This window comes from Salvelinus namaycush, chromosome 7 (genome assembly GCF_016432855.1).
Source record: "Salvelinus namaycush isolate Seneca chromosome 7, SaNama_1.0, whole genome shotgun sequence".
Classification (NCBI taxonomy): domain Eukaryota; kingdom Metazoa; phylum Chordata; class Actinopteri; order Salmoniformes; family Salmonidae; genus Salvelinus; species Salvelinus namaycush.
Genome location: NC_052313.1, coordinates 39,184,349 through 39,321,682, shown reverse-complemented (window position 1 = coordinate 39,321,682; position 137,334 = coordinate 39,184,349). Strand labels below are relative to the sequence as shown.

At 43.3% G+C, this 137,334-nt stretch overlaps 5 protein-coding genes across 7 annotated transcripts; all 5 read right to left on the bottom strand.

The window, feature by feature from the left end:
• Nucleotides 1-2,930: 2,930 nt before the first annotated feature.
• Nucleotides 2,931-8,396, bottom strand: LOC120051217 (ATP synthase-coupling factor 6, mitochondrial-like). Of its 2 annotated transcripts, none has more exons than XM_038997954.1 (4): nucleotides 8,286-8,396; nucleotides 7,682-7,852; nucleotides 3,710-3,837; nucleotides 2,931-3,039 (listed from the first exon to the last, which is right to left on the bottom strand). In XM_038997954.1, exons 2-4 carry the CDS (start codon nucleotides 7,849-7,851, stop codon nucleotides 3,011-3,013), a joined length of 327 nt encoding a protein of 108 aa, XP_038853882.1. In that variant the 5' UTR covers nucleotide 7,852; nucleotides 8,286-8,396; the 3' UTR covers nucleotides 2,931-3,010. The 2 variants fall into 2 exon arrangements, with proteins under 2 accessions (XP_038853882.1, XP_038853881.1); XM_038997953.1 differs by lacking the exon at nucleotides 8,286-8,396 and adding an exon at nucleotides 8,196-8,220.
• Nucleotides 8,397-17,536: 9,140 nt separating this feature from the next.
• Nucleotides 17,537-55,053, bottom strand: LOC120051216 (amyloid-beta A4 protein-like). Of its 2 annotated transcripts, XM_038997951.1 has the most exons (16): nucleotides 54,856-55,052; nucleotides 35,567-35,734; nucleotides 33,008-33,137; nucleotides 32,644-32,756; nucleotides 30,792-30,976; nucleotides 29,892-30,178; nucleotides 29,346-29,513; nucleotides 26,473-26,606; nucleotides 26,155-26,229; nucleotides 25,742-25,900; nucleotides 25,361-25,489; nucleotides 24,841-24,940; nucleotides 21,513-21,737; nucleotides 21,096-21,241; nucleotides 20,280-20,426; nucleotides 17,537-19,586 (listed from the first exon to the last, which is right to left on the bottom strand). In XM_038997951.1, the coding sequence occupies exons 1-16, from the start codon at nucleotides 54,913-54,915 to the stop codon at nucleotides 19,485-19,487; spliced, it is 2,328 nt and encodes a 775-aa protein (XP_038853879.1). In that variant the 5' UTR covers nucleotides 54,916-55,052; the 3' UTR covers nucleotides 17,537-19,484. The 2 variants fall into 2 exon arrangements, with proteins under 2 accessions (XP_038853879.1, XP_038853880.1); XM_038997952.1 differs by lacking the exon at nucleotides 29,346-29,513 and having other exon boundaries at nucleotides 54,856-55,053.
• A 10,925-nt stretch (nucleotides 55,054-65,978) lies between these two features.
• LOC120050443 (cysteine and tyrosine-rich protein 1-like) lies at nucleotides 65,979-87,345 on the bottom strand. Its single transcript, XM_038997030.1, has 4 exons — nucleotides 86,950-87,345; nucleotides 83,521-83,620; nucleotides 81,835-81,995; nucleotides 65,979-66,308 (listed from the first exon to the last, which is right to left on the bottom strand). The coding sequence occupies exons 1-4, from the start codon at nucleotides 87,029-87,031 to the stop codon at nucleotides 66,181-66,183; spliced, it is 471 nt and encodes a 156-aa protein (XP_038852958.1). The 5' UTR covers nucleotides 87,032-87,345; the 3' UTR covers nucleotides 65,979-66,180.
• Nucleotides 87,346-89,637: 2,292 nt separating this feature from the next.
• LOC120051215 (A disintegrin and metalloproteinase with thrombospondin motifs 1-like) lies at nucleotides 89,638-97,126 on the bottom strand. The gene is made up of 8 exons (XM_038997950.1): nucleotides 96,097-97,126; nucleotides 94,627-94,970; nucleotides 94,243-94,375; nucleotides 93,636-94,093; nucleotides 92,954-93,140; nucleotides 92,474-92,652; nucleotides 92,073-92,248; nucleotides 89,638-91,818 (listed from the first exon to the last, which is right to left on the bottom strand). The coding sequence occupies exons 1-8, from the start codon at nucleotides 96,719-96,721 to the stop codon at nucleotides 91,080-91,082; spliced, it is 2,841 nt and encodes a 946-aa protein (XP_038853878.1). The 5' UTR covers nucleotides 96,722-97,126; the 3' UTR covers nucleotides 89,638-91,079.
• Nucleotides 97,127-103,788: 6,662 nt separating this feature from the next.
• LOC120050713 (A disintegrin and metalloproteinase with thrombospondin motifs 5-like) lies at nucleotides 103,789-136,611 on the bottom strand. The gene is made up of 10 exons (XM_038997279.1): nucleotides 136,371-136,611; nucleotides 136,011-136,334; nucleotides 135,550-135,944; nucleotides 118,212-118,344; nucleotides 117,382-117,549; nucleotides 116,709-116,992; nucleotides 109,560-109,743; nucleotides 109,167-109,342; nucleotides 107,186-107,361; nucleotides 103,789-104,452 (listed from the first exon to the last, which is right to left on the bottom strand). The coding sequence occupies exons 1-10, from the start codon at nucleotides 136,609-136,611 to the stop codon at nucleotides 103,789-103,791; spliced, it is 2,745 nt and encodes a 914-aa protein (XP_038853207.1).
• Nucleotides 136,612-137,334: the final 723 nt, after the last annotated feature.

The following is a 137,334-nucleotide window of genomic DNA, read 5'->3' as shown; positions in this document are numbered from 1 at the left end:
GACCCCTGCTCACCTGAATATGCCCAGTGCATTTCAAATGTAGTTGTCATATTCTATCTAGATGCTCTTTTGTAAGTGTTTGTTTTGTTTAAGCTAAAGTATTATTGTGCTACTGCATTTTTTCCTAAAAGAGAGTATGTTTCTTAGGCTATGGATGAATGGGTTGCTGTAAGTGTATTCTTTGTAAGATGTTTACTCTGTATTAAAGATTTATCAATAATTTCTCACCATGTGGTCTTTTCCTACAGCCGCTGGAACAGGGTGGAGCACCATGAGTCTAGTGTAACGTCATATGTTATCATACGTTATCAGACCCCATCATAGCACTGAGACTGCACTTGTGAAGGTGGTAAATGACCTTTTAATGGCGTCAGACCGAGGCTCTGCATCTGTCCTCGTGCTACTAGACCTTAGTGCTGCCTTTGACACCATCGATCACCACATTCTTTTGGAGAGACTGGAAACCCAAATTGGTCTACACGGACCAGTTCTGGCCTGGTTTAGATCTTACCTGTCGGAAAGATATCAGTTTGTCTCTGTGAATGGTTTGTCCTCTGACAAATCAACTGTGCATTTCGGTGTTCCTCAAGGTTCCGTTTTAGGACCACTATTGTTTTCACTATATATTTTACCTCTTGGGGATGTTATTCGAAAACATAATGTTAACTTTCACTGCTATGCGGATGACACACAGCTGTACATTTCAATGAAACATGGTGAAGCCCCAAAATTGCCCTCGCTAGAAGCCTGTGTTTCAGACATAAGGAAGTGGATGGCTGAAAACTTTCTACTTTTAAACTCGGACAAAACAGAGATGCTTGTTCTAGGTCCCAAGAAACAAAGAGATCTTCTGTTAAATCTGACAATTCATCTTGATGGTTGTAAAGTCGTCTCAAATAAAACTGTGAAGGACCTCGGCGTTACTCTTGACCCTGATCTCTCTTTTGACGAACATATCAAGACTGTTTCAAGGACAGCTTTTTTCCATCTACGTAACATTGCAAAAATCAGAAATTTTCTGTCCAAAAATGATGCAGAAAAATTAATCCATGCATTTGTTACTTCTAGGTTAGACTACTGCAATGCTCTACTTTCCGGCTACCCGGATAAAGCACTAAATAAACTTCAGTTAGTGCTAAATACGGCTGCTAGAATCCTGACTAGAACCAAGAAATTTGATCATATTACTCCAGTGCTAGCTTCCCTACACTGGCTTCCTGTTACGGAAAGGGCTGATTTCAAGGTTTTACTGTTAACCTATAAAGCGTTACATGGGCTTGCTCCTACCTATCTTTCCGAGTTGGTCCTGCCGTATATACCAATACGTACGCTACGGTCACAAGACGCAGGCCTCCTAATTGTCCCTAGAATTTCTAAGCAAACAGCGGGAGGCAGGGCTTTCTCCTATAGATCTCCATTTTTATGGAACAGTCTGCCTACCCATGTGAGAGACGCAGACTCGGTCTCAACCTTTAAGTCTTTACTGAAGACTTATCTCTTCAGTAGGTCATATGATTGAGTGTAGTCTGGCCCAGGAGTGTGAAGGTGAACGGAAAGGCTCTGGAGCAACGAACCGCCCTTGCTGTCTCTGCCTGGCCGGTTCCCCTCTCTCCACTGGGATTCTCTGCCTCTAACCCTATTACAGGGGCTGAGTCACTGGCTTACTGGTGCTCTTTCATGCCGTCCCTAGGAGGGGTGCGTCACTTGAGTGGGTTGAGTTACTGACGTGATCTTCCTGTCTGGGTTGGCGCCCCCCCTTGGTTTGTGCTGTGGTGGAGATCTTTGTTGGCTATACTCGGCCTTGTCTCAGGATTGTAAGTTGGTGGTTGAAGATGTCCCTCTAGTGGTGCGGGGGCTGTGCTTTGGCAAAGTGGGTGGGGTTATATCCTTCCTGTTTGGCCCTGTCCGTGGGTATCATCGGATGGGGCCACAGTGTCTCCTGACCGCTCCTGTCTCAGCCTCCAGTATTTATGCTGCAGTAGTTTATGTGTCGGGGGGCTAGGGTCAGTTGGTTATACCTGGAGTACTTCTCCTGTCTTATCCAGTGTCCTGTGTGAATTTAAGTATGCTCTCTCTAATTCTCTCGTTCTCTCTTTCTTTCTCTCTCTCTGAGAACCTGAGCCCTAGGACCATACGTCAGGACTACCGGGCATGATGACTCCTTGCTGTCCCCAGTCCACCTGGCCTTGCTGCTATTCCAGTTTCAACTGTTCTCCCTGCGTTTACGGAACCCCTACCTGTCCCAGACCTGCTGTTTTCAACTCTTAATGATCGGCTATGAAAAGCCAACAGATTTATTCCTGATTATTATTTGACCATGCTTGTCATTTATGAACATTTTGAAAATCTTGGCTCTCTCTAATTTTCTCCTTCTCTCTTTCTTTCTCTCGGAGGACCTGAGCCCTAGGACCATACGTCGGGACTACCGGGCGTGGTGACTCCTTGCTGTCCCCAGTCCGCCTGGCCTTGCTGCTATTCCAGTTTCAACTGTTCTGCCTGCGGTTATGGAACCGCCACCTGTCCCAGACCTGTTGTTTTTCAACTCTTAATGATCGGCTATGAAAAGCCAACTGAAAATTATTCATGATTATTATTTGACCATGCTTGTCATTTTTGAACATCTTGGCATAGTTCTGTTATAATCTCCACCCAGCACAGCCAGAAGAGGACTGGCCACCCCTCATAGCCTGGTTCCTCTCTAGGTTTCTTCCTAGGTTTTGGCCTTTCTAGGGAGTTTTTCCTAGCCACCGTGCTTCTACACCTGCATTACTAGCTGTTTGGGGTTTTAGGCTGGGTTTCTGTACAGCACTTCGAGATATTAGCTGATGTACGAAGGGCTATATAAAATAAACTTGATTTAAAATCAGTAAATGATAAATGCAAGCAAGGTTGAACATGATTTGCAAAATCACTCACTTTAACCCTTTGACTGATTTAGCATAAGAAAACAATGTTCTCACATTTATTAAATAGTACATTATAGTGGTGACATGTAGGACAGAGACAGTGTTCACTTGGCCACTTCCTGCAGCTGGGGCTCTGGAGAAGAGAAAAGGGAGATTGTGAATAATGCTGGGTCGTATTCATTAGTGCATATCGTAGTAACACACTTTGCTAAATGAAAAAAAGCATTTATTTTTCGTTTGGTGCCTAATGAATACAACCATGGTTGATGGTCAATGAGTCATTTAAACCACCTGTGTCAAACTCATTCCATGGAGGGACGACTGGCTGGGTTTTCGCTCCTCCCTTGTACTTGATGAATTAAGGATACTAAATAGCAAAGAACTCCCCTTACTGGTTGTCTAGGTCTTAACACTAGGCCCACCATGGAATGACTGACACCCCTGCTTTAAGCATAGAATGAGTAAGCTATGTAGGGTGAGATGGTGGTATTACAATTTAGTCTGACTGAGCTACCAATAAATGCTACTACTGCAGTAGAGCTGGGCGACATGGACATAATCCATACCACAATAACGAGAAATCAAACAATACGTTAAAATGAATTTACACCCGTTACTTTTTATAGTACCCTTTAAACTACATTACATGTCGTAGCTATCTATTGTCCCCTTAGCAATTGCCCATATTTCAAAAATCACATCTACTGTAGGCAACTTATCATTATTAATGATATCAGTAAAATGGCTGATCATTTTCAGTTTATCGTCCAAGCTCTATACTGCAGTGCATGGCTTTGACGAACCTGTAAATTTGAAGTCAGGGAATTTGGTGAGGTCACCGGTCCCGTATAACCTCTGCAGTTTGGTGATCTCCTCTGAGACACCCTTTTCGTAAGAGGGGCCTGCATCAACAATCCCACCTGCTACAGCCCTGGAGGAAAGAGAAAGATGAGGAATTAACCTTAAACACTGTAGCATAGAATACACTACTCTGTTGAGGGCTGACCCTATTTAGTCGAGCAACATTTTTTTAAAGAATTACACACACACAGTTGAAGTCGGAAGTTTACAAAAACTGAGTTTAAATTATTTTGCTAAGGTGTTTCACAACCCCTGACATTTAATCATAGTAAAAATGCTCTGTCTTAGGTCAGTTAGGATCACCACTTCATTTTAAGAATGTGAAATGTCAGAATAGAGAATGATTCATTTCAGCTTTTATTTCTTTCATCACATTCCCAGTGAGTCTGAAGTTTACATACACTCAATTAGTATTTGGTAGCATTGCCTTTAAATTGTTTAACTTGGGTCAAACGTTTTGGGTAGCCTTCCACAAGCTCCCCACAATAAGTTGGGTGAATTTTTGCCCATTCCTCCTGACAGAGCTTGTGTAACTGAATCAGGTTTGTAGGCCTCCTTGCTTGCAGACGCCTTTTCAGTTCTGCCCACAACTTTTCTATGGGTTTGAGGTCAGGGCTTTGTGATGGCCACTCCAATACCTTGACTTTGTTGTCCTTAAGCCATTTTGTCACAACTTTGAAAGTATGCTTGGGGTCATTGTCTATTTGGAAGACCCATTTGCGACCAAGCTTAAATTTCCTGACTAATGTCGCTTCAATATAGCCACAAATTTCCATCCTCATGATGCCATCTATTTTGTGAAGTGCACCAGTCCCTCCTGCAGCAAAGCACTCCCACAACATGATGCTGCCACCCCCGTGCTTCACGGTTGGGATGGTGTTCTTCGGCTTGCAAGCCTCCCCCTTTTTCCTCCAAACATAACAATGGTCATTATGGCCAAACAGTTCTATTTTTGTAAAAGGTACAATCTTTGTCCCCATGTGCAGTTGCAAACCATAGTCTGGCTTTTTTTTTTTTTTTTTTTAGGTTTTGGAGCAGTGGCTTCTTCCTTGCTGAGCGGCCTTTCAGGTAACGTAGATATAGGACTTGTTTTACTGTGGATATAGATACTTTTGTACCGGTTTCCTCCAGCATCTTCACAAGGTCATTTACTGGGATTGATTTGCACTTTTTGCATCAAAGCACACTCATCTCTAGGAGACAGAACGCATCTCCTTCCTGAGCGGTATGACGGCTGCGTGGTCCCATGGTGTTCATACTTGCGTACTATTGTCAGTACAGATGAACGTGGTACCTTCAGGCGTTTGGAAATTGCTCCCAAGGATGCACCAGACTTGTGGAGGTCTACAATTTTTTTTCCTGAGGTCTTGGCTGATTTCTTTTGATTTTCCCATGATGTCAAGCAAAGAGGCACTGAGTTTGAAGGTAGGCCTTGAAATACATCCACAGGTACACCTCCAATTAACTCATTATGTCAATTAGCCTATCAGAAGCTTCTAAAGCCATGACATAATTTTCTGGAATTTTCCAAGCTGTTTAAAGGCACAGTCAACTTAGTGTATGTAAACTTCTGACCCACTGGAATTGTGATACAGTGTATTGTAAGTGAAATAATCTGTCTGTAAACAATTGTTGGGAAAATTACTTTTGTCATGCACAAAGTAGATGTCCTAAACGACTTGCCAAAACTATAGTTTGTTAACAAGAAATTTGTGGAGTGGTTGAAAAACAAGTTAATGACTCCAACTGTATATATTATTGTGTACAAAACACCTGTCTGATTTGCCCCTGTGAGTGGACTAATCCATCGTGGAGGCCTTGGGGATGGCACAGTCCATCACTCTAATACATGTGCTACTGAAAATGTATATGGTTATATTATAAGAACAATGGTGCAACAATAATATTTTAGAACATTCGCTTTCTCCCACATTGGCTAGTGGTTGCTGTCCGCGGTTCTGAAACACATCAGTGCGCTGTTGAATTGGCACCTTTTCCTAGACCATGTTGCTATATGCATTGTTGGATTCTAAACTTTGAAATTGAGATATTAAAGACATGATAGATCAGTCGCATAGTATATAAAGGAGTGAGATCTGTAGAAAGACGCTGTGGAATGTGCTGGGTGGACGGGAGGAGATCCCAGGATTGCTATACGGGAAACAGATGGACATCTGTGGCTTAGGAGGGGTTGAGGTGAGGAGGTCAGATCCCCGAAGGGAGTAATAAGGGTTTATTATCCTGTTACATCTTATGGTTCCACAGGAAGAGGGTAAGGATTGGAGAGAAGGAGGAGTGTCTAAAGGGGAGTATACCTGTGATGGTGAGAAATTGTTTTTTGTCTGAATACAGCTGTGTCGACCCTTTGGGAATAATTAAACTTGGTTAAGCTTCTCTAGTGTCCGTGAGTTATTTACTCTGAAAAATAAGAACCTAACAGCATAATAGCAAAGTTAACCAGCATATTGAAGTTGAACGATGCAGTGGCGGCAGCAGCAGAATGAGACGAAAAAACAGCCCTTGCCTTATTTACATTTACATTACATTTAAGTCCTTTAGCAGACGCTCTTATCCAGAGCGACTTACAAATTGGTGCATTCACCTTATGATATCCAGTGGAACAACCACTTTACAATAGTGCATCTAAATCTTTTAAGGGGGGGGGGGGTTAGAAGGATTACTTTATCCTATCCTAGGTATTCCTTAAAGAGGTGGGGTTTCAGGTGTCTCCTCTTATTGTCTAAGAGAAGTGAGGAAACAAACTTAATTAGGTCTAGAAATCAGTAGCCTAACTATTAAATGTGCCTGGCTTTATAAATCATGCACATAGTTGCATTTGGAAAGTATTCAGACCCCTTCACTTTGGAGCTGGTTTTCATCAAGGATCTCTGTACTTTGCCCCGTTCATCTTTCCCTCGATCCTAACTAGTCTCCCAGTCCCTGCCGCTGAAAATCATCCCAGCAGCATGATGCTGCCACCACCATGCTTCACCGTAGGGATGGTGCCAGGTTTCCTCCAGATGTGACACTTGCCATTCAGGCCCAGAGTTCAATCTTGGTTTCATCAGACCAGAGAATCTTGTTTCTCATAGAATACAGTTCTTTAGTGCCTTTTGGAAAACTCCAAGCGGGCTGTCAATTGCCTTTTACTGAAGAGTGGCTTCCGGAGAGACGGAGAGCACGATAAACACTGATGTTCTGTGGTGGTCATTGCAGCAGGGAGGAGAGACAACAGGTGATTGTCAAAGTCACTTACTGTCTTTTTTTTTTTGTAACACAGCCCGGCCTAATCAAACAGTGTGATTAAAGCGTCAGACAAGCTCAATGAATACAGTTGATTTGACTAAAACACAGAACAGACAAATCTTGGTCGACCAAGATTTTTTTTGGGGGGGGACAGCCCTACTGTTGTTGCAATGGGTGAGCTCAAGAAACCACATAACTAGTCAGCCCTATAATTATAATACCCTATAATGAGTCAGACATGTATACCCTATAAACACACCTTCAGCATCCTATGCGTTTCATGAATCTTGCCATCTTGACATATAGGGCCGGGTTCAGAAGGGGCACAACATTGAGGAACGTTCAGATAGAAATATATTATGTAAAATAAACCCTACTCTGACATGTACTGTATAATCAAGAATCAAGTCTGCCAGCTCTGTTCCTGACATTTCTATTTGCAACGTCCCAGAACGTTCACCTACTGAACATATGGCCCAGCCTTCTACAAATAGCTCTGCAGTGCTAAAAGGACGTGCAGACTCCCTGCCACCATCTCTGTCATGACATCACGGGTCATTCCACTTAAGCCTAGCTAACTTTTAGCCTACCAACATGAAGAAACATGTCAATTAGAGTAGGCCAGCAGTGACAGTAGGACAAATAGTGCGGTTATTTATTGCACTCACTTGCTCTTGGTGCTGTAGTCGCGGATCTTATCTAGGAATAGTTTCTGGATAGGGTCCAAGTCCTTGGCCCGGTTGAAGAGAACAGCAGACAGGCCGATATTCCTGCGCAGTGTCAATGACACCGCGGAGCGGAACAGCGAGGACAGACGGAATAGTTTATGAAGCGCCATACTGTCAAACAGAGAGAGGGACAAATTACAACAGTTAACTTTGACAGTAACGCTACCAAACTAGTTAAACTGAACATGGAACGTTATATTACCAGCGGAAACTAAACGGTGTATGTACAGTAGTTAGCTGAAGTTAACGGTTCCTCGCTAACTTAGCTACTGTAGATAACGTTAGCTGACGGTGGTAACGTGGCTGTGGAAACCCAACCCTGTGCATATCTTCCATACATGCATCTGAAGCAACAACAACAAAAAATACATGACACTAGCTAACTTACAGTATTAGTCGATCCTTGATAACGTTCCCTAGCTAGCTAGCACTCGCGTTATCATGTGTCTCTTACCAGCTAGCTATGACTTGTATTAGCATGAACATGTAAGATTTGTCGTTAATACAATGAAAAGTTTAACTCTGCTGGAAAAACACCACTCACCTTGAATTTGACACTCGTTCACAGAGTGATTACCCCAATGTGATAAGCAGCTTTGCATTGTGGGTATTTTTTCAATCGGTCGTGTTCGCGAACATCAACGCGCGTCCTGGCTGCGCATGTCTACAGCGATGTTCTTTTCAGCAGTACACATTTTTTATCATGGCAATGTGCACAGCTTTCATATCACTGACATAATAATTGTGCTTTATTTGCTACCTTATTTGGTATTTTATTTCTGAAATGAAAATCAAACTAGTCTATGCCTTGAAGGTGCATGTCTTTGCCACTGTGGCAAAGCACCAACTGTCACACAAAAAAACATACTTGCTGGATTTACACAACTGATTTCGTCATTCCCTCAACTTTTTTGTACAGTCCTCTAAATGTGTTTGTTTTTCTTTAGGCTATTGACATTTGGATGTGTAGTAATCTACTGATTGTATTAATCTCATTAATCTGATTTTAGTTGTCTATGATCTCCTGAAATAAAATACATAATTGTAATACTATAATTCATATAATTAATACTATAATACTATAAATACTATATATTTTTTTTTTCTTCACCTTTATTTAACCAGGTAGGCCAGTTGAGAACAAGTTCTCATTTACAACTGTGACCTGGCCAAGATAAAGCAAAGCAGTGCGACAAAAACAACAACACAGAGTTACACATAAACAAACGTACAGTCAATAACACAATAGAAAAATCTATGTACAGTGTGTGCAAATGTTGTAAGATTAGGGAGGTAATGCAATAAATAGGCCATAGAGGCAAAATAATTACAATTTAGCATTAACACTGGAGTGATAGATGTGCAGATGATGATGTGCAAGTAGAGACACAGGTGTAAAAGAGCAAAAATATATATATAATAATATGGGGATGAGGTAGTTGGGTGTGCTATTTACAGATGGGCTGTGTACAGGTACAGTGATCGGTAAGCTGCTCTGACAGCTGATGCTTAAAGTTAGAGAGGGAGATAAGTCTCCAGCTTCTGTGATTTTCAGTCATTGGCAACAGAGAACTGGAAGGAAAGGCAGCCAAAGTAGGTGTTGGCTTTGGGGATGACCAGTGAAATATACCTGCTGGAGCGTGTGCTATGGGTGGGTGTTGCTATGGTGACCAGTGAGCTGAGATAAGGCCTAGCAAAGACTTATAGATGACCTGGAGCCAGTGGGTTTGGCAACGAATATGTAGCGAGGGCCCGCCAACGAGAGCATACAGGTCGCAGTGGTGGGTAGTATATGGGGCTTTGGTGACAAAACAGATGGCACTGTGATAGACTACATCCAGTTTGCTGAGTAGAGTGTTGGAGGCTATTTTGTAAATGACATCGCCGAAGTCAAGGATCAGTAGGATAGTCAATTTTACGAGGGTATGTTTGGCAGCATGAGTGAAGGAGGCTTTGTTGCAAAATAAGAAGCCAATTCTAGATTTAATTTTGGATCGGAGATGCTTAATGTGAGACTGGAAGGAGAGTTTACAGTCTAACCAGACACCTAGGTATTTGTAGTTGTTCACATATTCTAAGTCAGAACCTGGCGTTGAAGCTCGTTTGGAGGTTTGTTAACACAGTGTCCAAAGAAGGGCCAGATGTATACAGAATGGTGTCGTCTGCGTAGAGGTGGATCAGAGAATCCCCAGCAGCAAGAGCAACATCATTGATATATACAGAGAAAAGAGTATATACAGAGAAAAAAATTTACTCTCTGTACTTTACTCTGTTCATCATTCCCTCATTCCTGACTAGTCTACCAATCCCTGCCGTTGAAAAACATCCCCACAGCATGATGCTGCCACCACCATGAGATGGTGCCAGGTTTCCTCCAGAAGTGACGCTTGGCATTCAGGCCCAGAGTTCAATCTTGGTTTCAGCAGACTAGAGAATCGTGTTTCTCATGGTCTGAGAGTCTTTCGGTGCCTTTTTGCAAACTCTAAGTGGTCTGTCAGGTTCCTTTTACTGAGGATTGTTTTCTGTCTGGCCACTCTACCATAAAGTCCTGATTGGTGGAGTGCTGCAGAGATGGTTGTCCTTCTGGAAGATTCTCCAAGCTTCATAGAGGGACTCTGAAGCTCCTTCAGAGTGACCATTGAGTTCTTGGTCACCTCCCTGACCAAGGTTCTTCTTTCCCGATTGCACAGTTTGGCCAGGCGGCCAGCTCTAGGAAGAGTCTTGGTGGTTCCAAACTTCTTCCATTTAAGAATGATGGAGGCCATTGTGTTCTTGGGGACCTTCAATGCTAGAGATATTTTTTGGTACCCTTCCCCAGATCTGTGCCTCAACATAATCCTGTCTTGGATCTCTACTGACAATTCCTTCGACCTCATGGCTTAGTTTTTGCTCTGACATGCACTGTCAACTGTGGGACCTTATATAGACAGGTGTGTGCGTTTCCAAATCATGTCCAATCAATTGAATTTACCACAGGTGGACTCTAATCCAGTTGTAGAAACATCTCAGGGATGATCAATGAAAACAGGATGCACCTGAGCTCAATTTCAAGTCTCATAACTACAGAGGTTCTGGATGGCCTGGAGCTCGGCCCCAGTGATGTACTGGGCTGTCCGCAACACCCTCTCTAGCGCTTTGCGATCAAGGGTGGTGTAATTGCCATACCAAGTGGTGATGAAACCAGTCACGATGCTCTTGATTGTGCAGCTGTATAATTTTTTGAGGATCTGAGGGCCCATGCCAAATCTCTTCAGCCTTCTGAGGTGAAAGAGGCGCTGCCTGTGCCCTGTTCATGACTGTGCGTGTGTGTGTGTGGACCATGTTAAGTCCTTAGTGATGTGTACGTGTGAGTTATGTGTTTATATAGGACCTCCTGCACCCACCTACCGTCAACCTATAATGTAAATGCAGAGCTATACAGAGCCCTCTGCATTGTTAATACATTTGGGATGCGCACAGCGATGCGGTAAGGAGCGAGAAGTCAGAGCATTCATACTTCTGGCGCTTCGGGGAGCTATCATAGGCATCCCCACCACTTGTAGTGATTCAGGGCTAATCTCTATAGCCATCCAGGTAATTACAAGCAATTGGCTAAACAAAAAGACAATGCTTTGCACACTCTTGGCATTCTCTCAACCTGCTTCACCTGGAATGCTTTTCCAGCTGTCTTGAAGGAATTCCCACATATTCTGAGCACTTGTTGGCTGCTTTTTCTATTTGCTATATATTCGTCAACTGTACTCTGATGTTTCACAAAAGTTTAGAACATTTTTATTCTCATAGATTGTACATATTGTAAATTAAAGATAAAATGTTTTGCTAAGAGTATTATTATATTATTAATCGATTGACTATGACTTTTTAAATTACCCAGCAGTGCTATTTGCAGAGTAAGCGCCAGATAAATGTTGCAATTCTTCAGCCATTCCTGAAACTACATAAGGACAGTACCAAAACAAATTATCTAATGATTCTGTCTCGTTGCAGCAAGATCTGCAGAGCTGGGATGGTTGTATCACCCATCTATATAACATTCTACTGGTTGCAATAATTTTGTATAATAATTTAAATTGAAAAGCTCTGTTTTGAATCCGGCTTCGTTTTGTGTATCAGTTCCATGTGTCATGGAATAGGTAACATCAAAAATCTCTTCCCAACTATTTTGCAATCTATGTGGCACAGCTGTCAATTTTTTGGTTCCTTAAATGAAACTGGTATACTTTTTATTTATCACAATTTTCTTTGACCAATTTTGGTCTTTAATGCAGGTCCCGACAGACAAGTTCCTTACTTTCTCCCCCTTCTACTTGCCTCTTCCATTTTTGCCGTAATGCTGCAATTAGTTGGTTGTAATTTTGAGTAGAGCAGACATTTCCATATATTTCCCCGATCTCTAGCCAGGAGTTCAAACTCATTTTCGTGTCTTTGAAATCCCGACAAGGTTTCATAAAGATGTTTTTTATTTGTGAACTTGTTCTGAAAGCCTTTCATCAAAGTACTCCATGTTTGTTGTCGAGGAAGTGAGTTTGTGAATATGAACAGAATATACCACCCCCACCTACCGTCAACCAATCATGTCAATGTTGAGCTATACGCAGCTATGCGGAGTCCTCCTCATTGTTACAAAATTTGGGTGGCGCACGCCGATGCGGTACAAAGCTTGATTTGGTGTTGCGTCACACACTCCGTACGGAGCCTCTGGGTTGCATTGCCAGAGCAAGCATAAATTGGCTTTACCTCCTCTCCTAGTTGGCTTTACCTCAGTCCTCTACTGTTTTTAATGTACATCTGTGATATTTATTACCCCCACCCAAGAGCGGGACAAGTGGCCCAGTTCGCAGCAGATCTCTGTTATTGGGCCTTTGCCCATGATGGAAAAAAGCTACAGAGGAGCATAACAGAGATCGAGAACTAGGCCAATTTGTGGTGGCTCAAGTTCAACCCCTTGAAGACCCAATGCTTACTCTTCTCCAGAAACCCCAAAAGAACTAAGCAAGTGCGCCGTAAACTGTATATACAGGCACTCCAGACGACCCCAATAGTTAAGTTCCTTGGGGTCACATTTCAAGAAAACATGTCCGGGAGTGCCCACATAGAATGCCTTGAGAAGGAGTGAAGGAAGCGAATGAACCACCTGAGGGTACTATGCAGAAAAAAAGGAGGAGCAACGCCCGGAACAGTCATCAGAGAGTACCAGAGATTAGAGGTCGACCTATTAATTGGCATGGCCGATTAATTAAGGCAAATTTCAAGTTTTCATAACAATCAGTAATCGGCATTTTTGGACGCCGATTATGGCCGATTACATTGCAATCCACGAAGAGACTGCGTAGCAGGCTGACCACCTGTTAGGCGAGTGCAGCAAGGAGCCAAGGCAAGGTGCTAGCTAGCATTAAACTTAGCTTATCTTTTTTTTATCTTAACATTATCACTAGTTAACTACACATGGTTGATGATATTACTAGTTTAACTAGCTTGTCCTGCGTTGCATATAATCAATGCAGTGCCTGTTAATTTATCATCGAATCACAGCCTACTTCGCCAAACGGGTGATGATTTAACAAAAGCGCATTCGCGTCAGGGTATATACAGCAGTTCGGGCCGCCTGGCTCGTTGCAAACTGTGAAGACCATTTCTTCCTAACAAAGACCGTAATTAGTTTGCCAGAATTTTACATAATTATGACATAACATTGAAGGTTGCGCAATGTAACAGCAATATTTAGACTTAGGGTTGCCACCCGTTCGATAAAATACTTAACGGTTCCGTATTTCACTGAAAGAATAAACGTTTTGTTTTCGAAATGATAGTTTCCGGATTTTACCATATTAATGACCTAAGGCTCATATTTCTGTGTGTTTATTATATTATAATTAAGTCTATGATTTGATATCTGATAGAGCAGTCTGACTGAGCGGTGGTAGGCAGCAGCAGGCTCGTATGCATTCATTCAAACAGCACTTTCCTGTGTTTGCCAGCAGCTCTTCGCAATGCTTGAACAGCACAGCGCTGTTTATGACTTCAAGCCTATCAACTCCCGAGATTAGGCTGGCAATACTATAGTGCCTATAAGAACATAAGTCAAAGGTATATGAAATACAAATAGTATAGAGAGAAATAGTCCTATAATTCCTATAATAACTACAACCTAAAATGTCTTAACTGGGAATATTGAAGACTCATGTTAAAAGGAAGCACCAGCTTTTTAGCATATTGCACTTTTCCTTTTTCCTCCAACACTGTGTTTTTGCATTATTTAAACCAAATTGAACATCTTTCATTATTTATTTGATACATTTATTTGATTTATGTATTATATAAAGTTAAAATAAAAGTGTTCATTCAGTATTGTTGTAATTGTCATTATTACAAATATATATATAAAAATCTTCCGATTTTGTCAGAAAACTTCAGACCATTCAAAACCTTAACATCAAGATTGCAGACAGACTCGCCACGTACACAAACACACACTAAATACATGAACTTTCAGGATTGAGAACAGTAGAGGAGAGGAAGGCTGTTCTGGGGTGCAGGTTTACCCTCAGGTCGGTGGACATTCCATCTCTGAAACCCATGATTCGGTGGAACAAGCTGTCCCGCCCAGATTTGTATCCAGCATTGAGCATATCACCTTTAAACCTCTTTAAAACATTTTTTAGAGTGGATATCTGATGGATTTTATACACTCTTATTCCCACTGATACAGTTGAAGTCAGAAGTTTACATACACCTTAGCCAAATACATTTAAACTCAGTTTTCACAATTCCTGACATTTAATCATAGTAAAAATTCCCTGTCTTAGGTCAGTCAGCATCACCACTTTATTTTAAGAAAGTGAAATTTTATTATTTATTTCAGCTTTTATTTCTTTCATCACATTCCCAGTGGGTCAGAAGTTTACATACACTCAATTAGTATTTGGTAGCATTGCCTTTAAATTGTTTATCTTGGGTCAAACGTTTCGGGTAGCCTTCCACAAGCTTTCCACAATAAATTGGGTGAATTTTTGCCCATTCCTCCTGACAGAGCTGGTGTAACTGAGTTGGGTTTTTAGGCCTCCTTGCTCGCACACACATTTTCTATAGGATTGAGGTCAGGGCTTTGTGATGGCCACTCTAATACCTTGACTTTGTTGTCCGTAAGCCATTTTGCCACAACTTTGGAAGTATGCTTGGGGTCATTGTCCATTTGGAAGACACATTTGCGACCAAGCTTTAACTTCCTGACTAATGCCTTGAGATGTTGCTTCAATATATATAGGTCTTGGCTGATTTCTTTTGATTTTAACATGATGTCAAGCAAAGAGGCACTGAGTTTGAAGGTAGGAAATACATCCACAGGTACACCTCCAATTGACTCAGGCTAATTGACATCACATATCAGAAGCTTCTAAAGCCATGACATAATTTTCTGGAATTTTCCAAGCTGTTTAAAGGCACAGTCAATTTAGTGTATGTAAACTTCTGACCCACTGGAATTGTGATACAGTGAATTATAAGTGAAATAATCTGTCTGTAAACAATTGTTGGAAAAATTACTTGTGTTATGCACAAAGTAGATGTCCTAACTGACTTGCCCAAACTATAGTTTCTTAACAAGAAATTTGTGGAGTGGTTGAAAAACGAGTTTTAATGACTCCAACAAAATGTATGTAAACTTTCGACTTCAACTGTAACTATTTGTTCAGCACTTTTGAAATGTACAGTGACAGAATTGAGAACATGGGCCGTTCTTACATTATTCTCCCTGTACATCAAGTCAGAACCGTAAGATAAATAAAGGGGGCATAGAAGCAGACAATGAAAGCTCTTACAATATTCAATGATTACATTTCTCTAGAACATGCTCTAGGCTACATGTGCAGAACAGTAGGCTAAGTTATGAGGGGGAAAGGGACCAAATTATTAGGGTGAGACACAAGGGCTACTAACAGCTTACTACACAACATACACTTAGTATTACTTTCTTAGCTACAGTATACATATCTCCCTGGCATATTACATTATTTATGCAGCAGCATACAATACATTTTTGGACTCAACTTGTTGTGCTGTGCTCACTTAAGGAAGGTGGCAAACTTTGTCATCAATGTCTGGCATTCTCTGGATTTATGGTGCTTTCAAGACAACAAGGTCGAATCATGACATCAGTGATCTTCAGGTCGGAGCTCTAGAAAGAGGCACGAGTTCACCACTTGGAATTCCGAGTTGTATGACCGAGTTGGAGCTAGTTTTTTTCGGAGTTCCCAGTTGTCTTGAACTGACTGAAGTCTGAGATCACCCAGTTCCGACGTTTCCAGTTGTTTGAACATGGCAGAAGTCGTGCTGGATTGACAGCAATGCCATTGGAACAATCTTTTCTGTAGCCAATGATCTTGACATGATTTTCGAGCTCTCTCTGTAGATTTTGCTGTGACGTACTGTAGAGTCCCCATGAGTGACAGAACACTGAGCCAATCACAGCACAACTAGAGAACATAACTAACTCCTATGCTCCGTATTTTCCACTGGCTGCCCCACCACCACAGACAGCACTGAGCTAGGCTGAAACACCTGCATTTTGGAGCTGCCTTACTCAAGAAAGCAAAAAACTGAACTATTAACTTTTTTACTTTTTTTTGCAAACTGATATGTGACACATTATTTTGGCGTTAATACATGCAAAACAGGCAACAAAAAAAGTTTATTTTAGCTAAACAGTTGGTGCTCTTCCCCACCTGCCCTGAATGATGGGTCACCACTGGGTATAATATTTGTTTATCTGTAACTTTCTCACTCATCATTATTCACGATTCATTCAGGACTGTCGTAATTATGGTATTTTGCAGTACAGAGGGTGCTTATATACCTTAAAAGGAGCCAATAGTGTACCACATAGTCCACAGGTATAAAATTGTACGTTTAGAAAATGTACACTTTTGCCTTTTTAGGGTACCACCAGTGATAAAGCCAGTTGTTCCTTTTAAGTGGCAAAAATGTACCTCTTCTCTATATCAAGTCCCTCACGTGTACACGCCTCTTTGCTATACCAATTTTGACACCAACGGAGCAAATTCAGGGAGAAGCCCAGTCCAGGACTCAAACCTGGGCGCTGCAATTGTCAAGCTAACACCCTAACCATTACAACCAAGAGGTCTGTACCTCTTGACAAGGTCGCTCAGTGTTGCGTTATGGTCGCTACAATATTAAATTAGTTAGTTATTGTCACATGCTCTTATGTAAGCCTTTATAAAAACTTCAGAACTGGCACCAGACATGCTCAAACGTTAATATAACAATACACCACTTAAAAACTGGTACAACACATCCATTCAAGGTTGGTGAAAAACAACTGACTGAAAGCTACACCCCCACTAATCCACACGTCCACCCTGGGAAGCAGAAATGTACCTTCACATGTGTACCTCTGAAGGTACATTGCGTATATTGCTCTTTTGTACCCCAGGGAACAATACTGTACCCTAACCGTGTGTGTAAACAGTGCCTGCCGACATTTGGACTGCAGTGACCAGAATGAATTGAATGTTAAGTGTGTGTGAATGTGAATCCACACACATGGGGAATTAAGGTGTGGTCTTTGTGGATCCACTAGGGGACAACACTTGTTTTTTCTCCTTTGGTACCTTATGCATCAGTAGAAAACAAAATCTAGATCAGGGAATCATTTGGTCCTGTGCTTAAAAGGAGGTAGTGCATAATTCATAAGAACACACACTACAATTCTAAATGGGCTTTGACGGCAGTGAAAATATCCCCAACCCCCAAGACTTAGGAGCCATGACTCAGTGAGAGCTGTATGTAGATTCAAAACTTTATTTATGGAATACAGTGTAGAAAGCGTTTTTCCAGTCAAAGCAAATGGCTTGCACAATTACACACAGTGGAAATAAAGCCACAGAGAAATAAAAAGGAAGAAACCCTGCTCTCTCTCATTCCATACTGCCTTATTCTGGCTATAGTGAGGTAATGCATCCTCTGAAAACCCAAGCAAAGGACTGACCCACCTGCAGCTGTGTGTGATGCACACAGCTCTACACACCACCACAACACTGCCTACCTCTAGTACTGTGTCGCAAAATGGCACCCTATCCCCGGCCGATATTTTGCACTACTCCTCACTGAAACTGTAGTCCATCCAATTATTGATGGCCCTGCTACCCCCTAAAAGTTGCCTTATAGGCCATGGTAGAGGTCGTCGTATGGCTGGCTCTAGACAAGTGCTTGAGAGAGGTGAGTAGCATGCCTGAAGTATGGGAAAGACGGGAGGAGGGTGGTTGGAAATTCATTTTACAGACTGCCTGTCTGACTATCCATCTGGAACAGCTAGTATAATTCCCTCTACCTCTTCCTCAATCCTTCCTTCCTTCTCTCAATCTTTCACATGCACACCCCCCAGGCACTGATCCTGCTCTGTTTATAGTCTCAGCAGAGAGAGAAAGATGAGCCGAAGGAAGAAAGGAACAGATTGGGAAGAGTAAGTAAGCCCAAAATGGTATTGGGTTGTTCTTGTATATCACAAACAATGTACAGAGAAGAGTGTTGTTCATTTCTGCGGAAACATAGAACCGGAACAAGAACACTAACTAGACTGGAGAACACACACAGAATCATCCACCCCCCTCCCTCTTCTCCCCTTCCCCCGGCTGGAACCGGCCTTCCCGCCACATCTTAAAAAATACGACAACATGGAATCAAAAAAAGAAATACATAATTAAATAGGGCTGCAAAACGCAATAGGATGCCAACGCAATAAACTAAAGATAATAATCATAAATCGAATAATAATATACAAATACGGATCTAGCCAACCCCCCGCAGTTTTAGGAACATAGCATGGTTGAAATAAAAAAGGAAGAAACTTTCAAATCCAAAAATCACAGAACTCTCTTACAGTGTATTTAACATGATATCCAAGCAGAGAGCCCATTCACCGAGATTCATATATTTTTTTTTATCCAACGTCATTTAAGTCACGTGATCACGAGAAAGATAGTAAATGTACAATCCTGCTAGAATGATAATCTCTATGTGAGAATCTCTGGAGACGCAGAAAGATCTTTTTTATTTACCAATAATAACCCCGTCGTAATTTTTGTCATCATGCACTAAATAGGAACAGCTACTTTGTTACATTACACACAATTTAAAAAAAGACGTTTTTTTCTCTTTACATATGATTTTTCTTCTTCTAATTTTCCTTTCTTTTTTGAAAAACAAAACCGGAAACGATAGAATAACTAAAATAAAGAGCTCATTCAGAGTACATCATCATCATTATTATCATTTTAGCCTTGTGTGACCTAACACAGCACAGCTGTCGTATGAACGCACAGAGAAGGAAAGCGGGAGGGAGGAAGGATAGGAGGCGGCTTCATTGACCCATAGACCTCACCTATTCCCCAGTGTATAGAGAGAATGCAGTAGTGTAGGGTTGGGGACAGTGTGGCTGGCACTACAGCCAGAGAATGCCCCCTTAAATAACTGGTCTGGAGTCAGATCTCCCTACCCAAGTCCATTCCTCAACTCATTTCAAGTCAAACTAAAAACTGACTCTGGACCAGTGTTGAAGGGGACAGTCTCCATCTACACCAGGAGTGATAGTGGTGCCTGGTTCCAACCTGCACTGCTTGAGGGTAGGATAGGGTTGGTTTGGAGTGGGGATAGAGTTAAGGGCGTAGGGGTGTGGAGGGTTAGAGGGGTTGGGTAGCCGTCAAAGGGGTGAGAGGGGGTTTGTCATTCCTTAGTTCTGCATCTGCTCAAAAAACTTGTAGGTGGGGTTCTCATAGCCATTCTGCTGCATCTTGGACAAGTGGCGCTCCTCAGGGGTGACTGCTGCATCCACCTGCAGAACAGAGAGAGATGTGTTACACACAAAATATGGTATGTCCTCGTACACCAGGGGTGTCAAAGTCATTCCACGGAGGGCAAAGTGTCTGCGGGTTTTTGTTTTTTCAGTTCAATTAAGACTTAGACAACCAGGTGAGGGGAGTTCCTTACTGATTAGTGACCGTAATTCATCAATCATGTACAAGGGTGGAGCGAAATCCCGCAGACAGTCGTCCATCCGTGGAATGTGTTTGACACGTGTCATACACTATTGCCGTTTTTTTGTTGTTGTTGTTGTTAAACGAGTGGGGGCGGTTCCCACTCCTTACATGTTTACTGATGCAGTAGGATGGATTCGTACCCATGCAGACACGGTACATGTGCACTGTTTACCTTCTACACAGACTTTAGATTCAAGTCTCAAACAAACTCATAAACAACAGAAATAGAGACAGGAAACACTGAGCCAAAGTCAAAAACAGTACACGCATGCATAGCATATATTTTTACTACCCTTGTGGAGACCTAAAATTGATTTCCATTCAAAATCCTTTTGTCCTAATCACAAACCTAACCCTACCTCCTAACCCTAGCCTTTGTTCTCGTGGGAGAATTTCCCTTGTTTTACTATCCTTGTGGGGACGTTTAGGGGATTTCCGGTACCCACTAGGATAATAATACAAGTCCACACATCTCCTCTACCCCTCACCTCGACGACTCCGTGGTGGATGGACGTGTACTGCTTCTTCCTCAGCATCACCAGGGTGATGACGATGACGGTCGCTATGACGATGCCTCCCACCATCAGCCCGATGATGGCGCCCTTGTTAGAGCCGACATCCTCGGCGAAGAACACCTAGAGAGAGGAGAGAAAGAGGGAGAGTGAGAAAAAGAGAGGGACTGTAAATCACACTGCACAACCAATCACAAATACTGACTGGATTTATGGACAGATCTGGGGTCAGGAGTTCAAGGCATTAAGGTGAAATTAAGTTGGAGAGAGTATGAATAATTTGGGGTTTGGACAGAATACAAAAGACATGATTAAGGTTCAGAGTTGGGATTAAGGTTCAGAGTTACATTATCGAGGGATTTTAGAGGTAAGCTTAAAGTTGTGTTACATAATTTTTTTCCTTATTTAATGAGGAAAATTGTAAATGTATAAGAGATTTAATTGGGCACAAAACTCATTTTTGGAAGTGTGAATGTGTGTGTGTCGCGTTTTCAATTTCTGACAGCGTTCATCTGAGGACAATTATAAATTAGCGCTGGTGTGAAACTAACATCCTGGCATCGTAGACGCCAGTTACCAACCCTGGTCGCCTTGGTTACCATGCCAATGGTCAGCCAATACATATGAATAGACATATGGATATACCCATATGGGCATGGATACAGTCATGGATATGTCTGGGATAACTCCATGATGCTTGTATCTGCGGCCATTTATGAAAAGAGTGCAAATATACAAAATGGAGTAGTGTGTATGTGTACCAGCTTTGGTGGTATGTGTGTGTATAGATACCAGTTTCTGGTGGTGCACTTCGAATCCGGTGCTGTGCCTCTCCTCTGCCTCCATCCTGAGCTCAGGGATCTCCTCTGGCTTCAGACCAGACACTGGTCGTGTTGGAAAGCCTCTATCAGGAAAAGGGCGGGCATCCACAGGTTCAACTAGGGAGAGAGCGAAAGTGAAAAGGGAGGATGAGTATTTTCTTAATATAGTTTCACTTTGATCTCATCCCTGTCAAGACCCTGACAGCTGTCTACAATCAGTTCTGGATCCGGTACATTTATATATATATTTATAACATGGTTCTATGTATAGTACACCTACCCTGGTTCTGTCTGTTCCCACCCTGATTATGGGTGTATACCCTGGTAGTCTGTACTATACCTACACCCTGATTCTGGGTGTATTGATCATAGCTTAAGGCACACCTACCCTGGTTATCTGTGTTGACCTGGTTGAAGCTCTCGGGGTGGATGAAGCCCAGTCCGTCCAGGCCCATGTCCAGGTCTTCTTCCTGGGGCAGCAGGTCCAGGGAAGCCCTGGTGCTGTCTGGAAGACTGTCGGGCATCAGGGCGTCATTTCCGTAGCTCACCCGCACGTCACTCTGCAGGTTGGACAGCTGCTGGGCCATATCTGCCTGCTCCTTCTGCAACAACTCTGGAGAGGGAAGGAGAGAGGGAGGGGAAGAGGAGATGGAGGAAAAGGAAGAGAATAAGGTGGGAGAAAGAAGAAAATAGAAAAAGGGGAAGAAGGTGAAAGACAGCAGCAGAGGGAGGATGAAGAGAGTGAGCGAGATAAGAATAGAAAGAGGAGGATGGAAGGTGTAAGAAACAAGGAAAACCAGGGTAGAGAGAGAAAAGGAGAGAAAACAACACTGTTGCAGTAGAATGGTAAATGACTAACTGAACAATTATGATTATTTATTAGTACATACAAAGACAACAATAAAATAGGATCAATAGAATAAGTCCCAAATGGCCACCATTTCCTATATACAGTGCATACGGAAAGTATTCAGACCCCTTGACAATTTTCCATGTTTTGTTACGTTATAGCCTCAGGGACTATGGTGGTCTGCTTGAAACATGTAGGTATTACAGACTCAGTCAGGGAGAGGTTGAAAATGTCAGTGAAGACACTTGCCAGTTGGTCCGCGCATGCTTTGAGTACACGTCCTGGTAATCCATCTTTGTGAATGTTGACCTGTTTAAAGGTTTTATTCACATCGGCTACCGAGAGCGTTATCACACAGTCATCCAGAACAGCTGGTGCGCTCAAATGCTTCAGTGTTGCTTGCCTCGAAGTGAGCATAAAAAGGCATTTAGCTCGTCTGGTATGCTTGTGTCACTGGGCAGCTCGCGTCTGAGTTTCCCTTTGTAGTCCGTAATAGTTTAAGCCCTGCCACATCCGATGAGCGTCAGAGCTGGTGTAGTAGGATTCAATCTTAATCCTGTATTGACGCTTTGCTTGTTTGATAGTTCGTCTGAGGGCATAGCGTTATTTCTTATAGGTGTCCAGATTAGTGTCCCACTCCTTGAAAGCGGCAGCTCTAGCCTTTAGCTCGATCCGGATGTTGCCTGTAATCCATGTCTTCTGGTTGGATATGTACATCTGGTCACTATGGGGACGACGTCGTCGATGCACTTATTGATGAAGCCGATGACTGAGGTGGTATACTCCTCAATGCCATTGGATGAATCCCGGGAACATATTCTAGTCTGTGCTAGCAAAACAGTCCGCTCCATCTGACCACTTCTGTATTGAGCAAGTCACTGGTACTTCCTGCTTTAGTTTTTGCTTGTAAGCAGGAATCAGGAGGATAGAATTATGGTCAGTTTTGCCAAATGGAGGGCAGGGAAGAGATTTGTATGCATCTGTGTGTGTGGAGTAAAGGTGGTCCAGAGTTTTTTTCCCCTCTGGTTGTGACATGCTGGTAAAAATGTGGTAAAACTGATTTAAGTTTGCCTGCATTAAAGTCCCTGGCCACTAGGAGCGACGCTTCTGGGTGAGCATCTTCTTGTTTGCTTATGGCCTTATAGAGTTCATTGAGTGCGCGCTTAGTGCCAGCATAGGTCTTTGGTGGTAAATAGATGGCTACGAATATTACAGATGATAACTCTTGGTAGATAGTGTGGTCTACAGCTTATCATAAGGTACTCTACCTCAGGCAAGCAATACCTCTAGACTTCTTTAATATTGGACATCGTGCACCAGCTGTTATTGACAAAAGGACACCCCCCCCTCACCCCTTGTCTTACCAGACGTAGCTTCTCTGTTATAGACTGTTCTCTCTGCTACCGCACGGAAAACGGTACCGGAGCGCCAAGTCCAGCTCTAAAAGGCTTCTTAACAGCTACTACCCCCAAGCCATAAGACTCCTGAACAGCTAATCAAATGGCTACTCGGACTATTTGCATTATCCCCCCATCCCCATTTTTACGCTGCTGGTAATCTCTGTTTACTATCCATGCATTGTCACTTTACCTCTACCTACATGTACATATTACCGTAATTACATCGACTAACCGGTGCCCCACACATTGACTCTGTACCGGTACCCCCTGTATATAGCATCTCGCTATTTTATTGTTGCTCCTTAATTATTAGTTATTTTTCTTATTACTATTTTTTACTTCAGTTTATTTGTTTTAATTGCATTGTTGGTTAAGGGCTTGTAAGTAAACATTTCACTGTAAGGTCTACACCTGTTGTATTCAGTGCATGTGACAAATAACATTTGATTTGAAGACAATGCAGCAGTGGCTTTGAGACAAGTCTCTGAATGTCCTTGAGTGGCCCAGCCAGAGCCCGGACTTGAACCCGATCGAACATCTCTGGAGAGACCTGAAAGATAGCTGTGCAGTGACGCTCCCCATCCAACCTGACAGAGCTTGAGAGGATCTGCAGAGAAGATTGGAAGAAACTCCCCAAATCCAGGTGTGCAAAGCTTGTAGCGTCATACCCAGGAAGACTCAAGGCTGTAATCGCTGCCAAAGGTGCTTCAACAAAGCACTGAGTAAAGGGTCTGATTACTTATGAAATTGTGATATATATATATTTTTTTATACATTTGTACAAATTTATAAAAACCTGTTTTTGCTTTGTCATTACGGGTTATTGTGTGTAGATTGATGAGGGGGGAAAACGATTTAATCCATTTTAGAATAAGGCTGTAACCTAACAGAATGTGGAAAAAGTCAAGGGCTCTGAATACTTTCAGAATGCTCTGTAGGTACCTTATGGGCCCTGGTCAAAAGCAGTGCACTATATAGGGACTTCCTCAGGCACTTCACTTGAAACACAATGTCACGCTCTGTTCTCATTTGTTTTAATGAAAGGAGAAAAGCAAACCAATGTCTGTGTTGCTGGGAGGCGGTGTGTGTGTGCGAGCAGAGGGCAGGGGAGCAGCCTGAGAGGAGGGGAAACTAGACAGAGTCCGAGACTGACTCAGACACAGATGGTTCGGTGACGCACACAACTCAAGACCCAGACAAACACAGAGAGGGAGGGAGTGGGAAGGAGACGTTATAGTTATTGATTTGACGGAGGTGGAGGCGAGAATTGAGAGATGTCATGATGTTATATGATTATCTGTATCACGAATGACAGTGAAAGTGGATGAGGGTTTTGTGGATATAAACTATGGATAGTGGTTGGTGACAGTGTGGTTACTGGTTCATATGAGTTAATGCTTGCACACAGACCCGGTCAACCTTTACCTGGTTAATGAAGGAGAGAAGAGACTGAAAATAACACTCACCAACTTGGTCCTGGATATCGTCGGCCACTCCGGGCACCTTGTAGAGCAGACCCAGGGACTGGTTCATCCTCTCCTCAATCACACGCAGGTGGGTCAGTACCTACAAGTACATTTGAATGCTATTTAATAAAAAGCTATCTTCTGTGAGCCGTACATGTCAGGAGTTTACCAAAATACCCTTCAGCGGTGTATAGGTGTTTATGCGTGTGAGCACATTTTTGCATTGGGAGTGGATGAGAACTGTTGTTTCAAGGTTTATTCTTTTATTTGGTACAAATGGCAAATATTTTGTTTTTTCTGCACTGGAGAGGAGTAGAAGGCGCTCAACCAACGTGAGACGAGGTGCGTGCAAAAAGTAATAAGGACATCAATAAAAATCTTTATTCATCTAATTCGAGTTCAAATCAAATTGTTGTTTCGGCCTTCACTGGCCTTCATGAGAATGACAACAAAATGACTGTCACCATGTAAAACACATTAAAATGTGTTTTTTTTAAAAGGGCCTTAGTGGGCTTATTACCTGGGGTCGGATCTGTGCGGCCTTCTTGGGGTCGACCATGCGGACGTGCTCAAAGTGTTTAAGGGTGTGCTGTCTGTCCTTCTGCTCTGCACGGACATACTTCTTCAATAGGCTGAACACATGACGAGGCTAGAGAGAAAGGGGGGGGTAGAGGGAGAGAAAGGAGGAGAAAAGGAAAAAAGGGGTCGTCGGTCTGTGTGTGGGGGGGGAGTAAGACAATGGTAGGAGGATCCATATCTACTGTATGTGTATGTGTCCCTACCCTGGGTGGCTGGGACTGCAGGGTGGTTCGGTGGCTCTACAGGGCCAGGCAACAATGTGTGTGTGTCTGTACTCTCTACCTGTGTGTTTATACTCTGTTACTATGTACTCTCTACCTACCCTGGGTGGTTCGGCCTGCAGGGAGGTCAGGTAGCTCTCCAGGGCCAGGCGGCGATGGTCATTGAGCAGGGCCTCAACCCGGGCCATGTGAGTCTCAACCAGCTGCTGCCGCTCACTGGCTGCCTCCTGCTCCAGGGCCTCCACCTTCTCCTGGAAACGCTGTGTGATAGACACACACACACACACACACAAATTATTATACATGATACAAACATATTTAACATAGATGATAGGTTCATGATAAGACACACATAGTATATGATACACACACACACAAATAAAAATGATAGACAGTAAGAATCCCGAACACCACCACGCTATTATCAAATATTCAGACACACAACACCTATGGACATTGACAGTCACTGATTTAGCATTTATTAATATGTTTGAGTATCCTCTGTGTGTCTGACCTGGATGACAGCCTTCTTATCAGCACGAGGTAGACTCTTGGCCTCCCGCTCTGCCTCCTCCCACTCCCTCATCACCTACACACATGCAAGAAGAAAGGCAGGTTACTGCTGTATCTAACCCCTTCCTCTCCCTACCCTTCTCTTTCTTTCCTTCCTTTCCATGTATTTTCACCTCGACAGTGTCTTCGCTTCCACCCTTCCCTCACTCTCGACCCTCCCCAACCTCACCCCTTCTCCATCCTCCCTCCACATCTCCTCCCCTCCACCCCACCCTCCACCTTTGCCCCCCCCCTACCCTTCTCGCTCCCTCTATCTTACCTGGGACATCCTCTCGCGGTGTTTGGCCTCCAGGCTCTCCTTGGCCTTGGCAAAGTGGGCGTGTTCGTTGTCATCCCCAGGTGTCTCCAGATAACGGTCCACAGCGTTGGGAGAGCTGGGGGCGGCGGTGGGCACTGGGTGGTGGGGGGAGCAGGGTAGATGGACATGGAGGAGAGGGGTAAGGGTGTAATTGAGGAGAGAAATTTAGAAAATGACTCCTGTAATATGGTCTTCAGATATCCCCATCATTCCTTCACCTCCCCCCCATTCCTTTTTCTATGTTTCTTCTTTCATTGCTTTCTTCTTCAAAATCCAGACCTTTTCCAGAGTGACTTACAATAAGTGCCTTCAGATTATTTGATTTGACTTGATTGCAATAAGGAACCGGAGGCAGTAATATAATAGCAATAAACAAAGTAAAAACACAGACGTTCCAAGCTACCAACACTATGTAGCAGCTCCATAACAGCAGACACTAAAGCTAGATAACTAAAATAATACTAGTGTTAGCAACAACAGGTTGGTTAGTGATTCATCGAGCGAGTGAACGAGAGTAAACAATACAGAGTTAAAAAGCAGAGGTGTGCGTTTGGGTGTCTGTGTCCGGGTTGGAGGACTCCAGATTTCATGCTTATTCCCTTCTGATTCCGGGAGTCTTCCAACCGCGATTTCTGCAAAACCTTTTGGGGTAGTTACCAGGATTTTTTTTAAACCTAGTCTCTTCCATTAAATGTGACTGCCATAGACATTCCAAGTCATTTGGATGTTTGATTAAAATCTTCTCTAGAATATAGTTACTTTAGCAATTCCCCCATTTATTCTACTACAGAAGAACCTACTAAAAAGCTGTTATGCCTTAAGGCTGGGATACCTTGCATGACCTGTATCTATCTGTTTGACATTAAAAAGTAAATCGCTTTCATTTATGTAATATCATTCTGAGTGTAACGATGTTGTGAAATACCCTCAGGTTAAAGTATGAGTATGTATGTATGTATGTGTCACATTACGTGACATACCTATCATCATCATCATCAGTCCTTGATTAAACTGCATAAATGTATTATTTCTTACATTATTACATAAATGAATAAGGAAGTGTTGATTTGATACATCGGAACCTGTGTGTGTGTGTGTGTGTGTGTGTGTGTGTGTGTGTGTGTGTGTGTGTGAGATAAGGTTGTTTTTTGGTTTTAGTTTGTCTCCCAGAGATTAGCACATGACTTCATTTCACAGACACTCAATAGTCCCAAAACAACCAAGAGCAGTTTGCGATCCGAACAAAGCAGAACAATTAATACAATTCTAACTTGGAAGTCTAAATTGGACTCTGCCCTGTGTTCGCTCTATGTGGCCATGATGTAATTCATGGATAAAGTCATACAAGCCAAGCCTAAACAAGGGAGTCCCGTCTTTAGTTCTGAACGCAGTGTGATCCCTTGGCTTTGACCCCGCTGTGAACGCTTGTTGATCATGCAGTGACCGCTCGACGACCATGTGAAAGGTGAGGTTGCGAGGCGCAGAGGGAGTGTGTGAGCGTAGAGGGTTGCTAGTTGGTGGAAACACAAGCTGTAGTCTCGTTCCCATACTATAGAACTGTCTTTCACACCTCCGATATGTTCAACCAAGTGGACATCTCACACGCGCGCTCACACACACAGAATTTCAGAGGCTGCTACAGAGAAGGTGAGATGGAGTGAAAAACAGGATTAGTGAGAGATAAGAGACTGTATAGATAGAAAGTAGGGGGAGGCGAGAGTGAACCATCGCTGGTTGGATCATATGTTCTCGTTCACACACACACACACTTGACTGTCATGTGACTGCCTCCCACAACACTCAAATCAGCGTGAGAGAGAAACCCCCACACATTGTTCGCTCATACGGAATCAGTGGAAAAACAGGTGAAATCACTTGTTTTCATGTCTTCTAAAACCCACAAACAGGTTAAAAGATAAGTGTGTGAATGTATTCGTCCATGTGTACAGTAAACTAGGGTTGGGCGGTATCTAGATCTTCAGTCATACCGTTTCTGTACCATACCGGGGTATACAGTATTACTGAATGTACACACAAAACAATTTAGGTAACAAGCTTCATCTTTACATCTAGCCCCTTAGCTAGCAGTTAGCAAACCGGATAACATTTATTTGACACATCTTAGATTTGTTATATACTTAACTTATGGTTATAAGCCGTGGCGTAGCACGCAACCCCGCGAGGCAGGGGTATAGTATAAACACATGTATTATTTTTAACGGTATTGAAAATCATACCGTCTGTATTTCAAAATACCCCGGTATATCGCCTAAGCCGACAGTAAACACACAATGCTTGGCGGTTAGTGAGACCAGAGTGGTTAGCGGCTAGCAGACATGGTTATTGTAGTTAGCACCAAAGTAGCCAGACGGCTAGGGCCAGATGCTAGCTAGATGGCTAACCAGAAACTAGCTAGCAGATGTGGACACTAACAGTGCTACACAGACAGACAATTAGGCAAGAAGCTCTGCTGTCCATGTGACAGACTTACTGATGATGCTGCAGACAGACAGGCAGTACAACAAGATGTAGTTAAGTGAGACCACAGGTTAGCGAGAACTAGCGAGGTTAACAGCTAGCTAGTCAGAGGTAACTAGCCGCCATGGACACTACACGCAGACAGAGAAGTAGTCTGTGTGACTGACTTACTAACAGTGCAGCCGCAGACAGGCAGTACAAGTGGTGGTTAGTGAGACCAGAGGTTAGCATGTAACGTGAAGTATTATTAGCGTGGTTAGCAGCTAGCTAGCCAGAGGGCTAACGGAAGAGGCAAGCTTTCAGACGTGGACACGCAGACAGACAGGTAGATAGGATGCTGTCTGTGACTGACTTACTGACGTTGCTGCATACAGACAGGCAGTACTCCTCCGACTCAAAGTTATTGCGGTTGCCACCGCAGCCGCCATAGATGAACTGGGCACAGCGGCCCTCCTCGTGGTCAAAGTACCAGCGTGCAAGCATGGCACGGCATGGGCCCGTCTCCGCATTCGACCAACACACCTCTGGTGGGGGGACGAGGAGCCGTCAGCACACACACACAGAGCGAGTCCCAAATGGCACTCGGCCTATTCCCTACATAGGCCTCTGGTCAAAAGTAGTGCACTATGAGCCTTGGTCAAAAAGTAGGTGGACTATATAGGGAATAAGGTGCTGTTTGGAAAGTATACTTATAATCGTACAGGCATGAGCATACCAATGGTGTGTGAACTTATGGGGGGGGTGGGGATTTAGCTGAATTCCTACTGATTTACAGTGGTAAGTTTCTAGATTTGCCCCCCCCTCCCAATTCCACCCCTGCATACACTCACTCAACCTTTAAATAGAGAAGCAGAGTAAATGATGTACACACACACACACATGGCCCTCCCAGTTCCTCTCACCTCTGACCACTTCCTCCACAGACTCAGTGGTAGTAGTTGTCGTGGTAGTCATGGCAATGTTGGTGGTGGGCTCGCTATCGTCGCGCTCGTCAATGACGTCATCATCATCATCCTCCTCGTCCTCATCCCCGTCTCCATCCTGGTCGTTGTCCAGCACCTCCTGCCCCTCCTCCTCATCATCATCTTCCTCTACCATGGCTGGGGCCGTCTCCTCCGTCTCCTCCTCCTCTTCCTCCTGTTGCTGCTGGGGCGTGGATTCAGCTGGCTCTGCTGCCCCCCTTGCCATACTGAGAGAGGGATGGAGGGAGGAAGAGGGATGGAGGGAGGAAGAGAGGGATGGAGGAAGAGAGGGATGGAGGAAGAGAGGGATGGAGGGAGGTGGAGAGAGGGAGAAAAATAGGAGGGGTGAGGATGTGTGTGAGTAATGTTGTTATGAGTGAGTGTACTGTATGTGTGTGAGTGCTAGTATAAATAGAATCTCGTTCCCAGACACTTCCGCCCAGACTTTTTGTCTGGTGGACCAGCGTGTCAAACTTGGCCGCTGTTGGCCAATACAGAAAGACCGGTAGAAACTCCTGGCGCATAGGCATTGGCTTAATGTACCAACCAATCATATTCCACAGCACCTTCCCCCTAGCCCTCCCCTGTATGTGTCTTGCGCACTTCAGTTTACGTTGCCCTTATGTTGCGCCTCGCAGTCGTGTGATTAGCTAAAATTAAATAAAATACTTTACTCAGTAGGTCACTCCCATAGCATTCTATGGTCCCTCTCACTAAGGCCAACTTTGAATCGTTGATATGGCTGATATGCACTGTGCGCAATAGCCTGGGGACGAGGACAGTATAAGTATGAATTTAAGTGAGTACTGTATGAGCTCCTGTGTGTGTGTGTGTGTGTACCTGTTGTCAGTGTAGTCAGTCTCGGCTCCTCCCCACCACACATCCGAGTCATCCTCGTCCTGCTCAGTGCTGTCGGTCTCCCTGTCTGACGGACAGCACACAAACTCCACCCCCCGGAAACGGTCGATGCCGCACGGCAACAGCATCCCGTAGTCGTGGAGATTTAAAGTGCGGTCTCCACAGGACTGGGTGAGAGAGGGATGGGGAAGTTAAATCAAGGGCAGCGTGTATCAAGAGTAGGAGGGCTGATCTAGGATCAGTTACCCCTGTCCATGCCATTCTATTCATGGTTATGTAAAAGGCAAAACTGATCCTAAATCGGCACTGAGATAATTGATCCATATGGCTCCAGGTTTTGTTAATTATACACTACATGAACAAATGTATCTGGACACCTGCTTGACAAACATCTCATTCCAAAATCATGGGCATCAATATGGAGTTGGTCCCCCCTTTGCTGCTATAAACAGCCTCCACTCTTATGGGAAGGCTTTCCACTAGATGTCAGAATATTGCAGAGGGGACTTGCTTACATTCAGCCACAAGAGCCTTAGTGAGGTTGGGCACTGACGTTGGGCGATTAGGCCTGGCTTGCAGTCAGCGTTCCAATTCATCCCAAAGGTGTTCGATGGGGTTGAGGTCAGGGCTCTGTGCAGGCCAGTCAAGTTCTTCCACACAGATCTCGACAAACCATTTCTGTATGGCCCTCGCTTTATGCACGGGCCATCGTCATGCTGAAACAGGAAAGGGCCTTCCCCAAACTGTTGCTACAAAGTTGGAAGCACAGAATTGTCTAGAATGTTGTAGCGTTACGATTTCCCTTCACTGGAACTAAGGGGCCTAGGCCGAACCATGAAAAACAGCCCCAGACCATTATTCCTCTTCCACCAAACTTTACAGTTGGTACTATGCATTGGGGCATGTAGCGTTCTCCAGGCATCGGCCAAACCCAGATTTGTCCGTTGGGATGCCAGATGGTGAAGCTTGAATCATTACTCCGGAGAACGCGTTTCCACTGCTCCAGAGTCCAATGGCGGCAAGCTTTACACCACTCCAGCCAACACTTGGCATTGCGCATGGTGATCTTAGGCTTGTGTGCGGCTGCTTGGCCATAGAAACCCAATTCATGAAGCTCCCGACGAACAGTTGTTGTGGTGACCTTGCTTCCAGAGGCAGTTAGAAACTCGGTAGTAAGTGTTGCAACCGAGGACAGATGATTTTCACGCGCTACGCACTTCAGCACTTGCGTTACCATCCAGTCAGCTTGTGTGGCCTAACACTTCGTGACTGAGGCGTTGTTGCTCCTAGACGTTTCCACTTCACAATAATAACACTTATAGTTGACCGGGGCAGCTCTAGCAGGGCAGAAACTTTACAAACTGACTTGTTGGAAAGGTGGCATCCTAAGACAGTGCCGAATTGAAAGTCACTGAGCTCTTCATTAAGGCCAATGTTTGTCTAGGGAGATTGCATGGCTGTATACTTGATTTTATACACCTGTCAGCAACGGGTGTGGCAAAAATAGCCGAATCCACTGACTTAAAGGGTCCACATACTTTTGTATATATAGTGTATTACTATACACTAATTTCATAGATGTTTTGGTTTTATGCACTTCAAGGTGGAGTATATGGGGATATTATATGGCCTACATGAACTAGTAAGTACTCTGTATCCAACTAAGACAGATAAAGATAAGAATATTTTTTATTATTTTACCCTGTAAGACAAACAGACATAGAAACAATCAAGACAGACACAGAGGGTCAACACTTGTGGGTGCTGCCCCTACTGCAGATGGAGTGGCTTTCTGTAAAATGTGTAGCACGTATGTGTGTACAAGTGATCTCACCTCTTTAGCCACAGTGTGCCAGTGCAGGTGGCTCTCACACTTGTCCATGCGCTCCTGGTGCAGGAACTTGCACTTATCAGGAACCAGCAGGGCATCACTGACAAACTCCCCCACTGCAACATACACAGACAGAGCCAAATATACAGACATAAGAAAAAAAGAAAAAAAACTGCCAACAATAAAATAACCACTTTTTACTAAGGGATGGAACTCAAATAGTACAAACGCACACTTAAATCTCAATTTATCCCTCAATCTCGTTCTCTCCCATAAATCTATTTCTCTCCCCCCTCACATACACATATTTTCCCCATACACACACACACACAGGCCTCCCTATCCCCCACACACAGTGTATTTATACCTAGGCATCGGTACGGCACCACGATGTGCAGGTGACTGCGGCACTGCTTGCGGCCCTTCTTGCACCAGTTCTGGACACTGACTGGCTGGTTGGCCTCCACCACGTTGGTGATCTGCAGCTCAGGGTATACCTGGGAGAGAAGAAACACGGAGTCTGTATCATTATCTCCCTTCACCCCCCCATCCCATTTTCTATCTATGATTGATCTCTCCCTCTACACCTCCCTCTCTCCCACATCATCACCCATCTGTCCCACCAGTCGTTCACAGGGCGGTGAGCACTCTCTTTCGCTCTCTCCCAATCACTATTCGTCTACATCCTCCCATCTGTCGCTACCATCCGGTCACAGCCCTCTTTCTTACTTACTACCAATGCCTCTCTCCCCCTCTCCCTCCCCCCTCTCTATTATGTATTTCTATGGACATTATAGTTGGTCCTCTGTAGCTTAGTTGGTAGAGCATGGCACTTGCAATGGCAGAATACTGCTACTACTAATAATAAGGTGGGTGCTTACAATTGTCCTATTTCATACGCGTGCAAGTGTGTATTATACGCATGTGTGAATTAGAAATTAGTTTTTTTTGCATATCCCACTCCTCCTGAGATACCCTCGGAGAGTGCCATTACTGACGGTGACCCTAGAGCAATTAGGGTTAAGTGCTTTGCTCAAGGGCACGTCAACAGATTTTTTTCACAGAGCCCGCTCAGGGATTCGAACCAGCAACCTTTTGGCCCAACACTCTTAAAGGGATACTTTGGGATTTTGCCAACGAGGCCACTATCTACTTCTCTAGAGTCAGATGAACTCGTGGGTAACATTATGTCTCTGTGTCCAGTATGAAGGAAGTTAGACGTAGTTTCGCAAGCTAATACTGACTAGCGTGTAGCGCAATGACTGGAAGTTTATGGGTATCTGCTAAAATGTATGCACGTTTGACTAAGTCACCTTTGAATAAAAGCATCTGCGAAATGACAAACATGTTATTATTATTATACACTACCGTTCAAAAGTTTTAGAACACCTACTCATTTCAAGGGTTTTTCATTATTTTTACATTGTACAATAATAGTGAAGATATCAAAACTATGATGTAACCAAAAAAGTGTTAAACAAATCTACAAATATTTTATATTTGAGATTCTTCAAATCGCTACCCTTTGCCTTGATGACAGCTTTGCACACTCTTGTCATTCTCTCAACCAGCTTCATGAGGTAATCACCTGGAATGCATTTCAATTAACAGGTGTGCCTTGGTAAAAGTTCATTTGTGGAATTTCTTTCCTTCTTAATGCATTTGAGCCAATCACTTGTGTTGTGACAAGGTAGGGGGGATATTCAGAAGATAGCCCTATTTGGTAAAAGACCAAGTCCATATTATGGCAAGAACAGCTCAAATATGCAAAGAGAAACAACAGTCCATCATTACTTTAAGACATGAAGGTCAGTCAATACGGAAAATTTCAAGAACTTTGAAAGTTTCTTCAAGCGCAGTAGCAAAAACCATCAAGCGATCTGATGAAACTGGCTCTCATGAGGACCGCCACAGGAAAGGAAGACCCAGAGTTACCGCTGTTGCAGAGGATAAGTTCATTAGAGTTACCAGCCTCAGAAATTGCAGCCCAAATAAATGCTACACAGAGTTCAAGTAACTTCTCAACATCAACTGTTCAGAGGAGACTGTGTGAATCAGTTCTTCATGGTCGAATTGCTGCAAAGAAACCACTACTAAAGGACACCAATAAGAAGAGACTTGCTTGGGCCAAGAAACCCGAGCAATGGACATTAGACCAGTGGAAATGTGTCCTTTGGTGTAGAGTCCAAATTGGAGATTTTTGGTTCCAACCACTGTGTCTCTGTGAGACGCGGTGTGGGTGAACGGATGATCTCCGCATGTGTAGTGCCCACTGTAAAGCATGGAGGAGGAGGTGTGATGGTGTGGCGGTGCTTTGTTGGTGACACTGTCTGATTTATTTAGAATTCAATGCACACTTAACCAGCATGGCTACCACAGCATTCTGCAGCGATACGCCATCCCATCTGGTTTGCGCTTAGTGGGACTATCACTTGTTTATCTACAGGACAATGACCCAACACACCTCCAGGCTGTGTAAGGGCTATTTTACCAAGACGGAGAGTAATGGAGTACTGCATCAGATGACCTGGCCTCACAATCACCAGATCTCAACCAAATTGAGACGAGTTGGACTGCAGAGTGAAGGAAAAGCAGCCAACAAGTGCTCAGCGTATGTGGGAACTCCTGTTGAAAAAGCATTCCAGGTGAAGCTGGTTGAGAGAGTGTGCCAAGAGTGTGCAAAGCTGTCATCAAGGCAAAGGGTGGCTTTTAGAAGAATATAAAACATATTTAGATTTTTTGGTTACTACATGATTCCATGTGTTTTTTCATTGTTTAGATGTATTCACTATTATTCTACAATGTAGAAAATAGTGCAAATAAAGAAAAACCCTTAAATGATTAAGTGTTCTACTTTTGACTGGAAGTGTATATTAAGTTATTGTATCGTATCCTATCATATTGTATCCAACCCCAATCTCCATACCTCCTGACAGTACTGCAGGATGCCCTCCTTGGTGCCGATACAGCTCTTGGTGCCGGAAGGGTCCGACTCCCACTTGCCACTCTGGACATCCACGTGCATGTTGAGCTTCCCACAGAACATGGCCACCTGGGGCTCCGCCAGCAGGCCCATCCCACCATCTGTCGGCACCTTGAGAGGAGGGAGGGAGGGGAGGGATGGATGGAGGAGAGACAAAAAGAGATATGTTCATTTACTCTCGTTCTGTAGTATTACAATGTGCCAATGGCAGCTATACAGGGGGGCATGTGCGAGAAGTAAGAAACCCAAATGGTCAGCAGAAAATACTTGATACAACATTTTACTAAATAGGTTCCTTTCATTTAACTTTTATTTCTACAGGTTACTGTCATTGTTGTTTGCCACTGAGACCTGTTCAAGATGGCAGCAGTTTCCAAACACACGCTCCACAAAGAATTGACAATACATGACACATAGAACAATATAATAAAGGTTTAAAAATAAATTTTCGTAAAACGTCATAATGATGTAGAGACGGGATGGACGAAGGGAATGGAGAGGACAGAGGGATGGAAGATTGGAGAAAAAAAAACTACAAATGTGTAAGGGGAGAGAACGGGGCAATGATTCAAGAAAAAAAAGCGGGAGAGGCAAGAATAAGAGGAGAACAAAGATGGGAAAATAGGGGGAAGATGGCTTGAGGTGTAAGCGGGGGAAAAGACAAAAAGGGTTGAGGGAGGAGATATAGGCCCTTTATTAGTAAACTACTTTTGACCAGGGCCCAATTGAGTGCCCTTTGGGATAGAGGCACAGATTAGAGTTTGGGTGCCGTTTCAGGCATTGACTTGTTACATCGAGGCTCCGGTGTGAGTTTTCCCCTTAGTACAGGTCTAGGATCAGCTTCCCCTCCCCCAATCCTAACCGTAACAATGTGTGGGAAATGCAATACTGATCCAAGATCAGCGTCCTAGGGGAACATTCACACTACACCCATCAATGGTAAAAGAAGAGGCTACTGTAGACTTTCCTACTGAATTGTGATTGACAAACCCATAGCACCACTGCAGACTCTTACGAAACCTTCCCAAACCTATCAAGCTTTTACACACGCACGCAAGCATATTGGACGGCATGCACGCACACTCACTGCACACACACAGACACAAACACACATGCACGTATCCTAGATATCCCACAGGTGGCAGCACTGAGAAAGAACATGTACTGTAGTATGCCAGGCTGCCAAGGGGTTTTCATGCTTGGCTTACGTGTGTGTGTGTGCACCTTTGTTGTCCATCCGGTGCCTATTCACGGGTACTAATTATATTATGTAACTGTATTCATGTGTGTACATCTATCTCTGAGAGTATGTGAGTGTGTATGTGTGTCCATTGCTACTGCATAAGGAGGTTTTGTAATGAGGATCCTGTAAGGGAGGTGGGGACAAACGAAAGACTGAAAGACAGCATTGTACTAGAGAACGAGGGAGGAGAAAGAGGGAGAGCGAGAGGAGAGAAAGAGAGACCGATTGCATTGTGTTTTTCTATAATCTTGTTAGTGGTTTGGCAGTAAAACAAATGTTTGTGAAGTAGAGGATGACATACTGTGAATGGACTTGATTCTCTTACGAGCTAATGCACAATGTAATCCTTATCCACACACACACAGTGCACGCACATTCACAGACACACGCATACACACACACTTTCATTACGACACTCGTCCATTCATATGCATGCGCACTCAGTGCACTGTGCATGCACACATTCGGGCATGCACGTCTACACACACAAACAAACTCAGACAGATCAGATTGCAGTGTAGTTCTATGAGGGACGGATGTGTCGCCTAAAGAAGTTAAGTTCAAGTCAACCTGTTAGGCCACATGCCCTAGCGCCATGGAAATCTGTAAATCCCACACACGTTCGCTCATATGGAATCAGTAGAAAAACAGGTGAAATCACTTGCGTTAGTGTCTTCTATCAATCAAATGTATTTATAAAGCCCTTTTTACATCCGCAAAGGTCAAAGTGCTATACAGAAACCCAGCCTAAAACCTCAAACAGCAAGCAATGCAGATGTAGAAGCACGGTGACTAGGAAAAACTACCTAGAAAGGCAGGAACCTAGGAAGAGACCTAGAGAGGAACCAGGCTCTGAGGGGTGGCCAGTCCTCTTCTGGCTGTGCTGGGTGGAGATAAGAGTACATGGCCATTTAAGGCCAGATTGTTATAAAACTGACAAACAGGTTAAAAGATTAGTGTGTGAGTGAATGTATTCGTCCATGTGTACAGTAAACTAGGGTTGGGCGGTATCTAGATTTTCAGTCATACCGTTTCTGTACCATACCGGTGTATACAGTATTACCGAATGTGCACACAAGGGTTGCTATTAAAAAATAAATAAAATGCAATCCACAAAGCAATTTAGGAAACAGGGATCTTGATCCAGGAGGGGATTGAATGTCTCTGCTGTAACCAAGAAGCTTGATCTTGACATCTAGCCCCTTAGCTAGCAAGTTAGCAAACCGGATAACATTTGACACATCTTAGATTTATTGTATTTATACTAAACTTATAGTTCTAAGTAGTGATGTGGCACCCCCCCCCCAAAAAAAGTATATACATATATTCTTTTTTAACAGTGTTGAAAATTATAGTCTGTATTTCAATAGCCGTCATTTCTCAAAACAAGAATATACCGATGAGTTTCAGAAGAAAGTTCTTTGTTTATGGCCATTTTGAGCCTGTATTCGAACCCCAAAAATGCTGATGCTCCAGATACTCAACTAGTTTAAAGGCCAGTTTATTGCTTCTTTAACTTCACTAGGGTAGGGGGCAGCATTAGGAATTTTGGATGAAAAGCGTGCCCAAAGTAAACTGCCTGCTACTCAGGCCCAGTTGCTAATATATGCATATTATTAGTAGATTTGGATAGAAAAAACTCTAAAGTTTCCTAAACTGTTAAAATAATGTCTGTGAGTATAACAGAACTCATATGGCAGGCAAAACCCTGAGGAAAACCCATCCAGGAAGTGCTTCTATTTTGAAAGGCTGTTTTTCCATTGAAAGCCTATCCACCATACAAAGACTTATGACCCAGTTCACGATCTCTATGGCTTCTTCTACGTGTGGCCAGTCTTTAGGCATTGTTTCAGGCTTTTACTCTGAAAAATGAGGGAGATACTGCACTTTCTGTGAGTGGACTGTGGACATTTCCAGACATGAGTCCACCGTGTGACCAGGAGCGCGCTTTCTTTGTTCCTCCTTTTCTATTGATGAAGCTTTTGTCCGGTTGAAATATTATTGATTATTTGACAAAAACAACCTGAGGATTGATTTTAAACATCATTTGACATGTTTCTATGAACTTTTATGGTACTTTTTTAGATTTTTTGTCTGTTTGTTGTGACCGCACTTTGTTCCAATGGATTGCTGAACAAAACGCACCAACAAAACAGAGGTTTTGACATTATCGAACAAAACTAACATTTATTGTGTAACATGGAGTCTTTGGAGTGCAACCATATGAAGATCATCAAAGATAAGTGATACATTTTATCGCTATTTCTGACTTTAGTTTACTCCTCTTCTTGGCTGCTAACTGTTTGTAATGATTTGTCTGCTGGGCGCTGTTCTCAGATAATCGCATGGTTTGCTTTCACGGTAAAGCATTTTTGAAATCTGACACAGCAATTGGATTAACAAGAAGTTTATCTTTAAGCTGGTGTATAACATTTGTATCTTTTATGTATGTTTATTATGACAATTTCTGTTTTGTTGAGTTTCACGCTCTGCAATTTCACCGGATGTTGTTTGAGACAGTGGATTATTGAACAAAACGCGCCAACAAAACTGAGGTTTTTGGATATAAACATGGACTTTACCGAACAAAACAAACATTTATTGAGTAAATAGGAGTCTTGTGAGTGCAAACATATGAAGATCATCAAAGGTAAGTGATTATATTTATCACTATTTCTGACTTGTGTAACTCCTCTACTTGGCATGTTACTGTTTGTAATGATTTGTCTGTTGGGCGCTGTTCTCAGATAATCGCATGATATGCTTTCGCCGTAAAGCCTTTTTGAAATCTGACACTGTTGTTGGATTAACAAGAAGTTTATCTTTAAACCCATGTATAACACTTGTATGTTTCATGAATTTTTATAATGAGTATTTCTGTTTTTGAATTTGGCGCTCTGCAATTTCACTGGATGTTGCCCACTGGATGCTAGCGTCCCACACCCCCTAGAGAGGTTAATCAGCACAACAGTTTTCAGCTGTGCTAACATAATTGCAAAAGGGTTTTCTAATGATCAATTAGCCGTTTAAAATGATAAACTTGGATTAGCTAACACAATGTGCCATTGGAACACAGGAGTGATGGTTGCTGATAACGGGCCTCTGTACGCCTATGTAGATATTCCATAAAACATTTATTTTTAAATCACCCGTTTCCAGCAACAATAGTCATTTACAACCTAAACAATGTCTACACTGTATTTCTGATCAATTTGATATTATTTTAAATGGACAAAAAAAGTACTTTTCTTTCAAAAACAAGGACATTTCTAAGTGACCCCAAACTTTTGAACGGTAGTGTGTAATATATATATATATTTTACACACATACATAAAAAAAAAAAAATGTATATACATTCATATTTTATACAATGCTGCGAGCTTCAGGCCAGACCCAAGCTGATACAATGTTTCAAGTTCATTGCAGACAGCCCATGCGTAGCCACTGTACTGTATAGGATATAATTTTTTAAAATCAGGATATTTTTTACCTGCAGGATGAAATGTTTTTATTTGTTTGCTTTATGTAGGCTTTTTTACATAGTTGTCAATGGTAATAGAAGTTACTTTTTAATGTTTGTATCATTTTCATTTCGATATAATTTTGATTAACCACATGACAATGATTGTGAAGACGGTATTATAAATTAAATGAAACTGTTCCACAAAAATATGCATACGAAAATCATAACTGGCACGCAGATCAGTAGAAATGCTAAAATAAATTGGCATTCCACATGCGAAAGGTTGTAGTCTGTTACCAGCAACTTTAGGAGAATAACCTCAGAATCTGCGAAAGCCAGCAGGGGGATGGTCGGGTCAGGTTATCTTGATCTCTGGCTCCCTCATAAGTCATTTGTGTCTTATTTCATCAAACAGTGCGCTTAAAGCATCAGGCAAGCTCAATACATATAGTTCATTTCATTAAAACACATAGGGTGTGTCTATATGGAAAAATACAAGTTTAACATTTTTTTTTTCAACCAATCTATTGCTCGAACTTTTGTTCGACAAAGCTTTTTTTTTCTCCCTAAAACACTGGTAAGTAAGTAATGTTTAGACACTGTTTTACCCACTTCATATGTATATACTGTATTATGGTCCAGACTTATCCTATATAAACTACTGTTGTATCCTTTTCTATTCCTATACTGTCCATGTCTATGCACACCATCATATATATTTATATTCCGGACTCTGACATTGCCCATCTTGATATTTTTTTAAAATTCCTTTCTTTTAATTTGGGGGATTTGTGTGCATCGTTAGGTATTACCTCACTGCTGGAGCTAGAAACACAAGCATTTTGCTGCACCTACGATAACATCTGCAAAATAAGTCTACGCAACCAATAAAATCTGATCTGGTAAGGTTTGAGGAAAGGGAGACTGACAAACCCACATTACACAAACTGGTGTAATAATGTTGTTTCCATGTCATTTCAACCAGAAAATGTGATGACTTCGAATTAACGTGGAAATCTGATTGGATTTGCAAAAAGTCATCAACGTAAAAGGTTTTCACTCAACTTTAAAACTAAATCCAATTTCATGGTTAACATTTGTCGATTTCACGTTGAACTCAATCAAATGTAAATCAAAACTAGCCGTTAAACTGATGTCTTCGCCCAGTGGGTAGATACGCAGTTAGAGGAAACATCTGCTTGTCAGTCATGTCATTTCCTTCTGTATATTTACAGTAGTTAAAACGGTACACCTCCCTTGTGATGTGTGTGCAAGATCAGAGAGTCTTAGTTCTGCTCTACAAGAAATCAATGGTGTAGAACAGGGTTCTCCAACTTTTGATCCAGCCCTGCAGTTACTGACAAACTTGATTCAGCTAATTCCGTTCCAGAGACACAACATTTTATTAGTTTAATATTTGAATAATGTGCATTACTGCAGGGCTGGATCGAAAGTATGCACAACAATGACTGGAGTTGTAGAACCCTGGAGTAGATAGGGTCAGATATGACATGATGCTCCTATACCCACATTATCGTCCCAACCCAAACCGTATCGCTTGGATATTTTCTTTTCACATGGCTAGGTCCAGCCGCTAAAAGCGAGCCGAGCTGGCCCCATAACATATCTGTTTCCAGCCCAAAGTGAATAGAGGCATAGTTAGCTTGCCATGCCCCACTCAAATCATGCTGGAAAGAAGCAGGCTGGCCATCGTCCCAGTCAGTACTCACTGGAAAGCGAGCCAAAAGAGCACAGTTCAGGTTGACACGAGTGTGAAAAAGGTTATTGTTATAGAAAGACTACGATGACCCAATTCCACTTTGTGACAACTGCTGATGTAAAAAGGACTTTAGAATAAGTGTTTGAAATTTGACCCAGTTCCATGTCAGCCCCCCACCCCCTACTTATCACTTAGACGTGAAGAAATTGGAACGGAGGCCTACGTGGAGCAATCCCCATATTGCTTTTAGACCTACCCGCTGCTCTGATGTGTGAACACTAAAGGGAAATTGCTCTCCCTCCCTCGCTCTCACCCACTTTTCCAGTATTCAAAATCACCTCATCTGTTTTTGCCTTGTAAATAATGTCCTTCCTCTATTCCCTCTCTTCTCCTTCCCCCTCTCTTCTCCATCCTGCTGCAAACAGTTGGGGGGGGGGGGGGGGGGTTGTCCTGGAGAGCAGCCAAATCCCACTGCAGTCTTATAAATCAGACTGTTTGGAATGGAAAGGTTAGAAAGAGAGAAAGCAACAAAGTGAGAGACGAAAGAGGGCGGGATATAAATGGACAACGAGACTTTGTGCGTTGTAAGGTGATGTACGTAAGGTGTATAACCTATGAGCCCCAGTGGAGTAGGGTGAAGTTACCCCTAATCTTAGTGCAGGAAGTACAAAGCTGACCCAACGTTTAAGGTTAGGATAGGGGGAGGGAAAGCAGATCCTAGATATGTACCTAGGGAAAACTTCACTCTGGAGCACAAACCAGTCGGGAGAGGTTTAACAGTAATGGTTTCCTAGGTGCAGGGTTCAAAACATAAGTGAGAGAGAAAAGAAAGAAAGACGGGAGAGAGAGGGAGAGAGAAAGCGAGAGTGAGAGAGAAAGAGAACAGAGGAGTAGTGGACATTATGAGAGGAGACAGGGCTTTCCCTGAGCCACCTGCTCCCTCGCTTGCCTCTGCCCACTCTCATCCATCGCCAGCATTGTTATCTCATCTATCGGCTGGCCAGCCTGCCGGCAGTAATCTGGGTGGGGGATTACGCTGAGCTGCCTGGCCGAGATATCCCACAGTGGTCCCAATCCACACTGATACCACCCATGGTACCCTCCTGCTGCTGTCACAACAAGATACTGTTCTCACTACTGCACCATCCAACTAGATATTGCATGTAAAGTACCCCATATAGGACCATATTGGAGGTAACACAGACCTATGCACTGTTGTCGTAAGCACACAGTAAAAGGCTAATACAGTTGATTTAAGTTTAATTTAAAAATCTGGGAAATATGAGAACAACAGTCCCGGCTCGCAACATCAAGAGTTTTCCCCCACACAGCCAACAAACAATTTATACCTGCGCAATTAAATGGTCAACCGCGCCACACCAAATGTAAAGTGATAGCACATCAGGTGACTCTCTGGGAGAATTGGGTAGAAAGGCATTCGACATGCGGCCAAGACTACCCAGCACTCCCCAATGTAAATCTACCTTAAACCAAAGCTTGGTACTACTGGTACTAGCCTTACTGGCACAGCACTGGTGGAGAACGCTTTAATCAATCATGCCTTTGGCCCTGGTGCACTGCATTGGTTAATGATCCCAGTTGCTCACAGATCCACCAGCAAAAAGTTGATGCCATGGAAACTAGAACACATCATTAAAATAGAGCCGGCCACCGCCTGAAAACAGAGGGAAGACTTGCCTCATCCTAAAACGTAGGCCATGAAACAGACAGTGTCCGTTTCTGAAAATAAAGTCAGTCAATCCTGAACCCACGTACAATCTTTGGAATGCGCCTAGCCATCTGGTGCTAGTTGGAACGTACTGTCAACATGCTTACATATCCACCATAACACAGAGAGAAGAAGCCACATTGATAGTTTTTCTAGGACAGTGTGTAAGGGAAGCAGACCTGGGTATATTGCATTAACAGAAATTACGGTAACCAAACATTGTAGATTTGAAATGATGGGAATTAATGGTAAATGTACTACTGGTGAGCCATCCCCGCGGCCTCCGCAATGGATTAGTCCACTGAGAAAAGGTGTCAATAAACACGTACCGTAAAAACGTTTATTTTTAACTGCTCGACTAAAAACATTACCAGTCGACAAAATGGGGTCAGCCCTACACAGGACAAATAAAGTTATTTTAATTGGATCACGGCCACATTTCAGTCGGGTGACCTCGATTGAAACCAGACAAACATACCAGGTCTCTATCACACATCTTTAAGCACACATTTTCTTTGCTCCATATTGTATCTAAGAGCCACAGACATTGAGTCAGTATTGACTCGTTTGGTTAAACAGAAAACTTGCCTGGTACCTATTGTCCAGTGAGAATGTGTCTCTGTGTGTGTGTCTGTCTTTATGCTATTATTGGTGGGACACTGACTGTTCCTCTAGCTCTACCAATGGGTATAGGGTGCTTCCCATTGGTTTGCATGGGGATCTTGTGGGTTTTGACCAGGGGTTAATTCTTCTTCTGGCTGGGTCCACCCTCTCCTTTGTCATTCTATTCACATTAGCATGAAGACGCACATGCACACCCGCACTCATATGCATAATGTGCATACACGTGCAGTGTTGTACATACATGCACACACACCGAAGAACAAGTGTATAATATTGATTTGATTTAATCCTCGGGCCCTGTTCTGTGAACCAGTCCCAAAGTCCCGGGGCAGCATTAATTGTGGCTCTGTTGCGGTGAGCTGTTATTGGAGTGTCCCAGGCCTGCCACTGGGATCTGGGATCAGCTTTCAGACCTAGGGAGACCACCTGGCGGTGCGAGTGTCACCTGAGATCAGCTATTATGTCTGGAGAGTGTCCTCTGCCTGTCTCTACCCACCAGAGACACAGGGTGTCTAAAATGGCACCCTATTCCCCATGTAGTGCACTACTAGTACAACACTGTCTAGCTCCCTGGCTGTGTTTGAAATGTGCTCTGGTCAAAAGTGGTGCACTCTAAAAGGGAATAAGATGTCATTGTAGATGCAGCCAGGCCGTATAGAAACAGATCGATAAGAATGACAGACAGATACTGAGTAGACAGACACACATCAACAATGACTGGGGAGGAAAGAGAAATAGCCAGAGGCCTTGTATAAAAACAGACTGACTTGTTTTTTTTAATAAGTAAAAATACTTTGAACTTACTACTTTAGTTATCATTACTACTTTAGTTATCATTACCATTTATTTTTTAAACTACTTTTACTCCACTACATTCCTAAAGAAAATATGTACTTTTTACTCCCATATATTTTCCCTGACAACCAAAATAACTTTTTACATTTTGAATGCTCAGGTAGGACAGCAATATGGTCCAATTCATGCACCTATCATCTCTACTGCCTCTGATCTGTTGGACACTGTAATGTAAATTGTGTCTGAGTGTGCCCTGGAGGACAGCCAGTGTGCCCCTGGCTGTCCTTATATCAAAAGGGAAAAAAATGTACATTGTGCCATCTGGTTTGTATTATATAAGGAATTTGATGAATAGCATTTACTTTGAACTTTTACTTCAGTCTGACAATTGGAGTACTTTTTCCACCACTAAACGTAAGTACATTAAAAAACAGATACTTCTACTCAAGTAGTATTTTACTGGTTGACTCGCATTTAGTTGAGTCATTTTCTATGAAGGTATCTTTACTTTTACTCAAGTATGACAATTTAGTACTTTTCCCACCACTGCCCTGGAGGACAGAGCCTTATTCTGTTTGGAATACCGGTTGGACGCCATGGGAAACTAGTTAGGAAGGAAATCAGTCACGACTTAATTAGATAAGGCTGGAGAGGTGACCGAATGACAGCCGGCACATTGACACAGAGAAACGTGAACAGGCAAGCACACGTACACACACATTCACTAATCACTTACCAAGCAGGGCCTGCTGTGACTTAAACCCCTGGCCTGAGCTCATCTTTGAACCCTATCAGTGTGTGTGTGTGTGTGTGTGTGTGTGTGTGAGTGAGAGCGACTCCATGCATGAGTGTATAATGGTACATGTGCTTGGTCTTTGGAGTGTGTGGCTGTGTGTGCGCGCGTGTTTGTGTAATGCTATCTGCTAGTCTCTGGGACCGGATCCTCGGGTGGGTTGGGTGTGGGAGTGTGTTACAGTGATTAGAGGGCAGTCAGCCCCTCGTTTCCCTCACGCCCTGCCTGCCAACATTCCAATTACACCCTGCACCCGGGAACGGAAGACTGGTTGCCGTGGCCATCGCCATGACGATGACGTCTATTCCCATCTGGTCGAGATGTGCTACTGTGTCCCTGTGACGACAGTTGACAACCTCATCGGCAAGCAATAAGACTGGCTGTAACGTAACAAAATCTGGAAAAAGTCAGGGGTCTGAATACTTTCCGAATGAACTGTATTTTTTATTTAACTATGAAAGTCAGTTAAGAACAAATTATTTTTACAATGACAGCCTACCCCCTGTACTGTATATATACACAGTACCGGTAAAAAGTTGACACCTACACATTCAAGTTTTTTCTCTCTCTTTTTTACTATTTTCTACATTGTAGAATAATAGTGAAGACATCAAAATTATGAAATAACACATATGGAAACATGTAGTAACCAAAACAAAAGTGTTAAATCAAAATACATCTTAGATTTGAGATTCTTCAAAGTAGCCACCATTTGCCTTGATGACAGCTTTACACGCTCTTGGCATTCTCTCAACCAGCTTCATGAGGTAGTCACCTGGAATGCATTTCAATTAACAGGTATGCCCAGTTAAATTTATCTGTGAAATTTTTTCCCATCCTAATCCATTTGAGCCAATCAGTTGTGTTGTGACAAGGTAGGGGTGGTACACAAAAGATAGCCCTATTTGGTAAGAGATCAAGTCCATATTATGGCAAGAACAGCTCAAATAAGCAAAGAGAAACGACAATCCATTACTTTAAGACAATGTGGAAAAACAAATCGGAAAAACCTTCAAGCGCTATGATGAAACTGGCACTCATGAGGGCCGCCACAGGAAAGGAAGACCCAGAGTTACCTTCACTGCAGAGGATACGTTCATTAGAGTTACCAGCCGCAGAAATTGCAGCACAAATAAATGCTTCACAAAGTTCAAGTAACAGACATCTCAACATCAACTGTTCAGAGGAGACTGATTGACATCAGGCCTTTGTGGTCAAATTTCTGCAAAGAAACCACTACTAAAGGACACCAATAATAAGAGACTTGCTTGGGCCAAGAAGCATGAGCAATGGACATTAGACCGGTCGAAATACGTCCTTTGGTCTGATGAGTCTAAATTTGAGATTTCTGGTTCCAACTGCCGTGTCTTTGTGAGACGCAGAGTACGTGAACGGATGATCTCTGCATGTGTGGTCACCAATGTGAAGCATGGAGGAGGAGGTGTGATGGTGTGGGCTTTGCTGGTGACACTGTCTGTGATTTATTTAGAATTCAAGGCATGCTTAACCAGCATGGCTACCACAGCATTCTGCAGCGATACCCTTTCCCATCTGGTTTGCGCTTAATAGTACGATCATTTGTTTTTCAACAGGACAATGACCCAACTCACCTCCAGGCTGTGTAAGGGCTATTTGACCAAGAAGGAGAGTGATGGAGTGCTGCATCAGATGACCTGGCCTCACAATCACCCGACCTCAACCCAATTGAGATGGTTTGGGATGAGTTAGACCGCAGAGTGAAGAAAAAGCAGCCAACAAGTGGGCATATGTGGGAACTCCACATATGAATGACTGTTGGAAAAGCATTCCAGGTGAAGCTGGTTGAGAGAATGCCAAGAGTGTGCAAAGCTACATGATCCCATGTGGTTTTTCATATAAACAAAAATAAGAAAAACCCCTTGAATGAGTAGATGTGTCCAGACTTTTGACTGGTACTGCATAAATGCGTGTGTATATATACACAGTGCATTCAGAAAGTAAATCAGACCCCTTGACCTTTTCCACACTTTGTTATTTAATCAATTTTAGAACAAGGCTGTAAACAATCTACACACAATACCCCATAATCACAAAGTGAAAACAGGTTTTTAGACATGTTTGAAAATACAAAACAGAAATACCTTATGTAAATAAGTATTCAGACCCTTTGTTATGAGACTCAAAATTGAGCTCAGGTGCATCCTGTCTCCATTTTTTCAGAATCTACAGGGAAAGCCAAGCATTTCAAGACCCCTTGGGTGCTGCCATGATTTAGATTAAAAGTGCCCATCCAAGAAGGCTCAAGAATACCACAGACAAAATGACACAATCACATTATATCTAACATAGCTTTGATTGGACTGATCATGTCAACATTAAAAAGTTTCAAAATCTTAGCTAGCAAGCAGTCATCATGAATCACATCGACAATCTACTGTCAAATTCTTTTCAATCCCTGTCAAATGAAGAGAAATTATAGATAAAAACGTATCGGTGCTCATCAGCCAATGGTCATAAACATTACCCAAAAACTTGGATCTCACAAATTCAACAATGAGTGGTTTGGAAAGAATCAGTGGCTAACTGCAAGCGTTGCAAAGCAAACCCTACTTTGCTTCCCTGCCTGCTATTCAGTAGAGAGGGTGTGTAGTCCAAGTCTGAGTTTAAGGATTTAAATCTGTCTTCGGAAAGTATTCAGACCCCTTGACTTTATCCACATTTTGTTTCGCTACAGCCTTATTCTAAAATGAATGAAATTGTTCCCCCCCCCCAATCAATCTACACACACTACCCCATAATGCTAATTTATAAAATATCACATTTACATAAGTATTCAGACCCTTTACTATTTTCATAGTTGGCAATAGAAGTTACTATAAAATAAAATGTGTACACCTTTCCCCCCCCAATTTCATGATATCCAATTGGTAGTTACAGTCTTGTCCACATATGTGTTTGCGCGCATGCAAGTGAATGTTCACATATGTGTGTGTGTGTGTACACAAGCTAGGCTTGGGCGGTATACAGTGTACCGGGGTATTCGGAAAAAGCCACGGGATGGATTTTCAACACAGTCAAAACTATTTCTTTGACAACTTTTAATAAATTTTTGTAGCTACTTAAGTAAATACCTGCAGTCAACTTGTGCAATATGCTACGAGATGAAGAACATTGCGCTCTTCATTTCACCAGTCACATTATTATGAATCTTACAGTAGTCCCCAGTCACGTGTCACCTGGTGTTTGTTTACAAGCACACAACGACAAGAGACCGGAGCCTTTTGAATCACTCACTTTTGCGCATCCTATGCCAGGTGATCTAATTACAGTATGCAATTCATAACTAAATATCTTATAACAATTATGTCAACTGTCTAGTAGCTAGTTAGCTATCTAGGTACTGTAAGTGGTTAGCTTCTTCCAAAATCAAGCATTTGCTTTTTTAATTTAACTAGGCAAGTCAGTTAATGAACAAAATATTATTTACAATGAGGGCCTACCCTGGCCAAACCATCCCCTAACCCGGATGACGCTAGGCCAAATGGGACTCCCCATCACAGCCGGTAGTGTTACAGCCCGGGATCAAACCAGGGTCTGTAGTGACGCCTCTAGCACTGAGATGCAGTGCCTTAGACCACTGCCCCACTCGGGAGGCTTGGTAACAGCAGAGAAACCCCTTTTGGATCAAGAGAGTTTGCAAAATGCAAAATTGCAAAATGTTTGCAATGCGAGCTATATTGGATTTTACATGTACTTGTTAGCATCGCTAACCTTCGGATTAAAGAGTATCAGAGGGGTTTGAAAACAGCACCCCTTGTGTTCAGTGTCGGAATGAAGGTATAACATTCTGGATACCGCCCAAGCCTAGGGCAAGTGCTCTACCAACTGAGCCACAATGGAACAAGTCTACTATGTGAAGTCTCAATGTATGAGAGTATGATATATGTTTACATGTTTCCAAGAACTAGCTCCCCATACTGAGAATTAAGGTAATGCATGGGGTCAGCAGCATACCCTTGCAGTGATGCTTTGCTTACCAGTCCCACATATCTTAGTGGGGCACTGAACAAACACACACAAATTAATCAAGTAAAATGAAAATGCACACCCACACACACACGGGAGAGATACACACACAAAACGAATCAAGTGCGAGACAAATACGCCCGCACACAAATTCAAATGTACACACACACCCATGTTCCATTACTGTCACGCACACAGTAGGCTATATGTCTCCTCACGTGTCACACAAATACAGGAAACCCATCCCAGGTAATGGTTGGGCCAAGGAAACAGGAAGTGGGAATAGCAGGGCACAGCCAAGAATATCCCACTCCTTCTTGACGCCACACACACACAATGCTACTCACAGTTCAGCTAAGTCATTTAGTCCATGAAACAAAGAGGACCTTTTAGAGATATTAGATATTTTAAAAACGGCAGACTATAATCAACAATGCAATTTTGAGCGACCGCATTAAATCGATGCTCAAATCGACATTTAGACCAGCACTGATTCGATTCTGCAAATGTCAGGTCATAGTTGATTGAAACCGTTGTAAAGTGATACGCATATAATAACTCCCTTCACAGTACATGTAGCAATAAATATACATAAGGCCAATATACAGAGGGACACTGTCCTGGGTTGAGCGAAGGGAAGCGTTGGCCTGTCTTGGAGAAAAAGGCAGTAAAAAGAGAAATAAGGTGGGAATGAAAGTGAGGAATGGGAGCAAGTGCAGATATTGAACGAGGGAAGACTTAGGTCTACTCGTTCTGAAGAAAAAGGCAGTGAAAACAGAAGAAAACATAAATAAAAAGGAAGGACTGAAAGGAAGAAAGCATGAGAGAGCAGAGACAGGAATATCTCTGGGAGGCTGCGCTCTAACTGTAGCACTGGTGGCAGGCGACCGGGGAGGGCACTGCCGCCACCAAAACACAGGAGAAGGAGGGAAGAGGGGGATTAGGAGGGAGGAGAGGAGGTGGGCAGGGAGGGTAGCTCAATCATTTCAAAAAGAGACCCAACAACATGGGAGAAGGAGGGATAATTGATGAGGGAAAGAATAGCCCCCTACTCCCTATCCACTCCTGTCGATCTGAGAGGATTGGATGGTTAGATCGGTGGAATCAATATGGGGATATTTACACCCTAGCTAAATTAAAGGTAAAAGTAAGCTATTACCAATACCTACCAAATTATTTCAGAAACAGTCAGATCTACAGGAGTGTCTAGGTGTGTAGCCTGTACACGGTAGGGGCCAAGGGTCGAATTGAAATTCAGAAAATACATTTTTTAGAGTATTTATTTGATTGCTTTGGGAGACATTTGGTCAAGTAGGACAAATCAATCAAGAATAAAGGAGGCTGACTGAAGAACAAGTGGCCATTTTGTAGTCAGAGGGACAAGTGTGCAGCATAATTCCTAAGACACATGCTGCTGTGTTTGTGTGATTGTCTAACTGTCTGTGTGTATGTCAGGAGCATTTTGCCATCGGATGTATTATTAATTAATATATCCACGTGCGCTCAATCAACGGGTCACACAGATCACTGTCCCATACATCATATTGAGCTTTCTGTCCTCCCTATTTTTTTCTCTCCATCTCGCTCTTACTCTCTGCGGCTATATGTTAACGGTGGACTATGTCTACGTCCCAAATGGCACTGTACTCCTTATGTAGCGCGCTACTTTTGGCCAGAGCCCTATTGGAAAGGCGACATAAGGAATAGGGTGCCATTTGGGACTCAATCGATAAAACTATAAGCCACAGTGAGTCAGCCCCCTAAAAACAGAAATCACCACGAACAACCATCACAGCTTGATTAGTTTCCACCAGGCTCTTTGACTGCGCTTGGTCACTCAGATTATCAAGTTCCAGGTTTGTATGTGTGGACGTGAAGGTCACACACACGACACGGGCCACTTCAGTCACGCAGCGGCCATGACGGTGACACTGACAGTTAAGATGTGATCCACTGGCCTATACAGGGCAGCGGTGGGGTTGCCATAGCAGCAGGGCTATAGGGCGCGTTCCAGGTCATCCAGGTCGTCATTATTGCAGATGATCAGAACTCACAAAGCCTGGAGAAGTGTTTAACGATTCAGGAGTTCCTTTATTATGATATGTGCAGCGTGACTGCAAAAAGACGACCTGGAACACACCCATTCTCTCCTGGTTGGAGGTGGGGTCCCTGATAACTCATCCAGGTTTCATTGGGGAGCATTGGAATGGAACAGCACCTGCACAGAACCCCTGATCTGTATAGATGAGGGATTGTGAAGAGTGGGGCTTGAGTCGCTTCTCAATCGAGCCCATCCTGATGTTGTGAGAGCCTCTAAATGTGGTCTGCACCAGACACTGCTGCACATTTCATATCAGATGATATCATGATATATTTGCTCTGTGAAGCTCTTCAGTGTTGTGTTCATTAGGGCACACCGTCGCAAAAGGTTTTGCAACGTGAAAACAAACATCTCTTATTGGACAAGTACAGGTAGTCACTCCCTGTTTCACTCCATTTCATGCCAACTGAACACGGCCCAGGGATAGCAAGAAAGAGATAACCAGCCATGGATGCTATCTGAAAGGCCAGGTTACAGCACACAACGCCAGCCTTACACCACCATGCCAGGTGTTTTCACTGAGATCAGCTCCCCTGAAAACCTTCCATGCCATTAAAGGGATAGGTGACTTGACCGTTTCAGACAAACACATTACTTAAAGGTGAGGATGTCCAGTGTGGCTACATGGGAGATAGAGGGTCCAAAATACAACAAATCCTGAAAGGGGAGGAACATCCCAACGTGGGGAGAACACAACAGCCCCATAACAACATAACAAACGTAACATGACAACGCCATAAAGGGCCAGGAATTTCTGTCTGGCAGGCAGAAAGAGGCACCGCCACCAAAACATAAAAAGGGGCTTAAGATGATGGTTGGCATGGCATGAGAAAGATCCCAAAACAGAGACAATGATTGGCACACAACAACTAACCATTACAAGGGTAGGAATTGTAGAGACTGCAACATAGAGCTAATTGTCCCTTTAAAGCACTATTGGAAACTGGCGCTTTAAATGGATGGTTGGACGAAGCTGCAACATGAGCAGTGGATGCCAAAGGGAGACAATGGTTATAATGTACGCTAATGGGCGTGAGGCTGTGTTGCTTTGGGCTTGAATGACTGCAGTGCATTGACAGCCTGCCTGGGTTGCTCTTTGACCAATTTTTCAAGGATGGGAAACTGGACTTCAGCTCCCAGTACACTCCAGTCTGTATAGAGGCCTTAGACTGTTCAATGTGTGGCTTATACATGTGTAGACCAAGCAATAAAGCATTATAATCTAAGTCAGCTTTCTTTTCCCAAAAAAATTCATGAAATGAATTGTCAAATATTGACAACCCACAATATGGGAAATACCAACTAACTGTTTACTTCTGTATTGGGAGGTTTGAACATCAACTTCGTAGCCTATTTGGCATTTAATTGATTTAAAGTATCTTAATATGTTCAAATATCACCAACACCCTTTGGCTATACTGAACTAAGATTAAGAACAATTGATACATATAGTCAGAAACACTTGAGGTTATACATACAACAACTAGCTATGTAAGCTGTCTGGAGGTGAAAAGGCCTAGTAAAACCTGAGTGACATTGACATCTTGAACTTGAGGTGTGTGAAGAGTAATGTGTATTGTGTGGTTAGCCTAGCTAGCCCACAGACCGCATCGACCTGTTACAAGTATCACCCAGATCAAGTGTATCCGCTGCAATAATTTGTTAAAATTCAAACCGCAGTTCCCACACTCAGACATACCAAATGTAGCAACTCAGCCGCAATTGCAGTGTAACGTTTGTGTAAGACTGTCGTAAGAGAACAATTGTGGTCTCTCTCTTTACAAGGCCAAATTCACACCGACATGGCATATCGCCTGAGAGAGACGGATGATCAGTGATTATGTGCAAAATCTCTGCCTGTGTTCATGGAATGCTGCAGTGCACCGCCGCCATCTTACTTCTGTCTCACAACATTATCTTTATTCTCTAGCTTACATGAAACAGGTTGACGTAGGGAAAACAGGCGATTTTACCCTTATCCAAGGACGCAATGTGCAGAATTAATGGGTCATAGGTCTACTCTTTGGCTCTTTTTTTGGGAGTAATTTATGTCTTTAGGCTACAGAAAGCTCAATCTAAGGGAAAGAATAACCCACTATAGATGTTTATTTCCACGCCCACCACCTCAAATATATATTCGAGCCATGAAAAAAAAAAAAAAGAAATACTACACAAGTGTCTACAAAATGGTGATCACATTACCCATAAGCTCCGAATACAATAATCAATATTGCCACTACAGAAACCTGTTTGGACTAGGATGTGTTGAAGTGCAATTATGCACAGAAACAAATCACGTTCGTTTACAAAGGCTACACAGGAATCTCAGCCGTAGCCTACAGATTGGCAAGCTTCATCAGGTCTTACTTTGTGTAAAATAAATGTAATGATTTCTCATCTTGAATTATTAAAAGTAAAACTTATCCAAAGGCTATAAAACTAGATTTCAATTCAAGCAATGACAGAGTAGTTTATAACAGCACTGAGCAAAAAGAACAAGGGATCTATCTGAACGCTGGCTATTCTACTATCATTTCGAGTCAGACTAAATTAGATAAAAAGCTGTCCAACATGTATTCAGGCGTGGAATATGTTCACAGCCTTGCTGGATGTCTGGTTTCATTTTGTTCTATTCATGAGTAATTAGCCCCCATGGGTTGGAATCACCCGGCTGGTCCCTCCATCAATAGCAGCGGAAGAGAAGAAGAATAGGCATGGAGCTCAGCCTTTTCCCCTCTTTCTTTCCCCGGTTTCTTACCTCAACTGCTAGCGCCGTGGTCGCAACAACCAGCAGCAACAAAGCCATACGGTCCCCCATGGCGTATTATTGTCACAACGCGTCCTATGTATGGTTTATTCTATGTACCGTCGGTATGTATTCAGAGCTCGTCTCCGTGGCTGTGCGGCTGACTGTGTTGGTTTAATGGAGAACGATACTGAGGCTCCACAGCTGCTCGAGTGCCCGGTCACCTGACCGGGGGGTGTATGTATGTTCTTGTATGTGCAGGGGCGCCATGCACCCAAAGAATCTGAGGGGCACAAAGTACCTGAGGATGGTTCGGGGCTGGTCCCGAGGGGGTCTGTGTCCTGAATTTAGCATTTTTCAAACACCTGAAACAGTTTTTTTTTTTTACTGCAATCTGGAGTAAAACCATAAAACCATAATGATTATGCTTAATTCTATGTCAAATATATATATACAGTACCAGTCAAAAGTTTGGACACATCTACTCATTCAAGGGTTTTTCTTTATTTGTACTATTTTCTACATTGTAGAATAATAGTGAAGACATCAAAACTATGAAATAACACATATGGAATCATGTAGTAACCAGTGTTAAACAAATAAAAATATATTTGAGATTCTTCAAAGTAGCCACCCTTTGCCTTGATGACAGCTTTGCACACTCTTGGCAAGCTCTTAACTTAGCTTCACCTGGACTGCTTTTCCAACAGTCTTGAAGGAGTTCCAAGTGCTGAGCACTTGTTGGCTGCTTTTCCTTCACTCAGCGGTCCAACTCATCCCAAACCATCTCAATTGGGTTGAGGTTGGGTGATTGTGGAGGCCAGGTCATCTGATGCAGCACTCCATCACTCTCCTTCTTGGTCAAATAGCCCTTACACAGCCTGGAGGTGTGTTGGGTCATTGTCCTGTTGATAAAAAAATGAATGTTCCACTATGCGCAAACCAGATGGGATGGAGTATCGCTGCAGAAAACTGTGGTAGCAATGCTGGTTAAGTGTGTCTTGAACACTAAATAAATCACAGACAGTGTCACCAGCAAAGCACCCCCACACCATCACACCTCCTCCTCCATGCTTCACATTGGGGAACCACACATAAGGAGATCATCCGTTCACTTACTCTGTGTCTCACAAAGACACGGCGGTTGGAACCAAAAATGTCAAATTTGGACTCATCAGACCAAAGGACCAATTTCCACCGGTCTAATGTCCATTGCTCGTGTTTCTTGGTCCAAGCAAGTCTCTTCTTCTTACTTCTTCCCCCACATACTGAAATTGCATTTTTGTCCCCCCCAGTTTTATCATTGGAATGTGATGCGGACGCCTCCGATCGGTAGTCCGACTGGATAAACACTCCACTTCAACTGGATATTCCCCCCACACTTCTAAAACCAACGTTACACCCCTGATCATTATATTAATTCACAGTAATCTGTTAAATGCTTTTTCAGTCCTTCCTCTTGTGTTAGTAGTGTGGAAAGGTACAGAAAAAAACGTGTGTGGGAGTTTTCCTGTGTGTGGGAGTGGTGTATCCAGGGAGATAACTAATCTTCTAAAATTTCATTCATTGTCTTTATGCTGCCATCTATTGGAATAATTTATTAATTGCAGTAATACAGAATAGGTGTATATCCTTACTAATGTCATAATTACTAAAAATTACAAAATATAAAATGCTGTAGTTAATTTTATCAGTTAAAAACATTAAATAACCATTTATAGCATAACAATAAACAATGAAACTGACAAACCAAAAACACATACATTTAGTTAATTATTTAAAAAAGACTGCTCTTAGAACTTTCAGACTGCCATTGTTTTGGGGAAATAAGGAAATGTCTGTCTATTTCGCCAAGTTTCTCACAATGTGTATATTTATATTGTTTCAAGTAGGACACCATTTTAATAATGAGAATCTCCTCTTTGTAATGATGTAAGGCTGGGCTACGTACTCCGTTGTCATGAAATGCTAGCCCCAGAACACAGCTCCCCCCATTGTTTTCCTATGGAGAGGCATGCTGGTCTATTTTGCCAAATATCTCACAATGTGTATATTTAGATTTTTTTAAGTCAGACACCATTTTAATCAGGAAAATCACCTCTTTCTAATGACATATGGTTGGGCAGCGTACTCTGTTGTCATCGATCGCTAGACCAGAAATAGTCAGAAGTTGCCTTTTTTTCTCTCTACCTCTTTGTTATGCCGACATAAGCACACTTGGCACCATAAAGGTGAGGATGTTTACTTTCTACACAAATTGTAATTTTTCAGTTTAATCCTAAAAACAGATTGTAGTTGTAAAATAAAAGGTAGACATTTATTGGTGCCATTTAGGGAAAATGGAATTCTAAGGATCACTCCAGTCAGTAGAGGCTCAGCGATGGTTTGTTTCAATTAATTTGATATGGCCTCGCGCTGGTGTTGCAGCTCAACCAACGTTCTTTGGCCATTTTTAAGCCTTGGGTGAGTTTTGCCTCGTTCTATTGTCCAGCCTACTAGGACACAAATAAATATTGGATGCAGCTATCGTGTTAATAGCTAACTCATGTCTGACTACAACACTGTACTAACTGGCAGCAACAAACTGAAACCAACCCATGGCCATAGCAAAACATGTCACAGTTGGTTGCATAGTGTAACGGTGTCACCGGCCTAAATCTAATCCAATCTAGAGCCAGTCAGTCTTCATCTGTAAAGCATAGAATTAGCTTCCAAATGAGATTGTTATTTCTCTAGCTATATTTATAATTGAGGGATGATGACAATTGTTGACCCTGTTTTTCTGTTGGATGCCAGACTTAAAAAAATAAAATAAAATAACCTTTATTTAACTAGGCAAATCAGTTAAGAACAAATTCTTATTTACAATAACGGCCTACCCCGGCCAAACCCTAACCCGGATGACGCTGGGCCAATTGTCCGCCCTCCTATGGGACTCCCAATCACGGTCAGTTGTGATACAGCCTGGAATCGAACCAGGGTCTGTAGTGACGCCTCTAGCACTGAGATGCAGTGCCTTAGACCGCTGTGCCACTTGAGAGCAAAATTGATTGAGCCGACATATGCAGCGTTTATCATAAACGCAGTCTCCGCTAAAGCCGGAACATTACCTTTAAATTTCAATCACACTTAGCTGAACTTCTGCAATGTCGATTTAATAAAGCCCAAAGTTTCCTCTGGAATCTCACCATACATCTGCCTGTAGAACTCAACATACAGGAGATTTGTTTGTTGTGACTGAGTGGGGGGAAAAAGCTGCAGGCAAGGTTCTGACTGATGAGTGTGTCTTGGAGGTGGCAAGAACACACCCAAGAAACACCCACATCAAACCACATCCCCAAGTCAACTCATGTTTGGTTTCTGTCATGGCCGGGAGCATTTCTTGAGGAGCAAGCCAAAAAAAGAGGCCAAATCAGCAGGTGCAGTTCCCCTTTAAGGCTGAAATGTTTGAGAGCACATGGCAAATGAACTTAGTGCTTTATGACTAAGTTTTTGAGAAGAAATGGCCACCTGCCTTCTGGCTGCTTCGCTTCCTGCGCCCCTTTGTTTCTTTGGTTTAGTTTTTCTAATGATTATAAGTAGCATGGTTATTAAGTTAAAAGTAAAGAGGAAATGGTATATGGAAATTAAGCATTCTAACTGAATTGTGAAAATGTTATTAGAATGTTAACTTGATTACTGAAACAGTGACTTGAAAACCAAGCCTTATGAAAATAAATGTTGAAAACTGTCCTGTTAGTTGTTTGCCTCTGCTTCACTCTGCTTGCTCAACCCAGTCCCTATAAAACCTGTCACTTTTCTAGCTTCTGACACTTGGCGTAACAAGTGCAGGGTCTGGGCCATTGAATGGGCAGTTGTGGACCAGTTTTGTTTTGCTTTTACTGTCTTGTGTTTCTATGTCCTCCCAGGTTCTGCAGTCTCTCCCGTGGTGGTCTGGGCGCAGCTGGGACAAAAGAGGAAGCCACCCCTGCTGGTCTATGAGACTTTGTGCGACCTAACTGGCCTTGCGTGTTAAGGTGCCCTATAAGTGAAGACTGAGGTAGCTCTGTGGACATGGCTGAAGGATGTGTGTGGTCTGATGAAGCTGAGGGGGAAGTTCCAGCTAAGAGGACAGGATAACACTACCATGGGGGCCCGCAGAGAGCTGGATGGAATGGTCCACTCAAAGTGGGTGAGCGATGGGGCTGAAGCGACCAAGATGGGGCCACCTGATGCCCCAGGTCTACCAGGAGAGAGGAAACAGTGGATGGAGACGACAACAAGAATGGCCCTGGCTGCCCTAGGACACCATGTGGGAGAGCTGCTAGCTAGAAGGTATTGGAGACCTTTATGTTCAAGGGGACTTTGTTGTTTGTTTTGAGTAAATATGGGGGGTTTATTTAAAAAAGTGCTTTTGCTAACCTGTGTGTGAAACATAATATTGCACTTGTGTCATTTTGCAGTGTTTTCACTCACTCTGCGAGGAAACACTCATTTTAAAGTGGGTGAGAATGTCACAGGAGTCACTACTTTACATGTGTAACAGTCAAGCATTCTTATTGGATGGTTAACGTATCAAGTGATTGAATTGTGTATGTAGTCCAGAGGCATGGTGGATCCTTGTTGCAACAGAGCTTATGACCTGCCATTGGCATTAAACAAAGCCTGTGTGTACATGCATGCTGATGATTCAACCATATACGTGTCAGCAACCCCAGCTGATGAAGTCACTGAAATTCTTAACAAGTAGTTGCAGTCAGTTTTGGAATGGGTGGCCAGTAATAAACTGGTCCTGAACATCCCTAAAACTAAGAGCATTGTATTTGGTACAAATCATTCCCTAAGTTCTAGACCTCAACTGAATCTGCTTAGTGAATAAATGTGGTAGGCTATGTGAATAACGAGATAAGCCTCAGCCTGTCATATAATTTTTTTTATTTAAAAGGACGGGGTCAAGTTTAGAGTTGAATCAGCTTCAATCAACTCTGCCTCACGCCCCACCACTACAGAGTTAGCTTCTTAGTTAGCTGTAAAAGGTGTTAGTGTTATTAGCCTATTTAGCGCTAACCAGCTAATCTGCCACTGCCACGAAGCCCAGCAGCAATGATGGTGCTGAGCTCCATATGCTGAGCTCCGGAGCCCCCCCCCCCATTCACATATGCCGCCAGGATAATGGCTTCACAGTCCCCTCCACCCCTGACTGTTCCTGATGATCTTGGAAGAGAGGAGCCAGCCCAGGTTCGCCTAGAATCCTACCATAACCGCATGTTTTCTGTCCAAAAACATTAATTTAATATCAACTGCTTCATAGGAGGAGGGTGGCTGGAATACTCAGTTACTGCAGATGCTGTATTTTGGTTCCAATGTCGAAAGTTCTGTATTGGGGCCATTGCTAATGCAGACAAGGCCTTCACCCAAAGCGGGTATTCTAACTAGAAGCATGCTTTTGATGAAACCAAAGGATTCGCTAGGCACGCATCAAGCATGGAGCATTTGAAATGCACTGCACTGTGGAAAGAAACTAATTGTATTCGGTTGCATTCACATAGGCTGTTTGTAATAGGTGATTTACCCCATCTATCTTGTAGCCTATATTCATTGCCAAATAGGCCTTGCTTTACTGTGTAAGGCGCTGTCCATTCTGCTGATACAGTGCAGCGGAGATGGGTTTATAGATTTCGCGCTAACCTGTCACTTCAAAAGCACTCAATGGTCTCAGAGTTTTGGCATTTTAACTTTGTTTGTGGTATAGCGTGATATAATCAGAATTCAATATATTTCCAATGCAAGAACCCCCCCAAAAGTGTGTCCCCTCACCGATTTCAACTGTCCCCTTAGTCACTTCAGGGTCTGTGCTGTATGACTGGGAGAATGTCAATGCCCTTTTCTGAAATAGATTTAGATAGTTGTGAAAGACATTTTATAGATAAAAGGATCATTAGCCTATTGTTTTTAAATGGTTGCATGCTTTTCTACTTCGAGTAAACAATAGCTGATTCAAAAAGGGTGTAAAAGATTTCCAAACTCTTCTGCGAAGGACTCAGGTTGTGCTTCCTCGCCAAAAGCAGGCTATTGAGGAGGGGACCGTCTTCCGTTCGACCACTTATCGGTTTCCGGCTCACTGAGGAGGACAGAGTTTGCCCAAAGGAGAACTCCAATTGCATACTCCTCATGTCCTCTCTCCTCACCTCCTTCTCAAAGAGAGAAATGGTATACAGAAATGAAGCATTCTAAGTGAATTGTGAAAACGAGTTGAGAATGTGTTGAAACTTGATTTCAGAAACGAAACCATGTCTGATGAAAATAAATGTTGAAAACTGTCCTGTTTGTTGTCTGCCTCTGCTTCACTCTCCCTGCTCAACCCAGACCAACCCTAGAACCTATTACATTTCCAGGCCTAGCAAAGGCAGATGGTAACCAAATGGTAGCCTAGCCTACATTTGGTGACTAGCTGTGTACATTGCCTTGTTATCCAATTTAATTGATCGTTCATTATCTCCTCTCTGAGAGAAATTTGAAAAAAGTTAGGGGTCGGCTACCTACCATGAAACAAGGACAGAACTTTTTTTAAAGACCTATCTTTAGGGTTTATACAACTTCGTATAAGTGGGATATAGATACTAGTTTATACGTAATTAATCATTATTTCTTATTACGGATTTACAAATTATCTGTAAACTAACTATTTACACAGGTATTCCCATTGTTATTTTCAGTACCTAAATGCGTATGAGTTAGGGACGGATCAAAATGTACAGAATGGTTACCTGGAGGAAAATGGGGGAGGGTCATGCTTTTTAAATGTCAGTCAAGGGGAGGGTTTAGTATGTTTTAAATCTAGTCCAGGGGAGGGTCATGTCATTTATAATTGATTAAATTTCAATATTTCTCAGTGTTTTAGAATGAGTTGCTTATTAGGCTATATATCGATGTGTGTCTCATCTCTGATTCTCCATTGGGCGTGCAATATCAATTGCGCCTATAGGCTATTTAGTGTGGTTTCAATCCAATTATCCATAGCATATAGTTTATAGGCCAGGACGTGCATGCTCGGAGAAGCACAGAGCAAAGTTATATAAGTTATAAGATAGATGCCGGGATGGTGTAAACAAACCGTGGCTGCATTACAAACTGCTTAACCACTATGTTGACAGTTCAAGAGTCAAAGGCTTCTTCCGAAAATAATTTTTGAATAGGCCTATACATTTTTTTTTTAACTATCTTTTGTGAGGACTAGCCTATAGCCTATGTTTAGTTTGAGGAGAGCGCGAAGATGAGAATGAGAACCGGAGGTCCACTTTGATAGTTTGCTACTACCATAATTGAATTTAATAAAAAAATATATGTTTCTTGCACATGATGTATTTATTAGAGTTATTGACCTCACAATAAGCCAGATTTGAGTAACTTACATTGTGGTGCTGAACCTTGAAGCAGCACAGCCTGCACAATCAATGGACAGCTCATTGTGCAAATTCGAGTAGGCACAATTCATTTCAATCGTCTTCATTTTAATTAGACTTTACTAACAACAAGGGGGCTTTGAGTACTTCCTTATTGACTGGTGTACTGACTTTAGATGTTTTCTTGGGTATTTATTGAGGCAGAGTAGACAATACGATTTGGAAACTTCAATTTAACTTTCATCCTGCACATGTTCATAGTGACAACAAATAAACACTGAAAGATTGTTGAGAAACATCACCATCACAGGATTCATTTCATCATTAACTCATCATTCCCCAGTCCTCCGAGAGCAGATCAAGACCCGTCTTCACTGTGCACATACAGGCAGCCTTGATCAGAGTAGGGTGAAGTTGCCCCTAGATGCTGATCTGGACAATAGTGCCGGAGGGGATGGCTGCCGTTTTACGGGCTCCTAACCAAATGTTAGTTTTTTCGCGTTGTTTGTAACTTATTTTAAGGATAATGTTGCTGCTACCATCTCTTATGACTGAAAATAACTTCTGGACATCAGAACAGCGATTACTCACCTCGAACTGGACAAAGATTTTTTCTTTAACGAGTCTGACGTGAAGGATATACTGCTTTCTCGGGAACGGGCCCGAATCCCTGTCATTTGCGTGAAGACAGAGAAAAAAGGGGTGGAGGTCGGGCTGCCTTCTGAGAATTCGTAGGCGAGTGAATAAACCTCCACTACCATCCGTTCTATTGGCCAACGTGCAATCATTGGAAAACAAAACGGATGATATACGATCAAGACTATCCTACCAACGGGACATTAAAAACTGCGTTGGCAGGACAGAGAAGCTACGTCTGGTAAGACGAGGGGCGGGGGTGTGTATCCATTTGCAGCAATTACAGCCTTGCAGACGTTTTGGCATTCTAGTTGTCAATTTGTTGAGGTAATCTGAAGAGATTTCACCCCATGCTTCCGGAAGCACCTACCACAAGTTGGATTGGCTTGATGGGCACTTCTTACATACCATACGGTCAAGCTGCTCCCACAACAGCTCAATAGGGTTGAGATCCGGTGACTGTGCTGGTCACTCCATTATAGACAGAATACCAGCTGACTGCTTCTTCCCTAAATAGTTATTGCATAGTTTGGAGCTGTGCTTTGGGTCATTGTCCTGTTGTAGGAGGAGATTGGCTCAAGTTAAGCGCCGTCCACAGGGTATGGCATGGCGTTGCAAAATGAAGTGATAGGCTTCCTTCTTCAAGATCCCTTTTACCCTGTACAAATCTCCCACTTTACCACCACCAACGCACCCCCATCTCACGAATGTTCTTCTTTGTGATCCGAACACCTCAAACTTAGATTAGTCTGTCCATAACACTTTTTTCCCATCTTCCTCTGTCCAGTGTCTGTGTTCTTTTGCCCATATTCATCTTTTATTTTAATTGGCCAGTCTGAGATATGTATTTTTCTTTGCAACTCAGAAGGTCAGCATCCCGGCATCGCCTCTTCACTGCTGACGTTGAGATTGGTGTTTTGCAGGTACTATTTAATGAAGCTGCCAGTTGAGGACTTGTGAGGCATCTGTTTCTCAAACTAGACACTCTAATGTACTTGTCCTCTTGCTCAGTTGTGCACCGGGGCCTCCCACTGCTCTTTATATTCTGGTTAGAGCCAGTTTGCGCTGTTCTGTGAAGAGTGTAGTAAACAGGGTTGTACGAGATCTTCAGTTTCTTGGCAATTTCTCGCATGGAATAGCCGTCATTTCTCAGAACAAGAATAGACTGACGAGTTTCAGAAGAAAGTTCTTTGTTTATGGCCATTTTGAGCCTGTAATTGAACCCACAAATGCTGATGCTCCAGATACTCAACTAGTCTAAAGAAGGCCAGTTTTATTGCTTCTTTAATCAGAACAATAGTTTTCAGCTGTTCTAACATAATTGCAAAAGGGTTTTCTAATGATCAATTAGCCTTTTAAAATTCTAAACTTGGATTAGCTAACACAACGTCCCATTGGAACACAGGAGAGATGGTTGCTGATAATGGCCTCTGTACGCCTATGTAGATATTCCATAAAAAAATCTGCCGTTTCCAGCTACAATAGTCATTTACAACATTAACAATGTCTACACTGTATTTCTGATCAATTTGATGTTATTTTAAATGTACAAAAAAAATGTAATTTTCTTTCATAAACAAGAACATTTCTAAGTGACCCAAAACTTTTGAACGGTAGTGTACATATCCCAACCAGAAGTCAAGGATTACAGGCAACATCCGCATTGAGCTAAACGCTAGAGCTGCCGCTTTCAAGGAGTGGGACACTAATCCGGACACTTAAGAAATCGTGGTATGCCCTCAGACGAATCATCAAACAGGCAAAGCGTCAATACAGGATTAAGATTGAGTCCTACTACACCGGCTCTGATGCTCGTCGAATGTGGCAGGGCTTGAAAACTATTATGGATTACAAAGGGAAACCTAGCCGTGAGTTGCCCAGTGACACAAGCCTACCAGACGAGCTAAATGCCTTTTTATGCTCGCTTCGAGCCAAGCAACACTGAAGCATGCATGAGAGCACCAGCTGTTCCGGAAGTAATAATGCTCTCAGTAGCCGATGTGAGCAAGACATTTAAACAAGTCAAGATTCACAAAGCTGCGGGGCCAGACGGATTACCAGGACGTGTACTCAAAGCATGCTCGGACCAACTGGCAAGTGTCTTCACTGACGTTTTCAACCGCTCACTGACCGAGTCTGTAATACCTACAAATGTCAAGCAGACCGCCATAGTCCCTGTGCCCAAGGAAGCGAAGGTAACCTGCCTAAATTATTACCGCCTGTAGCGCTCATGTCGATAGCCATGGCTCACATCAACAGCATTCTCCCGGACACCCTAGACCCACTCCAATTTGCCTACCACCCCAACAGATCCAGCAAAACACGACACCATCATTAAGTTTGCTGATGACACAACAGTGGTAGGCCTGATTACCAACAATTATGAGACAGCCTATAGGAGGAGGTCAGAGGAGGTCAGTACCGGTACCCCCCATATATATCCTCATTATTGTTATTTTATTGTGTTACCTTTTATTATTTTTTACTTTAGTATGTGATAAATAAAGTTTGATTTAGATTTTAGATCTTGGGCCAGTTTAGTACTATCTCCACTAATAGTTAAGGTTAGGATTAGGGGGAGGGGAAGCTGATACTATATCTGTACCTAGGGGAAACTTCACCCCGGACACGTATGTTTACCATCCTATTTCTATAGTACAATTCATAGTTTTACACAGTTTTCCTAGCCTGGTCCCAGATTTGTTTGTGCTGTCTCACCATGACCTCAGGTAATTTCCACATGAAGCAATTGGCAATACAGCACAAACATATCTAGGATGAGGCTTCTCTCCTTTGCCTTGCAGAAATAAGACAGGGAAGAGCACTGACCCGAAGGAAAGCCAGCTAACAGGCATCTCTACCAGAGAAATGGTACAACAGAGATCCACATCTTCAAATAAAGTTATGTACTTTGTCCCCTCACTCATATTCATTGCCATAAAATATGAGTCAAATACAACTAAAGTGGTTTTCACCCCTGAAAAGCTGATCAGTTGGATTGACCACACCCCTACATCAAATAGTCAAAAGTGGATCAGTCCACACAGTCATTTTAAGTGATTCAGAGGTTTTCACCCCCCCCCCCCCCCCCCCCCCCCCCCCCCCGAAACACCAGTCAGTTCAATTGAACCAATCACACACACAAGAAACGGTCAAAGTGGTCCAGTCCACATGCAGTCATTTTAAGTGATCCAGATGTTCTAAACGCAATGCCTATAGTCTCATCTTTCTCTGCTAGAACACTGCATAAACTTAATCCAAGATGTGCTCCTTCAGAAGGGCAAGTAGCCTGGTCAGGATTCTCCATTTTGTCTTCAAGTCATTTGCGGTTACAGCCCGGATACGGAGGGGGAGGTGAGTAGCTGTCTATCCTGGGTGGGGTGGGGGTGTAGGGAGGGGGGCGCATGGCCGAAGGGTACATCTCATAGGTGTAGGGAGGTGGGGGTCCTGGAGAAAGAGAGAGAGAGGCAGACAGACACAGAGAAAAGTGTATGTTTATCATCAGTAGTTGCTGGATAAATAAAGATTATGCCAATACACACATACTGCACACATACAACATACAAGTACAACATACCCTGCCATGTCATTGTATCTGTTTTGATGGGCTTTAGAAACCAGTGGAGACTGCTGAGGAGAGGATGGCTCATAGTAAAGACTGGAATGGAGTCAGGAGGCTGGTGGGAGGAGCTATAGGAGTTCAGGCTGGAATGGAGTTTTTGGAACAGTATCAAACACATAAAGAAAACACCAGACTCCACTGGAGTCAATGGAATGGTATCGAAACGCCGTTTCCATTGGTTGATACCATTCCATTGACTCCAGTGGAGTCTGGTGTTTTCTTTATGTGTTTGATACTGTTCCAAAAACTCCATTCCAGCCTGTACTCCTATAGCTCCTCCCACCAGCCTCCTCTGATTGACTCCATTCCAGTCTTTACTATGAGCCATCCTCTCCTCAGCAGTCTCCATTCCAGCCATTATTATGAGCCGTTCTCCCCTCAGCAGCCTGCACTGGTAGAAACATTCTAGACTTCAGTATGTGTTGGTCATTGGTGGAGGAGCAATGTCCTCTAGTGATGGAATCATTGCACTGTAGGGAAATAGGTAAATTGGTTTTCGGTTCAGCCGGTTAGTGGAGGCGCAGTGGTTAAGGCATGTATTCATAAAGAGTCTCATAGTAGGAGTGCTGAGCTAGGATCAGTTTGCCCTTTTAGACAATAATGAATAAGATTAGGACATACACACCAAGCAGTGTCTGAGGAATGCCTGAAAAATTACCAAAGACTCCAGCCACCCGTTCCCTCTTCTTCCGTCCGGCAGGCGGTACCAGAGTATCAGGTCTCGTACCAACAGGCTCCGAGACAGCTTATACCACCAAGTAATGAGACTTATACACAGATAGACAATAGCTGCCAACCCCCACCAAGGACTATATGCGCTGAATGTAGAGTACCAGTCAAAAGTTTGGACACACCTACTCATTCAAGGGTTTTTCTTTATTTTTACATTGTAGAATAATCATGTAGTAACCAAAAAAGTGTTAAACAAATCAAAATATATTTTTGATTTTAGATTCTTAAAAGTAGCCACCCTTTGCCTTGATGACAGCTTTGCACACTCTTGGCATTCTCTCAACAAGCCTTACCTGGAATGCTTTTCCAACAGTCTTGAAGGAGTTCCCACATATTCTGAGCACTTGTTGGCTGCTTTTCATTCACTCTGCGGTCCAACTCATCCCAAACCATCTCAATTGGGTTGAGGTCGGGTGATTGTGGAGGCCAGGTCATCTGATGCAGCACTCCATCACTCTCCTTCTTGGTAAAATAGCCCTTACACAGCCTGGAGGTGTGTTGGGTCATTGTCCTGTTGAAAAACATATGATAGTCCCACTAAGCCCAAACCAGGTGGGATGGCGTATCGCTGCAGAAAACTGTGGTATCCATGCTGGTTAACTGTGCCTTGAATTCTAAATAAATCACAGACAGTGTCACCAGCAAAGCACCCCCACACCATCACACCTCTTCCTCCATGCTTCACATTGGGGAACCACACATAAGGAAATCATCCGTTCACTTACTCTGCGTTCCACAAAGACATGGTGGTTGGAACCAAAAATCTCAAATTTGGACTCATCAGACCAAAGAATAGATTTCTGCCGGTCTAATGTCCATTGCTCATGTTTCTTGGCCCAAGCAAGTCTCTTCTTATTGGTATCCTTTAGTAGTGGTTTCTTTGCAGCAATTCGACCATGAAGGCCTGATTCACGCAGTCTCCTCTGAACAGTTGATGTTGAGATGTGTCTGTTACTTGAACTCTGTGAAGCATTTATTTGGGCTGCAATTTCTCAAGCTGGTAACTCTAATGAACTTATCCTCTGCAGCAGAGTTAACTCTGGATCTTCCTTTCCTGTGGCGGGCATAATGAGAGCCAGTTTCATCAGAGCACTTGATGGTTTTTGCGACTAAAATAAACTTTTAAAGTTCTTGAAATGTTCCTATTTGACTGACCTTCATGTCTTAAAATAGTGATGGACTGTCGTTTCTCTTTGCTTATTTGAGTTGTTCTTGCCATAATATGGACTTGGTATTTTGCCAAATAGGGCTATCTTCTGTATACCAACCCTACCTTGTCCCAACACAACTGATTGGCTCAAACGCATTAAGAAGGAAATAAATTACACAAATTAACTTTTAAGAAGGCACACCTGTTAATTGAAATGCATTCCAGGCGACTACCACATAAAGCTGAGAATGCCAAGAGTGTGCAAAGCTTTCATCAAGGCAAAGGGTGGCTACTTTGAAGAATCTCAAATATAAAATATATTTTGATTTGTTTAACACTTTTTTGGTTACTACATGATTCCATATGTGTTATTTCATAGTTTTGATGTCTTCCCTATTATTCTACAATGTAGAAAATAGTGAAAATAAAGAAAAACCCTTGAATGAGTAGGTGTGTCCAAACTTTTGACTGGTACTGTATGCACACTCACAGGTCTCTACCCACATGCACGCCTGCACTGACACTCTTGCACACACACTAACAACCACATACACGCACACACCCACCCACCCACCACTTATGCTGTTGCTATATTGGTTACTATTATTATTATTTATCCTGCTACCAGTCAGTTTCTCGTAATCCCTGCCTACATGTACATATCTACCTCAACTACTCCATTATCCCTGCACATTCTACATTTGGTACTGGCACTGACCCTGTATATAGCTTACAGTCGTATGTTTTTTTTATTCCTTTCTTATTTCTCAGTTTTTTTTGTTATAGTATTTTGATACTGAATACTGCACTGGGCTTGCAAGGTAGTAACCCTTTCCACTCACAGCCCCTGTCATCCTGTATACGGATTGAAAATGGCATTGATAAGTGCCTACATTGGAACGCAGTGGCTGTACAGTAACGTGCTATAGATGACGTCAGAGCTCAGGTTCTCCGCTTCACAGCGCTGTATGGGTTTAGACTGACAGCAGTTATAAACTTGAGCACTGCGCGTGACAAGAAGATCCTCCCATTTCTCCCTCTAATTGTGCTACTTTTGCACGTTAGTTGTTGTCTGTGTGAGGGAAACGCTGTAAATAGAGAGGAGTGGATGTGTTCTGAAAGATGAGACATTGAGGATTATAATAAATACAGCTTTGATGTCATACAAGCAAACCACACACCCGTGAGTCCAAAAATGCACTTCATTTTTCCATATTTGGAAACTCATGTAATTTTCAGCATCAACGTTTGTGATCACTATGTTTGATCCACAGTTACAAGGATGACATGCATTATACCCTGGGTTGTCCTGAACAGATTGAGCCTATGTTTGTCATATTATATAAAAAATTAAAAAATATCCACGGAACATGCACCTTTTTTAACATACCTGCAGTGAAGCTGCTCAACATTTACATTACTTTCAGTCATCTAGCAGACATTCCCACCCAGAGCGACCCACAAGAGCAACCAGGGTCAAGCGCCCCGCCCAATAGCACAAGAATAGATCCCTACCCAGTCAAATCGGGGACCCGAACCAGCAACCTCTCGGCCACCGGCCCAAGCTCTCAAATGCCAGGCCTCCAACCATCCAAGATCCACCCACAGATCCCCTCGAGAGCTTCCCCTCAACCATCCAAGAACCCCCCCATAAGTCCCCCTCAAAAAACCTCCCCCCACCCCCCATCTCTATCCCCCCTAAGCCACCATCCCCCTCCAACCCAACCAAAACCACCACCGACCCAATGCGCCAACAGCCAACAAAAAGAACAAAAGAGAGAGAAAAACAAAGGAAAACAACAAAAATCATGACAGCAAGGCCAACTGTATGCGTCTGTGTGCATGTGTGGCACAATTTACATTTGTGTATGTGTGTCCGTGTCTGTGCACGTGTGTTCGTTTGAATGCAAGTGTGTGTATGCATGAGTAAGTGCATACAAGCGCTTGCATGGCATCAGTCTTAGGCAAACAGGCATTTGATGTAACAATGTTCCTTTTCAGTTCCAGTTAAACATGCACTTGAATGTGCTAATGACTCCATTCTATGTGCATCAAAATTACAATCTGTTTGTCTGAAGTGCCTTTTGAAAGCCTGACACCGTAAGATCGTATTTTATAACTTAGCTAACGATGGGGCACACACTGGTTGAATCAATGTTGTTTCCACGCCATTTCAATGAAAGTAAAGTAAATGTGAGTTGCACATAAAATCAACATCGACTCAATGGGTTTTGTCCAACATGTCTCCGGACCTACTCACTGCCACAGTCATACTCTGGACCTAGTTTTGTCCCGTGGAATAAATGCTGTGGATCTTAATGTTTTTCCTCATAATCCTGGACTATCGGACCAACATTTTATTATGTTTGCAATCGCAACAAATAATCAAATCAAATGTATTTATACAGCCCTTCTTACATCAGCTGATATATCAAAGTGCTGTACAGAAACCCAGCCTAAAACCCCAAACAGCAGGCAATGCAGGTGTAGAAGCACGGTGGCTAGGAAAAACTCCTTAGAAAGGAGTTCTGCTCAGACCCCAACCAAGGATCATCAAAAGCCGTGCTATAAATTCTCGGACAACCCAAAGATTCCTAGATGCCCTTCCAGACACCCTCCACCTACCCAAGGACGTCAGAGTACAAAAGTCAGTTAACCACCTAACTGAGGAACTCAATTTAACCTTGCGTAATACCCTAGATGCAGTCCCACCCCTAAAAACAAAAAACATTTGTCATAAGAAACATCTCCCTGGTATACAGAAAATACCCGAGCTCTGAAGCAAACTTCCAGAAAACTGGTACGGAAATGGAGCTACACCAAACTGTAAGTCTTCCGACTAGCTTGGAAAGACACTACCGTGCAGTATCGAAGGGCCCTCACTGCTGCTCAATCATCTTATTTTTCAAACTTAATTGAAGAAAATAAGAACAATCCAAAATGTATTTTTGATACTGTCGCAAAGCGAACTAAAAAGCAGCATTCCCCAAGAGAGGATGGCTTTCACTTCAGCAGTGATAAATTCATGAATTTCTTTGACAAAAAGATCATGATCATTAGAAAGCAAATTACGGACTCCTCTTTAAATCTGCGTATTCCTCCAAAGCTCAGTTTCCTAAGTCTGCACAGCACTGCCAGGACCTAGGATCAAGGGAGACACTCAAGTTTTTTAATACTATATCTCTTGACACATTGATGAAAATAATCACGGCCTCTCAACCTTCAAGCTGCATACTGGACCCTATTCCAACTAAACTACTGAAAGAGCTGCTTCCTGTGCTTCGCCCTCCTATGTTGAACATAATAAACAGCTCTCTATCCACCGGATGCGTACCAAACTCACTAAAAGTGGCAGTAATAAAGCCTCTCTTGAAAAAGCCAAACCTTGACCCAGAAAATATAAAAAACCATCGGCCTATATCGAATTACATTTACATTTACATTTTAAGTCATTTAGCAGACGCTCTTATCCAGAGCGACTTACAAGTACATACATTCATACTTCATACGAATCTCCCATTTCTCTCAAACATTTTAGAAAAAGCTGTTGCGCAGCAACTCACTGCCTTCCTGAAGACAAACAATGTATACGAAACGCTTCAGTCTGGTTTTAGACCCCATCATAGCACTGAGACTGCACGTGTGAAGGTGGTAAATTACCTTTTAATGCCGTCAGACTGAGGCTCTGCATCTGTCCTCATGCTCCTAGACCATAGTGCTGCTTTTGATACCATCGATCACCACATTCTTTTGGAAAGATTGGAAACCCAAATTGGTCTACACGGACAAGTTCTGGCCTGATTTACATCTTATCTGTTGGAAAGATATCAGTTTGTCTCTGTAGATGGTTTATCCTCTGACAAATCAACTGTAAATTCTGGTGTTCCTCAAGGCTCCGTTTTAGGACCACTATTGTTTTTTTGTTTTTTGAAAACTCTGTTTATTAAGTTTTACACACACACAGACAAGACAAAGCAATATAAATAATATACTCAACTAGAAAAAATACAAATAATACATAAAAAAAATAGCTTTAAAGATACCATACTTTAGACAAGTTAAACACACCAGGCAGAAGGCTACAAAGGTTAAAGGGCAATCTATAGTACAGGGACAGAGCAAACACCTCACCATTGTTCCTGTAAACAGTCAAGGGATGGGGTGGAGAAATGCAACCACTCACAGACAGTCAAGGCCACAGACCGACCATCCACTGGACCAAAAATAAAAAAGTTTACAATGCTTTAAAATAAAAAATGAATAATAATAATTTTATGTAGGCGTGAACAAAATTTAACTGGGAAAAACAAGCTCACACCTTAGTCTCTGCCCGGGCAAGATGAACAAGGCATCCGCAGGTCACAATCAATAAGCACATCAACCTTAATGCCCCCCCCCCCCCCCCCCAGAAAAAACACAGAGAAATGCTCATCCAACCCCTAAGTCACAGGGTGGTCAAATACAGACTTATTTTGGTTTTAATAGGAATGCCATCAGAGGATGGACTGTTTAAAGTAAGACCGGAATGGAGCCCAAGCCTCATTAAACAGTTTGGGGTTCCCACGTGAATTTTATTTAATTTTTTCTAGTTTCAGAGAGCACAACACATCTCTCACCCAATATTTATAAGATGGGGGAGCTGCCATCTTCCAGTTCTGTAGTATTAGCCGTCTAGCTAAAAGAGTTGTATAAGCAACAGTGTCCGACTGGATTCTTGACAGGGGGGTACCTATGGGCAGTACTCCAAAAAGGGCTGTAAGGGGAGAGGGATCTATAACAGTGTCATATATATCAGAGAAACATTTAAATATTAATTCCCAGAAACCTGACAGTTTATGACAGCCCCAGAACATATGCAACAGTGTGGCTGGTTCAATTTTACATCTGACACAGGTAGGATCAAAATCAGAGAATATTCTTCCAAGTCTGGCCCCAGACCAGTGGATACGGTGAACCACCTTGAATTGAATGAGGCTGTGTCTAGTGCTAAAAGAGGACAAATGCACCCAGCGCAGCACAGATTTCCAGGTGTCTTCCCCAAGTTCCTCCCCCAAATCCTTTTCCCATCGAGTCTTTAAAGGCACCAAAGAAGGGTTCTGTAAGTCATGAATGATTGCATATACATCTGAAATTGCGCCCCTAGGAAGCTTGTTCAGCTCCAAGATGCTCTCTATAGCTGTATTCGCAGGCCTATGGGGAAATTCAGGTGTGTTAGCTCTGACAAAGTTCCTAGTCTGGAGATAGCGGAAAAAGTGGGATTGGGGGAGGTTGAACTTTTCCTGTAGCTGAGCAAAAGAGGCAAATGTATCATCAAAGAATAATTGGGCTAGTGAGGAGAGGCCTAGTGAGTGCCAGATGCCAAAAGCCCCATCATTCAAAGATGGAGGAAATAAAATGTTCTGATTGATTGGGCCTGATAGAGAAAAGCCTCGGAGGCCAAAGGCTAAACGGAACTGATTCCAAATTTTAAGAGACTGCTTTACAATTGGGTTGACACACCTTTTGCCTAGGGACACTGGGAGAGACGAGCACAACACAGAAGAAAGTGCAGCAGGTTTACACGATTCAGACTCCATCTGGACCCAGAGTGGTCTAGGGCCAGTAGGATCAGTCTGCAGCCAGTACAGAAGGGCTCTGAAATTTGCAGCCCAATAGTATGTCTGAAAATTTGGTAGAGCTAAACCCCCCAATGACTTAGGCTTCTGTAAATGTTTTCTACCAATCCGTGGTACCTTGCCATCCCAAATAAAATGCATGAATGTTTGATCCAGTGAAATAAAAAAAGATTTTGGAATAAAAATGGGTAAACATTGAAATAAATATAGAAATTTGGGCAACACACTAATTTTAATGACATTAATCCTTCCGATAAGAGAAAGAGGTAGCGAATTCCAAAAAGTAAAAGATTGTTTCAAACTGTCTGCTAGAGCAACCAAGTGTTCCTGAAACAAATTTGAATATTTCCTTGTCACTTTAACTCCCAAGTAGGTGAATTGATCCCGGACAATCCTAAACTGAGAACTTGTAAAAGAGCACTTTAAAGCAGCCTTGTTTACAGGAAAAAGCTCACTCTTGCCTAGATTCAGCTTGTACCCTGAGATTGATCAAAACCTTTTAAGAATAGATAAGGTGCGTGGCAATGAGGCATCAGGGTTAGAGATAAACAAAAGGAGGTAATCCGCATATAGCGAGACTTTCTGCTCTAAGCCCGTCCTGATTATTCCTTGAATGGCATCATTAGAGCGTAGTGCAATGGCGAGAAGTTCGATTGCCAAAGCAAACAACAAGGGGGAGAGTGGACAACCCTGTCTGGATCCGCGGTGCAAGGGAAAATAGTCAGAGGACAAGTTGTTAGTCCGTACCGAAGCCATGGGGGAAAAATAAAGAATCTTTATCCACGCAATGAATTTGGGGCCAAAGCCAAATCTATAAAGGGTAGCTGTTAGGTAATCCCACTCAACGCGGTCACACGCTTTTTCTGCATCAAGTGAGACCACCACCTCTGGGTCCTCCGACGCTGGGGAGTACAGTATATTCATAAGGCGCCTAATATTGAAAAACAAATGCCTATTTCTCACAAAGCCAGTCTGGTCAGAGTGTATTACTTGGTGCAGCGAGCCTTCCATACGGATGGCTAAAAGCTTGGCTAGGATTTTGTAATCACAGTTTAAAAGCGAGATTGGGCGATAGGATCCACATTCCAGGGGGTCTTTGTTTTTCTTTAATAGTAATGAAATTGAAGCCTGATAAAGACTAGGCGGTAGCTTTGAGGTATTAAGGCACTCTGCAAATAGTCGAGACAAGAATGGGCAAAGCAGACCAGAAAACGTCCTGTAAAATTCGGTTGGAAAACCATCTGGACCCGGTGATTTACCACTTTTCATTGCGGACACTGCTGTTGCAATCTCCTCAGGTGTAAATTCTTCTTCTAGACAGTCATGGGTGTCTGTATCAATTGAAGGCATATTCAGGCCATTAAAGAAGGAATCAATCAGCAAAGGGTCTTGAGGGGATTCAGAGGTGTATAGCGCAGAGTAAAATTGTTTGAATTGATCATTGATCTCTTTATGTATAACTGTGGTGGCACCAGACGGGGTCCTTATTTGTGGGATTAAACGTGAGGCCTCAGATTTACGGATCTGATGTGCAAGGAGTTTACTGGCCTTGTCGCCTTGTTCATAGACTCTGTACCGAGCTCGCAAGAGTAACTGTTCAGCTTGCCTGGTAGAAAGCTCATCAAATTCAGATTGGAGTAGTTGGCGCTCTTTATGCAGATCAGAGGAAGGAACCGTAGCATACTTCTCATCCAATGTGGCTATGGATTCGCTCAGGTCCCGAAGTCGCTGAGAGCGAACTCTGTTTTGGTTGGCTGTATAAGAAATAATTTGGCCACGTAGGTATGCTTTGAGAGACTCCCATATGGTAGAGCAGGACATACCTGGTGTTGAATTAGTTTCTAGGAATAAGGTGATTTCAGAAGAAATGAAATTGACAAACTCCTTATCTGAGAGTAAAATGGGGTTAAGACGCCATTGATAACACATAGGAGGTCGCTGGGGAAACTCTAGTTCAAGCACTAATGGTGAATGGTCAGAAATAACAATACTCTTGTAAGTACACTGCCGAAGGTTAGGCAGAAGTTTTTTGTCCAAAAAGAAGTAATCAATCCGGGAGTATGTTTGATGAACATGAGAATAAAAGGAATACTGTCTATCTGTAGGATGTAGGAAACGCCAGGCCTCAAACATGGCATATTTCTGAAGAGAGGCTTGAATAAGAAGGGCACATTTAGATGGGCCTGTAGTTGTTCGTGAGGACTTGTCAAGAACTGGGGACATTTTACAGTTGAAATCCCCCCCTAAAATAAACAAATGAGAATCTAAATTGGGTATAGCAGACAAAAAGGAAGAAATGAAACTTGTGTCATCCCAATTGGGAGCATAAACACTAGCCAAAACAAGAGGGGTAGAAAACAGTTTACCGGTTATTATGACGTATCGTCCCTTAGGATCAGCAATAACCTCAGAAGCTACAAAGGGAGTAGCTTTATCAACCAAAATGGCAGCCCCTCTTGATTTACTATGAAAGTTAGAGTGGAACACTTGACCAACCCAGTCCCTACGCATCCTAAAATGCTCACCAGTCCTCAAGTGAGTCTCTTGTAGAAATGCAACATTTGCATTCAAACCCTTTAAGTGTGTCAACACCCTCTTACGCTTCACTGGGTTATTAACCCCTTTGATGTTCCACGAAATGTACTTGATTGCATTGTTTCGGCCCCTCTGGGCATTCCCGTTATACAACCCTGTCATTAGAGCATAGAATGGAAAAGCAATGAGCGCCCAAAAACCCCAGAATAACTTGTCTCAGAGTAATAATGTACGGTGGTAGATGTTTGGAAAAAGTACAAAAACCCCCCCGAAAAAGACAGAATGACAACATTAGAACTGAACAATTCAACCCCCCCCCCCCCACCCCCTCCCCCCATCCCAGACAATACCTCCCCAAACGAGGTACAAGCCTAAATAGAACATGTTCTCTTCGCACAGTATGTCTGTGAGAGTGCGGTCTTAAACCTAAACCCACAGTCCCGCTCTTTAAAGTCGCGTTTTGTTAGTGGATCAAACAGCAAAAAGAGATAATCATTTTTTAAATAAAAAAAATAAAAGTGAATCCCTTGTGCAAACGAAATTACAAAAGCACCACTTGTAGATGTATATAATTATATTCCCAGTCTTATAACAGGCATTGAGAGAGAAAATAAATAAAATGTATAAAGGCTCTCAGCCGAAAACCTAATTTGAAGTAAGGAAATTGTAGTAAGACAATCAAAAATAATAATAATAATAATTATTATAATAGTTGTCTAGTTGAATGCTGAGACAGCTTACAACCAAGACCAAAAAACTACGTGTGCGCAACGTTGACCGCTTGCTGGGCATAAATGACGCTCAGAACTTTTAAAATTTAAGTGAAGACCCCAAAAAACGTGTCGCCTCGGGAAACATTTACTGTTTACTGGGTCAATGCAAACGGATGCAGTAAACAAATAACCAAGAATATTTTGAGTCACTGAGACACTATGTAAACAAACTGAATAGGTGAGCAAGACAGCCTAGAAACACAGGAGTAAAGTAAAACCTCAATACAATGAAATTAAAATGACTGAATGCTTGTAAGGCAAGCACACTAGATGATCAAAACATTAGATCACATCAAATAAGCCTGAATGGGTTCGCCAACTCCCCAACTATACAAAATTAGCATGTTATAGCTAAACATAATTGTACCACAGGTGGGTTACTTACTATCCACAGTTCGCAAGCAACAGTTGCTGAACTGTGAGCAAGTTCAAGACTTCTTGATGTGACGTGGAATGTGAGAGAGAGCCTCATCCGGAGATTCAAATGTGTAGTCTTTACCATCATGAGATAGCCATAAACGGGCCGGGAATCGCAGTCCATACTTCACACCTGGATGGTCCCGAAGTAGTCGTTTGGCCTGTCCGAAAGCTGCGCGCTGCCTGGAAACAGTGGGGGAGTAGTCCTGGTAGATGGAGAAGCTCTATCCTTGAAAGCTCAGAGTGGTATTGCGGGCTCGTCGGAGAATCTCCATCTTCTCATGGAAAAAGTGCACTCGAAGAATTATGTCACGGGGCCTCTCCCCATCCCGGGGCTTTGGGCGCAGCGACCGATACAAGTCTCAGGTTGTTGCGGCGAGAGAATCCCTCTAAACTTACACAGCTCTCCTTCACCTTTTTCAAATCCGCAGCTAGGCGTTTCACGTCAGCCTCCAGGGATGTAGTTAAGTCGGAGACATTTGTAGCGGAGGTCTCCAGTGCTGCAATCGTTGTAGTGTGCGACGCCATTGTTGTTTTGAGTGATGTGATTGCTGGCACCGTCTCGTTCCGCAGGATGGTTAGATCTGCTTTTAAAGTATCAGAAACCTCCTTTATTTCGGGCCTCAATCGTAGCAACCACCTCCGTTTTCATTTCAACTATCCCAGAGCGTAGTAGTTTGATGGCCTCGAGAATGTTAATTTCAGCGCCGCCAGGCCAAGCCACCCCCCCGGGTAAAGTGTCAGTCCCCGGGCCGTCAGGCTCAGGAGAGGGCGGTGATGAGAGTGTGTCTTGTAGGCCGGGTTTTCTCAAAGTCATGCTTTTGGCCTTATGTTTCGTCGACATGCTGACATTTGGAAGTAAAGTAGTCTTGGTTTTTACGGGAAGGGATCACCAAAATAATATATGAAAATAAATACGGTTCTGCTGCAAAATTCACATAAACTTTAAAAATACCACGGGAGCAAACGGAAAACACGTCAGTCGCACATGGCGTCCCTCCAATCCCCCCGGACCACTATTGTTTTTACTATATATTATGCAAATGGTCTGCCTATCCATGTGAGAGAAGCAAAATCGGTCTCGACCTTTAAGTCTTTATTTTAGACTCATCTCTTCAGTAGGTCCTATGATTGAGTGTAGTCTGGCCCAGGAGTGTGAAGGTGAACGGAAAGGCACTGGAGCAACGAACTGCCCTTGCTGTCTCTGCCTGGCCGGTTCCCCTCTCTCCACTGGGATTCTCTGCCTCAAACCCTATTACAGGGGATGAGTCACTGGCTTACTGGTGCTCTTCCTTGCCGTCCCTAGGAGGGGTGCGTCACTTGAGTGGGTTGAGTCACTGATGTGATCTTCCTGTCCGGTTTGGCACCCCCCCTTGGGTTCGTGCCATGGGGGAGATCTTCGTGGGCTATACTCGGCCTTGTCTCAGGATAGTAAGTTGGTGGTTGAAGTTATCCCTCTAGTGGTGTGGGCTGTGCTTTGGCAAAGTGGGTGGGGTTATATCCTGCCTGTTTGGCCCTGTCCGGGGGTATCGTCGGACAGGGCCATAGTGTCACCCGACCCCTCCTGTCTCAGCCTCCAGTATTTATGCCGCAATAGTTTGTGTCGGGGGGCTAGAGACAGTCTGTTATATCTGGAGTATTTCTCCTGTCTTATCCGGTGTCCTGTGTGAATTTAACTTCTTGACGCACGGATCCCGTTACCGGGATCATTTATCAACAACAACCACTAAACTGCAGAGCGCCAAAAAATAAATAAATATACACATATATATATATATATATACACATATATATATATATATAATCATGAAATCACAAGTGAAATATACCAAAACACAGCTTAGCTTGTTGTTAATCCACCTATCGTGCCAGATTTTGAAAATATGCTTTACAGCGAAAGCAATCCAAGCGTTTGTGAGTTTATCAATCACTAGACAAAACAGTAAGAACAGCTAGCCGCAAATTAGCTTAGTCACGAAAGTCAGAAAAGCAATAAAATGAATTGCTTACCTTTGATAATCTTTGGATGTTTGTACTCACGAGACTCCCAGTTACACAATAAATGTTATTTTTGTTCGATAAAGATTAGTTTTATAACCAAAAACCGCTATTTGGTTTGCGCGTTATGTTCAGAAAACCACAGGCTCGTTTCGGTCCTGAAGGGCAGACGAAAATTCCAAAAAGTATCCGTAATGTTCGTAGAAACATGTCAAACGTTTTTTATAATCAATCCTCAGGTTGTTTTTAACATACATAATTGATAATATTTCAAACGGACGGTAAACTATTCAATACTACAGAGAAATAAAATGTCGAGCTACATCTCTCCCGCGCATGAACTAATCAAAGGACACCTGACTCGTTTTGATAAATCTCGCTCATTTTTCAAAATAAAAGCCTGAAACTATGTCTAAAGCCTGGTCACAGCCTGAGGAAGCCATTAGAAAAGGAATCTGGTTGATACCCCTTTAAATGGAGGAGGGGCAGGCAATGAAACAGGGATTTTTCCAAATAAAAGGCACTTCCGGGTTGGATTTCCTCAGGTTTTCGCCTGCAAAATCAGTTCTGTTATACTCACAGACAATATTTTGACAGTTTTGGAAACTTGAGTGTTTTCTATCCTAATCTGTATATTATATGCATATTCTACGATCTGGGCCTGAGAAATAGTCCGTTTACCTTGGGAACGTTATTTTTCCAAACATAAAAATTCTGCCCCCTAGCTGAAAGAAGTTAAGTAAGCTCTCTCTAATTCTCTCTCTCTTTCATTCTTTCGTTCTCTCTGAGGACCTGAGCCCTTGGACCATGCCTCAGGACTACCTGGCCTGATGACTCCTTGCTGTCCCCAGTCCACCTGGTCATGCTGCTGCTCCAGTTTCAACTGTTCTGCCTGCGGATATGGAACCCTGACCTGATCACCGGACGTGCTACCTTGTCCCAGACCTGCTGTTTTCAACTCTCTAGAGACAGCAAGAGCGGTAGAGATACTCTGAATGATCAGTTATGAAAAGCCAACTGACATTTACTCCTGTGGTGCTGACCTGTTGCACCCTCTACAACCACTGTGATTATTATTATTTGACCCTGCTGGTCATCTATGAACATTTTAACATTTTGGCCATGTTCTGTTATAATCTCCTCCCGGCACAGTCCTGGTTCCTCTCTAGGTTTTTTTCTAGGTTCCGGCCTTTCTAGGGAGTTTTTCCTATCCACCGTGCTTCTACACCTGCATTGCTTGCTGTTTGGGGTTTTAGGCTGGGTTTCTGTACAGCACTTTGTGACATCAGCTGGTGTAAGAAGGGCTCTATAAATACATTTGATTGATTGATTGAACAGTGTAATGTTTGGAATCAGTCTCGTGTAAGGTGAACTGTTTTGACCTCACCTTTGGTCTGATAATTTCACCATAATCTCCAAAGTGTTCTCTTTCAATTGCTACCATGCTAAAGCATATGCTTTTTATAGTTATTCTTAAATATATAAATATATGTATATATATTTGGCCCTATCCATATTGGCCAATTTACACAAGTATAAGGGGTTATTAAAGGACCAGTGCAGTCAAAAATGAGATTTTCTTGTGTTTTATATATATTTCCACACTATGAGGTTGGAATAATACTGTGAAATTGTGAAAATGATGATAATGCCCTTTTAGAGTGACATTTCTGGGATCTTTTATTTCAGCTTAAGAAACATGGGACCAACACTTTACATGTTGTGTTTATATTTTTGTTCAGTGTAGTTAATAGACCAATAAGAAAGAGAGTTCCAAACCTCTCTGACAATAACAGATCGTTTTCAATTTTCCCCTCCCCACTCAGACCACTCCCAGACAGTCGTAGCAAAATTCTTGCTTGAGAAATTGCTCTTTGCTAAGAAGCTAATTTTGTTTATTTTTTTGACATTTGAATGGAAAAACAATCACAGTAGGGTACTTAATTGTTACCTGGAAATTATTTGATATTGAGATAAAAATGGCTGCATTGGACCTTTAAGCATTTCACTGTACTTGTGCATGTGACTAATAAAACTTGAAACTATATGGACTCTGAGAGCTGGCCTAGGATCAGTTTAGCCTTTTCGATCATAATGAATAAGATTATATGGACAGGTAGATCACTCTTACCTGGGTAGCCCTGGGACACAGTGTTGATGTAGGAGGTGTTGAACACGTCCACCCGGGCCCCGCGCCCATTCTTCACACACATGCACACACACAGGAAGAAGGCCGCCAGCGCTCCCATCAGAAACACCACACCAAACACGATGCCCGAGATCGCCGTGCCCCTAGAAAACGCACACACAAACACACGTTTGTCACTTTGACTGAATACCCCTTTTAATTCTAGTTTGTGGCTGCTGGTATGTCATCTCATCCAATTAGTCTTCTCACAAATCAATTTAGCATGGAATTTCAATTCACCTCTTTAAATAGTATCTTAAATAAATCCCACGGCCACCCCTCCCCCCAAAAAGGCTATTTTGTTGAAAACGACTTTGAGGGAAACGTACTTGCTAAGATTGTGATATGTTGTTGTCTCACCTCACTATCTTAATATGAATGCATTAATTTAAGTCGCTCTGGATAAGAGTGTCTTCTAAATTACTCAAATGTAAATGTATGATGTGACTTAATTGAAAAGTGAATTGACCCCAAGTTTGGGTCATATTCACTAGACACCAAATTAAAAAAAAACAGACTGAAACAGGGACACGTGCAATATGAAACATTTCAGTTTTTGTTGCTAAATGTTTTGCTACAGTGTGCTCCAATGAATACAACCCTGCTCTATAGAGAAGCAGTGCATTTTGGGATAGGGCCATCTAGGGCTGAGAAAAAAGGCTGGGAGCAGCTGCCTATAACGTACACCGGACCAAACATGTCTGTGGGCAACCATGGAGATCTGCTCAAACATCTGATTATATGACTCAGACCTGTGTGTATGTGTGTGTGTTAGCGTGTGTGTGTGTACATATACGTGTGCTTTTGTGTATGTATGTGGTCAAACTCCATTTAAAAGGCTGTGGAGAAGCTGTAGAATGAGATGAGATATCTCTCCTGAAACAAGGAACCATTATTCCTCCCCGTTACCTTATGACAACCATGGCCTTGAAAGAGCTACATTATATGGATAGATAAAACGAGTCCACATTCAATGGGCCTATTCAATAGCACTTTTTTTGTGAAACCCCCACTTATTTAGCATCGACTTTATGAATCTAAAACTGTGAATTTGGGAATTTTAACTGTGACATGAATTAATGTTGAATGCATATACACAACACTTTAATATCATTATTATCTTCATTGGTGGACTGAAGCAGGAAGCATGTGTTATACTCTGGCGAGAAAGAGGACAGAGAAAGTGAGAGGCCAGCCGTCTTGAGCCAAATGACGAAGGTCAAAACTCTCAGAGGGGTCATACGCTGCATGTGGAAAGGGCAGGTGGTGAAGTGGTAGAGAAGTGATTTTGTGTGTGTGTAGTTGGGGTGTGTGTGTTTATAGATTCAGGGTGACTGAGTGTAACGGATGTGAAATGGCTAGCTAGTTAGCGGGTACGCGCTAATAGCGTTTCAATCGGTTACGTCACTTGCTCTGAGACTTGAAGTAGGGTTTCCCCTTGCTCTGCAAGGGCCGTGGCTTTTGTGGAGCGATGGGTAACGACGCTTCGTGGGTGACTGTTGTTGATGTGTGCAGAGGGTCCCTGGTTCGCGCCCGTGTCGGGGCGAGGGGACGGTCTAAAGTTATACTGTTACATGAGCATGTGTGTATGTATAGAAGGTGACATTGTGTGTGTGTGTGTGTACTTACGAGAGGACATCTCCCATATAGGCGTAGTAGGAGCAGCAGAAAGGGGGAGAGCCTTCACAGCAGTATTCCACACAGCCATCACACTGGGCCTCACTGTGACCTGCAGGAGTGATGCAATACATTATATGGAGACGCATACACACACACACCTACCTCTACTACGGACACATGCACACACTCACACACACACTCTCTGCATCTAACATGCTGAGAGAAAGGTAGAGTGTGCTCTTTGTAATCAAGATTTCCAAAACCTTTTAAAAGGACAAAATCACAATGCTATGTTCATATTACAAAAGGTTAAAAACATAATGGAGAGCAGCTACGGCAGATACACTTAAAACTTTGTCTTTCGCTTAATTGAACCTTTTCTAAATATGGAAATGTCACTAAAATCAAGCCTTTTTAAGGAGTAATTAAGAGTTTTCGCTAGAGCAAAACAACCATATTGCACTTAAACTTACAAAACAAGAATTTGACTTTAACTTCCTGACTGATGTCTTGAGATGTTGCTTCAATATATCCACATTATTTTTCTACCTCATGATGCCATCTATTTTGTGAAGTGCACCAGTCCCTCCTACAGCAAAGCACCCCCACAACATGGTGCTGCCACCCCCGTGCTTCACGGTTGGAATGGTGTTCTTCGGCTTGCAAGCCTCCACCTTTTTCCTCCAAACATAATGATGGTCATTATGGCCAAACAGTTATATTTTTGTTTCATCAGACCAGAGGACATTTCTCCAAAAAGTACGATCTATGTCCCCATGTGCAGTTGCAAACCATAGTCTGGCTTTTTTATGGCGGTTTTGGAGCAGTGGCTTCTTCCTTGCTGAGCAGTCTTTCAGGTTATGTCTATATAGGAGTCGTTTTACTGTGGATATAGATACTTTTGTACCGGTTTCCTCCAGCATCTTCACAAGGTCCTTTCCTTTTGTTCTGGGATTGATTTGCACTTTTCGCAGAAAAGTACGTTCATCTCTAGGAGACTGAACCGCGTCTCCTTCCTGAGTGGTATGACGGCTGCGTGGTCCCATGGTGTTTATACTTGCATACTATTGTTTGTACAGATGAATGTGGTACCTTCAGGCATTTGGAAATTGCTCCCAAGGATGAACCAGACTTGTGGAGGTCTACAATTGTTTTGCTGAGGCCTTGGCTGATTTCTTTTGATTTTCCCATGAAGTCAAGCAAAGAGGCACTGAGTTTGAAGGTAGGCCTTGAAATACATCCACAGTTACACCTCAAATTGACTCAAATTATGTCAATTAGCCTATCAGAAGCTTCTAAAGCCATGACATAATTTTCTGGAATTTTCCAAGCTGTTTAAAGGCACAGTCAACTTAGTGTATGTAAACTTCTGACCCACTGGAAATGTGATACAGTGAATTATAAGTGAAATAATCTGTCTGTAAACAATTGTTGGAAAAATTACTTGTGTCATGCACAAAGTAGATGTCCTAACCGATTTGCCAAAACTATAGTTTGTTAACAAGAAATTTGTGGAGTGGTTGAAAAACGAGTTTTAATGACTCCAACCTAAGTGTTTGTAAACTTCCGACTTCAACTGTAAGTGGAAATATATAGTCCTTATAGAGGGTTTATGAAGGCTTCATTAAGCCTTAAAGGGCATTCATCCTGTGGAGTGGGACCTAACCCTAAACCGATAAGCACACAACACGACACATCAAAAATGGCTATAACAATAAGATGAGTTGTGTGACAACAGGGCTATGTGAATGGAGATCATTCAAGAAATTTCAGAAAATATTTTCTTTGTATGAAAGCGTATACTTTGTCAACTACACTATTCACTAACTTCACCTCTGTGTTCTTTCTCTCTGCACTAGTCTAAACCTGCAGATACCTCTCTCTCACCAAAGCTTTTCCCTTTGTATACACTGGTTTTCAGTGGTTTAGTTAGCCGTGGTTGGGTGGAGAGTGTGTGTGTGTGTGTGTAAATCTTCTCTGTGTGTGTGTGTATATATATATGTATATGTGTGTGTGTGTGTAAAAAAAAAGAGGCACTTCTCTTTTCTCACTGGAACTGACTTTGCTGAGGGAAACTACCTGATACGATTGTGATGTGTTGTCTCTCCTAGCTACAGTATCTTAAGGTGAATGCACTCACTGTAAATTGCTCTGGATAAGAGAATCTGCTAAATTACTCAAATGTAATCTAAAAATGTGTAAACCTGTGTGTACACCTTCTGTGTATGTGAGCACGACAACGATGAAGCACACGGATATGTGACAACTTGAAATGAATGGGGATGGCTCAGGGAGAGGGGTCTCAAAATGAGAAAGCACTTTAAATAAAGGACATTTGGAAACACCACTTGTGGTTTTGTATTTGATTATTTTTTATAGAGTATTTGAACACACACGGTCTGTCTAAAGGCTGTGTGTCCTATATCTCAGTGTTTGCCCTCCTCAACAACCACATAATTTAACCCAGACACAGCCCTGCTTTTTCTCAACCTTCAAGCATACTCCCACAAATTACTGGTGTGTGTGTGTGTGTGTGTGTGTGTGTGTGTGTGTGTGTGTGTGTGTGTGTGTGTGTGTGTGTGTGTGTTCAATGATTTTCATCTTCATTCCAGCTTTATTCTCACTTTGTTCAAAAGCTGGTGTATTTTTAACAGATCCCTCACAAACGGATGGCATATTTTGTTTTCCAACCCCGAAAAGGCGTGTGTGGGCCTATAATAGTAATCTTGAAACAGAGTAAACGTAATTTGGGTACATCCCTCTTCCCTATATACAGTAGTGCACTACTTTTGACCACAACCATTTGAGCTGCAAACATATTTATCCCTGTGAAGTGTGGAGTGTAACCACTTTGATGTGCATGTCATCCAACGATGGGAGTCTATATGGGTGGTCCCTTGAGGTCTAGCTCCTTACCCCCGGGTCCTGTCGCTTTTTACGCTGGGGACAATGGCAGTATAGTTCTGCGACTAGTGCTGAGCAGGGCTTGTACACCCCCCCCGTCCCCCACACACACTTTATCTTCTTCTATGTAGATCGCTTCAGAGTTTTGATGTAAGGTTTTATGCCTATTGTTGGGTTACATTTATGAGATTAAAACTCAATTGAGCCTTTTTATAATGTAGAGGTGGCGATACATACGGTAAGCTACGGTACTTTTATGTATCGAGGGACTCTTTTACCATTGAGTAAATGAACGGTAGTATGTCTAAGTTAATGATCGGCTACATTAAAGCACTGTTTTATTTAGATATAGCTACCGTTCGTTTACGTTGTGAAACCGTCCATGCATTGGGTTGATGAGTTCACATTCACAATTAGCCTGATAAAAAAGTAAACCATTGTTAAAGGAACACTTCTGCTGATAATAAAACATTTGCGCACGTTGAAAACGATAAAGCACCCTAGAGAACCAGGGACAAATGAACGAACTCTTACCGGCAAAAACACAAAGTAGGAGAGAGTCCCGTAGGAATTTCCACCCCGCTGCCTCCGTTCTGTCCATATTGACTGATAACATAGGCCTACTTGTTCTAAATGTTGCGCACAGTTATTCCCAAACGATAACGTCCGTGTTTTTCATTAATATGCGCCCACGAAGAAGACTATGGGATATAGTCGCTCGCCGAAACATCGCTGATATGCGCAATCAATTGAGTTCTCTAAAAAGTTCCATCGAAGAGAGCCATGAACGCAAATTAATGGATCTTTGCTCCAGTCATAAAAATGCTTAAATCAGAATGAAAAGTCTCATTCGTTTCTTCTTTCATGTGTTCGTATCTCTAAAAGTGTTTCCTTCAGTCTTTCCTCGTTGTTTTCTTCTGTTCCCTTTTCCCCCGGAGTGGGTCCTAGCGCTTCCCCTCCCCCGCAGCAGCTATTTTCTCAAATTACTCTGTTGACTGGGTGGGAAAAGGGATGGAAGTACCTCGATAACATTTGCATCTCTCCGACATAAAGGACGCCGCCGCCCCCACTATCACGACCACTTTGAAAATGAAAAAAATATATATTGGTCTATGTCGTGTACACACACACCTCACGATCATTTTGAGAGGACATTTTCTTTTTTTAAACTCTGTTTACCAACGTCCCTAGTCATAAACCAAACCATATCCACCCGCACCCTCTCAATGTCCTACAAAACATCAATGAACCTCTATTTTAAATGTTCAAGGAGCACGAAGTTTGTTTGATATAACTTAGAACTAAACTATTTCATCTTGTAAAATGTAGGCTAAATGGGTTGCTCAAGCTTGTAGGATGAATGACCCCCCTCTCAAACACCATCTTTAATCAACATAGGCCAATTTACCTTGTGTGACAGTCAAACATGGTTATGCCTTAATATAGGGCCACTCATTCTGCATAAAATACTAATTGTTTTAGGTGAGAACAGTCCAGTATCTCTTTATTACGAATATATATCCTTATTCTAATAAAGTCAGAATAAGCTTGAATCGCGGTTTTGGCTTTGCCATGATGCATGAAAGGAGAGCTTGGATACATAGATAGATTCATTCTAAAATGTAATGCATTCGTTATAGTTAAAGTTTCCTCTAGGTGCAGATCTAGGATCAGCTTCCCCACCCCCAATCATAAGCTTAACCGTTAGTGGGGGAAATGCAAAACTGACCCACGACCATAGTCTAGGGGTAACTTCACCCTACACCTCAGAGTGGCATCTTGTCATTCTTAACTTTATAGGGAACCGTGACCTTTTACAGAAATGCCACCCATTCATAATTGCTCACAGATGTCAGGGGTTTTAGGCAGTTAATTAATTAAGTGTGGGTTGGTGGGAGTTTTTGGTTTTGTCTTGCACCGGCAGGCAGAGATGGGAAAACTAAACAGAAGTACAACAATAGTGTAATTGTATTCTATAAAGAAAGTCCCAGTTACCAAGGAAAGAAGCATTTTCCATTGGCAACAACAGCAACACAACTGTGGTAGGCCAACTCGGTGGCAACTCCACAGTGCTTATGGGAAGAGCACAGCATTTAATATATCTAGTCCTATACAGACTCTGTTGTAGTATATTTGAAATGCTCTTTAAATAAATTGTAAGTCAGTCTTTTCAGTGGTTGAAACGGTATATCACTGAAATGTGGACAAGTTAGCATTGAGCTTGAGCGGTTTGGGCTTCTCTTTTCATTTCCCTTCTTTGGCTCTTTTTTTCTTATAGTCAGCTTAAGCTACATTTAGAGCGAATACAGATCCAGGACATTCTTTTTCTGTTCTGCAAACATGTTGTTTACAGAATCTGCTGACACATTGTGTGCATCCCAAATGGCACCCTATTCCCATTATAGTGCAATACTATTGACCAGAGCCATATGGGCCCTGGTCAATCAAAAGTAGTGCACTATATAGGGATTAGGGTGCCATTTGAGATGAGAACCATTATGGTGTTACCCAAATTACAGTGATGTTGGAGTCTTCTTCTCCCATAATTACAGAGTAATGACTTCCTTTGAGTCTTGGCCCGTAATCACAAAGCGTCTCAAAGTAGGAGTGCTGATCTAGGATCTGGTCTCTGCTGTCTATATAATCTTATTCATTATGGCCAATTGTTTTTGCAAATCCTACATCCAGGGGCCATATTCATAAAGCTTCTCAGAATAAGAGTACTGATCTAGGAACAGGTTCCTGCTGTCTATGTTATCTATTAATTCATTATAGACTAAAAGGCTAAACTGATACTACATCAGAGCCTGTATAGGAGTGCTGAGACCATAATGCATAAGATTACATGGACAGGGGGAACTGATTTGAGATCAGCATTCCTATCCTGAGACGCAGAGGAAGTCAGGAGGGGCCACTGAAACACGGCCATCTAGTGGATGATATGTTTATTACACACTGTCCATAAGAGAAATGTGATCAGACAATTGAGTATATAATGGGATTAGGTTTATTACACAAATCCACCATATATTTGCTGACGAGGGCCATGTTTGTGAGTACGTTTGCACGTGTGTGAGTGTGTGTGCACGCGCATAGAGTGCAATAGATTGAGGTGTGTGTATAGAGTCAGATATATTGAGGTTTGTGTATAGAGTCAGATATATTGAGGTGTGTGTGTGTGTATGGATGTGTAAGAATACCAAGACACACCACACTCATGACAACAGTATATAGGTCGACGTGATGCTTTATTATTCATAAACCTAGGACCATATATATAATACTGTATAAATACTCTATATACTCTACATCCTTCTGTTATTTCAATATAATAACAAATAAAAATACAACAATAATAATAAAAAGCAACAAGATTATACTTAACAAAAAATAAATAATGTTTGGATATTCTGCACAAAACGTCATCATAAAAAAAAACCTTCTCGGAAGGCAGGAGAGACTTACTTATGAAGTAGTAGCAGGAGAGAAGCCACACGCACGCACACGCGTTCGCTTGCTCACACACCTCTTTTGTCTCGGACGGGGCGGAGTGATATGGCTTTGAAATTGCTTTTGTTCAGTCCAGGATGCATATTGAATAATACGTCTATTGGAATGAGTCTATTGGGAGATTCTACTAGAATGTTAGCAGCACATATCAACTTGTTCAGGAATGACCCAAGTTGATTGAAATGAACTGTATTGAGTTAGTTTGGTTGCATACAAAGTCGTATGGATTAGGAGGGACAATCCGGATTGTCTTTGGTTCCGCACCCTTTGAAACAGGAAGTGCCTCCAACCGATACAGAGAGTGGAATGTGTGGCAGTGAGACCATTGATTTGTTTCTAATACATATACATACATCCTCACCCCAAGGTAACCAATTCTGTACAGTGATACATATAGTCCCCCCAAGATGTCTGTCCAGTCCAGCTAGGACAGACAGCCCCCACACACACACACACACACACACACACACACACACACACACACACACACACACACACACACACACACACACACACACACACACACACACACACACACACACACACACACACACACACACACAACCACACGAACACAAGCATGTCATTGGCACCTAAAGCAGCATGCTTTTTCGAAAGAGAAGTGTCCATTGAAACTGTTACTCCATCTCAGCTCCACTGACATGGGTGGGGGGTGGAGGGAGGGAGAAGGGCGCAGTGTGCCTGCAATGTGCCCCCGTGCCAGCCCAGCAGGCAGCTGCACCAAGTCTATGCGGTGTTCTAGGGGTGGCAGTGCCACGGAGCAGACCCAAACAACACTAAAGTCTACCCTCAAAGTGGCTGGAGGGAGTTGAGAAATATGTTGTTGGCTCTGCAGTGTCAGTCAATCAGTCGGCCACTTTGGACCCATTGGACCCCAGAAAACACCCACGAAAGCACTCTGCGTGGGATGTAAACATTCTCATGATAGGTCACTGTGTTTTCAGACGCAAAGTTCATGACGATATGGTTGTTTTAGTTTTTTTCTTTCTTTCTTTCTTTCTTTCTTTCTTTCTTTCTTTCTTTCTTTCTTTCTTTCTTTCTTTCTTTCTTTCTTTCTTTCTTTCTTTCTTTCTTTCTTTCTTTCTTTCATGAGTTGTTCTTTAGGGACGTAATAATGAGGTGAGCTGACAAACTTAGCAGGCGCTCTGGTTGCACAAGTCCAGCAGTGGTCGAGGCCTGTCTTTGTGGTCGCAGCTCTCGTGGGCGAGTGTACGCCCGTTGTGTCCCACGCAGCGTAGCGGCCGCTTGCGGAACCCGCGGCCACAGCTCTTGGAGCACACCGACCACTCCCCCAGGAACCACGAAGGACAGGGGTGTGGGGCACAGGGGCACGAAGCCAACGGGCGCAGCTCCTCCGGGCACTCCCGCGATGGCCGCCCCTGGGAATCCAGACACAGCACCTCCCTCTGTTGAGTACCGCCCCCACAGCTCTGCGAGCATGGGCCCCACTCCCGCAGGGTCCACTCCGCTTCCCCCAGCTCCCGGATGGCATTGATGGACTGGCGGCGTGCCACCGTTCCGCCACTAGGTGACGCAAAAACGGGTCTCGGCGCAAAGTAGCTGTATTTGACACGGGGGCGGGGCGAGTCACCTACAGACAACACCTGGATGGTCAGGGCCTCGGGGAGGGGCGAGAAGCTGCGTAGACGCTCCAGGGAGGCGGAGCTACCACTGTACCGTAGCAACGCCCCCTTGAGGGCGATGTCTGTTTCGAGAGTCATCAGCTTGTAGTCGCCGTTCAGGAGGTAGGTGCCGTCCTGGCGCAACACTGCCAGGTAGCTGTTGTCATGGCGACCCCCGCCGGGGGCACGTTGCTTCACGTCCAGGTGAGTGGCGCCAGCGGGGATGGTCACAACGTTCTGGTAACCAGGCCTGAGGGACAGAAACACACAAGGGTCAAACATAGCCAAGGGTAAAAAGTTATGCATAAGTGTAAGAGTTAAGTCTAAGAGTAAGAGACTGAGTAGAAAATATGTGGCAGTGCTAAGAGGTGTGATAGAGATAGATTCATTAGAGAAAAATAGGATTCTACAGACTGTAGTAAAATATAGTAAATGGGTTCAACAAGAAAACAGTAATTTCAAGTCAAAGATGGCTGTTTTGAGGTCATAGGTCATTGTTCTCACCTGGCACGCTCCAGGGCACCCGACACTTTCTTGCAGGTGGAGCCGTTGCCTCCGCACACGCTGCACTTGTCGAAGCGACGGCTGGAGCCGATGATCCGGTCACAGCCCGCCTTCACACACTGACCCTGCACACACACTGAGGTGGAGTCCGGGCTGCAGGGAGTACCGTCAGCCACCTGACAGTTGCAGAGAAACAGATGTTAACCTAGTTAGCCTAGACAGTGTTAGCCTAGTTAGCCTAGACAGCATTAGCTTAGCCTAGTTAGCCTAGAGACAGTGTTAGCCTAGTTAGCCTAGACAGTATTAGCCTAGTTAGCCTAGAAAGTGTAAGCTAGTCTAGCTAGCCTAGATAGTGTTTGTCTACATTTTTGCAAAAGTGTCTGTGGTGTGACCTGACTAACCTTTGGTTTCAGGATGAAGAAGTAGCCCGTGCCCTTGGCCCGGCACACCAGCTTGCAGCGGTCTTTGGGTGAGACGCCGGCATATTTGGGAACCCACTCCACGCCCTCTCCCGAACCGAACGACATCTGTGACGAAATATCGTTGTGGGCCAGACACTGCTCCTCGCGGAATGACAGACCTTTAGAGAAAGAGGGATGAAGAGAGAGAGAGAGAGGTGTGATATTCACTGTTAGTTTAGCTTGAGCCTTATGTTTACTTTACAGTAGGCTGTGATATTCAAGTATGGCTATTCTCGAATGTGTAGAAAGTATAAGTATGGGTACAATATGCAAGTCAGTGGCCTATGTGCCTAAATAAGGTTGTATAATTTCAAAGTATAAATATATGAATATGTGTGTGTAATAAGAGTAATTACTGTATTAGCTATGTAATAAGCATGAACTAAGTATGTAATAAGTGAGGCTAGTAGAGGCTCTTACCGTTGCTCTCAGGGCAGATCTCTGTGTTACAGGAGCGGTATTGGATCCTCTTGCCCTCGCAGTACTTGCCCCCGTTTTTGGGCAGGGGGCTATCACAGTCCCTGAAGGAGTACTCCACCCCTCCGTTGCAGGTACGCGAGCAGTCTCCCCATGGTCCCCATACACCCCAGGCACCGTTGACTGGAGTCTGCAACAGGAGAGGACACCATCGTTATTCATAGTCACACACACTAGCCCATATAACATTTCAATAGTCCTATAGGTAGTCCTGTAGCTAAAAAGCTAATAGTTACACACACTTTAGCCCCTATAACAGGGGTACTCAACTCTTACCCTATGAGGTAAGGAGCTTGCTGGTGTTCTGTTCTACCCGATAATGAATTGCACACACCTGGTGTCCCTGGTCTAAATCAGTCTCTGATAATAAGGGAACAATGAAAAAATGCAGTGGAACTGGCTTCAAAGTCCAGATTTGAGTTTGAGGGCCCTATAAATTTCAACACTCCAATAGCTAGCCTGATATTTAAAAAAGACATAACATTGGACCTAATCCAATGTAGCTAACACTAACCAATCCCAAAGCTGCATTATGCTTCCTTTCCCCCCAATGGACCAATCCCATCACTCCCATTGACTTTAAGACTTTGTCACAGGGCTGTGTTATAACAGTCTTAACACCCACCTGGTGACGAGCGGCCTCCGTCTTGCTCAGACACTGTCCCGCCAGGCAGAAGCTGTCATGGCCACACAGCGTCCCATCCGCCCACGGGAAGTTCTTGGTCTGACAGACCAGAAGTCCATTGGTTGTGGTCACTGTGCACCAGAGTGCCATACATGTGGTACTCAGGCCGGGACAGTGCTGTGACTCCTCCCCGAACGTCAGGCGACATTGGCGGTCGGCGTCGTACACGTTTCCGGGTAGTGTGGCTGGGAGCGACTGGGGCTTGTGGGGCTTGTCCAATAGGCACTGGCCGTGTCCGTTGTCCATGAAGGAGGTGACCATGAGGGCAGAGCAAGGCGACCACGGCTGGAGTTGGTCCAGGTTGGACAGGGTGGACGCCATCATGTGCGAGCCCCAATGGTCACCGTTGACGCTGGCACACTGCTTGGAATCGTCGTGGGGCATGTTGAAGACGTGGCCTAGAGCGCAAAAGAGATGGAGGAATGGAGAGAGGGGAGACAAAGGGTTGGTTTGGGACTGAGAGAAGAGATGTGTACTGTGTGTGGCTAGTGACAGAGATGTGAATGTATGGTGCATGTGTCAGCTTGGCATCAGGGTGGCATCTTACCGAGTTCGTGTGCCACAGTGAATGCCGCCTGCAGCCCGTCGTCCTCGATGATGGAGCAGCTCCTCTCCGGATCGCACACCGTGCCAACATCCGCCATGCCTAGCGTGTCACAGGAGTGGGCGCCGCACAGGTCCTACAGGGGGTGAGAAGGGACAAAACACATCTGTCAAACTCACTGCTTTCCCCCATACAGACACAGACACAAAACCCATATCACATAGCAGGACCCTGTTTCAAATCAAAAGTAGTGCACTATATAGTGAATAGGGTGCCATTTGGAAAGCAGAATCAACCCTAGTAGTTGTGAAGGTGTTGCTTGTTACCACAGTAAACATTGTTGTAAAAACATTGCGAAAACAGTGCTAAAAAGCAAAAGCAACATACCGTTCGGGTGAAGAGCACGGCCGTGTCGTAATGCTCTGGGTGGCGGTCGCTGGGCGGGTTGTGCTGCCGCTGCCACTGGCAGAAGTTGCGGAGGGTCAGGGCAGCGTTAGACGACACCTGGGGGCCGCTCTCCTCCTCGTAAACCACCAGGAGCTTGACCACGGCTAGGCTGATGGAGTTGTGGATGGTGGGGTGGCGGTAGAGGCGCGATGCTACCGCCATGATGGTCAGCAGGTAGGGCTTGAGGCCGGCACCGTGGAACTCGGCCATGGACTGATCGGCCACGATCATGATCTCCACGAAGCGAGGCGTGGACACGAAGCGCTTGGACCGCTGGTGGTGGGCTGGATGGAAAGAGAGAAGAAGGGAGAGAGGTCAGACAAACTGGCCTAGAATCCGACTTTTAATACAGCTCTCTTGTGAGAGCCTGTTTTCTCTGGTTTAAATTGATGAACTGTTAGACTTAAAGATGAAATGTAAAATTGTTTATGGCAAATATCTGAGTAGTCACAAGAGATTTTATGTGAGTTGTACCATGTGATACTACAGGCCAATCACGGGTTTGTAGGCTACACATGTGTATTTTCTAGGGCAGATGAAGAGCTACTGAGCACAGAGCAGATCATCTCTCCAGATGTGTCTGGAGCAGCTCCAGCTGCTCTCACTGGGTGACTCAGCAGCCCCTTACGAAAAACCACATGCATTTCACATGTGATTATTACATGTGAAGTGTTCCAAAAACACATGTTTTTACTTGAGTTCACATGTGAAATTTCACGAGGCTTCTTACCATCAGAGGCCCTCTTCAAAATGACTACATTCCCAAATTGATCTTCACTGGGCGGAAATTATGCGTGAGAGGGGGAAGAAAAATAATTCTGGGAAATGTCTGACAGTGCTGACCTGTAACGTGCAGTACCAGGAGGAGGCGAGACTAGTTTCCACGTCTCACCCCCACCAGCCCCCGTCCCAGGCCCGTACCTCCCTCCCTCCGTCACTCCCCGCTCACTTCCTCCGAGCATTACCCTCCCCCTTCTTGCCTGCGTATACTGTCAAAGCTGAGCCCATTCCCCGTTAACCCTCGCTGTGCACCGGTCAAAGTATCGACTTATCCACCCTTACCTCAACATTTAAATATATAGCCTGCGCTGTGTAATTATTAGAGGCTCAGATGTTTGAGTAAAAGGGGTATTTTACGGATCACTCCAAGACAGAAGTTGAGGTAGTTTGGATAGACAAATCCTCCGTTCCAGGAATTGAAGCCCCAGGACACGGCCGGTACAGGAATTGGGCCAGAGTCCATTTCGTTTGCCATACATGATGTAGACACATAACACAACTAAGTGACTATGTGGAACAGCTTGGCTTATTGTTTTTCTTACTAAAACACGTAGGCCTATGAATATGATGTAAAGTCAGCCTATTCCTAAATGGATCCAAGTCAAAGGTTTTATAAGTGTTAATGCATACCTGGGTGGTCGGGGTTAGTGGTTCCATGGTTTACTTTTGTCTCCTGATTCTCTGGCAACCTGTCCTCTTCCTCGTTGACCCCGCACTTTGAGCTGCTCTCCTCTGCAAAATATTCCCGACCTCTTCGGCGAATGAGGTGGAGGTCCCCATCCATAGGCTGTGCATCACTCGAATTATTGGGATTGATGAAGTACTCTTCACCTTGGAGATAGAAGCCGCCCCGTAGTCCGTGGCACAGGTTGAGAGCAGCTGCGGAGTCCTCCTCCCCGTTCACCGTGCCCGAGAAGAAGCACTGAGTCTCGGCTGCGCTGCTGTCAGATTCCCGCTGCGCCTGCGACTCGGGGCTCCCCACCACATGGAACACAAACCCAGGTGCCAGGAAGGTCTGATCCGGCTCTAGCTTCAAGACCACCCGTTTGCCAAATACGTCCAACCGGTAGACTCGCATCTCCGACTCCTTTTCTCGCTCCTCTACCGAAAGGGTCCGGCCCTGCTCGGCTTCCCTCTCGGGCCGAACCGGGTCGAGTCTGACCGGTACAACTGTACTTTCCTCCCATGTGCCGTGCGCCGCTCTCACGCACAGAGCCGTAATCAAACTGAACCAGACGCAAGCGAACGACATCATATTCCGTGTCAAACCCTTCTAACTGAAAGAGAAAGTGATATTGAAGTGTCTGGCGGAAGCAAGTAAAATCCGTAAAAGACTCCACTAATAACTAAAAAACATCAGTCCAAGAACTAAAACACCTCCAGTAATGAAGTAAGTCTAAAAAAAAAACTAAAACGGAAACAAATCCAGTGCAAAAGCCATTCAAAATAGTCTACAGCTCAGACTTCATATCTTAGCGCTTCAAGCTCGAGTCTTCTTATATTATTTTGCTAGAAAAAACTCAGCAATAGATCAATTCCAACTATTCGGAACGTTGGTGTTTCTTTCAGCCCTCTCTTGGATACTCAACAGCTGTTTGAGTTTCTATGTGACTTCGGGGCAGTTTTTTTTCTACTGTGCCGTCTAGTTTCTGCTCATATTTTGCCTTAAAGACGGACAGACCCCGGCTCCCTATATATCCCCAAACTCGGGACCACCCCTTCCCGACGCCGCCTTGATCTTTTAGAGGCGAAATCTCGTGCGCAACAAAACGCAGACATAGAGACGTGCCATAATAATCAATCAATGTGGAGTGGGACGCGTTTGGCCCAGGAAACTTTTTTCCCCCTGCTCCGCTTGTAGGCGGGACTATAGCCCTCACTCCTCTCCCCATACCCCGTCCTCCCCCTAAATGTTCTCATCATTTACACTAAAAACTCTCATACTTTTCGCCCCTGCTACTTTTACGCTGTGCTCATATTGCTTTCGGCTATACCCACACGTTGAATGTAAATTATACTTCATGAGGGTGGCAGTGGTTTGTCTGTGGCAGGGTTGTGGTGTCTGTGAAACTGGAGATCTGGGGATAGCAGGTCAGACATGGCACCCATCGCACCTGGGCTCGATACCCGGAGCTAGGAGTCGTTTGCATAGCCGCAGTGTCAAGCGAGCTGTGCGCCGTGGCGGCCGGGTGGGATTCCGTAGCTCTTCGGGAGAGGGAGCGCAGAGGGGCCGGTGAGTTCTTAAGGTGGAATAGTTCCTTGGACGCATCTCCTCCACTCAACTCTCCGAGGCCGTGGCCCGTCTCCTTGGGCGGACACCCCCTCCCCTCCCCGCGCTCGTCTTCCCAGCTCCTCTTCTCAAACATACGGTGCAAACCGCATCACTTGTGTAAATCCAGAACTCTGGAACCTTCCCAAAATAATTATCGACGGATTACTCGTCCCTTCCTAGTGACAGAGTAATTATTTGCTAAGTATTATATATCACGTTTGAATAATGATACACGACACACCAATAAAATACAAAACCCAGCCGTGTTTATGTATGGTAAGTCTATTTACATGTACATTTTAGTCTATTCACCCAGATGACAGGACAGACAAGTGGTACATACCGTATGGGAACAAAACGAGACGTCACAGGTACAGTGCAGGAACACCAATAGCCAAGAGATCAAGAGATAAGATGGATAAAGTGCCATACACGGTGGTCTCACCCTCTTAGTGAACTGCGAGTCTGTTATGAATATGGCCTGGCAAGTAGAGTATATGAGGGAAACATTTATAATCAATTCACTAAATGCGTTTTATAACGCATTAGTTGGAGTCCACATCATGCGAATTGAACTTACCATTTCGAGGGGAGAAGTGTGACGGGCCACCTTAAGCGCAACAGGTCGGGGAGAGGGAATAGTTGTCGTGACATAGTTCTCCAACAGATGTCAGACGTGGACCGTGGAAAAAGTATCAAAGGACAATGGCTCTACTACTGCCATAAATCCAATACATGGCACATGCTATTTGTGTGCATTGCATGTCACACATGTAAGGGACAAAAATATTAATTGGCTGTATGTAAGATCATAACTTCTATCTTTATTAACCCAGGTATGGAGGCATTAGGGATTCTAAATCATGTCCAAAAGGGCCACAAAATGAACAGGGCCATGATACCAGCCTCAACTGTACACTTCTGTGGCATAGAGGGGTATTTAGTCCCAATTTTTTGTTGAAGGGTCATTGATGGCCAAATCCAATATCTTTGAATTAATTATGTATTATGAATGGCGTCTTGTCCTGTATGGCTCAGTTGGTAGAGCATGGCACTTGCAACGGCAGGATTTGGGGTTCAATTCCCGGGGCCACCCACACAAAAAATGTATACATATGTAACTATAAGTCGCTTTGGATAAAAGAGTCTGCTCAATGGCATATATTTCAATGGACATGGCACCTCTGCTGTCTCTAAATGACTTATTCTGAGGTCCAATGTTATTTTGGGAACACAAGTGAAGGCAATAGGTTGTTGTTGCTTTTGTTTTTATTGGGTATTACATTTAGGCATAGAAAAGGGTTTGCAAGGTGTAGTCATGTAGTATTATTGTGTACGTGAAGATAATTTCTTGGTTACAAAAGCCCTATAGCCTGCAGATGGCAGCAAAACATCACATTTGACCTCAGTGTTCTGACTTCAGTACCATGGGACTGTAACTTCCATCAATTCATACACTCTACAGGCCACACAGGGACTTACAGCGACTCTACAGCATTCTTACTAGTCCCTAGAAAGGAGCAATAAATTACACTAGAACATAGTGAACATATCAGCCCTTAAAGGGGCAATCTGGGATTTCTACATCCATTTTTCAACTTTTAAATGAGTGATCACTGAACCCCATACTGCCTCTGTAAAGGGAGTTAGGGCTATTATATAATAGCATATGCAGCTACACCATGATTCTTGAACACATATCAGTTTCTTAAGGGAGTAGCAGTTATTACGCTATCTTAGTGGACACGTCATACGGAGAGACGGAGTCTACTGCACAACATTTAGCACGCATATTAATTTATATGAGGGCGTGAAGGTTAAGTACACTACATCCCCATTGGCTATAAAAAGGAACGAATGTCACTACATTCTAGAGTGTGTGTGTAGTGGTGTGTGTGTGTGCGTCAAATCGGACGGTTGCATATCAAACTCCATCCGCCGCTACTCATCATGGAGTAGTTCATACAGTAGTCCCTGTGCCCTTTTGATGTCTTCTTAATAGCAACAGGGGAAACGCACGCACGCATGCCAGCACTGCACACACGCACACACTTCTACTCTCATCTGACCTGGGATTGTGGTACAATGATCTGTCATCATCGTAATCATCATCAATCGCGTAGTGAACAAGTTAAAGACAACGCCTTAGTAAATGCAGGTATATGAGGCACAGCCATTGAATAATGACCGGGGAAGAGCAAGGGTATGGTCTCCCCTGAACTCCATGAGGTGAGGGTGACTGTCACGTTCTGACCCTAGTTCTTTTGTTGTTTCTTTGTTTTAGTGTGGTCAGGGCGTGAGTTGGGTGGGTTATCTATGTTCGTTTGTCTATGTTGTTTTTTTCGTTTGGCCTGGTATGATTCTCAATCAGAGGCAGGTGTCGTTAGTTGTCTCTGATTGAGAATCATACTTAGGTAGCCTTTTTCCACCTGGGGTTCGTGGGTGGTTATTTCCTGTTTAGTGTTTGTGTGTTTCACGTTACGGGACTGTTTCGGTTTTCATTTTGTTTCACTTTGTTAGTTTGTATTTTGTCGTATTCATTCTCATTAAAAGTCATTATGGATACGTACCACGCTGCATTTTGGTCTTCCGATCCTTCCTACTACTCCTCATCAGAGGAGGAAGACGAAAGCCGTTACAGTGACACTAAACAAAAGCCAACTAGGTTTTTATGTTGCCTTTCTTAACTGTGACTTATGCTGTGAATTATAATGGTTATACTTTCATCACCTATCAGTTGTTTTCTCTCTTCTTCACAAAGAGTGGAAATGGTCTTTGAGTTCTTCTCTCCTAGCTGATATACTGTCGCTGTTATGCTGTTGTAGATCGGTGTAGTCTGGCCGTCCGTCTCCATCGTGCTCAAAATTCCAATTCACAAAATGAAAAATGCCATTCGTTGTCATTGAAGATCAATTCCTGAATGGACTGGTAAGTTCCATTTGACCTGAGTGCATTGTCGCATGCGCCAACAGGAGTAGTTTTGATCACATTGTCATGGGGCACAACTTTCACAGTAACAGCTGTATGCATGGTTTCAAGACCACAGGCCACAATCTAACAAGACCTGGCAACAAGGCTTTATCCTCTTGTATGTAATGTAAAAAGGCTGAATGAGAGGGAGAGAGAGGGAGAGAGAGAGGATACTTTGCTACTTTAATTCAAGTCGCCCTTTCAAAAGAGGTTTCGTACCCCAAGGGTCTTTCCTAGTAAAATAAAAAAAAGTTCTGAACACGTCCAATAAATGAATGAAACAGACAGAGCTTTTAAATATATACATTTAATGTACATATATTCATGTAGATGACGAGAAAACACACTTTTCTTAAAAATGAATTATTCTGCACAGTCATATTCTTAGTTAAATAGTAAATATGATACAACATTGCCATTATAATAAATAAATTCATCACGTTTTTTTTTTCACATACCAGTTGTACAAACAATAAATTACAAGTTCAGTGCTGTGTTTCTGTCGTTCAACGAAAGGGTCTTTTCCCATGGGAAGAGTCAAACAGTAATACATATACAGTATGTGTGTGTGTGTGTGTGTGTGTTTGTATGTATGCGTGTGGTTTAATTTTCTGTACATATGTGATATTGGTGTTTCTATCTAAATGTGTATTGTAGTGTGTGAGTTAAAAGGTGTGTATACAAATGTGTGTATTATGCGTTAATGTGAGACTAATACAGTAAAAATACTCGTAATTAAGTAATTTGGGGGTGTTGTGTATTCTTTATGTGAATGTGTGTCTGTGCCTGTGTATGAGAAATGAGAAATAGTGAGTTGTGTCTATGTGGCAAGAGCCCATATGTATCCAGTATAATGCATGTCTATCATCACCCTTGAAAAGGTGTGTGGTTTAGCATTACAAGCTCATGAGGGATAGAGGGACTGACGGAGAATGGATGGTAGTGGATGTGAGAGTGAGTGAAAGACTTAGTGTGAGAAATGGACAGCTTAAACAAGAATGTGTCAATATGTTGAATGAGAGATGGAGAGGGCGGGAGGGTGAGCGAGTGAGAGAGAGATAGAGAGAGAAAGAGCGAGCGAGCTGTAGAAGTGTATTTGGTCAGGTATGACTGGGTTAGTTTCCCTCTTGCTGTATTTGCGAGTATCCAGTGCACACATTGTCATACTAGCAATAATTGCTTTTTTCCTAATCAGACAAACAGACAGACAGACACAGACAGACATGGAGAGCCAAAGAAACACAGTGACAAAATGGTAGCGACCCTCTAGCACCCGCATAGTGATACAAATGGAACTGAGGGTTAAAGTCCATTAAAATAGTTTAGGACACTGAGTATGACAAAAACACTATATGTTCACAATTGTATGTTCACAATACACACACACACACACACACACACACACACACACACACACACACACACACACACACACACACACACACACACACACACACACACACACACACACACACACACACACACACACACACACACACACGTCAAGCTTAGCCCCACACATTATGTAATCCCATAAAATTACAACCTTTAACCTCCACAAAGGTCAGCGTTGAAGGGTCACCATGGTCTTTTGGCCCAGAGTCACTATAGGTGTCACTGGGCATTGGCAGTTGGTAGTGCTGAGCGATTAGTGCTTTTTGAGGTCGGTTCGGTTTTGGTTTGATTATTAAAATATCAATATTTTTAAAAATTATTAAATGCACTATGCATTATGTGGGTTGAATGCTGTAACAACATTTATTCACATTACTTTACTTTAATAAAATATTTCAGGTGTGTATATTACATTTGTTTAATTTGATGATTTTAAATACTGCCAAATCAGTATTTTAGTAGTTCTTAAAAGTAAAATAGGATGCTGATTACCAACTATCAACCACTTAGATTATGCATTTTCAGGTAGAGATACAAAGTAACTGCTCTCTATCCCTTTCGATCGGGCATTCTTCTGTACTAACCTAATGTAGCAGGCATAAAAGAAAGACACAGACCGGACAAGTACGCACGCAATCGATTATGATCATTGTAGTTAACTAGCATGTTTTCTGCACTAAATTATTTTTAATACTGGCCTGTTGGAAACTACAACTCCCTACAACTACATCGCACAGTTCGGGATTCAGTTGATTTATTTCTAGAGAAACTGCACAATGTGCGCATTGAGTTCACAGACAAAAACATAACTAAATGGAATTCAAATAATTGAAACGAAGTCTCTCAATTAGTTGTTTAAAAACCAAAATAAAAACACAATTTAGGTTAATCGCTCAGCACTAGCTGTTGGGCACAACTCTGCCCCAACTCACTCCATCACTGTATGTCCATTTTCTGACCTGGGATGTTTGCAGTGCGGTTCAACCCCATTTCTGGACTGGTTACAGTACGGATTGGTTGCTCTTGGTTGTGCCCCCAGCCTACTTCCTGGTCTGCAATCCAAACAGGAAGTTGGATAGACCTCACTCCATCACTTTATGTCCATTTGCAGACCTGGGATGTTTGCAGTGCGGTTCAACCCCATTTCTGGACTGGTTACAGTACGGATTGGTTGCTCTTGCTTGTGCCCCCAGCCTACTTCCTGGTCTGCAATCCAAACAGGAAGTTGGATAGACCAATCGTATGTGGAGAATCGGCCGTGGGAGGAGCAAGAAGAAAAAGGGGACCCCGAAGGGAAGTGGAGAAAAAGTACCACGCAACAGACTAGTACGGAGGCCCATGGTCCAGCGGTGTGCAGTCACACAAGACAAAGAGACAAAGCGGACAATCATGAAAAACCCACAGTAGCAAGAACATTCAGAAAAGCAAACAAAATGTGTCATTAACAGAGGAATACAAACGAAACCTTCAGATAGAGGAGGGATTTGGCAAGTGGGTGGTTGTTGATTGGGCGGCTGCACTATTCGGAAGTGTCCACATGTATCCGCCGTATGTCTGTAGCTGTGCCAAGCAGGGCCTGGAATAGTAGGTTGGGGGATAAGGAAGAGGAGGGGTTGACTGTCAATAACCAGTGTCTCTGTCTGTGTGTACCCCCTACTTTCAGGGGAGTCTAGTTTCTGGTCCTTTCAACACTTTTTCACTAGGCATTGTTTGAAGGCGGAGGGGCGGTCGCCCAGAGGGCAACCCTTGGCCAGCTTGGCCAGCGGGTCCTTGCACTGCACCGTGCGGCTCTGCCAGCCCGTGTCACAAGTCCTGGAGCAGATCATCCAGGGGCCAGTCACCCACTGGGGCCCAGAGGCCGCCGTCGACACCCCTGGGGCTGTAGAGAGAGCCATGGCTGAAAACGGGGCCGATGTGGTTCTACTGCTTGATCTTGTAGAGATGGTTCTAGTAGTGGTGGTGGATGTGGTTGTGGAGGTGTGTGGGGGAGGTGGCGGTGTTGGAGCCAAAACCCGACGGGGCATGAAGAAGCTGTAGCGGATATCCAGGGGCCTCTTGGAGTCCGTGGCCAGAATCTGAACTGTAAGGGCCTCTCTGAGGGCCCCAGGGCCCATGCTGTGTAGCCACTCATCCCGCTGGCTCCAGCCACTGTAGTTGAGCACCGAGCCGTTGAGGGGGATGACTGTCTCTGAGGTAGAGATCATGAACTTGCCGTTGAGGAGGTAGTCGCCACCGGGACGACGCAGTGCCAGGTAGGCTGTGTACTGGGGCTGATCCTTGGGCTTGTGCTGGCGGACCTTGATGTGGGTGGAGCCCTCTGGGATCTTCACAACGTCTGTGTAGCCCTTACTGCATGGGGGAGGGAGAGAGGGGAGAAAGTAGTTACAGGAGAGTGTTTATAGGAGAGAATCTTACAAATTGACTTGTTGGAAAGGTGGCATCCTATGATGGTGCCATGTTGAAAGTCACTGAACTCTTCAGTATGGCCATTCTACTGCCAATGTTTGTCTATGGAGATTGCATAGCTGTGTGCTCAATTTTATAAACTTGTCAGCAACAGGTGTGGTTGAAATAGCAGAATTCACTCATTTGAAGGGGTGTATATATAGTGTATGTCTATCTTCACCATTAGAAGGTGTGATTTAGAATTACAAACTCATGACGTACAGTGAAAAGAAAAAGTATGAGAATCCTTTGGAATTACCTGGATTTATGCATAAATTGGTCATCAAATTTGATCTGATGTTCACCTAAGTCCCAACAATAGACAAACATAGTGTGCTTAAACTAATACCTCACAAATTATTGTATTTTTCTTGTCTATATTGTATACATCATTTAAACATTCACAGTGTAGGTTGGAAAAAGTATGTGAACCCCTAGGCTTCTCCAAAAGCTAATTGGAGTCAGGAGTCAGCTAACCTGGAGTCCAATCAATGAAACGAGATTGGAGATGTTGGTTAGAGCTGCCTTGCCCTATAAAAAACACTCACAAAATTTGAGTTTGCTATTCACAAGAAGCATTGCCTGATGTGAACCATGCCTCGAACAAAAGAGATCTCAGAAGACCTCAGATTAAGAATTGTTGTCACGCCCTGACCATAGAGAGCCTTTATATTCTCTATTTTGGTTAGGTCGGGGTTGTTCCTATCTAGGTTGTTTAGTTCTATGTTGGCCTGGTATGGTTCCCAATCAGAGGCAGCTGTTTATCGTTGTCTCTGATTGGGGATCATATTTAGGCAGCTATTTCCCCACTGTGTTTTGTGGGATCTTGTTTTTGTGTTGTTGCCTTTGAGCACTTCATTTACATCACGTTTCGTTGTTTCTTTATTTTGTCTTGTTCAAAGTTCCACGTCAATAAATATGTGGAACCCAGATCACGCTGCGCTTTGGTCCGAGTATGCTTCCAACGACGATCGTGACAATTGTTGACTTGCATAAAGCTGGAAAGGATTACAAAATTATCTCTAAAAGCCTTGATATTCATCAGTCTACAGTAAGTCAAATTGTCTATAAATGGAGAAAGTTCAGCACTGCTGCTACTCTCCCTAGGAGTGGCCGTCCTGGAAAGACGACTACAAGAGCACAACGCAGAATGCTCAGTAAGGTTAAGAAGAATCCTTGTGTCAGCTAAAGACTTACAGACACCTCTGGAACAATCTAACATCTCTGTTGACGTCTACGATACGTATAACACTAAACAAGAATGGTGCTCATGGGAGGACACCACGGAAGAAGCCACTGCTGTCCTAAAAAAACATTACTGCACGTCTGAAGTTTGCAAAATGTGCACCTGGATGTTCCACAGCGCTACTGGCAAAATATTCTGTGTGCAGATGAAACTACAGTTGAGTTGTTTGGAAGGAACACACAACACTATGCGTGGAGAAAAAAGGCACAGCACACCAACATCAAAACCTCATCCCAGCTGTAAAGTATGGTGGAGGGAGCATCATGGTTTGGGGCTGCTTTGCTGCCTCAGTGCCTGGACAGCTTGCTATCATCAACGGAAAAATGAATTCCAAAGTTTATCAAGACATTTTGCAGGAGAATGTTAGGCTATCTGTCCGCCAATTGAAGCTCAACAGAAGTTGCAACAGGACAACGACCCAAAACACAGAAATAAATCAACAACCGAATGGGTTCAACAGAAGAAAATAGTGTGGCCCAGTCAGAGTCCTGACCTCAACCCGATTGAGATGACCTCAAGAGAACAGTTCATACCAGACATCTCAAGAAAATTGCTGAACTGGAACAGTTTTGTACAGAGGAATGTTATAAAATTCCTCCTGACCGTTGTGCAGGTCTGATCCCCAACTACAGAAAACGTTTGGTTTGAGGTTATTACTGCCAAAGAAGGGTCAACCAGTTATTAAATCCAAGGGTTCACATACTTTTCCCACCCTGCACTGTGAATGTTTACATGGTGTGTTCAATAAAGACATGAAACCATATTTGTTTGTGTGTTATTAGTTGAAGCAGACTGTGTTTGTCTATTGTTGTGACCTAGATGAAGATCAGATAAAATTTTATGACCAATTTATACAGAAATCCAGGTATTTCCAAAGGGTTCATACTTTTTCATGCCGCTGTATAGAGAGATGAGGGAGAAGGGTGGATGTGAGAGGGAGTGAAAGAGTGAGTGTGAGAAATTGATATCTTTAAGAAGAATGCGTCAATGTGTCGAATGAAAGCTGGAGAGGAAGACAATCTATAGACCATTCCTTCAAATGTACTCAAGATGTACAGACGTGTTAAAATACAGCTTACTCGCACCCTTTCACTTTACAATTGAGTGCAACGGAGCAGAATGTTTTTATTTTTCAAAATGTTTGAACGGCTATTTTTACCTATATGCACCTGCAACTTACTACAGGTGAGAGAAATTACACAATTAACAAGAATCATTGCCTCCAACCAAATATCTAGAATTTTGAATAATTAAGTAAAGGCCATTTTTTAACTTTGATGTGAAAAATCTCAATTTTGATTCGTCTTTTCTTGGTGCTGTGCATCGGACAAATACACATGTAAACACCAAATGTTTTTTCAATTTCAGTGTGTGTATGTGGGTTCCCTTACCTCTTCTTGGTGAAGTTGCCTATCACTCTGATGCAGCCAGTGCTGTCCCCTCCACAGATGCCACACTTGTCAAACTGCAGCTTGGAGCCGATGATGCCGTCACAGCCGGTACGCACACACTTGCCCTTCACACACACTGAGCTGCTGTACGGCCGACATTCTGTCCCGTCCACCACCTGGAGAAGGAGATATCATATTTGTTGTTGTGGTAGTCTTCATCATCATAGAGGCTAGCCTCGTAGGAGATTGCTGCTGATTACTGCCGAGGTGTGGTGGTCTCACAGGCGCTTATAGCTGCCGAAGCATTACCCAGATGGGTGCTACAGATTTGGTGGTAGATGTTCTAGCCTACCTACAAAGGAGGAGTAGCAATGAACTTCAATGACAGAGGTGCCTGATGAAGAGCCTGACAATCTGACTGTTATTTTTCTCTCGCTGGCTGTATGGTGAACTATCGACGCCACCTGCACTCAACTCTACTTTACTTTACAACTCTACTTTACTCAAATCTACTTTACTGAACTGCATCATTATTTATCTGAAGACCATACACTACCCCATAATGTCAAAGTGGAATTTTGTTTTTAGAATTTTTTTAAAATTGAAACAATTAAAAGCTGAAATGTCTTGAGTCAAATATTCAACCACTTTGTTATGGCAAGCCTAAATAAGTTCAGGAGTAAAAAATTGCTTAAAACACATAAGTTGCATGGACTCATTCTGTGTTCAATAATAGTGGTTAATATGACTTTTGAATGACTACCCCATCACTGTACTCCACACATACAATTATCTGTTAAGGTCCCTCAATCGAGTAATGAATTTCAAGCAAAAGAAGGGCACCGATTGATAGATGTGGGAAAAAAAAGCAGATGTGGAATAGCCTTTTGAGCATGGTGAAGTTATTAATTACACTTTGGATGGTGTATCAATACACCCAGTCACTACAAAGATACAGGTGTCCTTTCCAACTCAGTTGCCGGAGAGGAAGGATTTCACCATGCATGTACACCAAGCATGTACTGAATAAAACATATTCCAAAACATGCATCCTGTTTGCAACAAGGCACTTAAGTAATACTGCAACAGAAATGTGGCTTTACTTTTTGTCCTGAATAGAAAGCGTTATGTATGGGGTAAACCAACACAACACATCACTTAGTACCACACTTCATATTTTCAAGCATGGTGGTGGCTGCATCATGCTATGGGTGTGCTTGTCATCGGCAAGGACCAGGGAGTTTTTTAGGATAAAAAGAAACGGAATACAGCTAAGCACAGGCAAAATCCTAGAGGAAAACCTGGTTCAGTCTTCTTTCCAACAGACACTAGGAGACGAATTCACAATTGAGCAGGACAATAACCTAAAACACAAGGCCAAATCTACACTGGAGTTGCTTTCCAAGATGACATTGAATGTTCCTGTGTGGCCTTGTTACAGTTTTAACAGTGCTTGAAGAATAAGAAAAATTGGCAAATGTTGTACAATTCAGGTGTGCAAAGCTCTTAGAGACTTACCCAAAAAGCCTCTGTAAGGCTGTAATCGCTGCCAAAGGTGTTTCTAACATGTTTTGTCTCAAGGTGGTGATTACTTATCTAATCAAGATATATTAGTGTTTTTTTTATTGTTATATTTTATACATGTTAAAATGTTTCTTCCACTTTGACATTACAGACTATTTTGTGTAGATTATTAACCAAAAATGACAATTAATAAGTCAATTTCAATCCCACTTTGTAACACAACAAAATGTGGGAAAAGTCAAGGGACGTGAATACTTTCTGAAGGCACTGTATGTATATATCATTATCATGGCTATATCAATACCATCATCAGTATCATTATCATACTAGCAGAATGGACACTACAAGTCTTGCTAACATAGGTAGTGGACTAGTGGTAGTGGAAGACAGCACTCCAAAGTACTGTACCCTCACTCACACTCTTTCACTCCCCAGTGCCCTTCTCTTATTCACTCACCCTCTGCGAGAACACCACATAGTAGCCTGTGCCCTTGGCCCGGCATGTCAGCTTGCACACATCTTTGGGGAGCACTCCTGCGAACTTGGGTACCCACTCCACAAAGGTCTTCATCCCCTTAGGGTCTGTCTGGGGGCCGTTCCGCACCTCACACTGCTCCTGGCGGAAACTCTTACCTAGAGGAGGAAAGTTCCACCACATGTTAGAGTGGGAACATTAGAATTTCAGACTGTGTGTGTGTGTGTGAGAGAGAGTCAAAATATTTACCATTCATTGGTCTATTGTAAGCCTGTGTATTTGCCTGAGCAAATGTATACTAATGTGTGCTTATGCATGTCTATACAACTATGTGATCACACACGTCAGCTAGTCAATCTACAGTACTACACTCACTGGTCGAGGGGCACGGGGTGGCACTGCAGGACCTGTAGATGGCTCTCTTGCCGGTGCAGTAGCGCCCATTGTTTCGGGGCGGCGGGTTGTTACATAGACGCTGGGCGAACTGCACCCCTCCACCACACGTCCTTGAACATGCCCCCCACGGACCCCACGAACTCCAACTACCATGGTTAGATGCCTTGGAGAGGAGAATGAGGAGAGGAGAGCGGGAAGATGAAAGAGAAAGAGGAGATAGGAGAGATGGAGGTGATAGGAAAGAGATTGAGAGAGAGATAGAGAGAGAAAGAGAGGAGAGAGCACAGAGGAGGAGAGGGAGAGAGGGAGGAGAGAGATAAGCGAGTACTGTTATTCTTGCCTAGTGAGCACGTTAAAAGTTGGATTGGCCGGCAGCCAAGCCACGTGTAAAATGTGTGTCTGTGTGTGTGTGTGATGCATTTGTCTGTGCATGTGTGATGCATGTGTTTATGTGTGTTTTTGTGTGTGATCCATTTGTGTATCTGCATGCACGTGATTGTCTGTGCAAGTTGAATACATTGAGAGGGTTGTGGGGCGGCATGATGATAGAAATGAAAGTAATGTTCAAAGGCAACCCAGTACATCAAGGCAAAGTCAGACTGTTGAATTGTGCTATGCTAGCTCACATGCTAGCCTACAACATCTTGAGGGTATAGGGTGAAGTTGCCCCTAGATGCTGATCTTGGGTCAGTTTAGCATTTTCCCAACTAATGGTTAAGGTTAGGATTGGGGGAGAGAAAGCTGATTTGAACTGTCTTGATTTTTTACGATTTGCCTCTATTCTTTGTTTGTTTGTTCTGTGTTTTTAATTTTACATTTGTATTATTATTTCTTATTCATTACTGGGCTTACTATCATTGTAGATGCCACAGATGTTGATATCATTATTATATAATCTAGAATGTTGATATTGTCACGCCCTGACCTTAGAGATCCTTTTTATGTCTCTATTTTGGTTTGGTCACGGCGTGAGTTGGGGTGGGTATTCTATGTTCTATGTTTTCTATTTCTTTGTGTTTGGCCGGGTGTGGTTCTCAATCAGAGGCAGCTCTCTATCGTTGTCTCTGATTGAGAACCATACTTAGGTACCCTTTTTTCCACCTGTTTTTGTGGGAAGTTAACTTTATTTGATGGCACATAGCCTTAAGCTTCACGGTTTGTTTTTATATTGTTTATTGTTTTGTTGGCGACATCTACTATTAAAAGTATGTACACTCACCACGCTGCACCTTGGTCCTCTTCTTTTCACGGCCGTGACAGATATTTGCAATTCCAGAACTGTGATGACATCACAGAGATACATCTATCCTGATTTACCTCTATGACATGCCCATTTACCATGGCAACGGATGGTGTAAAAATTCAAATGTTACGCCATCCAGGCACAAATCAGATTCCATTTATTTTTGGACTGCTACCAACACTATCTGCTACTAGCTGCAAACACCTGCGAAATATTCAACATACTATTTAGCCTATTCTATTTCTATTTAGATAGATAGAATAAGAATGATTCATTCTACAGGTTCTATTCATTCTAATTCTGAATTCTGTCTTACTACAACTATCAACCCATAGAATTAGAATGATTCATTCTATGGGTTCTATTCATTCTAATTCTATCCCACTACAACTAACAACCTATATAATTACAATAATTAATTATAATTCTATATTCTATCACACTACACTTCATTCTATTGGTTTATTATATGGGTTCGATTTATTCTTATTCTATGGGTTGTTAGTTGTAGTGGGTTCAGACCTGGGTTCAGGACCATGTGCTCGATTGAGCTTTCCTCAATGGACCAATAGAATAGGCCCAAAACGGTAAACCCCACCCATCTGGCACTCCAAGCAGCATAGAGCAACGCTCAAAGTATTTGAAAGATTTCATATAGTATTTGAACCCAGGTCTGAGTGGGTCATCATGACTGACTGTTGGGCTGAAATAGGCTGTAAAATTAACATGTACTCTCTTACTGACTTACGGAGTATCATTCGTACAGACTATCCTTCAGCTCAAAGCCATGGAGGAGGATAAGAAAAGGTCAGAGTCCAACCAGAAGAAGGAGGAGGAGTTAAGGAGGATGGAGGAGGAGTTTAAGAGGAGGTAATGGAGAAGAGGGAGGAGCAGGTGGAGGTGGAGGTGGAGAAGAGGGAGCTGCAGGTGGAGAAGAGGGAGGAGCAGGTTATGGTGGAAAGGAGGGAGGTAGCGGAGGAGAGGAAGGAGGTGGTGGAGGAGAAGGAGGAGGTAGCGGAGTAGAGGAAGGAGGTGGCGGAGCAGAGGAAGGAGGTGGCGGAGGAGAGGAAGGAGATGGCAGAGGAGAGGAAGGAGATGGCGGAGGAGAGGAAGGAGGTGGCGGAGGATAGGAAGGAGGTGGCAGAGGTGAGAAAAGAGGTCGAGGTGGCAAGGAGGGAGGTGGAGAAGAGGGAGATGCAAGTGGAGAAGATGGAGAAGACTGCAGGGAGAGAAGAGAAGATTCTGAGAAGAGAGAGGCGGCAGATTGTTCTGAAAAGCAAGTGGCTGATGGAAGAGAGGATGGCTGTCAGGGAGGAGAAGGAGAATATTCAGAACTGGGCAGAGGATGTGAAGGTTAAGGTGGAGGAGGTGGAGGTGAAGGGAGAGGAAGTGGAGAGGTTGAAACGCAGCTGGAGAAAGAGTTGACAGAGGGAAAGACAAGGAAGATGGAGAAGGAGAAGGAGAGGCTGAGGAAGGAGAGAGAGTAGGTGGAAGGAAACGGAGTGCGGCTGGAGAGAGAGAGGATGAAAATGAATAGACTGGGGCAGGAGTCAATGTTGAAGAGATGGAGAGAGGAGGACTATGGCAAATCAAGCCAAACTCCTGGACATAAAGAACGGAGAGATAGAGAAGAGAGAAAAGGACATCGCAGACAAGGAGTGGATGAAGAAGGAGTTGGAGAGGAAGAAGGAGGAGCGAGAGGCGTTGGTGAATGAGAGACAGAGGCTGGTGAGTAGGATGGTCGAGAATGAAAGAGAGATGAAATCCTAAAGGGACAGTTGCTATGTAGCATTAAAGTCAGGAGTAGAACATTTTATAGCCCTAACCCAACACATAATCAATAAACTAACAATGGACTTGAAACCCTCACCTTTGATTCTAGGATTAACCTAACCTATGTCCTGTTTTTATTTTGTTGCAGCTCTCAATGGGTCGTTGTACCCCCCTCCTCTTCATCCTTAGGCCCAGTAGGGGGACCCCCCTCCAGCAGGTGTGAAACCTCCTACCCTCTCCTATGCTCTCCTCACCTATCCTCCAATCCCATCAGCTCCCCTCTCCTCTTCCCATCCAAAATAAACATGCATATTTTCATTGAACATTTTGTTTGTGATTACTTTGAAATAGACCATTGGTCTAGATAGATCTACTGTATATTCTAGTTAGGTGTCTACCAAGTTGGTCTAGATATACAATATAGACAGTGTTTGGGAATCTACTCTGAATATATAGTTTACCAAGCTACCAAATACTGCACACGGGAAGAAGTTAAACTACACTAAATCTACCCTTAAGAAAAATATAGTTTACTTACTGAATCTGAAATTGCAAGAACAGATCACTGGAGTCAGACGTTAACAGAATGTGTCATTTTGCCTATTAAACACAACAACTATGTTTCAAGTTAGAATTAGGCAGATCTGCTGCTGAAAAAGAAAGGGAATTATTGCCAACAACCATATATTTTTTTTAAAGTAGTGTATGTTTCCAGTGATTAGCTACACCACTACATGGCAAAAAAGTAATTAACTACTGAAAACACAAACAAGCTTCTGTAAAATGTGGTTAAATTACTAGTTGCACTACATGTAGGTCACTACTCCCCAACACTGAATATAGATGTCTAGTTGGTCTAGAACTATATTCTAGTTAGGTGACTATAGCCTGACATATCATTAGTGTCAATAGCCACAAGTCAAAATATGAATGCCCAAAGCATATACAGTAGGCTTTGTATATTCTGATGACAGTGATTCAGGTGGGACGTCTCGTTTAATAATTCAAAATGAAGTGACACTCTTACACTGTAAATCTAATAGAATAAAAAAAATGTTGAACGTAATGTTTCAACACAAAGACAAACAAAATGGTGGTGACGATTAAAGTGTAGTGAGTTCTGTGCTGCTTGTCATAAGAGTGACTGAAAAGTCAGGGACTCAGAAGTTGAAAAGACTCAATAGAAACAGCCTGCTAAGAGAACAGTCTGAGAGGAGGGAGACATAGTAAACACACAGGCACGCCCACATACAAAAGAAACATTATTTCCCTCCTTCTCCGACCTGCCAAAAATACACCCAGTCACTCCTCTGGTAATCTTGTTCCAAATCAAATTCAATGGAATTAGATTCATTGAGAGTCCGTGACAGTAAAGCCCAAATAAATTACAGTGTGCAGTAAACGTTATGGAAACCTTCTAATTTTTCCAACTCTCTCCTACCCTCCCTCTACCGCTACACTGAGAGTACAAAACATTAAGAACACCGTGTACATGTAAAGACTAGATTAAATCAAGAATAGTCTGATGGGTGACAATATTAGCCTATCACTTGTGAATGATATATTATTACTTGTGAATGATGCCCAGCTTAAGGCAAGAAACAGTGCCTGCCTTTTTTTTGGCGACTTTTTAAAAATCATAGTCACACACCTCATGTAGGCTAGCTCATAGGCCAATATATTTTGACAAGGTTTGTATCAAGACATTAAAGTGGCCAAATAACTTCTTAAAATTAAGCACATCAATCCGCTTTACAACGGGTGTACAGACTAACTGGCATACATACTCAGAGCGTGAGTTTCAAGTCTGGGGAAAATGCACCTTTGTAATAAAAGCATTACATGCATATTCACACTTGCGGTCACTATAGAGAATGGTGTTTTCCTGCTAATGGAACATTCATACTTATAGCCTACTGCCGTGTGCACATTGCTGAGCTTATAATGTGAAGAAATAGCCTAATAGTTTATCAACATTTTAAGCTAAACGTTCTGATCTGTTGTTGTCAGGCTCATTGCTTAAAACAGGTTTTTTGATGCTAGTGGTTGTATTAATTTGGGATCCCACAATTGTCCCAGACTATGTTTGGAATATTTATTTCTTGCTCAGAATAGGTCAAGCCTAATCATTTGTTAAGCCTAATCATCTTGTTGGCTGACGAAAAGTAAATGTGGACAGTTCTTCCAATATCTTCAATATGCGCCTCGGAATTGGATAGTGCAGTTGCATTCCCGATGTGTCTATCTTCACTTGTAGCCTGTGAGAAAGACCCAATCAGATGACGGAGAGCCATGTGAGTGAGAGGTGCTTCGTCACGCAGCCGGGAGAAGGGAATTATAATTATTATATTCAGCCCAAGGGCACAGAGGCCACTGGCATGGAGTTTTTTAGGGGGCATTAAAGCCACACAAAAGGGATGGAGCTGGGAAATTCTAGTCACTATCAAGTGCTTGTCAAATTGTGAATGAGAGACTGATGAAGTGTGTACAGCCTGCTCTAAAAAACAAAGCAGCGCTCATGCCTTTCATGCAACTTTTTTCAAATCATCATTAAAGTCACATCATGAAGCCTTAGAATGTATTACAAATCAAAACATATAGCCCAACATTTGTATCACAACTAAAGTTATATAAATAACTCTAAATTAAGCATATAGGAGTACCGGTTTCTTTGTTAACTGCTCAACATAGATTAGCCGCAGAATATCCTTTCTACTATATTCAGTTATTTTCAATTATATTCTTCATACTATACAATAATATAAAATACTGCCACGGAATTCTAAGCAAATCTTGTCTACTAAATGAACTAGTGTAGCCCACAGCCATATGACATAGCCAGATCAGGGCCGAACATAAGGATAACTCAGAGTATGCTATTCTGTTCTTCGGAAATAGACTACATTTTCTTCAAATCATGTTTCCTTAGACCTGTCTAAAATAAATAATGGATTTACTGTGATGGTGTAGCCTATATTACATGGATTTATTAGACTTAAAATGTAGATGTTCCAAAGGTCTGCATCAGTGGCTTGTAGGCTATGCGTGGAAGCTAGGAGATGCTAAATGTGTTTATGGTAATTAGGGTCAATTACCGTGAGACCGACAGTTATTTGCTTGACAATCACCGTCTGACAAAATTTAATGACCGCAACAGCCCTACACCTGGCCCCTACTAACATACCCCTTTCAAAGGCACTTAAATCTTTCGTCTTGCCCATTCACGCACTGAATGACACATGTACACAATCCACGTCTCAACTGTCTCAAGGCTTAAAATTCCTTCTTTAACCTGTCTCCTCCCCTTCATCTTCACTGATTGAAGTGGATTTAACAAGTGACATAAATAAGGGATCATAGCTTTCACCTGGTCAATCAATGTCATTGAAAGAGCAGGTGTCCTTAATGTTTTGTACGCAGTGCATATTTCCTGTGGCTCTTGTCCACACTTTCACCTAACTCCATCCCTGCCTCTCATTCTCTCTGTCCCTCTCTCTATACTGCCTCCCTCATTCCTCCTCTCCTTGTTTTATAGTGTCTCTCAATGCTATTGTTGGCACTCTCACCCTACTCACCCTACTCCACGGTCCACCCGCCCCCCTCTACTACCACTCTCCCTACACTCCTCCCTCTTTCCCACCTTCATTCCTCTCACCAAGTAGTATAATTTGAGATGCTGTCATCCTATTGGGCAGGAGGTAGCCTAGCGGTTATAGCGTTGGGTGAGTAATCGAAAGGTCGCTGGTTTGAATACCAGAGCCGACAAGGTGAAAATCTGTTGATGTGCCCTTGAGCAAGGTACTTAACCCTAATATGCCATACTACTATGGCTGATCCTGTAAAACAACACATATCTGGTGTTTGTGACAATAGACTTTATTTATAATTTTTGCATTGTTGCCTCCCGTTCCCTCTCTTAACACTCTTCCTCTCCTTCCCATCCCCTCCTTTCGTCCCTCCCTCCTTCCCTCTCTAGAGAATAATACATCATAATAAAGTAGTACTCCGCTCTTTCACTACCTTTCACTCTGTCTATGCTGTCAGCCCATTGCGTTGTTGCTTCCCATTCCCTCTCCCCCCTCCCTCCCTCTCACCCTCCGCCCTGTCCTTACCGAGTAGTGTCTCTTGCGGGTCTTGTCCATGCACTTGCCCTGGAGGCAGATGCGGCCCTTGCCACACGGCGTGCCCTCCACGGCGGGCAGCTTCTTGGTAAGGCACACCATCTGGCCCTGGCGTATCACTGCACACCACAGGCGGGCGCATACGTCCATGCCCGGGCAGACCGTGTACTCAGGCCCAAACGCCAGGCGGCACTGGCGCACGGCGTCGTAGCTCTGGCCGGGCAGCTCCTCTGAGCCGAGCATGGGCTGGCGAGGAGTGTCCAGGAGACACTCGGCTGTAGAGGGGGAGAGGGGTGGACATGGTGTCCAATGCCAAAGGCTGTTTATCTGTCTGGTTTGTCAAACCTGCGATCATTCTAATCTGCCACTCGATAGGTGTGAAGGGACATTGGATTCAATTTGGCAAAGACAACAGCACATTAACTATGTACAGTAGGTGAGCCCAACCCTCATTGTTTAACCAAGTAAGTCATTGAGGTATTCTCCTGACATTTACAATAAAGACTTGGTTACCTCCCTAACCATTAGTTCAGGGCTAGTCAACTCTATGCCTGCAGTGCCAAAATACTTCTGGATTTCATTCTCTCCTCTCCTCATCCCCCCTCTATCCTATCCTGCCATTCTTCCCTGCTCTCCTCCACTCATCTCCCTCTTCATGTCTTACCATTGCCATCGTCAAAGAAGTCAGTGATGGTAGCTGAGGTGCAGCGGCTCCAGGGTTTGGAGGCGTCGATGGAGGTCAGGATGGACGACATGAGACGCTTGTCCGCGCTGGCGCCGAAACGCTCTTCGCAGAACTTGGAGTCGTCGTGGGACAGGCCCAGCAAGTGACCTTTGGTTCACAGACAGAGAGACGGACATGCAGGCAGACAGAAATACAAATCATTTTTGGGGGGTGTTTGTTACACAGTGAGCATTGTGTTCTTGAGAGTGTGTATTTGTATTTGTATTTATTAAGATTAATGTATTTACTCTTCCTGGAGTCCAAACAAGATTAAGGCAACTACATCACAAAAAATAAATAAAACAGTACAACATGCAACACATTATTACACCACTACTCTACCATTACATATCTACAATACAAAATGTATAATACCACAATATTACAACATTACAATGTACGTGTGTTAGCGTGTGTCTGTGTATGCGTGTGTGTGCCTGTGCTTGTGTCTCTTCGCAGTCCACTTCATTCCATAACCTGTAGTTGCATCTTTTTTCATCAGCTTTTACTGCTCGCTTGAGTTACTTGATGTGGAATAGAGTTCCATGTAGTCATGGGTCTATGTAGTACTGTGTGTTTTCCCAGAGTCTGTTCTGGATTTGGGGACTATGAAGAGACCCCTGGTGACAATGATGGCAATAGAGTTTGGATGTGTGTTTGCATGTGCTTACATATATAAAAAAAAATGTGTGGGAATGTGAGTGTGTATTGGCAGGTAATTGAGTGTGTGTGTGTGTATGTTTGTATGCAGGTGTGTGAGCGGTGCCCACCTATCTCGTGTGCCACGGTGAAGGCGGCATGGAGTCCGTCGTCCTCTATGACGGCACAGCTCCTCTCTGGTGAGCAGATGGTGCCAACGTCGGCCATGCCCAGTGTGTCACACGAGTGGTGCCCACACAGGTCCTATACAGGGGGCACAAGCAAATGGGTTGGTGGAAAGGGTGATATTACATAAAAATACCTGCCTGCCCATTGCTTTACATATTGCTTTACTTTGTCCATCACCTGAGATTGAATGTATGTATCATGTTAAATGTTGATTTTAAGTTAGTGTAAAGTTATACACATATATACTGCAGGACTCACACACGCACACCAAAACACAGACAATGCAAGGACAAGCTGGATAGATTACAGATGAGAAATGAAAGAAGATCATATGCCAATAGACCTTATTTGACCCATAATTGTTGATGCTATTGAGTTCACTATATTTCTGCTCTTTCTTCAATCAATCAATATCTCTCTCTCTCTCTCTCTCATAGGGAACTGTGTATTGACCAGTGTTCCAGCTCCCACACAGATCTATACAGATGATGCCCAGAGGGCTTGAAGCTACTCTGCTGTGTAGAGGAATCAATCAGTCAATCAAACACTGTGTCCCTATGCCATCGACTGTCTCGTTCTACGAAACACATACACACATGCACGCACACGGACACACACATGGAGACACAAGTATGCATGCACACACAAGACACACATAGGCATGCACACACATAAACACACACACTCTCACAGTATACATACAGTGTGTACATTACTAACTGTAAAAGTGCACGTGTCATGTATGAATGAGATAAGGCCACACACACACATTCCTCTCCTCTCCACTCCACTCCACCCACCACCCCAGCCCCCCCTCCCACACACATCCTGGGGACAGGATGAATCCCTTGATAAGAGGTGTTGACAGGCCCACTGTGCCATTTGTGAGAGACTCTGGGGTGTGTATTTACTTGTCTCAGATGGAACACTTCAGGAACAAACCCGTCTATGTTCTGTTCTGGGCTCTCCAACACATGACCAACAGGGTGGAACGCCACATACACATACTCTAGACACAAACTCTGGCTGTGTCCGAAATGGCATCCAATTCCCTACATAGTGCACTACTTTTGACCAGGGTCCATAGGGCCATTAGTGCCATTTTGGCCGTAGCCCTAGTGTGGTACCCCATTTACCCTATATAGTGAACATCTTAGGGCTCTGGTCAAAATTAATGCACTATGTAGGGAATAGGATGCCATTTCGGACACACTCTTGCTTTAGACAGAAACTCTTAAAAGAGAAAGTCTCCTACTTACTAAAGGAGAAATAAAAACAAAGTCAAATACAGTCCAGTCCGATTCCATTTCACTAAATGCGTTGTGTTGGTCATTGTTAAGATTTGCCCCCTGATGTGTGTGTAGATGGAGAGAATAGACATAACATGTTTTGAACTCCTTGTTGTCACTATCAGATGAACTAGCCAATCGGGAGGGACATTGTAGAAACCAACATGTCCACCATAGATGTGTTGGTTTTCCTGTTTCTTACTTACTAGCTGTCCCTGTCTCTCTTTCTCTCTCACTTTCCCTCTCTTTTGTTCACTTGAACTTGTTGCCCCCAACTCGCTCTGACTACCACTCCCCCTTACACTCTGTCCCTGTCTCTCTCATGTTCCCTCTGTGTCTTTCTCACTTTCACTCTGTCTCTCTTTTCTTCTCCTCTCCCTCCCGCTCTTCAGTGTGTTTCCAGCTTGGTATTTTCCCCTTTTTATCCTAAGGGGCTTTCACAGACATACTGTATGAGAGGGTGAACGAGAGAAAGAAAGAGGGAGGGTGAGAAAGAGAGAGCAAGAGAAATACAGTTATGGATTCAGACACCTGGGGAAAGGGATGGGAGGATGGAGGAAATGAAAAGAGAGGAGGAAAGAATGGAGGGAATGGGCCGTTATGGAAACATTGAGAAAAACAACCTCAGCACCGGTGATAAGGTATTTAGGTCAGTAGACGATCATATAAGAAGGCTGAGTGTGTGTGTGAGAAAGAGAGTTAGGGTGTGTTTGTGTTTGCATGTACATGTACATGTGTACGTACGTGTAAGTGTGTGTGTGTGTGCATTGCGCGCTAACGCCACCAACTGACAGTGTGTGTGTGTGTCTGTGATTGACACTCTCCTTTACTCAGAGTGGAACTGTGTTCCCCGGTTGACCCGTGCGTGTGTGTGAGTCTCGGGTCAACCGGGGAACACACCCTAGCTTCGTTCGGATAACACAGTTCCACTCTGAGTAAAGGAGAGTGTCAATCACAGACACACACGCACACACACACTGTCGGTTGGTGGCGTTAGCGCGCATGCACACACACACACACACACACACACACACACACACACACACACACACACACACACACACACACACACACACACACACACACACACAACAACTTGTCACTCAAAAATCAGTGTCAACAACGTAATCGTCAACTAACCGTGAAATGTGTTCCCAAATTAAACTGCCTCGTACTCAATTCTTGCTCGTACAATATGCATATTATTATTACTATTGGATAGAAAACACTCTCTAGTTTCTAAAACCGTTTGAATTATTTATCTGAGTGAAACAGAACTCATTCTGCAGCACTTTTCCTGTCAGGGAGTGAGATTTCAGAAATCGAGGTCCCTGTTCTGAGGTCAGTTTATAAGTCCCCATGTAAGCCATCGGGCTACATGCACTGCATACGTCTTCCTCTAGATGTCAGTAAGCGGGGAGAATTTGAATGGAGTGGATTGCGCAATCTGGGACCTTATATAAGACCCTGGAGCGGAAGTACCGTCCTTTTCAACGTTGCGCCTGGCGCAGTAGGGACATCAGAGTGGCCTCCTGCCAAGCTTTCGTTTTGCCAGTTCTATATCTCCGGTCATGTTTTTATTCGTTATAGTTGTTAAAGACATCATAAGGTAGTTAATTTAAACCGACTTATAGCAATTTATATCAGTTTATTGCGGTTTTCTGGCATTTCTTTGTGACGCGCTTTCAAGAGTTGGACACCTTTCCGGCACATGCCGAACGTTAGCGGCTATTTCGACAGGACAAGAGGACAGCTTTCAACCAAAAGACGATTGTTCTGGACAAAGGACACCTTTCCCAAGATTCTGATGGGAGGTCATCAAAAAGTAAGAACTATTTATGCTAATAAATCGTTGTTCTGTTGAAAAATGTTAAATGCATAAGCCGCCATTAATTTCAGTGTAGCCTTGCTTTAGCGCACGATGTATTGCGCAATAACGTTAATTTTAAAAATGTTACAAAGCGATTGCATTAAGAACTAATTTGTCTTTCATTTGCTGTCCACCCTGTATTTTTTAGTCAAGTTTATGATTATTTATTGATTAGAATAGGTGACTCTCCAAGATGGCGCCCGACATTTTCTGGGAAGCTTGGCAACTTTTCTCATTGTATAACCACGATTTGTGCCGCTAAATATGCACATTTTCGAACAAACTCTATATGCATTGTGTAATATGACGTTACAGGACTGTCATCTGAAGAATTCTGAGAAGGTTAGTGAAAGAATTTATATATTTTGGTGGTGAATACGTTATCGCTATGTTTGGCTGGAATCAATGCTGTTGTGTGGTTTGCTACTGTGCTAAGCTAATATAACGCTATATTGTGTTTTCGCTGTAAAACACTTAGAAAATCTGAAATATTGTCTGGATTCACAAGATCTGTGTCTTTCAATTGCTGCACGCTGTGTATTTTTAAGAAATGTTTTATGATGAGTAATTAGGTAATACACGTTGCTCTCTGTAGTTATTCTAGTCGAGTTGTGATGCTGGCTGCAATGGTAAACTATGATTTATACCTGAAATATGCACATTTTTCTAACAAAACATATGCTATACAATAAATATGTTATCAGACTGTCATCTGATGAATTTGTTTCTTGGTTAGTGGCTATTTATATCTTTATTTGGTCGAATTTGTGATAGCTACTGATGGAGTAAAAAACTGGTGGAGTAAAAAAAATGGTGTCTTTTGCTAACGTGGTTAGCTAATAGATTTACATATTGTGTCTTCCCTGTAAAACATTTTAAAAATCAGAAATGATGGCTGGATTCACAAGATGTGTATCTTTCATCTGGTGTCTTGGACTTGTGATTTAATGATATTTAGATGCTAGTATTTACTTGTGACGCTATGCTAGGCTATGCTAGTCAGCTTTTTTACTGGTGGGGGTGCTCCCGGATCCGGGTTTGGGAGGAACTAGAAGTTAACTGGCGGCCTGCGAGCCAATTTTATTTGGCCCCCCAAGTTTTCTGAGCAAAAAACGAAGTGTTTTTTAAAAATTACTTTTGTTATTGTTGGACATAGACCGTAAAAACACCAACAAATCAACTCCAAGTGATTTTAATTTTGGAAATCTGTTTCAAAGTATTCTCACGCATAATAGAGAGATATACAGTATGTGATCATATACAAATGTAAGCAATGTTTGAAAGGATTATGTTTTAGTCAAATATTATATCTGTTTGGGCTTCTTGTGGGTTAAATTGCAGTCTACAAATTATTTATAATTATGTCCCGGCCCCCTGACCATCCGCTCAAGAACAAAAATAGGCCTGCGGCTGAATCTAGTCCATGATCCCTGCTCTATGTTCTGTCAGTAGAGAGCTCTTCTCCTCACAGTAAGGCTTTGTTTAATGTCCCGGTCCCTGGCGAGAGCAGTCATGCGTCGGGTCCCACTGTGACGTAACCACTAATAATCACACACAGGCACGCACATACACGCGCGCATGCCCACACGCGCAATCCCACAAATGCACACACATACAAATTACAAATGCATACACACACAGAGTCCCCTCAATGTGTCTCTTGTTCTGTCCTGGTGCGGCATGCACAGAGCCCGGTGACACAGGCACACGGGTCAGCTCACTCAGGACACGGGGGTGTTGGGACCGGAGTAATTGGACCCATGCATGAATAACCTCATGTTCCAATAAACTCCCCCCCTCTACATCTCCAAAGAATGGATGGGTCTTGTCTCTGACTGCGAGAATGCAGTCTGATGATGGATTTGACTTCTATTGAATGAGCGTGACTCACTCAAGCTACGACACTTACTTCTTTGATGACAAGCTACAGCAATGAGAGACAACTGAATGGAAGGGTTTTGTTTTAAAGATACAGTGATCGAACACTACAGCCAATCATGGAATCAGAGTTCAAATCCTATTGGCTAAGGGGATTCACTGACCTTTGACCTATTGATAAGTCATGGTCCACTCCAAACACCTTGCAGGTGTTATAATGTTGTCATGCTATGGAGTTGTTACTGTTGTTATAACCTGTCACTTGCCCCTGGGTAGAGCCAGCGCCAGGTATCTCCGTGCCCGTTGTTCCAACCACTGTACCAACCATGCCACCCTACCCCCTGCCGGTGACACAGAGGGAAAGCACTGTCAAGTGGGTGGAAAGTCCATGCCCATGTAGGTGGTGGTGGTAATAGTTGGCACACCGTGCTCCACCAACTTGCCAAGCCCAGGTATGCTCACATGGCGCTGCCAACAGCTTCCACCTGGACGCCGGTGACAAAAAAAGTCGGTATTCCCTGGTATTAGCAGCCGTCTCCAGCACAACAAGACCTTGCATGACTTAGTTACACGCACCACAATCCTGACACTTCAACCACAGCCGACAGACCAAGAAACCACACCAGAGGGGTGAAAAATGCAGAGAGCTTAGTGGGTTTGAGATGTGTGTGCTATAAACGCAGGCAGACCGCTCAAGACTGACTTAGATATTGGAGGTTTGTCCATGTCCTGAGGACGTCCGGAAATACCTTCACAACCGGCCACTCGGGGCAACAGTGAGCACATTTACCATCATAATTAGAGGTCGACCGATTATGATTTTTCAATCCCCCGATACCGATTATTGGAGGACCAAAAAAAAGCAGATGCCGATTAATCGGCCGATTTTTTAAATGTTATTTATTTGTAATAATGACAATTACAACAATACTGAATGAACAATGAACACTTTTATTTTAACTTAATATAATACATAAATAAAATCAATTTAGTCCCAAAAATGTTTTGTTATACATATGTTCAATTTGGATTAAATAATGCAAAAACTCAGTGTTGGAGAAGAAAGTAAAAATGCAAGATGTGCCATGTAAAAAAGCTAATGTTTACGTTCCTTGCTCAGAACATGAGAACATATGAAAGTTGGTGGTTCCTTTTAACATGAGTCTTCAATATTCCCAGTTAAGAAGTTTTAGGTTGAAGTTATTATAGGAATTATGACCAGTCGACTATTTCTCTCTATACTATTTGTATTTCATATACCTTTGACTTTTGGATGTTCTTATAGGCACTTTAGTATTGCCAGCCTAATCTCGGGAGTTGATAGGCTTGAAGTCTTAAACAGCGCTGAGCAATCAAGCATTGCTAAGAGCTGCTGGCAAACGCAGTAAAGTGCTGTTTGAATGAATGCTTACGAGCCTGCTGCTGCCTACCACCGCTCAGTCAGACTGCTCTATCAAATATCAAATAATAGACTTAATTATAATATAATAAACACACAGAAATACGAGCCTTAGGTCATTAATATGGTCAAATTCGGAAACTATCATTTCGAAAACAAAACGTTTATTCTTTCAGTGAAACACAGAACCGTTCCGTATTTTATCGAACGGGTGGCAACCCTAAGTCTAAATATTGCTGTTACAATGCACAACCTTCAATGTTATGTCATAACTATGTAAAATTCTGGCAAATTAATTACGGTCTTTGTTAGGAAGAAATCTTCACACAGTTCGCAACGAGCCAGGCGGCCCAAACTGCTGCATATACGCTGACTCTGACTGAACGCAAGACAATTTCCCTAGTTAATATTGCCTGTTAACATGCATTTATTTCAACTAAATATGCACGTTTAAAAAATATATACTTCGGTGTATTGATTTTAAGAAAGGCATTGATGTTTATGGATAGGTACATTTGTGCAACAATTGTGCTTTTTTTTCTCGCAAATGTGCTTTTGTTAAATCATCACCCATTTGGCGAAGTTGAAGTAGGCTGTGATTCGATGATAAATTAACAGGGACCACTTTGATTATATGCAACGCAGGACAAGCTAGTTAACCTAGTAATATCATCAACCATATGTAGTTAACTAGTGATTATGTGAAGATTGATTGTTTTTTATAAGGTTAATGCTAGATAGCAACTTAGCTTGGCTCCTTGCAGCCACAAGGTCCTTTTGATGCTGCTCTCGCCTAACAGGTGGTCAACCTGTAATCGGCCATAATCAGCATCCAAAAAGGCAGATTACCGATTGTTATGAAAACTTGAAATCTGCCATAATTAATCTGCCATGCCGAACTTATTTTTTTTACTTATTTTGTACATAATGTTGCTGCTACCGTCTCTTATGACCGGAAATAACTTCTGGACATCAGAACAGCGATTAATCACCACAAACTGGCAGAAGCTTTTTTTTCCTTTAACGAGTCTGATAAGCCTGACGTGAACGACATACTGCTTTCCCGGGAACAGGCCCAAATCCCCGCCATTTGCGTGAAGAGACGACGGAGAAAAAGAGGACGGAGGTTGGGCTGCCTTCTGAGAATTCATAGGCGATCGAAGAAACCCCCCCTGCCATCCGTTTTACTAGCTAACGTGCAATCATTGGAAAATAAAATTGACGACCTACGAGGAAGATTAAACTACCAACAGGACAATAAAAACTGTATTATCTTATGCTTCACGGAGTCGTGGCTGAATGACGACATTATCAACATACAGCTGGCTGGTTATACGCTGTATCGGCAGGATAGAACAGCGGCGTCTGGTAAGACAAGGGGTGGCAGACTATGCAAATATGTAAACAACAGCTGGTGCATGATATCTAAGGAAGTCTCAAGGTTTTGCTCGCCTGAGGTAGAGTATCTCATGATAAGCTGTAGACTAGAGGTCGACCGATTATGATTTTTCAACGCCGATACCGATACCGATTATTGGAGGACAAAAAAAGCCGATACCAATTAATCGGACGATTTATTTTTATTTGTTTATTTATTTATATACACTGCTCAAAAAAATAAAGGGAACACTTAAACAACACAATGTAACTCCAAGTCAATCACACTTCTGTGAAATCAAACTGTCCACTTAGGAAGCAACACCGATTGACAATAAATTTCACATGCTGTTGTGCAAATGGAATAGACAAAAGGTGGAAATTATAGGCAATTAGCAAGACACCCCCAATAAAGGAGTGGTTCTGCAGGTGGTGACCACAGACCACTTCTCAGTTCCTATGCTTCCTGGCTGATGTTTTGGTCACTTTTGAATGCTGGCGGTGCTTTCACTCTAGTGGTAGCATGAGACGGAGTCTACAACCCACACAAGTGGCTCAGGTAGTGCAGCTCATCCAGGGTGGCACATCAATGCGAGCTGTGGCAAGAAGGTTTGCTGTGTCTGTCAGCGTAGTGTCCAGAGCATGGAGGCGCTACAGGAGACAGGCCAGTACATCAGGAGATGTGGAGGAGGCCGTAGGAGGGCAACAACCCAGCAGCAGGACCGCTACCTCCGCCTTTGTGCAAGGAGGAGCACTGCCAGAGCCCTGCAAAATGACCTCCAGCAGGCCACAAATGTGCATGTGTTCGCTTCAAACGGTTAGAAACAGACTCCATGAGGGTGGTATGAGGGCCCGACGTCCACAGGTGGGGGTTGTGCTTACAGCCCAACACCGTGCAGGATGTTTGGCATTTGCCAGAGAACACCTAGATTGGCAAATTTGCCACTGGCGCCCTGTGCTCTTCACAGATGAAAGCAGGTTCACACTGAACACATGAGCACATGTGACAGACGTGACAGAGTCTGGAGATGCCGTGGAGAACGTTCTGCTGCCTGCAACATCCTCCAGCATGACCGGTTTGGCGGTGGGTCAGTCATGGTGTGGGGTGGCATTTCTTTGTGGGGCCGCACAGCCCTCCATGTGCTCGCCAGAGGTAGCATGACTGCCATTAGGTACCGAGATGAGATCCTCAGACCCCTTGTGAGACCATATGCTGACACATGCACATTTGTGAGTCTGTTTGGAGACTCATGGAGACTGTTTCTGACCGTTTGAGCAGACACATGCACATTTGTGGCCTGTTGGAGGTCATTTTGCAGGGCTCTGGCAGTGCTCCTCCTTGCACAAAGGCGGAGGTAGCGGTCCTGCTGCTGGGTTGTTGCCCTCCTACGGCCTCTTCCACGTCTCCTGATGTACTGGCCTGTCTCCTGGTAGCGCCTCCATGCTCTGGACACTACGCTGACAGACACAGCAAACCTTCTTGCCACAGCTCGCATTGATGTGCCACCCTGGATGAGCTGCACTACCTGAGCCACTTGTGTGGGTTGTAGACTCCGTCTCATGCTACCACTAGAGTGAAAGCACCGCCAGCATTCAAAAGTGACCAAAACATCAGCCAGGAAGCATAGGAACTGAGAAGTGGTCTGTGGTCACCACCTGCAGAACCACTCCTTTATTGGGGGTGTCTTGCTAATTGCCTATAATTTCCACCTTTTGTCTATTCCATTTGCACAACAGCATGTGAAATTTATTGTCAATCAGTGTTGCTTCCTAAGTGGACAGTTTGATTTCACAGAAGTGTGATTGACTTGGAGTTACATTGTGTTGTTTAAGTGTTCCCTTTATTTTTTTGAGCAGTGTATATATATCATACACACATGCACATTTTTGTAATAATGACAATTGCAACAATACTGAATTAACAATGAACACTTTTATTTTAACTTAATATAATACATAAATAAAATCAATTTAGTCTCAAATAACATGAGAACATATGTTAAAATGAACCACCAGCTTTCATGGGTCTTCAATATTCCCAGTTAAGAAGTTTTAGGTTGTAGTGCAGAAAGCAGAGCTTGTCTGCATGGTCCCCTGTCAGTCTGCTCCTCCGCTATACACAGACCTTATTTGAAGTAGATCAAGACATTCTCTATGGAAGACATGAACGGTAAAATAACGAAGGAACCCCTTTCAAGTTCAGCCGCAAGTTATTACAGGAATTATAACGCGTCGACTATTTCTCTCTAAACCATATACCTTTGACTAATCCGGAAACTATCACCTCGAAAACAAAACGTTTATTCCGTTCCGTATTTTATCTAACGGGTGGCATCCATGAGTCTAAATATTCCTGTTACATTGCACAACCTTTAATGTTATGTCATAATTACGTAAAATTCTTGCAAATTAGTTTGCAAAGAGCCAGGCGGCCCAAACTGTTGCATATACCCTGACTCTGCGTGCAATGAACGCAAGAGAAATTACACAATTTCACCTGGTTAATATTGCCTGCTAACCTGGATTTCTTTAAGCTAAATATGCAGGTTTAAAAATATACACTTGTGTATTGATTTTAAGAAAGGCATTGATGTTTATGGTTAAGTACACATTGGAGCAATGACAGTCATTGATTGATTGTTTTTTATAAGATAAGTTTAATGCTAGCTAGCAACTTACCTTAGCTTACTGCATTCGCGTAACAGGCAGGCTCCTCATTCCTAGACCGTCATTGAAAATAAGAATGTGTTCTTAACTGACTTGCCTAATTAAATAAAGATTAAATAAAGGTGTAAAAAAAATAAAAAAAAAAATAGGCAAATCGGCGCCCAAAAATACCGATTTCCGATTGTTATGAAAACTTGAAATCGGCCCTAATTAATCGGCCATTCCGATTAATCGGTCGACCGCTACTGTAGACCACACTTATCTACCTTGAGAGTTTTCATCTGTATTTTCGTAGCTGTCTACATACCAACCACAGACCGATGTTGGCACTAAGACCGCACTCAATGAGCTGTATTCTGCCATAAGCAAACAGGAAAACGCTCATCCAGAGGCGGCACTCCTAGTGGCCGGGGACTTAATGCAGGGAAACTTGAATCTGTTTTACCAAATTTCTATCAGCATGATAAATGTGCAAGCAGTGGGAAAAAAAACTCAAGACCACCTTTACTCCACACACAGAGATGCGTACAAAGCTCTCCCTCGCCCTCCATTTGGCAAATCTGACCATAATTTTACAATCAAAAATTACATTAGGAAGCCCCATTGACTCGGTCAATAAAAAAGGGGTCAATGAAGCAGATGCCAAGCTACAGGACTGTTTTGCTATCACAGACAGGAATATGGTCTGGGATTGTTCCTATGGCATTGAGGAGTACACCACATCAGTCATTGGCTTCATCAATAAGTGCATCAATGACGTCATAACCACTGTGACTGTACGTACATACCCCAACCAGAAACAATGGATTACAGGCAACATCCGCACTGAGCTAAAGGCTAGAGCTACCACTTTCAAGGAGCAGGACTCTAACCTGGAAGCTAATAAGAAATCCCGCTATGCCCTCCGACGAACCATCAAACAGGCAAAGTATCAATACAGGACTAAGATCGAATCGTACTACACCGGCTCCGACGCTCGTCGGATGTGGCAGGGCTTGCAAACCATTACAGACTACAAAGGGAAGCACAGCCGAGAGATGCCCAGTGACACTAGCCTACCAGACTAGCTAAACTACTTCTATGCTCGCTTCGAGGCAAATAACACTGAAACATGCATGAGAGTACCAGCTGTTTGGACGACTGTGTGGTCACGCTCTCCGCAGCCAATGGGAGTAAGACCTTTAAACAGGTCAACATTCACAAGGCCGCAGGGCCAGACGGATTACCAGGACGTGTACTGCGAGCATGCGCTGACCAACTGGCAAGTGTCTGTAATACCAACATGTTTTAAGCAGACCACCATAGTCCCTGTGCCCAAGAACACTAAGGTAACCTGCCTAAATGAATACCGACCCGTAGCACTCACGTCCGTAGCCATGAAGTGCTTTGAAAGGCTGGTCATGGCTCACATCAACACCATTTTTCCAGAAACCCTAGACCCACTCCAATTTTCATGCCGCCCTAACAGATCCACAGATGATGCAATCTCTATTGCACTCCACACGGCCCTTTCCCACCTGGACAAAAGGAACACCTATGTGAGAATGCTATTCATTGACTACAGCTCAGAGTTCAACATCATAGTGCCCTCAAAGCTCATCAATAAACTAAGGACCCTGGGACTAAACAGTTTCCTCTGCAACTGGATCCTGGACTTCATGACAGGCCGCCCCCAGGTGGTAAGGGTAGGTAACAACACATCTGCCATGCTGATCCTCAACACAGGGGCCCCTCAGGGGTGCATGGTCAGTCTCCTCCTGTACTCCCTGTTCAGTCATGACTGCACAGCCAGGCATGACTCCAACACCATCATTAAGTTTGCTGATGACACAACAATGGTAGGCCTGATCACCGACAATGATGAGACAGCCTATATGGAGGAGGTCAGAGACCTGGCCGTGTGGTGCCAGGACAACAATCTCTCCCTCAACGTGATCATGACAAAGGAGATGATTGTGGACTACAGGAAAAGGAGGACTGAGCACGCCCCCATTCTCATCAACACGGCTGTAGTGGAGCAGGTTGAGAGCTTCAAGCTCCTTGGCGTCCACATCACCAACAAACTAACATGGTCCAAGCACACCAAGACAGTCGTGAAGAGGGCACGACAAAACCTCTTCCCCCTCAGATGACTGAAAAGATTTGGCATGGGTCCTCAGATCCTCAAAAGGTTCTACAGCTGCACCATCGAGAGCATCCTGAAGGGGTTGCATCACCACCTGGTATGGCAACTGCTTGGCCTCCGACCACAAGGCACTACAGAAGATTGTGCGTACGGCCCAGTACATCACTGGGGCCAAGCTTCCTGCCATCCAGGACCTCTACACCGGGCGGTGTTAGAGGAAGGCCATAAAAATTGTCAAAGACTCCACCACCCTAGTCATAGACTGTTCTCTCTGCTACCGCATGGCAAGCGGTACCGGAGCGCCAAGTCTAGGTCCAAGAGGCTTCTAAACAGCTTCTACCCCTAAGCCATAAGACTCCTGAATATCTAATCAAATTGCTACCCAGACTATTTGCATTGCCCCCCTCCCCCCTTATTTTACGCTGCTGCTACTCTCTGTTATTATCTATGCACAGTCACTTTAATAACTCTACCTACATGTCCATATTACATCAATTACCTCGACTAACCGGTGCCCCCGCACATTGACTCTGTACCGGTACCCCCTGTACATAAACTCAGCAAAAAAAGAAACGTCCCTTTTTCAGGACCCTGTCTTTCAAAAGATAATTCGTAAAAATCCAAATAACTTCAGAGATCTTTATTGTAAAGGGATTAACCTCTTTGGTCTGCAGGGGCAGTATTGAGTAGCCTGGATAAAAGGTGCCCATTTCAAACGGCCTCGTACTCAATTCTTGCTCGTACAATATGCATATTATTATTACTATTGGATAGACAACACTCTCTAGTTTCTAAAACCGTTTGAATTATATCTGTGAGTAAAACAGAACTCATTTTGCAGCAAACTTCCTGACAGGAAGTGGAAAATCTGAAATCGATGCTCTGTTCTAGGGCCTGCCTATAAATGTGCTTGATATTTATTAGTATACATGCACTTCATACGCCTTCCACTAGATGTCAACAGGCAGTGAGAGAAGAAATGGAGTGTATAACATGATCTGAGGTCGAATAAAAGCTCTTGGCATGACGTGACCCCAATTTCCTGTTTTCTGGAACGCGCGAGAAGTGACCTGGTATTGCCTTCTGTAAAGCTGTCGTTATAGACGACTAATATCTTCGGCTTTGATTTTATTTGATACATGTGACAATATCATCGTAAAGTATGTTTTTTCAATATAGTTTTATTAGATTATTGAATTTTTTTCGGGACGTTAGGCGTGTTGCTTTGTCTGCGTATGTTCAGGAAGGAGAGCTTCGCGCCACTTTGCTAGCTTTCCGTGCTAATTGACTGGAGAAGAGGACATTCTAAATCCAAACAACGATTGTTCTGGACAAAGGACCCCTTGTACAACATTCTGAAGGAAGATCATCAAAAGTAGGACCCATTTTATGATGCTATTTCATATATCTGTCGAACATGTGAACTAGTAGTTTGCGCCCAGATTTTGGGCACGCTCTCGCCATAACGTAAACTGCATGTCGTAATGAAGTTATTTTTAGAATTCTAACACGGCGATTGCATTAAGAACTAGTGTATCTATCATTTCCTATACAACATGTATTTTTTAGTAATGTTTATGAATAGTTATTTGGTCAGAATATGTGAGTGTCAGAAAAATATCCGGACGTTGTGGGAAAAAGATGCTACGTTAGCACAATGTATAACCACTGATTTCAGCTCTAAATATGCACATTTTCGAACAAAACATAAGTGTATGTATAACCTGATGTTATAGGACTGTCATCTGATGAAGCTTATCAAGGTTAGTCAAAAATTATATATCTTTTGCTGGTTTGTTACGATCGCTAACTTTTGCTGCTGGTAAATGGCTTGTGTTTCTGGCTATTGTGGTAAGCTAATATAATGCTATATTGTGTTTTCGCTGTAAAACACTTAAGAAATCGGAAATATTGGCTGGAATCACAAGATGCCTGTCTTTCATTTGCTGTACACCATGTATTTTTCAGAAATGTTTTATGATGAGTATTTAGGTATTTGACGTTGGTGTCTGTATTTACTCTGGCTGCTTCGGTGCTATTTCTGACGGTAGCTGTGATGGTAGCTGCAATGTAAAACTGATTTATAGCTCAAATATGCACATTTTTCGAACAAAACATAGATTTATTGAATAACATGTTATAAGACTGTCATCTGATGAAGTTGTTTCTTGGTTAGTTTGGTTGGTTCTTGGTTAGTTAGGTTGGTTTTGTGCATGCTACCTGTGCTGTGAAAAATGTCTGTCCTTTTTTGTATTTGGTGGTGAGCTAACATAAATATACGTGCTGTTTTCGCTGTAAAACATTTTAAAAATCGGACATGTTGGCTGGACTCACAAGATGTTTATCTTTCATTTGCTGTATTGGACTTGTTAATGTGTGAAAGTTAAATATTTCTAAAAAATATATTTTGAATTTCGCGCCCTGCACTTGAAGTGGCTGTTGTCATATTGTGCCCGGCTTCGGGCTTGCAGCCCAAAGAAGTTAAACACTGTTTCCCATGCTTGTTCAATGAAACATAAACAATTAATGAACATGCACCTGCGGAACGGTCGTTAAGACACTAACAGCTTACAGACGGTAGGCAATTAAGGTCACAGTTATGAAAACTTAGGACGCTAAAGAGGCTTTTCTACTGACTCTGAAAAACACCTAAAGAAAGATGCCCAGGGTCCCTGCTCACCTGCGTGAACCTGCCTTAGGCATGCTGCAAGGAGGCATGAGGACTGCAGATGTGGCCAGGGCAATAAATTGCAATGTCCGTACTGTGAGACGCCTAAGACAGCGCTACAGGGAGACAGGACGGACAGCTGATCGTCCTCGCAGTGGCAAACCACGTGTAACAACACCTGCACAGGATCGGTACATCCGAACATCACACCTGCGGGACAGGTACAGGATGGCAACAACAACTGCCCGAGTTACACCAGGAACGCACAATCCCTCCATCAGTGTTCAGACGGTCCGCAATAGGCTGAGAGAGGCTGGACTGAGGGCTTGTAGGCCTGTTGTAAGGCAGGTCCTCACCAGACATCATCAGCAACAACGGGGCACAAACCCACCATCGCTGGACCAGACAGGACTGGCAAAAAGTGCTCTTCACTGACGAGTCGCGGTTTTGTCTCACCAGGGGGGATGGTCTGATTCGCGTGTCGGGCGTTACACCGAGGCCTGTACTCTGGAGCGGGATCAATTTGGAGGTTGAGGGTCCGTCATGGTCTGGGGCGGTGTGCCACAGCATCACTGGATGGATCTTGTTGTCATTGCAGGCAATCTCAATGCTGTGCGTTACAGGGAAGACATCCTCCTCCCTCATGTGATACCCTTCCTGCAGGCTCATCCTGACATGACCCTCCAGCATGACAATGCCACCAGCCATACTGCTCGTTCTGTGCGTGATTTCCTGCAAGACAGGAATGCCAGTGTTCTGCCATGGCCAGCTAAGAGCCAAGATCTCAATCCCATTGAGCACGTCTGGGACCTGTTGGATCGGAGGGTGAGGGCTTGGGCCATTCCCCCCAGAAATGTCCGTGAACTTGCAGGTGCCTTGGTGGAAGAGTGTGGTAAAACATCTCACAGCAAGAACGGGCAAATCTTGTACAGTCATGAGGAGGAGATGCACTGCAGTACTTAATGCAGCTGGTGGCCACACCAGATACTAACTGTTAATTTTGATTTTGACACCCTTTGTTCAGGGACACATTATTCCATTTCTGTTAGTCACATGTCTGTGGAACTTGTTCAGTTTATGTCTCAGTTGTTGAGTCTTGTTATGTTCATACAAATATTTACACATGTTAAGTTTGCTGAAAATAAACGCAGTTGACAGTGAGAGGATGTTTCTTTTTTTGCTGAGTTTAGTCTCGCTATTGTTATTTTACTGCTGCTCTTTAAAACTACTTATTTTATTTCTTATTCTTATTTGTATTTTGTAAACTGCATTGTTGGTTAGGTAAGTAAGCATTTAACTGTATGGTCTACACCTTTGACTAATAAAATTTGATTTGATATATGTGTTTGAATTTTTGACAGTCCCTGCTCTGCTCAGCGAAAAAAATGTAGGAGGGGGAAAAAAGAAAACTGGAAGGAAAAAAAAAACATAGGGCTGTCGGTTGGCTGCAGTTTCTGGTTGAGATAAACATTCTGAACTCTAACCTTCAGCTGATTTCAAGTACATCCCTTCAACCCTGGAAGAATGTGCGTGCGCAGCGGGTGCGAGAGATCACACGGGCTCGAGACATTGGTTGTCAGGGGACTGGGAGAGTCTGAGACAGAGGAGACTGCCCATAAAAACACAAGCGGAGGAAACACTCTTTTTTAGGGTTGTTATAAGACACGTGCGAGAGCCCACACAGAGGAGGGAGGGTGTGCAAGACAGACAGAGAGAAATAGAGAGAGAGAGACGCACACTCACTCAATTTGGAAACACTAAACCGAAGCAGATTTCTGCTTGATAACAACAATGTAATAAACATATTTTGAGCCAAATGACTCTCTTGAATATCAGGTAAGAGTACAGAAACGGTCTGTCATGCAAGCAGTACCATACCATAACACCTCAGTGTAAAATGCGCTCTAGTCCAGTGAGTGGGAAGGGATGGACCTGGCGCGCAGTGGTATGTGTTTTGTTGGGGGTAGGGGGGCGAATCGAACTCTATGGTTTTGTTTGTTTGTTTACCTGCCTGGTGAAGAGGATGGCGGCGTCGTGGTGGTGCTGGTTGTCGTCGTCCAGTGGGTTCTGCTGGTTCTGCCACTTGCAGAAGCTCTTGAGCGTGGCGGCTGCGTTCTTGGACACCTCCAACCCCTTCTCCTTCTCCGTGACCATGGTCACCTTCACAACGGACAGACGGATGGGGTTCTCGATGCTGGCATGGCCGTACAACTTGGAAGCGATGGAGGCCAGCGTGAGCAGGTAGTGGTGCAGGTCCTTGCCGTACTTCTTGGACATGGACTCGTCAGCGACCAGCAGAAGCTCCACGTGCCTGGCGCGCGAAACTGACCTCTTGCGCCGACTTCCCAGTGAGGGCGGAGAGGCAGGTTTGGAGAACTGCTTCCACCATCTTCTGCCGTGCGCTCTGCTTCGCTCCTTGCCCCTGTCCAGGGTGACACCGTGCGGGTCGCGTTTCCCTTTCCCTCTGCCCTTACGCCGGTGTTTCCTCGATGCATCCATGCGCCCGCGCCCTTCCTTGGTCCCACAGCTCTCGCTCACAGGCATGGCTTCGAAGCTGAAACTCTCCTGCGTGAAGTAGTGGAGAGCGCTCTCTGCATCCTTGTCATCCAGCGAACGCACGTCGCTATTGTGTCCCTTGGCTCGGATGAGGGGTGTGATTGTGTAGCGTGCGTGTTTCAAAGCGAAAAAGCCCTCTAGACCCCCACCACAGAGGCTGAAAACCGCCAGGGACTTGGGGTTGGAGTCCACGGTTCCCCGGTACACACACTCCCGGTGCAGAGGCGCGGCGCTTTCTCCCGCTCCTATCAGGGCCATCACATATTTCGGACTGAAGTGCTGTGACAAAATTGACTCATCCCTCTCCATATCTAACTGAAACCTTCTCCCGTCCATGTAGAGTAGGTAACCAACCTTCCCACCTCCATGGTAAATCCGATCGACGGTCCGCACAACACCCTCTTTTGCAGGTGGAGCGAAAGCCCGGAAAGTGGTGAGACCGGCGGCGAGCACCGCATCGCAGCCAGTATGCAACTCCACGATGCACAGCAAAATAATCCGAAACACCAACATGACTCCAGCAAAAGCACAAAATACACGGGTCATCTTTACCCCAAAACTAGCAGTGCACGGCGAAACATTTATATTCCAACTAAAACAGCAATGGAAACGAAGAACAAACAATTTTCAGAACAGGTCCCGTTTGAATGCGCATGGTCTTGATATCCAGAATTCCCATGAAAAGTGTAAAAACACAGAAAAATGAAGGCATCGGAGGGTATGGAAGAAAAGACGCCGCGGAGATATAAGAAAAGAGCAGCGGAGAACAGGGCTTGAGGACCGAGCTGAACTTGGAGAACAAAACACAAAAGTTTCCTCTTAATAGAGGAGAGAAAAAAAGTCCTGCCCCTTTGCACTCACTCGCCACTCTACCCCCCTCTTCTCTCTCTCTGCTGCGTTCTCGTGTCTGCCGAAATCAAAGCAAAGTCAAGTGCTGGAGGCTTCCGAGTCTGCCGTCCCACTCAACTCCATTTTTTGGTCCTATCCCCGGCGCCGAGACGCAAACACAAGAGTAAAGGAGCACTATAACAAAGCATCTTTCAATAATGTCACCCATATCTTCAGCATTCCCACTAGTGGGGACAGCAAGAGCGTGGCAGTCTATCTGTTTGCGTTTTTAAGCGCGCGAGCGTGTGTGTAGTCTAGATATGAGAGCGCGCAAGGGCTCAATTCGGGGGTCATCCATCAAAATCTTCTTCCTTTGTGAGATATAAAAAATACACCGTGTTTTGGAAG

Coding starts and splice junctions, on each gene's coding strand:
- LOC120051217 (XM_038997954.1), bottom strand. CDS start 7,851: ATGGCGCTTCATAAACTATTCCGTCTGTCCTCGCTGTTCCGCTCCGCG. Junction 3,838..7,681: donor GACTACAGCACCAAGAGCAA/GTGAGTGCAATA, acceptor TCTTTCCTCCAG/GGCTGTAGCAGGTGGGATTG. Junction 3,040..3,709: donor CCCTGACTTCAAATTTACAG/GTTCGTCAAAGC, acceptor TCTCTTCTCCAG/AGCCCCAGCTGCAGGAAGTG.
- LOC120051216 (XM_038997951.1), bottom strand. CDS start 54,915: ATGGGGGACCGTATGGCTTTGTTGCTGCTGGTTGTTGCGACCACGGCG. Junction 35,735..54,855: donor CCACGGCGCTAGCAGTTGAG/GTAAGAAACCGG, acceptor CCTCCTCTCAAG/GTGCCGACAGATGGTGGGAT. Junction 19,587..20,279: donor TCCACCACGGAGTCGTCGAG/GTGAGGGGTAGA, acceptor TCTGTTCTGCAG/GTGGATGCAGCAGTCACCCC.
- LOC120050443 (XM_038997030.1), bottom strand. CDS start 87,031: ATGTTATCAGTCAATATGGACAGAACGGAGGCAGCGGGGTGGAAATTC. Junction 83,621..86,949: donor CCTACTTTGTGTTTTTGCCG/GTAAGAGTTCGT, acceptor TCACTCCTGCAG/GTCACAGTGAGGCCCAGTGT. Junction 66,309..81,834: donor TGTGTCCCAGGGCTACCCAG/GTAAGAGTGATC, acceptor CTCTTTCTCCAG/GACCCCCACCTCCCTACACC.
- LOC120051215 (XM_038997950.1), bottom strand. CDS start 96,721: ATGATGTCGTTCGCTTGCGTCTGGTTCAGTTTGATTACGGCTCTGTGC. Junction 93,141..93,635: donor CGGAGGCCGCTCGTCACCAG/GTGGGTGTTAAG, acceptor CTCCTGTTGCAG/ACTCCAGTCAACGGTGCCTG. Junction 92,249..92,473: donor TCTTCATCCTGAAACCAAAG/GTTAGTCAGGTC, acceptor TGCAACTGTCAG/GTGGCTGACGGTACTCCCTG.
- LOC120050713 (XM_038997279.1), bottom strand. CDS start 136,611: ATGTTGGTGTTTCGGATTATTTTGCTGTGCATCGTGGAGTTGCATACT. Junction 116,993..117,381: donor CTTCTTTGACGATGGCAATG/GTAAGACATGAA, acceptor CCCCCTCTACAG/CCGAGTGTCTCCTGGACACT. Junction 104,453..107,185: donor GGCAACTTCACCAAGAAGAG/GTAAGGGAACCC, acceptor TCCCCCATGCAG/TAAGGGCTACACAGACGTTG.